Here is a 123,378-nt window from a genome sequence, read left to right as displayed (position 1 = left end):
AAAAAAAGGAGTCTGGTGAGGGAATGATTAATAGTTAGTAGCTGTTATAACTTAAGTGAACTATAAATGGATAAAAAGTATGGCATTTTCTTCAATAATTAAAAATTGCTAGTGTTGGCAAATTGTTGTGGTATAAGAGGAATAAAACACTTCAGGGTGTGAAGTTATTGGAAAATAATCAGCTTTCCTATAACAGCACTCTCTGTCCTGCTTTATTCCTTATCTATTGTGTGCTAAAAGTGAAGATGTGTGATGAGGTTTTTAAATGCTGTCCGTGTCCTACAGCTTTATAAGCACTTTGCACAGCTGATAAAAGACTTTTGTTCTAAATGTCCTTTCTCTGAGACGCTGAACTTGTACATCCTCTGCAATCATTGCTGAAGTACATTGCACTTAGTCTCTAGATTATTCTTCAGATATACTGTACTGTGCAACTTAGGCACACTACATAACAAAGTTTTCCTTAACTTTTGGCTTAGATGTTTATTTGATTTCCTCTGCATTACTGTGATAGCAGAAAAGATGGAATGTTACAGAGAAATGTACATATGTCATTCAATAAAGTAACATATTAAATAATCAAGCATGTTTAAGATTAAAAAAATATATATATCATGGAGAAGCAAGTGCTAAAGTCACTAGAGGAACAGTGGCAGATACGTACGTGGAAAAACTACCAGCCAATTTCCTTATGAAACTACACCATAATGTACACTACAGTTTTAAACAGTTTTAAAGCCAAACAATATTACCATCAAATAGTGATTTGGTTTAATTTCTTACTGTTTATTGCTCTTTATACGTGATACAGAAATGGTTCATTTGATTATTTTAAAAGGTAACTTTGCTTTACAGAATTATTTTTACATGTGCCTATGCCTATGCAACCTTTAATAAATAAAATGTAAAAATAATAGATATGATCATGATAACTATATCTATTTTAATAGCAGCCTTTATTCATAGCCTACTGCCCCACCCATCCAGCAGTCATTCCATATTTAATAATAATATCGTCTATTTTTAAGACAATTTTATAATGTTTAGAGATTATAATTTATTTTAACTTATATTTAATATTTTAATTTATTGTATTTATATTATAAACTAGAATTAGGGTCCTCAAAAGTTCTCTATTTTATCTCATTTTGGATTATTATCCTGAGTTGACAGGCTATTGCAAACAAACAAACAAACAAACAAACAAACACCCTGTCCACCTCTACATTCTAGTAATGGAAAAATAACTTTACTAATATGTTATCAAAGGCTATACATTTACAATGGAAAATGAGTAATCTTGCTGATCATCAACATCATCCACATCAGTCTCTGTAGTCTTATCACTGTGTTTAAGGAACCCGAGCCTCATCGTCGCTCTCGACTCATCTGATTACCGTTCACTCGTACTGAAATAATCACTGATTCATTCTTTGAGTTTTGTTCTATAGGTTAAATTTCTTATTTCTCATGGAAAATTTGACAGCTGCTACTTATGCTGTTTACACACTGAATCGATTAGGCATTATTTTCATTTCACTTTGGCATGTAATCAACATCTTGGTCATAACATGACGTTCACTGTGTGAGAAAAGCACACTTAGCAATTAAGCAAGCTAGCAGTTAAGTAAAGAATAAATTCACTTTTGGGTGTGTTGTTCTAAGGTGGTGAGTTATGGCCTGAAGCGAAGCAGAGTTGCTGTTACCACTGCAAAGTTGATTATTTTCAAATAACAGCACTCTCTGGCGTATTTTACTCCTTACTTATTTGCTAGATAAGTGTGCTTTTCTCACACAGTAAATGTCAAGATGTTGGTTGCATACCATAACGGAACAAACATAAAGCTTAAAGCAATTCCCGAAATGTTTAATTCCTTTTATGTCTCAGCACTCCCTCACCAGCCTCTCTTTTTACTCTCTCTTAAAGTTAATAAGACAAAAAAAACTCAGCTTGTCGTGTTACGGAGAAACCGGATTGTTACAAAGCAATTATACCTTTTTGCTAAATAACAACAAGGCCAACAGGTAGGATTTTTAATATCCATTTATTATTAGCCTTAGATTATGTGGAACGGCCACCATACAAGTCCCTGTGAGTGAGCTGTTACTATAGAAACAATAATGTATTCAGATGAGCAAATTAATATAAATCATTTAAATTACAGCTGGAGCTACAGTCAGAGCTGCTGTTATAGACAATTAATCAACACCTTCCGATTCAAGAATTCAACAACACAGTGGTATAAAACACCTTTACTTCATTTACTTCATGTGATCTGTGCAGAAAGCCTGGGCATGTTTAGATAATTAATAAAAACTTGTTAAAGTAAAGGTGCCAAAGTATGTTATAGGTATAAGTATATATTTATATACTCATGCATTCTAGAAAGTTTATTGTAGTAACTCTTGTCTGTCATCTTTTCTGACTGTGCTGATTGTTTACAAAATGAGGCCTTGATCTGTGCTCATCATGAGCAGGTGTTATTTAAGTGAGACGTTTCAGGTTAGTCTTCCCAGAATGCATTAATTATTCCTCCCGTTACCTGGTACTCATTTTCTAGAGAGGCACTTGGCGCACACACCTGACGGCTTTGTCATCTATGTTCCACAGGGAGCTGGGGAGTGTGTGTGTGTGTGTGTGTGTGTGTGTGAGTGTGTGATGCACCTTTGTGATAGTATTTGCACTTATATTGGCTGCCTAAACACTTTTAACTACTTGGACCAGTGTGGAGGCGTGTTAGTTAACCCAAATACCTCAGCAAGCAAAATCCACTTAGATAAGATCCTCCTATTGTTTTCTAGCCTTTACGTAACCGGTTCTTATTATTAATGCAGTGCTGTCTGGGGTCTGTATAATTTTACCATGTACTGTATGCAATGGAAAAGGTTCAACCCAATTTAGGCCCAAATTAAAAAATTTGATTACGTAGCCTAATAATGTTGTTTGCTGCAAGTATATGAAGGTTTTCAGTGAGGTAGACTTCCATTATTGTTAGCTACATTAGATTTGTAGATTCAGTGCAAATCTTGAAGAAGCATATATGTTATATATATATGGATACAAACATATCTGAGGACCACTGCGTAGAAAAAGATCCATAATCTACAGGGTGTCGCAAAAGTCTCCATCCATGGGGGAAATTAACATGCCTATGAAATGAATTAACATGCCTATGTTAATTTGTTAATATGTTAATAGTTTATGTTATATTTTTATTTCAGATAGCCTTTAAGAATGCCTTTGACAAAAGAAGAATGAATTGAAATCATTCTCATGGCTGGATCGGGAAGCTGTCGCAAGGTTGAGCTGGACTTTAACAGGAAACATGCCAAGCACATCACACACGACACTGCTGCCAAACTTATTAACAAGTTTAAAAAGACTGGAAGTGTTGCAGACCAACCGAGAAGTGGACATCCCTGAGCATCCACTGACGAGGGTACAACCGACGTGGTGCTAGCATACATAGTCCCTTAGGTATGGATACTTTTGGGAAACCCTGTATAACTGTGGACCTACATGGTGGGCCAACAAGGCAGATACCTCTAATACAGTGGGCAGAAGGTCAAGGTTTTTAAAATCCTAGCAATGCTGCTGTGCCTGATACACTCGTAGCAGCACCACATACACTACATAGTGTCACGGCTGTGTTGAGAATGATCTGCCACCCAAATAATGGTGCAGAGAAATAGATGGGCAACTCTATGTAATTGCATATTAAAGAAAGTAATTGAGAGGGCCAATAAATATAGCTACAAGGTGGGGGGACCTAATAAACTAGCAACCAGTACTGGGTGGAATTAACACAGTATTTCTGGTGGTATTTTAGATTCTATTCCACTGACCACAAGGTTGTGACTACAAGAGTGCAATTGATTTGCTGTTAACACTCAACTACTCATTTCTTTGCTTGGACTGGGTTCTTTCTTGGAGTCTCTCTTGCTTGGCTCAAGTGCCAAATGAATAAATACAAATGTATGAATGATGTGGTAGAGCAGAAGAAAGAAAGATGAAAAAAAGAAAAATAACTTGCAGGCTTTCTAATCCAGTTATTGTTTCCTCCTCATGATTTTCCAAAAACAATCCAGCAGCATGGATAATAATTCATAACCGGCAGCCTATTTACCACGCTCTGTAGTTTCTTTCCAACGGCACAAAATAAACTGCTTTCATTCAAAAGAACTATTCAAAATGGAATACTAAACACCCTCGGTTGTATCTCAGCATAATTATTCACCACACTGAGGTAGGACAGAGTGGCCATACTACACATAGGATATTAACATTACGTTCAAACAGGGTTGTGTTCATCGTGTTTACAAAATGATTCATATAAATGGCTCGATCTTGTGACATTCTGAAATTTGGAAGTCATGTTTGGAGAAAGAAGCGTTGTGCATATGATTCCAATGGAGGTTTCAACAAGACAATGACCCCAAACATATAGCCAAAATTACTCAAGAAGTCCTTGTGTGGCCTAGCCAATCTCCTGACCTGAATCCCATTGAAAATTTATGGAGGATTTTGAAATTGCAAGTCCATCACAGGATAACTTTTGGGAATTGGATGTTTTGCCCAGAGGAATGGGTCAAAATTGAACCACAATGCTGCAAAAAGCTAATTACCTCTTACCATAGATGTCTCAGAGCTGTAACTGCCAACAACAGCTTTGCAACAAAGTACTACTGTTGTTAATTTATGGTGTCCGAATACTTTCCTCTATATCAATTTCATTTATTAAAATATTTATTTGTTTATGCTAATGAATACGTACTGTATGTTCTTGTTCATATTTATAAATACAAAGTCAAAAGACATTTAGTGTTTCAATTTGAAGTGGATATATTCACTGGAAATAAATTAAGTATGCTTATGCTTATGTCCCCTCACTGTACACTTGAATGTGTTGACCTTGTCATGTGAGAAGCATCTATTTACAAGTTCTATGACTTATGCTACTTTTTTAACCCTTTAAAGTTAGTGAATTGGTGCCAACATGTTCACAAGATGTCTACTTTATACATGTATAATGTTACAACTGTAACATTGCAAGAGGTAGAGAGGTTCTTAAGGATAGGTGTGTCGTGTCATACTTTCCTGTAAAATCCCAGTCCCAATTTACTCAACAACTGGCAGCTGACTGACTTCAGACAATCAGAGTATTAAATATACCATCCAATCAGGACACTGCCTTTGGAAGCCTGCTATAGCTTTCATGATGTACATGTTTATACATAAGTGGTGAAATCAGGCAGATACTGTATGTTAACATAGGCAGCAGACACTTCCAGTCACTTAAGTCATCATTTCTTTAGTAATCATATCAGGAATTTTTATCCAATAACTGGCAGAACTGAAAAGCTGAGTCTCTGCTAAACAGAGGAGATTACACTATATGGCCAAAAGTATGTGAACACTTGACCATCACACTCATGTGCTTTTGGAACATCCAATGATAGATTTAGTCCTCCACTCTTCTGAGAAGGCTTTCCACTAGGTTTTGGAGTGTGTCTGGGGGAATTTGCTCATTCATCTACAAGAGCATTAGTGAGATCAGGCACTGATGTTGGGTGAGGAGATCTGGGGTGCAGTCAGTGTTCCAGTTCATCCCAAAGGTGTTCAGTGGGGTTGAGGTCAGGGCTCTGCGCAGGACACTCAAGTTCTACCACTCCAACCTTAACACACCATGTCTTCATGGACCTCGCTTTGTGCACAGGGGCATTGTCATGTGGCAACAGTTTTGGGAAGGTCCACCTTTGTGTGCGATGGTCAGGTGTCCATATAGTATTTGACCATATAGTGTAGTACTTTTAATATACCACTATGGTAAAGTGAAAAAAGTTTTTTTTTAAAAAAACAAAAGTAACACCTATCAAACTAGACTTCAGGGGAAATATCGACGGTTCCAGTATGATATGATTTTGAGGGAACATAGTGGTTACAGGAACAGCTAGTGTTAGCTAGCTATTTGTTTGTTTGTTTGCAACTGTGGGTGAAAAATGACTTTAAGAATGCATGTAATACAATCTATTTGGTAAAGTAGATGCCTGTGTCTGTTCTTAGTGTATTTTAATGTTAAATTTTGCTCTTGCTATTTGTTCGGCCTTGTTTTTTTTTTTTTTCATGTAAGACAGGATACAATTGATCAGTTGAGGGTTAAAGGCTTCGTGATCCTTATAATTACATTCTGATCAGAGGCTTAAACACTCAGCTACTACTACAGCTACATTTGATGCTTTGCTCTTATCAGGATTTGTGGTCAGATAAGGCCAAAGTCAGACCATTTCTATGACACATGGTATGTTTGGTAAAAGGGGGGACTGCATTCAGGGAAAGGTCTACATACAAAATCTGGTGGTGGATCAGTGATGTGCTTCACAAGCTCTTGAGAAGATTGCATCATGCAGTCCACTATGTATGAAAATCTTTTAGCCCCAAACCCGAGGTTAATGCTGGATGAACAGACATTTCAGCAAGATGATAACCCCAGTTATACATCTAAATCAACACTGAAATGGTTGCAGGATCACAGATTCAGCGGTCTGCAGTGAACACCCCAGATCTGAGCCCTGCACTGAAAAGAATAGTCCATATGTGTGAATCTAAGAATGTAAGTGAGATCAAAATGTTCTGCATGAAGGAATGGACCAAGATCCCGCTACAACCTTGTTAGACATTACAGGAAGAGGCTCAGTGCGTTTATTCTCTGTAGAGGAGGATTTACGAAACCGTAGGCTCGCAGAACATTTTTAAACCAGTGCTGTGGCTCCATATGGTTTAGCATAAAATGCATGCATTATTCATTTTGGAACATTTTCATGAAGGGCGGCAAAAATTTTGGAGATGACTGTATACTCAAAGAATCTTCAAAGCCAATGTTTCATAAAGACGTCAGGCATTTAATACACATGGACAATAAGATCAGAGAGAGAGACGGCTCAGTCTTAATCGCCGTCGTCCCTTCTTTCTCTCAATAACGGCTTAATTACATCTGAAGCCTGAACAGTGGAAGTGTGATGAGATGAGTGTGTGTGAGACAGATGGCTGCATTGCTGCACTCTGCCCTGCTCCAACAACTTCAGAGGGAGTGTGTGTATGTGTGTGTGTGTGTGTGTGTGTATGTGTGTGGAGGGAGCAGATGGCCAAAGGTGTGTTTAATATTCACACAGGGAAAGGCAGAGTCATCGCTACACACGGATGTTCACACAGAGAGACAAGGTTCGGTGTATATACACACACGCGCACACACACACACACACACACACACACACACGACCTCTGTGAGATTTACCAAGTGATGAATAGTGGCTAAGAAGACACACACATATGCACACACACATTGTTGAGTGACAGCTTTGTATGATTTTCATAATTTTGAAGGGCATAATAACAATGTTTAAAAAAAAAAAAAAAAGAAAGAAACACAAATAATCAAAAGGATTCCACGACCCCAAGACTCAGGAGCAGGTTTTCTGCAGCTCTGTAACAGCGCCCCCAACTGTAAAACAGTACAAACTGCTCAGTAACACTGGTGCTGCATCACTATGAGGGATGAACGGAATAAAAATGCTGCACTCAGACATAGCCTCATACTTAAGTGATACACAATTAAGATCTATGAGCTGAGGATGCTCATAAATAGGCAATTACTACAGATTGAAGAAGAATACAGATTAGTACAAGAATAAAAACACTACCAAAAGAAATGTCTTAGATGTAAGACACAGAATGAAAATATCTTTTATATATCCAATTATGGATAATAATGACAAAATATGGTAGTAAATAGTAAATAGTAGTATATAATAGTAACACATCTGTAGATTCAATAGTACATTATGTATCTAAATATCTAAAAACACACACACATTCATATTCACACATCATATTGTTTTGCAGGATTATGATTTAGATACTTGTGACAGCATGTTTTAATGAATCTACAGGTGTGTGGTATGTATTTTTATGGTGGTGCTGTAGGACTCCTGTTGTGCGTATATATTCAGGAGGTAGCTGCAGTGCACTTCAGTAGTAAATGTACAGGGACACTGAAATAGTACACAAAGTTCCCCGAACAACAGGATGTTTCAGACAAAAGTTCGCCATCACTTGTGCAAGTGAAGTAAGACATCCGAAATACCCTGCTTCTCGAAAAACTCCATGTACTACCTGATATTCTTACAGCCTTTCTCATTAGTCTGTATAGTTGAAGGCTAAGGTTTGCATTCCCCTACATCAAAATAGTAAAACCAACAGGACGACGTGTGTTAAGATATTAATAGTGACGCTACCTTCAGTGAGTGAGGACATCAGTCTGGTAGTGTTTTCGTCTACTTTCTTCCACTCTGGTTGTTTCTGTGTGTTTGTTTCATTTCTGAATGATGGTAGGTGAAGGTTCCTATAGACTTTTCAGTATAAGGGCTTGTGATAGATGTTTATCTGATCCTAATTTTTTAAATTCTTAATACGACTGCTCACAGAGAACAGCTCGAGAGATTGAGTCTGTTTGAACTTACAATGTGCTGAATGTGTTGAAGTCATTAGACAGCTTAAGGAAGCCCATTCATTAAATAAAAAAATAATAAAAATAAAAATTAAAAAAAATCTAGAGCAGGGCTATTCAACAAACATATGTAAAGGCTCAGTTACATGAAATATTCCTTGCTACAAAGGTCTGGATAAGCAACTAACACGACTGAATAGCGGCAACAGTTAGCTTTTAATCCTTTAAATACTAATACCACTAATACCTCACCATTAATGACTAGTTCATGGCCACAAATAAGACAATTCAAAGTGGGTGTATTTCGTTTCTTATTGGTTTTTCTGATGTTACCACTTTTGACTAGTGCCATAGACTCTGAGCAGATGAGATACATCTATTCTGATGTCTTGGACATGGAGAATAAATGCACACGTCTCTGTATAATTGTCTATAAACATTATTATCAACTGTTTTTGTCAGTTTCCAAATCAGACAATCCCAAGTCATGATGTCAGCTCCCAAATCAGACAAGAGAAGGTAAATAACATTAAAACTCTAGTGACGTCTCTGGAAATTCTTCCCTTTCTGACCAAACCTATCTAGCCCTGCAGTTAGTCTCTAGCCTGATGAGCAGCCTTCAGCAAAGTAATATACACAATTCCATGTGATCATGCCAACAGAGCTTCTGCTACAGAAACTGTACTTGGTTTAGAAAACTTGAGTCGCTGAACCAGAGGCATTTTTTATACATTGATTGGCTCTGCCACAGTATTTTTCCGCGTAATTGGTTCAGTACGCTGAAATTCGCTGGGTCTGCATGTGGACTGTGGTCCGCCAGCTGATGAACACTGGTCAACGCCAGTGGGGATGCAAATATTTGCGTTGCTAATATAGATAACTTATACTCATGTAACGTGACAGTAATTGAGTTTATGCAGTTATCTATATTATGTATTATCTATTGAGTAGTAAGATAAATACTAAGAAATGAAAAGGAGGGACTGCATACAAGGAGAAGCCTCTATGCCTAGAATAAAACTGGTAGTGGATCAATGATTTTGTTTTTTAGCTAGTGGTCCATATAATCTTGAGAGGATCGATTTCACCATTCATTCCATTAAGACCTCTCAGCTTATAACCTGGTTTCCTCTACCAGGAGCTGAAGACTGGATAGATGGTCTCTCAATAAAATAAGAACCCCGCACTCACATCTGACTCAGCAAAAATTTTTTGAAAGATGACAAATTCTGTAAAATAGTGGAACATTTGTCATTTTCTCCGCCAGAAATCAAAGGGCGAGCAAGCTTTCACACTTAAATTCAGTAGGATAAGCGTTCAAATCGATATGATAGTTTTCAGAACATCACAGGATATGTTAAGGACTTTACATTTTATAAGAGAAGAGCATTAAATGGCACACAACACTACAGTAGCACTGCAACGGTTCAGAAAAGAATCCAGATCACGTCACTCCTTACATCCTTTAACGGTTTCTTCTAGAATTTATTTTAATGTCTTGCCATATTGTACCTCAGGCAAGTAATTTCATAGATATGTACCTAGATCACTCAAGTCAAACTAACATACTGGTCTCAAGAATCAATCTGAAGGGGGCGGAGTTACATTTACAGCATTTGGCAGTCACCTGTATCCAGAGCGACTTACAGAAGTGCTACATCAAGTCAAATCTACATCATCATACTAGCACAAATACGTCAGGGTCTAAGACTAGCATGGTATTTATTTTTCTCTCTTTTTAAATGTTGAATCATATTTTAGCTTTTTATTTTTATCCTTATCTCAGTTATTTCCTCTTTTTTCATTTTAATTTGTAATTACTAATCTGTACAGAGACAATTATTTTGTCATTACTGATGTTATTGGTATTAAAGCAGACAGAGAATCACTTTTAGCATTTAGTAGTTTATCTAAAAATTTAAAAAATGGACACGACTTTCTCTGATTTTCATCTCTTTAAAAAATAACTTGTGCTGTTTTATAGAAATCTGCTATCAGATTTTAAAAAACTTTTTAGTGATCTTGTATAATCTTTGCAAAACTTCTAAATAAAAAATAAACAAACTACAATATACAATATACCAGTATACCAGTGTATATCAAAACGTCCTGGTTCTCAGCATTGTGTGCAACACACTTAACTTACCTTAGACTTACACTTATACAGATTACATGGATGTCGCCTGAGAGGTGATTTACTAAAAATGCTGCAGTGAATTTGTTCATTTTTCTAGCCAAACTGCAGCAATCAACATGCTGACCCTAAAACCTTCGTGCTTTATTTTTAAAGAAGAGTTTAAAGAAGTGATTGTCCTACACGGAGCACATACAACTGTTTCGGTTATACAGCCAAAAAATTAAAGAAATAAAATTATTAGAGAAGACTGATTAATGTGATGTACAGTACATTACAGAAACCACCAAATGATCTTTCTGTAAATGGCATGAACTTCAATACGGAGACTTAGAACTGCATTTATAATAATGAGTTAGAGCCATATGCCTAATTTCCTATAGTTATAATTCAAACATTACAGAAAAGTCAACCGAGATAGATTAATATGCAATAATGCGTGGTTTGAATTGTCTTTTGTAAATGCAGAGGGAAAATGCCATCTTTATTAGTTCAGAATCCATTTATTAGACAATGCCATCATTCAGACTCTTTTTCCTTTTCATTTACTAAGTGCTCTAACACCAAAAGCCTGTTATAACAGAGTTATGCAGAATATGAAGTTTAGGTATGACAGAATAAGACGTAGATGAAATTACTGAATAATCTGATTGGTGGTAACAAAATGAGACACTTAAATATCTTTAAAACACGGCTATGCTTCTGCGGTTGTGGGAAGAACTCGTACATACAAAGTCTTCGTGTTCAGGGTCTTCAGAGACGTCTCGGTGAATTCTAAAATAAAGCAAAAAACATATATACAATGATTAAGTATGATCGTTCTGCAATAGGCATCCAAAACAAACAGCTGTTTTAACTTAACTGTTACTGTTTGCAACAATCAGGCATTGAGAGCTTAGTGCTTACAGCGATAGATTTGTCAAAAGTGAAATTTACACAATGTTCCCCAAATTGTTGATCATCCAGGCCATGTTTGTTCCGCTGAGCATAATGCAAACTGCACGCAAATGACATCTTTTGGTTCAATACCATTTTTTCATAAACAGGTTTGGACATGCAGGATTGTAAACTTCATTGCATTACAGAAATGTCGATAAAGGATTTGAAATGTATTTCTAAGACAAATGTCAATAGTGAACTCAATGCCCATGTATAAATATATCTTTAATAAGTAGTTTAGTCATTTTCAGCAAGTAATTTCATTTAAAAGCAGTGTGTAGCTCAGTGTATTTAAGAACTTTACAAAAAGCTTCTTAGTAGCTCCTCCTCATGAAGCTGGTTGAGAAGATGCCAAGAGTGTGTGAGGCTTTTTAAAGCATTTTTAATAATGTAAATCTTTTTTTTTTTGGTCACTGCATAATTCCACGTGTGTTATTTCATAGTGGTAATGTCTTCATTGTTATTCTAAGATGAAAGTTTAATGAAGAAAACCTCCTGTGAGCAAGCGTGTCCAAACTTTTACACCGGCTGTGTACACGAAATAGTAGAATAACTCCGTAATGAAGTCGAAACAGATATAACTTGTCATTTGAAAAAGTTTTGATGTATAATTACTCCTTCATATTTTGGATCACCCAAGTTTCATGGTGGTGCTACGAGTTGCATGACTATTATTATTATTATTATTATTATTATTATTATTATTAAAAAAAAACACAAAAAAAAACCTGAAAAGTAATTGAAAAAGGCAGTCACTTTAGGTTAAAATATACACACATGTGTGTTTGTGTATATATATATACACACATACAGTACTGTGCAAAAGTCTTAAGCACATGCAAAGAAATGCTGTAGAGCAAAGATGCCTTCAAAAATAATGAAATTAAATGTTTCTACATTTAAAAAATACTATAAAGAGCAATAAACAGTAATAAATGAAACAAAGGCAATATTTGGTGTGACGATCCTTTGCTTTAAAAAAAATAGCAGTCTCAGGTACAGTGTGTGCAGTTTTATAAGGAAAGGAGCTGTAAGTTTTCCTGAGCATCTTGCAGAAGCAGCCACAGTTCTTCAGTGCAATGAATGTGCAAAGTAATAAATCTGTGTATCATATTACACTGTTTTAAAATCATTAGACGCTTAAACATGGAACCCTACTAGAAGTGGGTGGTGTTTACTCTCATGCAGGAGGTAACGAGTGGTCGAATGTAGAGCCAGAAATACACCAGTTCTGGTGTAATGTGAGACTTATTCAATCACTTCTTCATACATCTTTAGTAACTGCTTTATCCTGGTCAGAGACGCTGGGGTTTAAATTTCTTTTGTAATTACTAAGTCCTTATAACGAATGTGTACAAAGAAACTGAATAGCAGGAGTGGGTGAGATACTCCTTCGGGAGTAAGCACGAGTGGGATTTAAAACTCTGCTGTTCTGAGTGTGTTCACTGCAGAACAGGCTTCTTCGAGTCTGAAACAATACATTTAGCCTGCTTTCTTTACTGTCCGCCTCACTGTTTTTCCCAGGTGACAAAATGGCTACTAAGACAGTTTTTTACCTCTCCAATGTCTTTTTTGTCCATTTTTATTGATAACAGTGTCTCACAGAATCAACAGACAAATGTTTGTGCTCACATTTGCATGTGCAGCAAGAGGAACAAGGTGTCGATTTCTTTTTTTTTTAGCCAGATGATTGCCAATCTATCTACTATTTTTATAAGAACTGATAAGAGAGAAGCCTAAGCATTAGCAGTCGATGAAGGCGGACATCTTCACTTAGAAAATAAGTAGTAGGATGATCGTCTTTGAGCGGGCGAAGAATCGTATTTATCTCCATGTCAGCTTGACTGGCTGAACGAAAAAGCTTCAGGGATGTGACCCACTTTCAGTGAGACACCAAAAAAATAAACACATAATTCATTTACAGAATGCTGACTATCAGAGCACAGAGACGCTCATATAAAAAAGGGGAATTAAAAAGGGAAATATTTTATACTCGTTTATGGGTGTTTGTATATCTTTCATTTTAGATGTTAAAACTCATAAAATGCGGCTGAGTACTTAAGCCCATAAAAATAAATATCATTTATTACATAACTAAAATGCAAAAAAAAAAAATTACAAAAAAGTAAAATAAGAAATAAATAATACTTCTAATGTAAAAAAAATTGTGCTAGAGAAAAACAATACTTAAATTCACCATTAATGTACAGAATTGCCTAAAAATGCCAAAGAGTAAAGAAAGCCAGAAGATGCTAAGCACAAGATAAACAACCAAGATACCTATGAGACTGCCCAAGTAATTAGGAGGCATCTTGAATCTCATCACACACACACAGACACGCCCAGGAGACGCACTGTAATTCAGCAGATTATGGAGAAAATCCCTCGCAATACTTGGAAAGTAGAAGCCATTATGCTCGCTCAGCCTTCATGTGTCCTGCTAATCATCAGCACACACTGAGCACTGCAAGGTCACTCCCTGCTTTCCTTCATGTCTCACTTTGCCTTATTAAGAACCATCATTTCATCAGTTATGAAAAATATTTGTAACTGATATTACACAAACAAGATCATCATTCTCCCCTTAACGGAATGCAACATCAATACATTTCCAGTTACTTAAAATGTGAAGGAGTATACTAATAAAGTCAACATAAGATGCGAATCATCAAGAGACGACGACAAGTACATCCGAAACCACACCTTCTGCATTATATAGTGCACTAGAGTGTGGAGTGTTTTGCCTTTTAACAGGTAATGACTGAACGCATACTGTGAATTAATCATCCCACATTATCCACAATAATAACTACATTAAGTTAGTGATCATGAAGATGCAGAACACCCATAATGCACTTCTGCAGATAATAGGAAAGAGGGAATAGGGAGCTTTTCCAGACACAGAAACTGTGTGTATACAGTAAAGAGCCATCAGACTCATCTGGATTACAAATGACACTCACACAGATTGTTCCAGACAGGATATTTTTTTAAATTTATAAAATTGTGCTTCACAAGAGCGGTCTTTCAGAGCGTACTGGTTTGCGATGATGATAATACTGCCTGGAGCAATCTGTGTAATCTAGATGAATCTTTTTTCATCATGATACTCATGATACTTTTTTTTAATTAAGGGTGTTGAATACTTTTGCAAGGCACTGTATGTGTTATTGTACAAGGATGTCTGAAACTGCATAAATCACTGCAGTGATACAGTTCATGGTCTAGGCTGAAAGGAAAAACTAAAATGGACACCAAATGTAGTTGATGAGTCAAGATATGTTTGGTGTCTATAGTTTGCTTCTTTAGTTTTGCACTAGAGCTATGAGGCTAACAATGACGTCTATCTCTCCCAAAAAGATCTGCTGAAAACTCACATACCTGTAACATTAAGTTATGCATCTTATTTGGGGGAGGAGAAAAAATTTTTTTTTGCAAAATAGAAAGGAAGTCCAACATTTCAAACCAGAACTATATTATCATCCACATCACTTCCAGGTTTCTGACACAATGATGACGTCCAGGTTTGAGAGGTGGAGACTAGGAGACAGAATAACTGCCCTAAAATGTCTCTATGAAGTTACACTGTTCAACTACATGATGAAGTTTTGTTCATGTCTATAAATGAGAGATTGTGCGTTAAACCAATGGTTCTCAAAGTGGGGTCTAGGGACCCCATGGGTCTGTGACATGTAGCCAGCGGGTCCATGAGATTTTGAAAAAATTGTTATAGTGATAGAAATCACAACCTACCATTATCAAAATTATTATATTTATTATTGAGTTCCTCTGCAAAGGTATTAGCCTGTTGGACTCTTCACTTGAACTGAAGGGATGCAATCTAATTATCAATAACACAATAACGAGTAGGCCTTTATATAAATTGGCTAGTGCATTTTGTCAGTGGAAAGTTCAGGAATTTAAAAAAAACTTTACGCCTCCAAAATATTGTTATGTTATACATGTTTAAAGAGTGTTCATGAAATGAATCTGTACTTAGGGGTATGTGGAATTTATTTTACATTTAAAGGGGTCTCTGGTTGCAAAAGCTTTGAGAACCTCTGCCCTAAACTACATCAGTGAGTCTGTGCGAAACTGAAGCAGACATTTGCAGCTTTTTTCTTTTCTTTTTTTTTTTTTTTAATAGACAGCCATTATTTGTTAGCTACAGTAGCCTCCATAGCTACAATGCAAAACTAATGAAGGAAACATTACACATTGAACATGTTTGGACTGATCTACTACTGGGAGGACATTGGATAAACGTGTGTGGGTTTTTTTTTTTGGGTTCAAACTGGCGGGAAGAATAAAGGAGGAAATGATCTGACACCTTCGTAATGCACCCAGCTCTAGACGACTGGTAATACCTTTGGACATAACAATTAGGATCATCTTCAAAACTGATCAGACAGAAGGGAGGACAGAATTATCTTGAAAGCTTTTAAGTGAAGTGATTTAAAGAACATAGTCTAGCAGGTAAAGGTGTCATCTCAATGTCGGAAGACGTGATCTGAATATTAATTTTCATATTAAAGAAAGTGCCCGGTGTGTGTTCTCCTTTTACAATATCTTCACGATAGAATTATCATGATAGAAATTAAAGACAAATTGCTGTATTGCTAGACTATTTCTCAGCCAGTGTGACTGTACTGTAGGTGGTCTGTACAGTACTGTAGATGATTCAAACTTTCATGTATTTTCATTCAGTGTACAGAATTATGGGATGGCCTCCTCCAAGAAGCACACATGCAATACCTGTTGCAAAATAAAGAAACGTACGCTGCCTGACTGACTTTATCTTGGGAAACACTGACCGGAGATGTTGCCCACGTAGACAGCCTACACTACGCTGTGCAATATGACGATATGTATCATAACTCATATGTATCATATGTCTATATGTCATAGACGATATGTACTAACTGGCCTTTATTAAATCATGTGCCTCTGTAAACATTAATAAAAGAATATGAGTAATAGCAAAGCTTTACTTTGTTGTTGTTTCTGAATATCACGATATGTATCAGATATTGTGAAAATGGACACGTTTACTAAAACTGGATTGGATTAACGTGACCTGGTCTTTTTCAGGTCCAGCTTGGGTAAATCTGTGCCCACTGTAGCCTCAGATGTGGTATAAATGTGGAGATGCTTTTCTGCTCACCACAGCTGTAAAGAGTGGTTATTATCTGGGTCTGATCTGCTTCGTGGTAACTTTGTTTGGCCAGTGGTGGCTCAGTGTTTACAGACTCTGGGTTACTGATCAGAAGGTTGGGGGTTCAAGCCCCAGCATGCCAAGCTGCATTGCTCAAGTTGAACCCTTGAGCAAGGCCCTTAACCCTGTCTGCTCCATGGGCACCATATCATGGCACCATAGCAGGGGCGTGGTCGAGCGTCGGCTGTGGACGGAGAGGAGGCAGGTCGAACCGGCAGGTAACACGTGATGATTCTCACCTGTGTATAATCAGCGAGAGTTGATTTGTTTGTGTCTCTTTGTGCTTTCAGGGGCTCCCAGAGAAGCAGAGGGAGAGAGAGAAAAACCAACCAGCACAGTCGTGTATGTGTGTGTGCTTATAAAATAAAACCGCTGAAATGCGAAAGTAAAAGAAAAAGAATAAAGCGCCTTTTGAGTTGTTACAAGCCTGCCTCCAGCTTCCTCATTCCCTACCCGAACCTGGGAAGTGCTACAGTACTGTGTGACAAATAAAAGCTCCTTCTTCTTCAAATTTCTGTTGCCTTCCTGTCAACTCGAGCAAGTCTGACAATTCTCCTCTGACCTCTCTCATCAACAAGGTGTTGTCACCCACAGAACTGCCACTCCCTGGATGTTTTTTGTTTTTAGCACAGTTCTGATATTTCTTGTGAATATTAACTGAAGTTCCTGACATGTATCTGCATGATTTTATGCACACACACACACACACACACACACACAGTACTCTGCAAGTGTCTTTCCACATGCAAAGAAATGCTGTAAAGGAAAGATGCCTATAATGAGCAGTAAACAGTAATAAATGAAGCAAAGTCAATATTTGTTGTGACGATCCTTTGCTTTAAAAAAAAATTAGTAGCCTCAGGTACATTTTGTGCAGTTTTACAAGGAAAGTAGCTGGTAAGTTTTACTGAGCATCTTGCAGATCCAGCCACAGTTCCACTGGAGACTTTGACTGTCACACTTGCTTCTTATTTTTGCAGCAAAACCCAGCAGCCTTCATTATGTTTTTTTGTTTGAAAAGTGTCTCATGTAATATGCTGCGTTTTTCTGTAACATTTAATTTTGTGCTGGAAAGCTAATGTTTGGAAATATAAAATGTAGAAGTCATAAAATAAAAATCACAATGTTTGACGTATAAGAAGTAAAGTATAACACAGTTCGTACTAAAAAAAAATCGAGTGTCTAAGACTTTTGTACAGTACTGTATATATATCACACAAGAGCAGAAGACCACATTAAGTTCCACTCCTGTCAGCCAAGAACAGGAACCTGAGGCTATGGTGGGCACAGACTCACTGAAATTGGACAACTAAGGATGGGAAAAAGATTATTTTTTTCCCCCCTAAACTTTAACTGTCCAGTTTAGATGAGCCTGAGCCCATGATAGCCTCAGATTCCTGTTCTTTGCTGACAGGAGTGGAACCCATTGTGGTCTTCTGCTGTCGTAGCCCATTCACATCAAGGTTCGATGTTTTGTGCATGCTGAGATGCTTTTCTGCACACCACGGGTGAAAAGAGTGATTATTTGAGTTACTATAGCCTTTCTTGCAGCTCGAACCAATCTGGCCATTTTCCGCTGACCTCTCTTATCAGCAAGGCATTTCCACCCACAGCACTGTCGCTCACTGTTTTTTGTTTTTCGCACCATTCTGTGTAAACTCTAGAGACTGTTGTATATGAAAATCCTAGGAGATCGACAGGTTCTGAAATACTCAAACCAGTCCATCTGGTACCAACAAACCATACCACATGTCTGATGTTTGATCTGAACATTAACTGAAGCTCTTGACTTCTGCATGAGTTTATGCATCATGCTGCTGAAACATGATTGGCTGATTAGCCTTAGCTGACCGGATAACTTTGGATAACCGATTATATATATATATATATATATATATATATATATATATATATATATATATATGTATATACACACACACACACACACACTCCTACATAAAATATATAAAATGCATGGACTAACTTGAGTGCACACAAAACTACAGCATTAGGACACACTCAAAATATACACATCACTTCCATTATTTGTGTTTGCAGAACGTATACTTGTCTCAGTAGGGTGTACAGAGAAAACTTCCTGTACCTTCTTTGAGCTCCTCGTCCATATAGAGTTTAATCTTCCTTCCTCTGAGCCCGAAAACTTTAGCAGCTTCAGTGATCAGCGCCGTGGGCTGGAGGCTATTCTGACCCACAGGATTAGTGAGCAGCAATGTGCCAACATCACCCCTCTGGCACTCTGTGTGAGGATGAAAGTCTTTGTATTAAACTATTAACATGACAAATACACACCAAATTAAATGATCAGATTAATTCCATAACACATACACACACTTATAGCACCTAGAGATAAATACTATCGCGCTTGTGTGGTGTAGTAACCTGACACAGTGACCTGACACAGTGGTATTTTGACAGAGATAGTACCAGTTAATATAAAGTAATTTAAATAAAAAAAAGTTACAAAAGCATACCATGACCTTATTGCTCTACTTCTGTGATTTTAACTTCTTAGTCACTGTATTTAAATTACAATGTAATTTCTAAATAAGTATTTCCATTTCATATTATTTTTATAGAGCCAGACTGTAAATTAGAAATGTGCCGTCTGCCTAAATTTACTCTTCAAAAGCCCATGAGTGTTTCAGCTCAATATTTCAGCCTGCAGCTCTACAGTAACACTGCATGCTCTGGTGTCTGATACAAACATCCTACAAAAGCTATAACCATTTTAGCATTTGTGAGCAGGATGTTTGAAAATCTCACTAAAGTAACACATTTTCTGTGAGCATATACAGTGGCCAAGTATGTATTTCTAATAATCTGATGAATCAAGCGGTCAGTACAGAGATTAGCACGTTATATTTACTAAACCAGTGAATGAAAGCCCAGAAATGAATTCTGCATGGAAGAGCAGCAGCTGGTGTAAAACGAAATGCGTCGGGAGGAGTGATGTAAAATAATGCAATCAAATAATGCAAATCTGTGCCCACTTTATTTTAATAACTTTAACGGAGTTGTATTGAACATTCCAGGAAATGTATTATTCTATTTACTCTCTACCGAGCTTCATAGCTGAATGCCTGCTCTATCCACATGATTAAAAACCGCCTTTTAGTCCCAGTGCACACCTCTATCTTGCACACCATGACAGTGCTGTTCCCTGCCAGACATGGATTTTTTTATTTTTTTTTTGGTTACTACCTGACTTCATGTGAACGTAGGGCATAATGAATACCTGAATAGTGACTTCAGTATTCGAATACTGGAATACTCAAGCGATTACTGAATTCCCACACAATCTCATTCCCTACTGTAATCTCAGTCTCACTGGTGTTATATTGTGCTTAAATTTTTTTTAAAAATTATTATTATTCTTCAAGGTGTGTTTTCTTCTTGCATTACTGTGCCATAGCGGTATAGAGAGTTGTCCTTGTTGCTATGGTGTGACTGAGCAGCAGCATGACTAATCACAAAAGAGAATTAAATAAAAAAGGGCGAGGTACCTGCAGGACATGCGTTGATGAGTTGTAGGTTGATGTAAGGGCACAGCAGTGAGTCGGAGCTGTTTTTTTCTGCAGGACGAGCTCCTGACGTCACACACAGAGTTTTCCCACTCAGAGCCATGAGATCACTGCTCTTCTTCAGCTCTGTAAACAAACACAATCACATTGAACTGGAGTAATTTGCATCACAATTGCTTTTTAATGGGACCTGCCATCATTCACTCATCTCTCTCTCTCTCTCTTTTTCAAACAGTTATTCATTTGGTCAATGCTTTTATCCAAGGCAATTTACAGTAAGGCAGAATTCAATCTAAGCCTATAACTGAGCAGTTAATGGTTAAGGGACTTGCTCAAGGGCCCAACAACAGCATCTCAGGTATCTCTGGGATTTGAACTAAGGTTGCACAATTTGGTCTTGAGTACTCAACAAACAAAACATGACTACTCAAGTGCTTCATTTGCTAAGGTAGGGGTCAGGTTTGCCCTGTCCCTCTCAGTACAAGGACTCCATATAGACCAACTTTTGGTCTTGATAAAACTATACCTCTTTTGGCTAACATTTTGGCTATTGGCTATGTTGTTCTCTTAACTCTGCTAGTGCTGCCTATGCACCACACTTTACTAAAAGTCTTTATCCGAGCATGAATACTGTCTTTCAGGTATGAGGTGATACCTCAAAAAGTAGTTGAGTTATCTGGCAGATTTGAGTTGCACTGATCTGTATTGTCTGTCTTTTCAGAGTTTACAAAGCCATGCTTGTGGTTCAGATTTGGCCTAGAAGAAGAGGCTCTACTCACGGACTCGGAAATCTATCTTTTCATACACCTTAAATTCGCAATCCCAATCAGACGGTAGCTCCTGCCCCTAAACGCCAACATAGCTAATGAGAATATAGTTCCTGCCCACAATAGTACTGTAATCAATTGAACCTTTGGATCCCTGCAACATCACCAACTGGACTATAGTTCTGGTGCAAAACCAATTTCTGGTATGGTGTAAAGGGCATTTGATAAAGCTGTGATTACAAAAACAACAACAACAACAACAACAACAAAACAATATTCATGCATTTATCTTGTTGTCATTGTCAGTCACTGATAAACCGACAAAAGCATGAATATTTGCTGAACATTGTGGTACATCATTTAACATATTATTGGTACGTCTCTAGTTCTAATTAAGTGTTAATGGACATTCATTGAGCTCATCAACAGTAGTTTCTTTCCTCATCTTCCACTCCTCTCACTAATGCCTCTGCTGTGTCGCCATCATCATAGACTTCCATCTGCTGCGCTGGCAGCAGGAGTTCTGCTTCATTTTAATCAAATGTTTTTTTTTTTCTTTTATGAGCAAAACAACATCAGGACAGGAAAACACGGTGCTGTTCAAACACTCAAGCCAGTTACAGAAGCCGTGCTATGATTAATAACCATCTTCAGTGCCTGTCAATGGACCAACCATCAGTGAATGATTTATTACACATAGCATGTTTGGACGTGGGCTTTACTAGAGCACTAAAAGCAAACAGTTCTCAGGTCATGGTTTAATACTTAATGTTTAATCATGGGAATGGGTGTGTGCTATGTCATAAATCTTTGGAATGTGCATGTCATATCACAATAATTGCCTGCTTATTACAATTTATGTTATCACAAGAGTATACACTCACTGTCCACTTTAATAGGAACACCTGTACACCTGATCTTTTATGCAGTTATCGAATCAGCCAATCATGTGGCAGCAACATCTGCATTCTGAGTGTGATGTGAACATTAACTGAAGCTCTTGACCTGTATCTGCATGATTTTATGTACTGCGCTGCTGCCATGTGATTGGCTGATTTTATAACTGCAAAAATGAGCAGGTGTACCCATGTTCCTATTAAAGTGGATGGTGAGTGTATATTTTAAAAATAACTACAATACTAAGTTATTAAATGAACAATATTGTCTTGATTATTACTGACTGCTTGCTCAAAGAACAGAACTATTGGATTGCCATAGGACTAATTTTATATCAGGAGCATCAACACTGCCCAAAATAAGCATTCAAAAATGTTTATTCTCATGTTTTTATGAACCACCGCTGGACCAGCTGTCTCAAATAAAACTAACAGACAGAACCTTAAGTAAAGGCAAATGGTCAAATAATGCATTGCCTAGCTATCTAATCCACTAAACAAATGCTGAAGGGGAAAATCCCATTACAGTTTGGTTTTGAAATGGTTTTACTCAGCTGTTTTATTTAAATGTGACAGGGAATTTTGTGCAATTTCACTAAATAATGTGCTAAAGTACCTAATGCCCTTCAGTAAGAGTTTTAAGGACATTTTATATTTTGGACATTTTGGAAGATAGAGCAGTGACAGATTGGATCTTCTGTGTCTCCCGAGATCATACATTTCCTTATCTCCAAGACACACGCACACCCACACACGCACATAAACACACACAGAGAGAGAGAGATCCGTTCATTGGAGCAGAACCTCTTTGGCAGGTACCTATCCCTCACTAAGGGCCACATCAACAACCAGAGTGTAAAACAGATAAACAGACGTCAAGCTTTAAAAACACAAACAAGTGTTTAGGAGAGAGAACTGCACTCAATCTATATCAATACATTAATAAAAATTCCTATCTACATTTTACAACACTTTTGTGACATTACAAAGTGTTTTACAGTATGTATAATCACATATATAAAAAATACAAATGCATAAAAATGGATAAGGAAAATGGATATTTATTATTTTATCATAAATAAAATTTGATGAAAATAAACACAAACACGGAATGAACATGCAAAACTCGCAAAGACAGTAACCCGAGCTCAGGCTCGAACCTGGACTCTGGAGCTATGAGACAGCAACGCTACCCACTGCATCACCATGATGTCCACGAAATAAATGAATAAAATTATCATTAAAATAAATGCTTTTGATTATCAATGTATCAGAACAAGGGTGGAAAAGGGAAAACTCCCCCATGTTTTAGTTGCATGGAAACCTAAAAAGTGGTGGCTAATATAACATAATAACATACGGCAAGCTAGCTAGCTAGTTAAGTGCATTAATACAGATAAAATGATAAAACAAGAGAAAGGATATATTCTCATTATATTCAAACATTACACATGATGTTTGTGTCCTTGACAAAAAGTCAGCCATCATTGGCATACATTTTAGATATGGAGCTCGTGCATTACGCGTCAACGCCTGTGTCTTTATTTTCTCTTGATATGTTTAACCTCGATGAGACCGCATGTAGAAAGCAGGAGAGTTAATAGGGAGTGTTACGCTGGACTGCTCTGTTTCGTCAGTATTTACACATACCTGCGTGTTCCTGATTCTGAAAATAAATAGCACCTCGACGGATGTGTGTAGTGCAGCAGGCAGATCATATTTAAACAAAAATACCACATGAAAACTTTTGATTTTTGTTTTAAAAAAGCCAATGAGGAGTAATTTTTTTCTGGTTGATAAAAAAAGAATAAACTATGAAATAGAAAAATGGGAAACTAAAATGTTAAGAGCTGTTGTGCTAATTATTTTCTTCTTTCTTTCTTTCTTTTTTTCTTTCTCAGCATTCAGAATTGTTTTTCTTATTCATTAGTTCTTTTGCTGGCATTTCTCTGTCACTTTCTTTTCTTAATTTTTTCTTTCTTTCTCACAATTCATATTGTTTGTTGTTCCTTCCTTGTTTGTTTGTTTCCTTGTTTCCTTCCTTCCTTGTTTGTTTGTTTGTTTCCTTGTTTCCTTCCTTCCTTGTTTGTTTGTTTGATTCCTTGTTTCCTTCCTTCCTTGTTTGTTTGTTTCCTTGTTTCCTTCCTTCCTTGTTTGTTTGTTTCCTTCCTTGTTTGCTTGTTTCCTTCCTTGTTTGTCTGCCTTCCTTCCTTCCTTCTCAGTATTCCACAGTTTTTTTCTCATTTATTCTTTCTTTTGTTGGTATTTCTATCTATTAATGTTCTTTCTTTCTTGATCATTAAAGGAATAATTGACATGTTTACTGTGTACTGAAATCAGTCTGTTCTGTAGAATACATCCGTGACTGGCACTGGGACAGGAACTGCATAATCATTCAGAAAAGCACAGCAGTGCTCAATTTAAATGTGCTTGAAATTTCTTAACACTTAAACCAACATGTCCATGAAAGAACACAGATTATTGTTATTCCTTTCAAAAGCACTGACTGTGCTCAATAAACCAGCCAAGAACGACAATGTCCTCATCTACAACCAAAACTAACACACTAAAGCACAGTCCTGAATAATCCTACACCCAGTATTTACGCGTAATAAGAGGAATTATTGGGTGCATTACGCCAAATATACTTACAGTTTGCTCCAATACACTCATCCGGCCAGAATATTACAGCAGGTCAGACTTCACAGTTCACATGTGAGAAATGTGCTGTATGTGCATGGCTTATGTTGCGTGTTATTGCATGAATGTTGAACTGACCAGTAAAATTATCTGTCTAAGGTAAATAATGATGTTGTGCTGCAGAAAAAAAGCCTGTCTTACCACTAGTCTCATTGAAAAAGGCCAAAGGAGCGTTGTTGAGTTTGAAAATGCTGCAGCAAACCATCTTCAGCTTCTCTAGGTCCAGTTTGTTGTCTCCCTTGGGATTTTCCAGCAGAATCATTCCCTCTGAGGGAGAAAATAAAACAAATTAGCCTTACACTAGCCTTATAGAAACAATGTCAAATTATGAACACCGAATAACATGATTAGAATTAATACTCTTAGGACGATGTTAGGGGAAGAAAACAAAACAAAACAAAACAAAAAAAAAAAATTAAGATGTTTAAGATGAAACATTTATATAAGCATTTAAGATGTTTTGTTAAATGGTATGGACGACCACTGGACACGGACAATCACACCAACTCCACACACACACTATAGTGAAGGTGTCACTGCTGAATCATCAATCACCCAAATAATATCTCCTTTTATGGAGCTTCTTTTCCACTGATGTACAGGGTAGATTGGGCTGTCACACTGTCTATCTTTTTACCTTGTTGTTTATTGTTGAGATTGACTCGGAGGTTGAGGTAAGCACATGCAGGTCCAGTGAGGGGCGCTCTGGAGACCTCTGCTCCCTTAATGATGGTCAAATCCAGGTCGGAACCCTTCAACTACACCCAAAACACAACATCATATACTCAATAACCTGGTCAAAAACATCACCATATACACTATATGGCCAAAAGTATGTTGACACCTGACCATCACACCCTTATGTAGGCCTACTCCAAACTGTTGTTCCAAAGTTGGAAGCACACAACTGTATAGAATGTCTTTGTATAGTGTAGAATTACAGTTTTCCTTCACTGGAACTAAGGGGCACAAATATGTTCCAGCGTGACAATATACCTGTGCACAAAGCAAGCTCCATGAAGACATGGTTTGCCAGGGATGGAGTGGAAGAGCTCGATTGTCCTGAACAGAGCCCTGACCTCAAAACCACTGAACACCACAGGGATGAACTGGAACACTGACTGCATCCCAAGCCTCCTCACCCGACATCAATGCCTGACCTCACTAACGCTCTTGTGACTGAATGAGCACAAATCCCCACAGCCACGCTCCAAAATCTAGTGGAAAGCCTTCCCAGAAGAGTGGAGGTTATTATAACAGCAAAGGGGGACTAAATCTGGAATGGGATTTTTAAAAAGCACATATTGGTGTGATGGTCAGATGTAGACAAACCTTTGGCCATATAGTGTACAAATCACAATACTGGATGACTAAATGCAAGAAAGTTCACCTGAGTCTTCTCTTGGACGATCACACTGGCGTTTTTGGGAACGGGATAAGGTTTTAGGGGAGCCTTCGTGGTGGCAAGGATGAAGTCTGAATGAGCCTGGATCACTTTGTCTAGGTAATCACCTGCAGGCTCCGAGCTGTAGTACACAGTGATCTCGTCAGATGGGACCAGATGACCCTTGAGAGAGACAGCGAACACATCACTCGAACCCTAATAATCCCATCAGCTCCACCACATAGGAAACATTTGCTATTATTATTATTAACAGCTGAGGATCTGAATCCATTCCTTGAATAGACGTTGTCTTGCTCAACAGCCCAACAGTGGCTCTGTGGCAGGGCTGGGATTTAAACGCGAAACCTTCTGGACACAAGCAGCAAACTCCTGCCTCACTTGGAGGAGAACTATTAAACCTTGCTTTTAATTATTAAAATATTGTAGCTGATACATTCATGCCAATTTTAGCTTTGAATTTAAAGAGAGAGACAGCATGCGAGAGGGAATAGCATCATACTTAAGCATCAAAATAATTGATCAAGATATGATACAAAATGGAGTGTTTTCCCAAAATTAAGCATTTATTAGATTTATAAATTCTTTAATTCCAACACAATGTAAGCACTTCAACAAAAAGCCCTATAAAAAAAGCAAAGAAATAGAGAGACAAACATACTACATAATTGATTCTTAAATTCTACATCTTGATGACAAGAATATTTAAATTTTCTTTCTTACAGCTTGTATTCTTTTAGGAAACACGGATTCTTTTTATTGCGAAAGCACTTCTAATTCACTTTATTTCACACCACCATTCTGGCTATTTTAAAAACAGCCAGAATGATGGTGTGCGTTTTGGAACTTTTTGGAATTTTATCATCGTCGTTCCTTCTTCATACACTACAGTTGGCTTAAAACACCATAAACACTGAGTTTTCTTTTTCCTCAAACATTCTGTAGCACTCGACCCCCACCAGTCACTACCTCCTTTAAGAAAAGGATAACAAAAACTCTAATTCCCTCCCATGGAAAATTCCTCCTGTTTTTCAGAGTTTCAATAAGAAAGGAATTCAGGCTTGGCCCGTTGCCAGAGACCCCCTTCCCCTTCACATGTACATAACATATATGGCACGCACCAGGCAACAGGCTGGAATGGAAAAAAGTTTGTTTATTAAGGAAGGGGGAAGAAAAGGAGGGCAGAAGGAAATCCGTCTTACTTTCCTGATTTCCATAACACTTCAAAAAGCAGCATATGTCTCTAAGTGGACTGGGTAATTAAGCTTATTAAGCCTACTCTGCTCCATGCACATGTAATTCTAGAGTGGAAAAACTGTTGTTTTTTTTTCCAAATAGCAATGCTCCGAGCCTGGGAAAGGCAAATGAGCCAGACCCCAAGAGAGAAGAGAAAGGCAAACAAACACTGGGTGGAGTGATGGAGGGATGCCAGAGGAATAAAGATGAGTCTCCTCGTTAAATTCTTCTTAAGCCACTCAAACAATTTTTCCCTTAATTAGCAAATTTAAATTTAATGGGGAATCATCATCATGCTTTTTTTTACCTTCTTGCGCAGTTTCTGAATGCGGTTTATAACTTCTCGAGCCACGCCTTCATCCACCATTGACTGATCAGGAGTGATGTCTAAGAGCACCAAGAGCTAGAGAAAAAAAAAAATGCAGTATTATTACACAAATGGAATCAATATCTCAATGTGCTGGATACTACACATTCTACACCTGCACTTTAGAATTTAGAGAATATTTGCCTTTACACTTACTGGTGACTTTTAATACTTGACATTTAGTGTGCTTGAATTAAAGTTTCCAACTTTCCCCTTAATGTAGTCTGTCAGCCATAGTCTCTATGTTTGTTGGCCAAAGTTTTCTTCTTTAGTTTTGGACTGGAAAAAGTGATTTGTAGCCCATAAACAATGCCCATACCTGCCTCAAATCGACAGAGCTAAACCAAATAATCTCAATTTTAAATAAACGATTTTGCAACTTTTAGTTCAAAGTAGTAATAACTGACTCTCAAACAAATCATTCCCATTGAACCAACTCATTTTAATTATTCTAAAATGATTAACATGTGACTCAAAACACCATATGGTCTAACATTAAGAACAACTAATTTGAATTCACTTGCATCTTCTCTCAGAATGAAGACTACTGGCTTCCTTTCTGTGCTATTTTTGAAATAGCAGTCTGTTAGGTGGCTCCAGCACTGAGCCCTGACCAGTGAAATCAGAATGGCCAAACTGAGATACACTCAGAGAATACTCACAGGTTGGAACATAAATGGCACAATCGACCAACTCAGTGAAGTGAATATCATTATTGTTGGCCATGTTTGACTAAGGGAAGTGAAAACCCAAAAACCCACCAATGAACGTGCTGACAGAAAGATCCATTGCGATGGTTGTTAATTAACTCCCTGACTTGAACATTCTCACTTATCATACATGGACATTAATGTCATGTGGTGCAGTCTGGAGATTTATAGTTCCCTGGATGAAACTGAATCACTGAATCAAATGTTCAGTTCATTGAAATGCACAGTTTGAAAGAATCAGGTCTGTAAACTCAATTGAACTTCCCATTATTAGTTCAAACTGGAACTATAGCATTCAGGTAAAATTCCAATTTAAACTCCATTAATTGAGTAAATTTGAGTTGAAATAAGGTTCTGAACCTTTGCTTAAACAGAAGCCACTGGGTTGTTATAAGTCAGGGAGACTGCACATTACCTGCCCATCTGAATGGGCTTCATACTGCGTGGCCGTGTCTGATTTCTGATCAAAGGTGTACATCAGCCGCAAATCTTCCTCATGCAGCTCGTGTCCTTCCAGTGTGATAGAACCTGAGAGACAAGTAGAAACATTTTGAGTTATGTGTGATTATAGAAAAACCTGTGAAGGTAATTTTGAAGTAGGTCATTCAAAAAAAATGGAATATATCTTTATGTAAAAGGTCACCAAACCATGTATTAACAATATCTCCCATCAGGAGACGTATAAAAATATAAACACTTTATCATGTACTCATTTCTAGAAATAATTTTTTTTTTTTACCTCACAGATCATTTCATGTTCCATCTGTTACACTACATAATATTTTCTCGTGAATGAGCCAGAAAACACACCATCCTCCATCACTAACTGAACTTTGACAGTACAGAAAATTTGTGCGTTTTCATTTGACGTTTAAAATCAGGCTTGAAACTACACAATAAGTCAGCTTTTAGTTCTCCAGCTCTTTGTTCTTCAGATCTGTGCTCTTATCCTGCTCTGACCTGTTCGTGTCACGTTTCATAGCCTCGTCCCACATTGTGCCTGATTAAAGCACCGATGTTCTGTAAAAGAGGTGTGAAAGTGCCTTTGAAGCAGGTGTGTTGAAACACTGCAATCAGATCCTCACGCTAATCGTAAATTTCTATGCTTGGTTTTGCTCTTCTTTGCTCTTTCTCTCTGACGCCCGGGGCCAAAGGAAGCAGAACGGCAGGTAACACATGGCTTATTAAAAACTACCGCCCACTTAAGATAGGGATTTTGATAGCTTTCAGCTTGAAGTCCAGAAAACTGGTTCCTACTTGAAATCATAAACTGATGCAATTCCCATCTGACCCTTGAGTACAAAGCTCCCTCTCAGGCGAAATCGTTAAAATGCGAGGATGCAAGCCAAAAGGCCGAAAGGTTGTTGCTTTACTATTACTAGTGCTATCATTAAAAAATACTTCTCTGTACCTGTCAGTCCCAATAAAGGAGCTCTGGACTCCTCAGTCATGGCTGGGCATGATATTAGATGGAAGCACTAAAAATTAATATCTAGCAATAGCTCAACAATGAAACTATAAGGGTTGAGAAATGCTTGAGGTTTTCGTGCTCTACTAGATTTATGTTTTGTTTCCTCTGAATACCAAAAATGGTAAACAGAAAAGTTGTAACCCTTTTAGTCCTTTTGCGTAATTTGTTCATTGACAATATGTTTCTACTTTTACTTTCTCCTCCAAAGGCATTTAGATGCAAGTAAATAATCCACCTTGTTCATGTTCATCACACCTGCACCTATATCTCACATGCTCCTTCTCCATAACTGCTGATGATGTGTTTCGAACGTGTCAGAGTAGTAAATCTAAGGAGCATTTCACTCTGTGTAATCACATGATATGACTGTCACTGATAGGCTGCATGGATCTACAGTCTGCACTAGAAAGAAATCAGCCCCAGCCTCTCTTCTTTATATCATACTGCGTATTTTCTTAAAACATTAGTACTGATGTTGCGCTTCCTCAAAAGTCCAAAACAATCCGCCTTAAAACATTTGTTAACATCAAATAATCTGACTTGGATGCCGAAATCCTATATTCATGTCTATTTATCTTTGAAAGATTAAAATAGAAAACAGCTGCCCCTTGTGTGCCTGTCAAATCAGGTTTGTCTTTAGCTTTGCACTGGAGCTACAAGACTAATGTTACTTACAAGTAAGAAGGGTTTTTAACTACAAGTTTAGTATTGTGCATAATACATGCCAAAATAGTCATACACTCGTCTGAAAACATGTCATTACATATTGGAATCACTTCAAACATAAATCTGCCTTCAAATTTTGCAATAAATATGACACCAAACTATGTGGTAATAAAAAAACTCCTGGGTCAAGATGGCTTCTAAAACTTTTTTTTTTTTAAGCCTCCAGAGGACAGTAAGGATTTTGTTATATAAGGCAATATATATAAAGCCTTGTTTGACTATGAATGCCACTCCTATGAAAGGAAGTGAGGAAAAAGGGACAGAAGGAAAAAGAAGAGGAAATAAATAAATAAAAACAACAACAGCTAAGAAAAGACTTTTCTTTTTAAACTCTTTTCTTAAATTCTTAAAGCGTCGTTATGATTTAGCGTTGCTGTTTGCTTCATAAGACTCGTAGCGTGAGTGCAAAACTAAAAAAACTGTCTATGGTCACGAAAACAGGTCAAGGCTCACAGACTTTTAGATCTTTGGGGTAACGAGAAAAACAAAAAAATTCTCTTGGTTAAAAGTCTTCATATTGGTATCTGACTGACATCAGAAGCTAACACTGGAAATAATGATCCTGTTTTATTATGTTCTATTTCATTTAGTTTAATTGACTTATCTCCACCCGAGTGCACCGCTTTACGATATGAAAGAGTGAAGATAATGGTGTGTGAACAGGATATTCGGAGAGATTTTAGTTTCACAAGGATTTGCCAAACAGCTAAAAACTGAGGTGAGTGCATTTGTGCATTATGTAGACTTCTTTGCAAAATACGAATTAGTTATTATTGAGGCATTAGCTGTAGACTGGTGACAAATTAGAGGAAAAACAATGGCTCTGTTATGTTGTGTGTTTGCTGGCATGGTTTGAGTCCACTTGTCCTCTCAGACGATCACTGCAAATCAATACAAAGTTCTTCTTCCTGATCACTTTTATCCCATGATGAAAAATTTCTATCCTGATGGGATTGGTCTCTTCCAGGATGACTCCGCCCCCATGCACAGGACACGAGGGCTCACTGAATGGTGTGATGAGTATAAAAACAATGTAAATAATATGCTATTGCCTTCGCAGTCAGCAGATCACAATCTAAACACTTATGGGAGATTTAGGACTGGTAATGTAAGACAGCACTCATCATCACACTCATCAATGCAGCACCTGAGGAAATATCTTTTAAGAAGAACAGTGTTTGTCTCTTTAGACTGATGCTATGGTGCACTGAAGCTGTTCTGGAGACTCATGGCAGGCCAACACTTTACTAAGACACTTTATGTTGGTTTTTCCTCTAATTTATCACCCGTCTGTGTGTACTACATTAGTTATAAATACTTTGCTTTTATTTCGCTTGGCGGTTGTCTGTAAACTGCTTTTAAATGGATGTACAGATCACAAACAATACTGTAAAAGCCCTGTGTGATTACAGCACTGAGGATGCACAGGTTTATATTAGCGCCAATACATACCCGTTTTTTGGAAGGCCTCCAGCTGTTCACTCTTCAGTTCCTTGATGGCAGCCGTGACAGATTTGAACGCTCCTTTCAGCCTCTTCCCGAGCACCATGTGGTCAGGCTCGGCCCGCAGCCGGATGCCGTATTTATCTTTATCTGTGGAGAGGGTGAGTTGGCGCACATTCAGCTCCTGCAAACAGAGAAAGCGCCCATTAGAAGCATGATTCAGTGCATTAATATGCATCAGGTGAAGCCAGAGTGCGGAGGCAGTATGGGTTTGTAGATATTGTATTACAGTATATTGCCTTGTGCCGAGGGCTTTCACTTATTGATCATTATGGAGCTAAACATTAGAGAAATAAGTGCACTGGCTGTTTTCGCTGATGCAGTAAAGTAAGCACATGCATCAAAATGTTTACAGGTTAAAATGTTTGCACTTAACAAAGCACATCAATATCACTCAGAACAAGGATGCAATACACAATATACAATAATATGCGTGATATATAATGGCTGCAGTACACTGGATTAGCTAAGTGGTGAGCTACCTGGTAGAAGGAGGAAACCACAAGAAATACAGTAGTCTTATTAAATGACACAAAGAGACTGTTCTTTGCACAAAGCTTAGGTAAGAAAGGCTATAATTCAATCTATTTAAGGAAGTGAAATTACCGTTCCATAATGTGGCATCCATATATCACTTTGCAAGCTGCTTCCATTACTGCACAGTGTAAATTACATATTCCAGACAACATGATGCATATTTACATTTTTGATTGATGATCTGATGTATAAAATGTACATTTAAAACTGCCAGTGCTTCAATATTATATAATTTAAGGCTGTTTAATGCAATGCAGTGTGATTTAGCGCATGGCATCAGACTTCACCAATCCAGAGACATCTCAATCCAGTCATTCACCATCACCAAACTACTTCTGCCTTATATACACTGTTCTGAATCAAACAACCAAGACCAGGTCTTCATAGCCCTACTGGACAGCCAGAACAGCCTCTGTTGCTGCCCTGTCATTCTAATGTAGGACTTGAGACTGAGCTGCCCATGTTATGTGAATAAAACATGATTAATAATGACTATGTTCCCTGCACTGGACAGTTTTATCATCCTATGTCTTAGAGAGACACAACAAAGCATCCATCTACAATCATATAAAGTGGAGAAACACATTGGGCTAACACTCTTCTGCAGCAAAAGATGCACTTAAAGGAATAATAATAAAATAATAATAATAATAAAATGCACTTAATATTTCCCCCAGCCAAAATAATGTCAATAACCCAACACATCAAATCACATCTAGTTATTCAGATACATCACACAGTCTTGCTGATGTGAATTAGGACATAGTAAGACTGTAATTTCTAAAAAATTAACAAAACAGCATAGCTGAACGGCCATTTAGGGCTTTGTTTATTTAAAATATTTGATGACACTGGCTGACAACGCTGGTTGACTCCTTAAAATATGTCTCATTATGGAGGTATTTTCATCATAACAAGTCTCCAGCTGCTACACGATGAAAAGTTCATTTCTCTGGAAACTTAAAAAAACAGTGATATTAAATTAAAAGATGGCTTACTACTGACTTCTGTGAGTTGAATGGACAATATTTATTCATTTTACAGCTGAAGGCCTAGAGGAATTTATTCAGGAATATTTCTGCTGCAAGATGGAAGGGGAGATGCAGCACAACCCAGATAGCATTAAAAAGAAGCATTCATCTACTCTACACTGAAGACCTGATCAATACTGAAATACTGAAATCAATGTGATGGAATTCATCAACAAGAGATGTTCCTGGAATACTATACCAAGAGATAAAAGACTGGCCTTAATGTTATAGACTGATGACCTCTAAAAAGACAAGGAACACAAACTGTGTGCAAACACTCGCCCCTCACACATTTATAAAAGAAAAAATGGGGGGAAAATGTAAGAAACAATTCCTGACCATCGAACTTGAAGAAAGTGAAATAATCTGAATTTCTCAAGAAGTCCAAAGAAGAACAGAATCCTCCTAATTTTCATTCAAAAAACTTTTACAGGATCACTGTCAATGTTAGCCCACTAGCTACACCAAATTTAAAAGTATTTCTGAAATAAATACATAATTCATACATTTTCATAATCTTCACATCTAATGCTAGCCAGCTAACATAATTTAACCTGACAGGATTTCTGAGAGGATTTTTAAGTCATATATATATAAATTCCCACAATCTTCAGTTGTAACACTAGCCAGCAAGCTAACATAATTTAACCTGACAGGATTTCTGAGAGGATTTTTAAGTCATATTTATAAATTCCCACAATCTTCAGTTGTAACACTAGCCAGCTAGCTAACATAAGCTAACCTGACAGGATTTCTGAGAGGATTTTTAAGTCATATTTATAAATTCCCACAATCTTCAGTTGTAACACTAGCCAGCTAGCTAACATAAGCTAACCTGACAGGATTTCTGAGAGGATTTTTAAGTCATATTTATAAATTCCCACAATATTCAGTTGTAACACTAGCCAGCAAGCTAACATAATTTAACCTGACAGGATTTCTGAGAGGATTTTTAAACCATGTTTATAAATGGCGATAATTTTCACTTATAATAGTAGACACCTAGCAAACATGAAATAAGCTCATAAATGTTCATAATCCTCATTTTTATTGCTAACCAGCCAGTTAACATAATTTCATATAATTTCTGAGAGGATTTTAAGTCAAATGTTCATAAATGTCCCCTGTACTGCTAGCCAGCTAGCTCATATAAGCTAATCGGATAGAACTTCTGAGAGGATTTTTAAGGCAAATGTATAGATGTTCATATTCCTCACTAACTTTTGTTAAAATGAGAACAGAATGGATAAAAGGAATCATGCTGTATTTGATACTGGTGTACACCACGATAAAAGCTCAGAAAATGAATGTGATGTAATACTGGCACATGTCTAGATGTGATCATCAAATTCAGTACGCTGTTTGGAAGTTTGGCTACGGCCATGAGCGTCATGTGAGAGCTGCTCTGGGAGACGGAACAAAGGTCACATCTACATATTGCTGCTACTGAGAAGCTCCTGGCAATAATAACTTCCAGCAGCTCTACACGCTGGCTAAGTCCCCTCGTTCATGCTGTGGCTAACAACTGTGCTGAACTGACTGCAAACATCAGTCATTTCTACAGGAAGGTTTCAAAATGCTCAGCCTCAGAAGACAGCTGTTCTCATACTGCCTTCTGAATGGCAGCACAAAACACTGCAGGGAACCTGGAGAGTGATGATATTTTGAAGTGTCCATGACAGCAGTATCATGCATATTCAATATTATATTGTTTATGTGGTTTAAACAATGGCCATGAAAAGCACTAGTTTCTGATCGCCTAGCAGGTGTCCTTTACTTCCTTTAATTCCTTGCTGCCATTTTGAATAGGGGACTCACTGCATCAATGTTGCTGTGTCAGTGTTTCATTAAGAAGGTTCATTTTCTCTTTTTACATACTCAATCAACTGTCCTAATATTCTTCACTACGTACGATACATCTTCAACAAATAGCAGCGCAGCAGATCCTCCCTGTCATGCTGCATCATTGCTATGTTAGCTAGCTAGCTACATTATGGGACAACTGTGAAGTTCATTTTGGCAGCAAGTACTGCTAACGTTAGCAAAAATTAGCTAGCTGATATCGATTTACCCTCCTTATAATGACAAAGAGGTTTTCTCTTCCTGCAACACCATGGGATCCTTTACCCACCCAAACATGCAGAGCCATTGGGCTTCTGTCATCTTAAATGTTTTGAGGCACTCTCCAGAAGAGGGAGAAGAATCGTGTATTTATAAAATATAAAAGAAAAACCACATACACACCATTTTCTGTCAGTTTATGTGGAATCAGCAGTTCGGAGGAAAGTACATAAAGATCACAGTTTATTTTATCGACATTGTAGATAAAATGTACCGTTGATGTACCATTTATTATCTTCTGAAGTAAGGCGAGTAATTTAAGCCATGTTTGACCATGTCTGTGTTCTGCAGCGAGGCCAGAGATTTGGTCCCATACATGGCAATCGCAAAAGAAAAATCATGTGACTGAAAGGCTAGGATATTGGGACATATTTAACACAGCTCAGAAACGTAATCCCAGCTCTAAACCAATGTTCCTCAAACGACACTGGAGTGGAACCATGACAATAATCATAAATAATGGACCAGCGCACGCTTCATCATTAAAACGACCAAAACGACCATCACTTTGTGTATTTTCTTGGCTATATTGCTTGGAATTTGTTTAGCAAGAAGCGGTAAGAACATCATCTGAGATGTAACCATAGTAGCAAACGTCGTTTGGTCGTTTAGCTCTTACGTACCATAAAGTCATTTTCAGTAGAGACATGACTACGGAACATTCAGTGGCTATGTGGTTTATACACCGAGCACATACACAAACACACTGAGGTTTTGGAGCAGATCAATAGCAGGCGTGTGGCAATGCACAAAGTGACAGCGCTGCTATTTTTAGTTCCAGAGTTCCACCTCCACTATCATTCTCACCACTTGTGCTAGGAGATGAAGGACAGCAGGTTTTGTGTGTTTGCTCAATCATGTTATCCATCAGACCACACACTCATGGAGGAAGAAATAACACTGGTACAGCCTAGACTGTCTAGTAGAAGCATGTCAATGCAGCTAGACATGGGTTATAATCTCAAACACATTTTGCCTCTCAGCAGGACTGATACAGTTGGTTGAACATTTCAAAACTGAGTGCAAGTCCACACTCCTGCTTAAACATCTGAAATCAAGGTTCTCAATAATATACTATAACATTTATTTTATTGTGGATTTGTATATAAATTGTTCCACATGATCCTAGTACTATACAACTTCCCTGGTTTCAAATCATACAAATCATGAGAGAATAAAATTAAATTTAATTAAATTTTTAAAATATATATATACAGCACTCTGCTGCCTGCAAGGTGAATCATAACCGCAGTGAGAGCAATGACATCCTTCCCCTTCTGCTTAAGTTAAGTACATCTTATGAGTTGATTGCTCAAATGGAAATACTAATACTCCACTCAGTTTCTCTAATGAACATGAACCATGATCATGTGATCTCAGTGTCTTTGACCTCACTGAATCTGAGCACTCGAAGATGGGAAGAATGTTTTTCCAATCTTCAGCTGCTCAGTTTCAGTGAGCTTGAGCCCACTGTAGCCTCAGATTCCTGTTCCTGGCTGACAGGAGTGGAACCCGATGTGGTCTTCTGCTGTTGTAGCCCATCCACCTCAATGTTTGATGTGTTGTGCATTCTGAGATGCTTTTCTGCTCACCACAGTTGTAAAGATTGCTTATTTGAGTTACTGTATCCTCCCTTTCAGTTCAAATCAGTCTGGCCATTCTCCTCTGACCTCTCTCATCCAGGCATTTCCACCCCCAGAACTGCTGCTCGCTGGATGTTTTTAGTTTTTCGCACTGTACTGTGCAAACTCTAGAGGCTGTCGTGTGTGAAAATTCCAGGAGAAATCATCTGGTATCTGGTACCAACATCCATGCTGCACTCAAAATCACTGAGATCACATTTTCACCATTCTGATATGAACATTAACATGAACTGTATCTGTATGAATTTATGCACATGACTGGCTTATTTGATATTAGGATGAATGAATAGGGTTATTAAGGTGTTCCTAATAAAGTGGATGGTGAGTGTATATTACATAAATGAGGCTTATTTTGACCTAGAGAGTAACGAGGATAAATAAAAGTTCTAAAAATGCCTTTTGAGTATAAATCTGTAGCAATAAAAACAAATGTTGTTTGTGGTATACCGTTCCCTCCATATCTTATTTACACTCCCAGCATTTTATACACACACACACACACACACACACACACACACACACACATACACACACCTGCCACCAGCCTGATTTTGAAATGAGACTTGGAGGCTCCATTTCCAAAAAAAAACTGTTTATATTCATCGCAAATGAGCTGAAGATAACTCACTGAAATTTGTTACAGTTAAAAGTGTTCCAGTTCTATTGGTATTAAATCTAAAGAGACGAAAAATAGCAGCGCCAAGTAGAACACATGAGTTAAATCAGGTAAAAAAAAAAATAAAAAAAAAAAAAAGTGAACTCCAAAAAAAGGCTTTACTGTATAACTGAAACACACACACACCATATAAGAAATTATTTAATCGTGTTTCATCGAATTGCATTAGAAGCCTGTGTTTTTTTTTTTTTTGCTAGTTTGCATCAAAGTTGCATCTGAAATATCACACTGACAAAAATTTGCAGGATCACAACTTTATAAATAGTAGAAAAAAAAAAATTGTTGATGTGCAGCATGAATGTAAGTGGTTCAGAGATTGAAATGTATGAGAGCTGTGTGATGTGTGGACTAAATTACCTCCAGAATGTATTTCTGCAGGGACTGAATGTCTCCAAGAGCCTCGGGGTCCTGATGGATGACCACCACCTCCCTGAGGGGATACTAAAAATACAAAACATCTCATCAGAACGTCTCTGAATTTGGGCTTGCGCGATACAGGATGGAAAAATAGAAAGATATATGTCACTACAGTGAATTAGACAGGATTCTTATTTAAAAGCTGCACTATATAAAGAGGGAGCAGTGATTAATAGACGCACCTTGACAGGGAGAGTTTTCCTGTCTCGGATCACTCGACCCAGCTCGATGACGGACTGCATTTGGGATACGGCACTCTCGATGCGCTTGTCAATCAGCGACTCTCTGAAAGTCAAGACAAAGGTTCGGTTAGTGAAAAGTGATACTAGAGAAAACTTTTAAATGAGCCATACAGTGAATCAACCTGAAAAAAAAAACACCAATCTTATGAAAGGAATTTCCTTCAATTGGTGTTTTGATGACAGTAGTGGAGAGCGCTGTCTAGATCATAATCTTATTAATCATAAGATTAATAATCTTCATACTCTTTAACCCTGGTACACTGTGGATGGGGGCGGAGTCATCCTGGAAGATAGCACTGATGAGGGAATTGGTGTTTACTGCTACATGTGTAACATAAACGACAATAGAAATAAACTTTGCAGTTGGCGGACATTAAAAAAATTCTCAGTGTTGCCAAATTGCGGCGGTATGAGATCAATAAAACACTTCAGCACGTATTATTAAAATAAAATAATCAACCTTGGGGTAGTAACATTAACTGCTGGGCCACATCATTGAATATTTTCCTGTAACAACACGCCCCGTCATATTTTATTCCTTACATATCGAGTTGTAAGGTTAGTTCTGCAATACGACGTGCTTTTGGCATAAAACAGAAACAAAACCACAACATGTCTTATGAGAACTTTTGTTATGTTATGAGAATGATTGGCTTTTTTTTTTTTTTTTTTTGAAGGGCAAGAATTGTGTAATACAGCCCCATTCATATTTCAACCTGTGAACTGTCTCTACTTGTACAATCTCTGGTTCTGTGAAAGTACCATAACTTGTAGAGTAGAAAGTCTACTTGTAGAGTAGAAAATCACAAACAAAATGGCGTATTACAAAATATAATTTAGGCTAATGCGTAGCATCTGTTAGAGGCCAATTTTTTTTTTTTTTTTTTTTTTTTTTTTTTTTTTACATTTTAGCAACACAAAGGCTGCCTTATAAAAAAAACAAAAACAAACGCATAGTTAATTTTAGACTGATAGTGGGGTCTTCAAATTACCCTCATCACCACGCATGAACTCTGTATGTTCTCCTAAATATGAAAGCTTTGAATGCTTATACCCTATACACACACTCACCAAATCCCCAAATGTCCTGTTCAGAATTTGGATACTGAATACCAATCATTTTTAGAAACTACTTCTTGTTAAGTTCCCATATTGTATCACTACCAATGAATTCAATATGCAATAAAAACACACTTAATGACTATAGTTTCAGGGGTATATAACGGAAAAAGAGTGGATGGAAATAAGAAAGACATACAGGACACTTAAAGAGTTCATGAGTTCAGTCGTGTCCGCTAATGGTGGATCACCGCTGCAGAGCTCCAAACGCTATTTATCCTCAATAACACGAGCGCCCTACTCTAACGCGGGCCACTTCACTGGTTTGCGAGGCCTTATGGGAAGACGCTTTGGCGTACAAACTAGTGTCCATTAAAAGTAATGAAGTAAATGCACTTACAGACGGATGAGAAAAGTACTTTTGGAAGCGGCCCAGAGATGTTCAAGGACAATCTAATCCTTCATAGCAAAAGTTTATTTCCTAAGTGCATCATGGGCTTCTGGATATGCATGCTAATAGTCTGCTCTGTTTCGACCTCAAAGGACCTACGAAGACTAACCGAGAGTCATTTCATACAATGTCACACTCGCAGATCCAATTTCAGCAGAAGCTACACAAGACCAGGACTTTTTTTTTTTTAATCATATGAGACCATTTCAAATGAAGAAGCACCAAAGCTGCTTCTGGCAAATAAAGGAAGTTATTCAGTGTCCCGTTTTATAACCTGACTGTCAAGGGATGGACACCTCAGCACTGTTTCCTAACAAAGCCTCGGCAGTGTTCAGATTCATAAGTCATGGGTGCAGGAGGGAGAAATGCAAAGAAAATGTTCCATCCTCCCATCCCTAAACAATTATCTTTCCCATTTCCTGACAGAAGGCAAGTCTGTGCAAATAAATTCATCTTATCCTTCATTATTCAGCTTTACCTCCGAAAAGAAAACAACCTGACTGGTTCTTATGTATCTTTGGATCAAGGTCAGTCAGTGTTTTTTCTGCTAGCACATGAAAAAGTGGAAAAATAAGAAAATAACAGAAAATAAGGCCAAATGAGAAAGGACATTTGAAATTGGTCCAGAGATCTGCAAGGACAATCTAATTCTTCATTAAAATGTTCATTTCCTGAGTGCATTACGTGAAGTAAAGGAGTCTGGATCCGAATATAAAGGGTTCACTTTAGTCTCCACAGAAATAAGGAGACCGAAAGAGTGATTTTTTTTCCCTTCAAATTGTAGCTTATTTACTCGTTAACAATTCACTGTATTTAACAATTAAATGTATTTACTAGTTAACGATTCACTGTATTTAAATGCCGATGAGCCTTTACTCTTTCACTGCGATATTAGTTTGCAATATATACGACACAGAAGGTGAAACCTGTCTCACTTTTTTAAGAAAATAATAAGACGACGCTCTCAGAATTTTATCAGAAACTTTCATTTTTCAGATGAATTTGTATTTTATTCACCTACACTAATGCTCAATCTTACACTTCTAAGAGAAACCTAAATTTAATTTATATTCTGTAGAAATGTATGCTTATTAGATATAGTTTAAAATTTATACATTCATAAATATTTATAAATCTAATGCTTTCTTTCTGGTAAATTAACAGCTATGCCAAATGTGAGCTACAGCAGCAAAATACAGAATATAAAGTTGAAATGAAAATTGATCTTCAACTATTCCCCTATTCAGAGTTTTTTTGACTTGCAGTTCCTCTTAAGGTTTCTTCCTGATGTTCTTAGGGAGTTTTTGTGGTCATTGCCACCTTCACCTTATTTGTTAAGATCTAAATGTAGTGGCTTCGTGAAGGTGCTCAGATGCTCTGATTTGCTTGGTGACCACCTTGGCGAGGACAATACTGCAAATTTTATAAAAAGCAATCTAGATTTCAAAGTTAAATAAATTGCTAATAAGTAAATCAGTCATTTTCATCTACATGGTACTTGACAGAACAAAAGAAATTAATCAATAAATAAAATGCAATGATGTATTTTAAAATTATATAATAAACAATCCATTTAACAATAACTTTCTGCAAATTTTAATGCATGAATCAAAATCCTTAAATGAATAACTCAATTTTAAACAATTTAATATTTTATATTTTCAATAAATAGATACATTATTATTCATTCTTGTCATGAAGGCCGTCAGAGACGGGGGCTGCAAAGTAGCTACAGCTACTGATACACTTATAGCAGCAAAGGGGAGACCAACTCCATATTAATTTCTATGGTTTTGGAATGAGATATTCGACAAGCAACATATAAGTGTGATGGTCAGGTGTCCACATACTTTTGGCTATATAGTGTGAGTGAGTGGATGGATGGATGGATGTGTGGGTGGAGGGATGGATGGAGGGATAGCAAGACACTAAATTGTGTGTCAGTGTGACACACTGTACCTGACATGAGGGAGCATCAGGTAGTGAATACTGGCTGTGTCTTTCTCCTCTACGGATTCGGGGTCGATCAGGTGACGCAGGTTCTGGTACATCAGCTCAGTGATGAACGGCGTAAAGGGAGCCTAAGGAGGGCAAAGACATTCGCACTACTATAAACCGATTCAGCTCACTTTCTCTTTTTCATGAGTCGCCTCACAAGTCACTGCTAGGCCGCGAGACTGAACACAGTGTGAAGCTAAATTAAGACTGAGCTGCAGACACACATACACTAACGCACACACACCGACTCACCATCAGTCTGCACATGGAGAACAGCACAGTAAAGAGTGTCTCCAGAGCCCAGACACAGTCTTCACTTCCACTCTCACCCTGAGAGAAAAAAGGGAATATGTTCATTATTAACAAGTCATGCTAAAACAACATAGTGCTGGCAGATGAACCATATACATTCCTGTTATTTACATACCACACACGCACACACTCACACTCCGTTCGGAAATCCTTCTGTATTTTCCGGACTACAAATTATGACTACAGACTATCTGTTAGAACTGTCACCGTAACCTATCCTAACCTGTAATATGCTCGTTCAATTGGCCTGCTACTTTAGCAGCTAAATTATGCATCCTTAGTACAAATCAATACCATGAAAACTACAAAGAGAAAACAAATTCCACTCATTCACTCAGAATTCTCTGCTTTATATCTTCACACCTCACATTCTGATGCATTTGTTTTGTTAAAAACAAATGCAAGAATAAAAACAGCTCCAGCGACACAAACTAATGTGCATGATCGTATAATATATAAGAGTGAGTCTATCACTCAGGAAAGCTTTGGACTTTTAATAGAGGTGTTGCATAACAACGTGCCCTCAAATCAAATAGAGTGGGTAGAAATAGCTCGCTCTGGACTGAGAGTCGCACTTCAGCCTACCTTCAGACGCCTGCGGTTCATCCTCACGTACCAATTAGTCAGCATGTCCACAAACTTCACCAGCTTGGGCACGACGGTGTACAACCTGTAGGCTGAGACACAAGAACACACACGCGCACACATACACACATTTTTTTTTAAAAACAGAGAATTTACTGAGAGAGGAGATCCATTATTTTTAGTATGAATTAGCTGTGAACATACAGTACTGTGCAAAAGTCTTAGGCACATGCAAAGAAATGCTGTAGAGCAAAGATGCCTTCAAAAATAATAAAATTAAATGTTTCTACATTTTAAAAAAATACTATAAAGAGCAGTAAACAGTAATAAATGAAACAAAGTCAATATTTGGTGTGACGATCCTTCGCTTTTAAAAAAAATAGTAGTCTCAGGTACAATGTGTGCAGTTTTATAAGGAAATGAGCTGTAAGTTTTACTGAGCATCTTGCAGAAGCAGCCACAGTTCCTCTGGAGACTTTGACTATCACACTTCTTATTATTGCAGAAAAACCCAGTAGCCTTCATTATGTTTTTTTGTCTGAAAAGTGTCTCTTATGTAATATGCTGCTTTCTTTACTGACATACAAACATTCTTCTGTAACATTTAATTTTGTGCTGGAAACTAATTTTTGGAAATCTAAAATGTTTCTGTACTGAATCAATAATGTAGAAGTCATAAAATCAAAATCTATAACAAAGTTTTTTACTAAAAAAAAAAATAGTGTGCGTAAGACTTTTGCACAGTACTGTACATGTGAAGAACATTTTTAACGGTGTATTGCGCTGGATCCTTCTTCACTGTGCGGATTAGTATGACTGCTACAATGAGAATTCAGAGTATGTCCCAAATCATTCTATGCACTAAACAGGATGTGCTAAATAACAATGACACCTTAGGTGTACTAGCATACTTTTCAGTAGGGTATAATGTAGTTTGACGCACATCCCAAATATTCATAGATTTACAAGACGACTTACGGAAATAAAAGCTTCGTAGTTTTATTGATTAAAGTTGCCTGATATACCCGAGTGTGAAATGCATGAAGTAAAGAGAAGCTGGCTAATGTTAGTACGCTAGCTAAAACAGCCATGAAAAGACACAGATCTGCAGAAAAAAATACACACATGTAAGGTACGCAAAAGCCTAGGTCACCTTACCCAGTATAACTGAGGTTTAAATGTAGAAATTACTAGGCAATTAGGAAGCGTGCTAGCTAAAACAGACGAGAGGATATTTAGACATACATAGATCTGTCAAAATTACACACACCAAGTGCGAACAGAGTTGGTTAACTGGTTAATAAGTGCAAACGCCCCAGTGAGAATAAATCAGCTGATTACCAAACCAAAACCTTTATCACACCTGAAGTACACACTCTGCACTCAGGACTCCATCAGTGGACAATGGATAGGTTTATCAAAACGGACTTCTCGTGAAAACTGGGATGAATTTACTGGTTGCACAATTGCACTATTTGTCCATATAGTACACCGTTTGTGCAATTATCAATAAATCCCTGCTATATCTGTTATCACCCAGATGAGGATGGGTTTCCTTTTGAGTCTGGTTCCTCTCAAGGTTTCTTCCTCATATCGTCTCAGGGAGTTTTTCCTTGCCACAGTCACCTCTGGCTTGCTCATTAGGGATAAATTCACATATTTACAATTTATTTTGGTTTAATTTAATTTGAATCTATTTATTTCTGTAAAGCTGCTTTGTGACAATGTCCATTGTTAAAAGCACTATACAAATAGAAATGAATTGAATTGCTATTTTCCTATTAGATTAGATCAGACTCTTTCACTCAGTGTTGGGTTTGTTTACACCCTAACACTCTCCCGCTCTCTCTCACTCTGTCTCCCCTGATTGGCTACGGCTCCTGCCAGTCACTGTGTAGCTGGATTCTTTCAGCTGGGGTTTACGTACACAAATAAAACTGCCAAATCAAACCAGACACACGTGACTCAGCGCTGGATGTAAATTATTTACAGGATTGTCAGTGCAACTTACAGCAGCTCAGAAACATAACATTATAAGAATTTTTTTTCTTCTCTGACTCAACCATGATTTTTAATTTTTAACAAAAATCCAGAGGACTGTAGCTTTAAGTATTCTCCCATTTTTCATATAAAATAGACCAACAGTACAAAAAAAGTTAACTGTCAAATAAATAACACTCAAGGGCTTAAAGTTTTGCTTTGAAATGCTAATTGTTTGACACTTAGAAAAGGACAGAGCACTGGGTTCTCGAGCGTGTGCCGAATGTGAATGAATCTACTTGCGCTTTAGGATTTTTAGCTTCTGATGTTTCCTCACCATCCATCTCAGCTTTAAAGAACTGAATGAGCGACTGAGTGAAGGACTGGATCCATTTGTCCATGATGTTGTCGCTCAGCTTGGCCGTGTTCTCGTTATACAGGAACTTAATGTCCTCTTCCTAAACAGCAAAGACAAAAACAAAAGGTTGAGTTAAGTGCTGTTAAGAGAGGACAGTCTGTCTTCCTCTGTGCTCTACTGTTTAATGTATACCGCAATAATCCACACAAAATACTGGTATCACGGACATTTCAAAACATCACAATCCATTCATTAGTATAAAGCATTAAAGTTGTCCAGTTATGAATGAGATTGTCTATTTGATTTGCAGTTTTATTTATGTTTTAAATGCTTCTCACAGAAAAAAAACTGGACAAAAAAAAAAAAGTCGCACAATCTGATATTTTGTTGCACTGCATTTAGCTTTGATTACGGCACGCATTCGTCCTGGCATTGTTTCAACAACCTTATGCAACTTCACAACATTTATTTCCATCCAGAGTTGCATTAATTTTTGGCTGAGATCCTGCATTGAGGACAGGAGAGTCTAACCACTCTGTAAAGTCTTCTCCAGCACATCCCAAAGACTTTCAATGGGGTTGAGGTCAGGACTCTGTGGTGGCCAATTCATGTGTGAAAATGATTCCTCATGCTCCCTGAACGACTCTTTCACAAGTTAAGACAGATGAATCTTAGCATTTTCATCCTGGAATACGCCTGTGCCGTCAGGGAAGAAAAAGTCCATTGATGGGATAACCTGGTCATTCAGTACATTCAGGTGCTCAGCTGACTTCATTTTATTGCCACACAATGAGGCTGAGCCTCGACCTGACCAACTGATGCAACCCCAGATCATAACACTGCCTCCAGAGGCTTGTACTGTAGGCACTATGCATGACGGGTGCATCACTTCCTGCATTTCCCTTCTTACCCTGACACGCCCATTGCTTTGGAATAGGGTAAATCTTAAATTTAATCAGACCACATGACCTTTTTCCATTGCTCCACAGTCCAGACTTTACGCTCCCTAGCAAATTGAAGTCATTTTTTCCGATTAGCCTCACTAACAAATGGATTTCTTGTGGCCACATAGCTGTTTAGTCCAAATCCTGTAAGTTCTCATCACATTGTGTGTGTGGAAATGCTCTTACTTTCACTATTAAACATAGCCGTGAGTTCTCCTGTCGATTTTTTTACGATGTGACATCACCAAGCGTTTTAAAGATCTCCGATCACGATCATTCAAGATTTTTTCCGACTACATTTCTGCTGTAAAGTTGACGGTTCACCACTATCCTTCCAGGCTTTAATAATGCACTGGACATTTCAGAACCCAGTTCCAGTGATTTCAGCAATCTCCTTAGTTGTTTTCTTTGCTTGATGCAGGCCAACAATTTTCCCCTTCAGTAACATCTTTTCCACGACCACGGGATACGTAATCTGCCATGCTTGTTTAAGAAATGAGAAGCTACACACTGCATCAGTTAATGTTATAAGAATTGTTGCCAGCTGAAACATATTGATCACTGCAGTAATGATCCAATCATAGGCTCTTAAGTATTTGCTTATTTAAAGCCAAACAGCGACCTTTTTTTTTGACCAGGCAGTGTAATATAAGTGTAATATTTGATCTTTCATTCATTGACAACGGAATAATCTGTCAACCCTATGTGAGTATATAGTAACCTACTGAAATAAATGAGGGACAGCATTATCTCTTCGAGTCCGGCTCGAACGTATATCTACTTTTGTTTATTTTTGGAAACCGTGAGAATCTATAACCCGATTCTTACAGACTACTCTAAACTCAGCAGTGACTTCGAGGTTTAAAAAAAAAAAAAAATCAGCACAATAATTCTACCTTATGAAGCCTCAGGACATTTTGCACGAGGAAGCGGTAAGCGTTGTACCAGGGCAGGAAAACGTCTTTGAGCACGTCCCTCACTCCTTCCTCTTTAAAGCGCAGGTTTTCTGCTCGGACCACCGGAGAGTTGATTAGGTACAGCCTACATAGAGGAAAAAATAGTTTAAATTGCAAGCCTTTTACAGTGATAGCTATCAGGAACAGATTTTTTTTTGGCTTTAGTCAAGCAATTTCATAGCGTTTGACCGTTTATCAAAGGAGATGTGATTATATATAATAATAAGTACACAACATGATTGTGCTCCTGGCTTGTTTTTTGTGTGCGTTCTTAATATAGGAAAAGTGTTGTCAAGCATTTCTTCCACAGTGTATTTCTGTGAAAAAGGTTTCCTACGAAGTGGCACGTTTACCTTGAACTTTGTCAGAGTCAGTCACAAGAAAAAACTGACACTCTTCATGCTTACAGATTCCAAAACAACCCCATCAAGACACCTAAACTGCTTTATTTGCATAGATTGTGTTACATGTTACGTGCTATGTTATATTTTTAATGGCTGTGCTCAGGTATTTGTATAGCTGCTTAACTATTTGAGACAGCAGAACATAAATACTGAAACCACTATTCGGTTATTGGTTATGCTCTACATCCACATGAAATTGATGAGAAAATCTGAGAAAAGAAAAGCCACATGTCACACTACTTTGATGTACTGAGCATTATTGTGGTTAGAGGTGTGCCTCTGGCCTGAAAGTTGCAGGAGTGGAAATTTTTTACTCTCATGCAGATGGTCAGAAGCATGCAGGACAAAAGAGAGATAATACATTTCCAATAATACCAATACCAATAGCACAACTCCATTTAAAGTATTACATTACAAGGGACACCAGTCAGCTACCTTGGGTGTGCAGATTAAACCCATCTAACACCAGGTATGACAGCAAGCCAGTGCTTTCCCATGGAGCACTCATTTCTAGGTTTTCATTCACAGAGTAAATATAATGTACTAATGTCTTTACTAACCATCAGATTATTAGAAACATGCATTTATGAAGAGTGAATTTTAACCCAATCCAGAGTGTGCACTGAAGCAGGGTTACAGGCTGAAACACTGAGGTGAAATTCACTAAAGTTTTGCTGTAAGGTTAATATTTCTGTTCATTATTTCTGAACACCCACAGGAGGAACGTTAAACAGCAATTAAAAGAATAAGAATCTTGAAAAGAATATCTGTGCATTAACTCCTGGATCTATTAAAATAGAATATTAATTTCAAATATATTAAAATTAAGCAGAAAATATGAGGCACTGAGGCCACACCTCCTTCACTGGGGCTAAATCACAGAGGCCACACCTCTTCACTGGGGCTAAAGCACAGAGGCCACACCTCCTTCACTGGGGCTAAAGCACAGAGGCCACACCTCCTTCACTGGGGCTAAATCACAGAGGCCACACCTCTTCACTGGGGCTAAATCACAGAGGCCACACCTCTTCACTGGGGCTAAATCACAGAGGCCACACCTCTTCACTGGGGCTAAATCACAGAGGCCACACCTCTTCACTGGGGCTAAATCACAGAGGCCACACCTCTTCACTGGGGCTAAATCACAGAGGCCACACCTCTTCACTGGGGCTAAATCACAGAGGCCACACCTCCTTCACTGGAGCTGAAGCACAGAGGCCACACCTCCTTCACTGGAGCTGAAGCACAGAGGCCACACCTCCTTCACTGGAGCTGAAGCACAGAGGCTACACCTCCTTCACTGGGACTAAATCACAGAGGCCACACCTCCTTCACTGGAGCTGAAGCACAGAGGCCACACCTCCTTCACTGGAGCTGAAGCAGACAGACTACACCTCCTCCACAAGGACTGATTGAGAATGTGTATAAATAAGTTTGGAAGGCACATAGTAACAGAAGCACACATGCATTTACTGACACAATTTAGTCAATAATTTATTTCTGCAAGTTCTAATTTATGTCTTGTATAAAAATCCCATCCCTTCCAGCCCATATGGTCAAAGAGAACCAACTCTGTCCCTTCAGCCTTATACTGAACTGCACTGAATTAATTCCTGGAAAGCGTCTTGGGATTTATGAGTGAGAAATCAGTGAGTATTGATTGAGGAAGACGGCAGTGCATCAAACCCAGGAAAAGGGAATCATTCTCATGAACTATGATGCCATTTTCACCTTACAGTAATCAAAGCAGAGAGCTCAGCAGCGCCGCAAGGACACTTCATCTTTCTGTGTTGTGCATCGGGTATCAAAGAGAATTGTGTGTTCGTGGAAATGCTGGCGAGGCACTGAGGACAGACATGCTGATGAGGACAGACATGCTGATGAGGACAGAAAGGGACAGAGGTGAGGGGAGATTCTGCATGAAATGTGGCCTTGTGCAATTTATCAGCATAAAAGGCTTATGAAGTGAGAATGCATTAATGCTAAAAAAAAATAAATAAATAAAATTAAAAATAAAATGAAGTCTTCACATTTGGGGAAAGGTTTAGGTTAGATTGACTCTGTCTGCCTGTCTTTCTTTCTTTCTTTCTTTCTTTCTCTCCTTCTCTCTTTCTCACCCTCCTTATAACTTTCTCCTCTTCTCCCCTTCTCTCTCTCTTCCATTCTCTCCGTCTCCGTCTCCCTCTTCCCTTCTCTCTCTCCTTCCCTCACTCCCCTTCTCTCACACCTTCCTTTTCTCTCCTTATCACTCTCCCTTTCACCCCTTCTCCCTCTCCTTCTCTTTCCCTTTCTCCCCTTCTCTCCCTCTGCGTGTCTCTCCTTCTCTCTCTCTTTCTCTTCTTTCCTCTTTCTTCCCTTCCATTTCTCCCCTTCTCTCTCTTTCTCTCCTGCATTCTTTCTCCCCTTCTCATTCTCCTTCCCTCTTTCTCCCCTTCACCCTCTCTTCCATTCTCATTCTCCTTCTCCCCTTCTCTCTCCTTCCCTCTTTCTCCCCTTCTCTCTCCTGCCCTCTTTCTCCCTTTCTCACTCTCCCCTCCTCTCTCTCTTTCCTCCTCCTTTTCTCACCCTCTTTCCCCACTTCTCTCACTCTTTCTTACTTTCTCCTCTCCTCTTTCTCCATTTCTCTCCTTCTCCCCTTCTCTCTGTCTTCAGGGACTTAATATGGCAATGAAGATACAAGTGTTTACTTCGTCTCTGTCCTTCTTCTTCATATGTAACCAGTAATGACCTCGGAAGTTTCAGCTTTGCCCGTTATGCAGTCACTGCATGTGCTATGTTTATGCTATTACTATATCACAGTGGTCACAAAAAATAACTGAGAAAAGGTCTAAGGTTTATGAACAGAACTGCTGAAGTCTATGGGAAGTCAAGAGCTGCTTTTCTTACTTTCATCAGTTCAAGGAAATTAATTTGATTGCACAGTAAGAACTGTCACAGCAGTTTTAAACAAACAGCTCAATATCTAATTGGGAAAAAAAATGATGTTTTTAACATGAGACAGTCAAGTGTTACAGTGTGTGCACAACAGAATCTAAAAGCCCGACAGGTTCCAGCACTGATTTACAGAGGAAAGGGGTGGGGCATGTAGGATTTCTAATTTGCATATTCATATAATCTTAGTTTTTGATAAATGTACAAAGTTTACGGTCCTGAAGTAGAATTCAAGGTTTGTGCTTAAATTCTACTTAACTGTTAGTCACTCTGGAGCCCAAAGCAACAAACGAATAAAAGTAAGTGAAAGTAAAACAGTAAAACCAAAAGGCTGAAATGAAAAGGAGCAGGCAATGATCAGTCAGGCGTTTCCTGGAACTAATTCACCCACATGCACAGATGCAACGCTGCTTTATTCATTATCCATATGGCCCCGGATGCTCCGCCGGCGCACGCTTCCAGGGCTTTGATTAAAAATGTTTCACTTTGTTCAGCGTCACACTGAATTTGCTGGATCCTTACCTAAGTGCATCGGCGCCGTAGTTCTGTACGATCACACCTGGGTCCGGGTAGTTCTTCTTCCTTTTGCTCATCTTCTGGCCATCGCTGCAGAGAAAATGTGCATCATTAATAAACACTACAACTGAGCCAAGTGTTTCCAGGTCATCAGCACTACGGTTCTGCCTCCAGGACTCTGCGAATGGATGTTCTCTTTGCCAAAATAAAACCCATCCATAAACACAGTTACACACTATGCACAGACTGTGAGAAATGAGAGACCGTTACCTTGCCAGGACAAGGCCATTGACGATCACGTTCTTGAATGGAGGCTTACCGAAGAGGGCAGTTGAGAGCACGAGCAATGTGTAGAACCTTAAAAACAACATTCTCATGTTAGAGCTGGTAAAAGGAAATGTGTAAATAAGCTATTTTCATAACATGATATCTCATAAAATGTCTTAACAATATTATCTCAATATCGGGAACGCTATTGGTCGTATTAGGTTGAACAGAGTTATGGGATTGGCATCTCTGAGAAGGACATTTCAGCACGCACTGATACTTTCCATAATAACTGATGATTTCCATAATTAGTGCTTAACCATTTATGACTATTTATTATGCTATCACATCACTGTGTTGAAACCACAAACCAGCGTGTTTCTACGAAATAGACATTTTGTGATAAGAATACTTTAATAACGATGTCACTTCCTGAAAAATCCTGTCGTCGCATAGTTTTTTTTTTTTTTTTTTTTTTCATGTATCTGATTTTTCCCCTCATCAGCTGATGTGACAATAGCATAGGATGCAGAATTTATAAACCATGGATCAATAGAGCACTAATTAATATCAACCAGTTTCTCTTTTCTCGATGAATTTCCACAACAACATCTATAAGAAGATAGTAACGTGACATTATTAGAAGGAGCCCCTTTAATGTGCTGTAGTTTCTCATTATTTTCTATAATTAAACTAAGATACATTCTTAGTCTATGTCTGCTCCTTAGTCGAGCTCTACAATGTTGCATCTTATGCCCAAATCATCCATTTTCTGGTAAATATGGCAATCCTGCTTTTCCCACTAGTGTGTTTTATATGCCTCTTAAAAAAGTCACATGATGACTGATTCCAAATGTGACTATGTTCTTGCATAACCGCAGTAGTGTTTTGCAGGATTTCTCATCCTGTTCACACTTCCACTAGAGTCCTGTAGTTACGCAGGCCTCTACCCCTAACCGGATTATTTTAACTAGCACCCACAGTCACTTCTTCTTCCTTCCCAAGTCATAATGGCAAACTGCACCTCTCTATTGTTCCCTCGTGCTGCTACACTAGCTCCCCCTTGTGAAGAATCCTCAGTGTGATAAATGCAAGGTCCTACTGCATGACTAAAACATTATTCCTTAGTCCTGTCCAAATTTCATGTTAGTGTTGTCTGAGAAACAATTATGGGATTTTCGTGTTCAAGAAAAGACATAAATAAAATACATTTTAGTTCCCGCTTGCCTTGTTAAAAGGATATTTTCATATACATTTACAGGATTCACCCACACCCACTACTGAAAGGCCTATGCTAATCAGAAACGCCACTCTGCCTTAATCAAATATGGAAATGCGATCAGCCCGTTAGCTGCAGTATAATTGTGTGTGAAGGTCAATCGATTGCTGTTATGGCCGCTGCATGATGCAGCATGTTATAGAGCTGGTGTGTAACCCCCGTACCATCCTCTGGTCTGGTCGATGCCCTCTGCGATGAAGTCTGCAGGAAAAGTGTCCTCGAACTCGCGCCTGTTCTCAAAAGGGTAGTGCACTTGGGCGTAGGGCATGCTGCCGCTCTCAAACCAGCAGTCGAACACCTCTGAGACCCTCTTGAGCTCGCCTTTCCCACAGCGGGACGGGATAGTTAAACAGTCTATGCTGTGAAAACACACACACACACACACACACACAGGAGATTGAGCATCACAGGAACAAAAGAAAATCTGATATTACAATGCACTTATTTCAATAACTACATTTCAAAACTAACACTACACCTGTGTCTTTAATCTGGCTTTCCCTCACCTCAGCTGAACAGTTGAATAGCTCTCATCTCCCATAGAAGTTTCCAGATTTGTGCAATAAATGATTAATAATATAAATATTACACCACAAGTGCTCTATTCTGATTGGTCGGAAGGTTTTGAGTTTTCTATAGCAGCTCTGACAGTAGTGCAGGTTGTTATTAAAATCATAGGTTAATATCAGTGTGCTCATTCAAGTATGTTATCGTTTCTATAGCAACAGCTCATACAGGGACTTATATGGCTGGTGCTCCATATAAACCGATTTTTCTGTAAGGACGTTTTCTGTAAGATGACATTTATGAGCTTTAAGCTTTTGTAGTTTCTCTGTAACATGAAAAATTTTTTTTATCTTATTAACTTCAAGGGAGATTAATAAGAGATAAGCTGGTGAGGTAATGGCTGTTTATAGCTATTATAAATTAAGTCATAACAGAACGCTGTTTAGAAGACGTTCCAGATTCAAGATTAAATGCAGCTATAACCTGATAAATATGATGTCATAATTTAATAAATAGGGAAATCTTAGCATTAACAAATTGCTATGAGGTAAAAGGAATAAGACACCTCTGGAGGTGCTGTTATAACTTTGGGGTGATTACAGTAACTCCGCTTCATGTCAGACCACCCCACAACCCACCATCCTGTCACTGATTCTTTCCTTATAGCATGTCCCGAAATGTGTTATTTTCTAGTGTCTGCATCTTAACCAATAAAGGTAAGCAGCACCACGTTTCCTCATTTATGACCCAAAGCTTTCGTCGTGTGTGTGCATATATGTATGTATGTATGTAAGTATGCACACATATGTATATACTGATCAGCCATAACATTAAAACCACCTGCCTAATATTGTGTAGGTCCCCCTTGTGCCACCAAAACAGCTCTGACCTGGTGAGGCGTGGACTCAACAAGACCTCTGAAGGTGTGCTGTGGTATCTGGCACCAAGACGTTAGCAGCAGATCCTTTAAGTCCTGTAAGTTGCGAGGTGGGGCCTCCATGGATTGGACTTGTTTGTCCAGCACACCCCACAGATGCTCGACCGGATTGAGATCTGATGAATTTAGAGGTCAAGTCAACACCTTGAAGTCTTTGTCATATTCCTCAAACTATTCCTGAGCAATTTTTGCAGTGTGGCAGGGCGCATTATGCTGCTGAAAGAGGCCACTGCCATTAGGGAATACCATTGCCATGAAGGGGTGTACTTGGTCTGCAACAATGTTTAGGTAGGTGGTACATGTGAAAGTAACATCCACATGAATGCCAGAACCCAAGGTTTCCCAGCAGAACATTCCCCAGAGCATCACACTGCCTCTGCCGCTTGCCTTCTTCCCACAGTGCATCCTGGTGCCATCTTTTCCCCAGGAAAGCGATGCACACGCACCCAGCCATCCACAAGATGTAAAAGAAGATGTGATTCCATCAGACCAGACCACCTTCTTCCATTGCTCACATGTCCATTGCAGGCACTTTCGGCGGTGAATGGGGGTCAGCATAGACACTCTGAATGGTCTGAGGCTACATAGCCCCATATGCAGCAAGCTGTGATGCACTGTGTGTTCTGACACCTTTCTATCACAGCCAGCTTTAAATTTTTCAGCAATTTGTGCTACAGTAGCTCTTCTGTGGGATTGGACAGATGGGCTAGCCTTAGCTCCCCACACGTGAGCCTTGGGCACCCATGACCCTGTTGCTGGTTCACGGGTTGTCCTTCCTTGGAGCACTTTTGGTAGGTACTAACCACTGCATACCGGAAACACCCCACAAGTCCTGCCGTTTTGTAGATGCTCTGACTCATTCGTCTAGCCATCACAATTTGGCCCTTGTCAAAGTCGCTCAGATCCTTAACCTTGCCCATTTTTCCCAGCTTCCAACACATCAACTTCTAGAACTGACTCTTCACTTGCTGCCTAATATATCCCACCCCTTGACAGATGCCAACGTAACGAGATAACCAATGTTATTCACTTCACCTCTCAGTGGTTTTAATGTTACGGCTGATCGATATATATGTGTGTGCGTGTGAGTGTGTATGGTTAACTGATGTTAAGTATATACTTATACTAATGTTAGTTAGTATAAGTAACTAATACTGGGGGCATTCGTGGCCTAATGGATAGAGAGTCGGACTTGCAACCCGAAGGTGAACCTGAAGGTTGTGGGTTCGAGTCTCGGGTCCGGCAGGAATTGTAGGAGGGGGGAGTGAATGACCAGCGCTCTCTCCCACCCTCAATACCACGACTGAGGTGAGACCCTTGAGTAAGGCACCGAACCCCCAACTGCTCCCTGGGCGCCGCAGCAAAAAAAAGGCTGCCCACTGCTCCGTGTGTGTGTGTGTGTGTGTGTGTGTGTGTGTGTGTGTGCGCGCACTTGGATGGGTTAAATGCAGAGCACAAATTCCGAGTATGGGTCACTATACTTGGCCACAAGTCACTTCACTTCACTTAACAGGAACATACACTGCCATTTGCCTTGACAGAAAATGAAAGCGGGGCTTCCGGGGGTCCATTATTTTTAACTGATCAGTTGTTGCAGTCTACTTCAGGGTGGAGCTTCTACAAAAAACATGCAAAAGATGGCAGGTCTGTAGCTGCCATAAGTGATAACAGGAACTAACTTGTTTCATAGATGTTCCACAATATGAAATGTAACTATAAATTAATAAAATGTATGATGTGGTTCTCATCACATCGTTTCCTTGCCCTGTCATGTTTTATTTCTCACATATTAAAAAACCAGACACACAGAAATCAATATGGAATTATACCATCCTAATTATTTACTTATTGCAATTATTTTCCCACTTCTATGAATAACAGGATCATACAGCATTAATAACCACATCTGAGAATGTTTGAGATACTGAGATACTTTAAAGCGAGAGTGTCACAATTTAGAGGTCAGCAAGGTTAGTCTCAAGGTAAAGCAAGGTAAAGAAGCGAACTTCACATGTCAAACTTGTCTTGGCTAGGGGAACTTCGTGAACCTTTATTTTTGGTCAAATGATTCGTTTAATGAGCTCTATTTGTATTGAGGAATGAAAATGATCGTGTGACTTACGTTTCTCTGTGCAGATCTGCAACCTTCACTCCCGTCAGCTGCTCCAGCTCAGCAATGGAGCCCACACACACCACCTGAGCAGAGGCACAAAGCTCTTCATTTACAGTCACTCCATATCTGACAGTAACAATAACACACATGTGGTAGACTGTAAAAATACGCTTCCGAAAATATCTGGGTGATAAGGTGTATTTTTTCATGGGTAACACTAATAAGCTCATTTTCCACCAGCGCAGGATTCACACTTCCAAATCTATCCTTGAAGACATAGGAAACTGATCTATTTTTTCTTGCCAAAGTACATGATCAGAAGCAAAGCAAAGCCTGGATTTAATGCTAAATCTGTAGATTCACACAACTTAATAAATAACAGCTTCATTTTTTTATATTCTTATCCCTACAAATGAAGCTGTATCCATTTCAGCTATTTAATTACAGGATGTTTTACCTATAGCTCTAATGAGGAAGAAAATACAGTTGCTGAAAGTAAATCTGAAACCAGGACACCTTATGACTCCACATACGAAAGGAAGTTTATGCACTCCAAAAGTGTGTTAGCCATCTTCTGTAGTGTAAGGTTGGGCTCTTGTCCCTGTTCAGGTAAAATGGCCCAGTTAGTGCTAGAGAACGATAGAGCTCCACTTTCTGGCCTACCGAACGCTCTGGGAGTCCAGAAGCACTCCAGAGATTGGCGCTTGGAAACAACTCATTACGCTATTTTCAGGAAGCAGGTCGTTGTCCTTATTTTCCAAAGGCCCAACTCAGCCTGCAAAGACGCCAACAACCCAATTCTGACTTCACAAAGAATCATTAAGCTTAAACGGCCATTAAATTAATTAAAAATCTTAAATATTCTAAGAAGATTTAAACTTAGATTGGTGTTAGAACCGTTAATAACGTTGTACGCGGCCTCCTCAGATGGAGAAGGTGACAGAAAAAGAGAGGGCAAATGCCTAACTGTGACTCACCATCCCATAATATTGAGGATGAACAGCGTGTTATGGTGGAACCTTCAGAATCAAGGCTGAAACTCTTCCTTAGGTAATAATTTTCCAGGACTTACATGCATAACAGTTGTTGCACACTGAAGATCATCTTATAAGGACTTACATCTGCAATCATGCTTTACATTACAGTCAAATCTACAACCTTAACCACTCCTTACAGACAAGTTTTACTGAAATATTCAAAGTGCATACAGTAAACAGACTTGCTCACTGCTAGAGATCTGTGGCTTTTTTAAGTTTTAAGTTTAAACTCCTTCTCATCATGCAAATAAAACAAAATAATAACTCAAGTCAAATTTGAAGAATCTCTATTAAAACTATACAAACTAAATTTAATACTTAAGCCCATAAAAATCCCAAACTGGGTCAGAATTCCACACCTATGTCACTCTTCCAAGCTCACTAGAGAAACATCAATTGAACCATTGAACCATTCAGTAAGTGACAGGAAGTCTACAGCAACTCAAAAAAAACACTCTTTATAAGCATGTTGAGCAGAAAAGCATCTCACAATGCACTACACATCAAACCTCGAGCAGCAGAAGACCTCATCAGGTTCCACTCTGAATCTGAGGCTACAGTGGGCACAGACTCACCAAAACTGGGCCATTGAGGATTGGAAAAAGACAGAGGTTTTCCTAGTAAAGTACTAAAATGTTTATTTTATTGATTGCTTTTCACAGACCTCCTCATAGTCATCGCTGACCCACAGAGGAATTGGCGTCCCCCAGTATCGGTTACGGGAGATGGCCCAGTCTCGAGCATCTCTTAGCCAGTTACCAAAACGCTTCTCCCTCACAAACTCAGGAACCCTGGAAAGAAAGAAAGAAAGAATTGGAGAAAGAGGGAAAAAACAAAAGTCTTAACATAATGTTTGCTCCTCTTTAAGATGAAAACACAGCAGGGATTCAGAAACCAAGATGAAGAAATTACTCCGACAGTACAATAGAATACATTATACATGTCTTTGTACAACAAAATGTTCAGTGGGTAAGGTACTGTGATACTGGCTGGAAGCTTGAATCCCAGAAAACAAAAGGCCTTAACCTTCAACTGCTCTGCTTTATGCTTGGATTCTGCTTTTGCTTTTTATTCACACATCTGCTAAATGAATAAAAGTACATTTAAATTGTGGAATTCTAGAGATAATGCTAGCTAGCTCTTCAAAACACCTAAAAACAGGAAACCTATGACAAGACTTTCAATGATAATGATTAATAAATACAAATAAAGTGCTTCTCACACAAAGAAACTCTCCTTGTGCATTTTTCAGGAGCATGATACCGACTCTGATGAACACACACACACACACTTCCGTGCAAATCTCAGCCACTGAGCAACAAGCTCTTCATTCCCATTTGTAAAAACTTATCTGTTTAGGCAGGCAATAGATCAATTTAATGATTTTTTTTGCCCCTCTCTTGCTGTGCCCTTCACTATATGTAGAATGTTAAGTGTGCTATCTTGTGCTAGATATGGGCGCTATTTAACACTCACGGCAGTTAGGGCACTTTTAACCCAGATGATTGTGTGTGACCCGCATACTTGAATGTTCTTGTCTGTTGACCTACTCTGAAGAATATAGAATCAGCACATGCTGAGGAAAAGCAGTCAGAAATAAATCAGCAAGATTTATTTGTTTAAAAATCAATATTAAATCACATACTATATAATTGTCATGTGTGTGCGTACATAAACGGTCGTAAGTAATAATTTTATATTTACGTTTTTGAATTCTCTTGCAGCACCATACAGTCGTAATGACAGTGTTGGATCTCAGCTCAGGCTAGGGGAAATCTCCCACCCCCACACAGAGCCCAAACTGAGCAGTGTATTCTTCAGCACTGTGTTGCACACTCACTGGAGAAACTTTAATTACAGCATTGGCCATGCTGACTCACTCAGTATGAAACAGTAAGAAAGTCTGCTAAATATAAAGAATGTACCAGTTCCACAAGAAAAGTTCACTGAGACCTGCATGTGCTGACATATTCATGACTAGGGGTGTAACACAGTGCTACTATCTCTATCTGTTTAGTTCTCCATTATCTGATTTTGGGCATAAACCTGAAGTGGGCGTGGCCTAAAAATGAAGTCTTTTTTTTTTTTTCCCCTTCAATTAAATATGAACCCTATCTCTATTGCCCTGGAAACACTGGAAACAGAAGTGGCTGCACTCTTTGCATGGCGTGTGAATTCTGACAGTTTCTCAACCTCAGCTACATCACTCAAGATCATAATTGGGTTCAACTAAACATGTGTGAGGGACTGTTTGTTTTTTAATCCAACTCACACTGTTATTTTTGCTGTACCTGCCTGAAATATTTTCTTGCAAATTTAGTTGGTTTTATTTCCCAAAATATAAACAAGCTACAACTAGTAGCTTGATTTAAAGCACCATGAGCCTGACCAGGCAGTTACTAAGGATGAATGAATGCTGTGAATGCATCATGCAGTGCCATATGTTCATGTTAATGAATTTGGTCTTTGTTTCTTCGTTTGTTCAGTGAGCTTTCCATCTGACCACTTGCTTGTGCCTGCATGAAAGTAAAAGCCTCCTGCTTGTGCAACCATCCCAGGATCCCAGTCCTGATTCACACCTTAGTCTCTGTTCAGAACACATCATCTGTTCATTCTAAACAAGGTAGTCACATTCGATTACATCCCTATCACTCAGTATAAAGTAATGGTCACTGTAACTGCTGTCCGGTGTGATGACCGTGGTGGTCTTCTCATGCTAAGCTGATGCGATAATTACTGTTCCACTGGCTTAAATTACCCATGTGGTTACCCCATCATGGTCCCATGGCATCCTTTATATATGTTAGCCACATTAGCATCAGCACTCCACTGTAAAACAAAATAAGCAAACCTCAGACCAAAAATGTATCGTGTTGTATGATCAACAATATTTGAACTGAACCATGATTCAACTGGAGCATGATTCAGCTACAGAGAGTGAATATAAACAGGGAGGTCCAAACCTGCAGCACAATCTCATCATTACGATGCTCTACGCGTCCTCTTCCTCTATCTCTCTGTCCTTGCGGGTGATTAATTTCAGAGCGACAGCCACATTAGAGCAAAATGGCCTGAATGCAGACTCATGGGAAATAAAGTACGCTGGCCAGCACCTCAAGCATAAATGTGAACTTCCAAGTCTACTTTCTAGTCACTTAGAGGATGTTCAAATTATGTTTAAATGATGTATCCTTTTATGTCTGTACGATATTCTCAAGATGTATTACGCAGTAGTGCAGGCGCCAGTAGACACTCTGCTATTCATAAAGACACTTAAAACTAGGGCTGGATGGGATACAGGCCTAGTATTGAAGGACCAAATGTACTAGTACTACCAAAGTTAGAAGTAGTCTAAATTAAATAAAAAAAAAAAAAAAAATTTCCTCCACCACCTACTGGAAAATGTGGGGGAAAAAACTGATTTGCATTTTAATCTCAGCTGAATAAGAGATAAATAAAGAAAAAATAGTGACACCTGGACACCAGGCAATAATACAGCAACCCCATATTCCATTGTAGTGTCAAATACTGTAATAGTATAGTACGTAATTTACAGTCGCAGAGTCTCACCAGTAGCATTTGCCGTTGTTTTCCAGAAGTTTATCCACCATGTGCTCGACTCTCACAAACCAGCTGGGCACAGCTTTGTAGATCAGCGGTGTGTCAGACCTGTCAGAAAAATGGTTTACTAAAATACGGTAATTATACCTAATTGCATCATCAGCTATAGCAGGTTATTTAACACACAGAATGGAAAGGATATTTTAATTGCATCATGACACGTAAATAAAAGATAAATGGCATATCTTGTGTATTAGTGTAGGTGGTGTGTTCACAGAGAGATAAAATATACTATTAAACACCTGGGTGATGTGTTCACACTGCTGAAAAATAAAATGTGGAACACTGGATAATTTTCATGCTCAGCAGTCACACTCTGCTCTTTATAGCAGAAGGGGCGGAGCCATCAGAGGGCGTGGTGGTTTGAATTTTTCCTAATGGATGAGGCACTGAGTTAAAACACTTTTGTCCATATATATATATATATATATATATATATATATATATATATATATATATATGTGTGTGTGTGTGTGTGTGTTATATATATATATATATATATATATATATATATATATATATATATAAAAACACACACACACACACACAACTAATTGTAATGGCTTTGAATGTGAGGGAAAAAGTCTATTAATCTGATGAAATTATGTTTTAATATTTGCTTGCTTTGGCCATTTTTATCTCTTAACACTATTATAACAGTAGAAAAAGTGGGACAGCGTGTTTCAGACATTCTGGGACAGTTCAGTAAACCTTTCAGATAGAGGAAAGATGCATTTTAATAACCTCCTGTACTTGTAAGCATGACATGGCGAGTATTAACATTTAATTAAAATACAGATTAATTTAGAGTCATATTACACACATTTGACAAAGGTTCGTTTATTTTTTTTCTACTGCCATGTTTCTGAACAATGAATGAACTACATTTCAGCTCTACACACACTTCAGCCAAAGTTTTGTTTTTTCTTTTATTTAATTATGTGGAATGTAAAATCAAATTAAATACCACAAAAAAAAAAAAACCCAAGGTATCAATTTAGCTGTGATTTGGACAGGGAAAATGGACCAAAATGGACTACACTCTAAAATATTGGATTGATAACAAAATTCTGGAGAATTCAGATTAACTGAATTAGACGAGAGCCAAATGTTCATCAAACCCAGCCACTTTTACAAAATCTTTTCTCCTAAGCTGTAGTTCATCCTCAACTTAAACAGCAACTGCCAAATTAATGAGTGTGCAAAGTCTAATATCAGACATATTAATCAATAGTGAAGAAGAGGTGATTAAGGGCTTAAGACATGTTTAGGATGAGGCTTATCGTGAGTGCTGAGGCAGCCGAGGACGTATTGAGTAAGATATGCTAATGTTTAAATGGTCTGCTTTCCTCATCAATGCTTTTCTTAATGCAGCATGTGGCGCTGATTTAATGATGCTTAAACCAGCAAGGTCACACAGGCAGACTCTTGCACAGACTTCTGGGAAACATTTGCAAGTGATGAAGTGGAGATGAACTAACTGCCTGGCAGCTGAATGATGAATGTAGTATTATAAAAACTATCTGAAATACTGAACAGACCTAGAGTTCCTGCTGCTTCGGTGTACTTTCTTTCGGCACTTTTTCGGTGTGTGGAAGTTTTTCTGTACGACTGATGTGACAGTAATCCATTGGGCTGACATGAACTTTAATCCATTTACATGGCATCAGGGTCAATTTCATTATCAGGATCTCCGCAGTCAAGTTTGTTACTTCAATACAATTCGATGGTATTTCTTTGGCCCTTTTAACAATTGTCACAAAGCAGCTTTAGAGAAATTCGGATGTAGATTTTGAGCCCTAATTAGCAAGCGAGAGGCAACAGTCGCAAGCAAAATCTCCCTGAGATGACATGAGGAAGAAACCCAGAGAGGAAATACAAGTCAAAAGGGAACCTTTATAAACCCTCTGCGATTTATAGTATAGTATATAGTATATAGTAAGTCAAACAGTACTAAGGGTGTTACGAAGATGTTATGTATGAGCATCATAGGCTTTATGATAACAGCAGCAGTTCTTAGCACAAATCTACAGAACCCAGTGACAATATCCACTGAAGAAAGCACGAGTCTTGAGTATAAACTGTTTTTGGGAAGTGCAATCCTTTAGGGTATCCATGTGGGACCATCCACAAGAGCATAAAGCTTCATTTTGCTTATATCATGTTTGCGTGATATGATAATCGCAAACTCATTATTCTATTTGGCTAACTTTCCAGCCCCCCCAGCTAAACTTGCCATGGCTGCTCTGCACTTCTGTGCACTGCAGCTTACAAATCATTTCCTTCTTCGTAATTAACATTAGGATAGTCCTTCAACTGCAACAGTAATGTTAAGGAATAGTATAAATAGTTATAGCAAATAATTGAAGAAATCCGCAGATAAAATTGCATTGAACAACAACAAAAAAAAATTCAGAACAGTTTTTAATCAACTTGGAGCTGAGGCTTTTTTTCCCCTCATTGAACCAAGACTAAGCTGACTACTAATGCAAGTTAAAATTGATAAATCAAGGTAGAAAATTTGATATAGTCAGTAATCCTTGTGACTCTTCTTGCCCTCCAGACCTGCCTGATTCCTCCTGATACTCTACTTCTGTTTGGAGTTTTTGCACTTGTGACTCTCTGTGCCATTGAGCATCATCACGCATAGACACCCTGAAGATGTGCATTTCCCAAATCCAATTTATTCCCAAGTTCTTCAGTGGATAATCTTTCCAGAATACCACAGACTTGTTCCTAAGAACTGCTGCTTTCATCATAAAGACTGCCCTGTGCTCATCCCAGGACTCTTCTTCTACTGTTTGACTTTAGAGTATACAGTTGTGGAAGAGTGATGGTTTATAATCCCACTATCTGGTCGCATCCATATACTGTATCTATTATGTTTTTCCCTCATCTCAGGGAGTTTTTCCTTGCTCATTAGGCATCTAAATCTACATCTGGATTTCTATTAGATGTGAAAACATCTATTGTTAAAAGTGTTACACAAATCTATGCTCCTGTTTTCTTACTGTCATTCAGCAGTTTGATAGAGAGGCACAATTACTGTCGAGCCTCAACTGTTATTTAGCCTGTGATCGTTGTCATGGTTACATTTCTTTTGCTTATTTAGGATTTGGCACACTGATTTTGACCAGATCTACACGTTAAGCGTCCTAATATAAGGAATTAAGGCACATCTGGCAGTCAGACAGAAACAAGTATTTTCCATGGCCATGGCATAATCAGAGATAATAACCGACTGGCTGTCCATAAACCCTTAAATTATTTGTTGCTATAAATGTTTGCTTATAAACTCTCAATTAAGGCTGGAAAGTGGATCAATAGAGATTATTTTTTCCCCACTCACCTCCAGCAGAAAGGGTAGCTGTGTTTAAAAGTGCCTGAGTTGACCAGCCGTCCGTTCTCTCTCAGCCACTTAATGATGTTTTTGTCTGCATCCTGAAAGGAGCAAAAAGGAAACACTTAACCGTTCAATGCAGAAAAAGAAAATAAAAAGCTTTGGGGTCGAGGAAAATACAACAACACTTTGCTGTGCTGTGGTGGGTTTTTAAAAATGGAACGCAAGCATAAATCATTGCAGACCTTTACAGCACGACAGACTGAAGGATTATTTCATTCCTTACAAATAGCCTTTTACCTGAACAGATTCATCCGGAAAAGAATCGTCTTGGGCTGAGGTATATCCTGTACAGTACGGACCAGACGTCACTAAAGTAGAAATTTCTGTTCTATCACCACTTGGATATTTCTGAATAAATGCCATCTTCTATTTCAGATGTAATGCATACAGTGATCTAGAAACTGTAACTAATTATACATCTCTGAAAGGAGATCCGGAGTCTCTCTGTATGATGCATACAAAAACAAATCTTTGTTAAACTCTTAATTACTAGTTTAATTTTCCGAACGTGTGTGGCATCACTTTATAGACACACAACAACAGCGTCCAAAATGAAGTAGGTAGGAATATAATGTCTGGATTTCTTTATACATGTCCATCAACCGTTCTCTATTATTTTCTCGAGATTTCTGTTCTCATCATCATAAATAGCATAGTTCAGCTTTCTAGTAGAAAGCATTAAGCCATTGTGAGCGTTTCCATAGAAACAACTTATTTCCACATCCAAGATGATAAACAGCTCTGAGTAGAAATCTCCCAGCCGTCATTACTGTAATAGCAACATGACATCAAAGCACTATTACGGCTGAGGGATATCAAGACATATCAGCCTATCACAATACAACTTCCTGTGAATATCACAAGCATTATCTGGACTTTTATAACACAAACGGGCTGCATTAATACACACAGTAGCACACTGACCGGATATTAAAGTGCACTTTTGTTTTAATTTCATTTTCCCTCTTTTCAGTTTTAAATTACTTGTTTATTGTCTGTGTGGTATCTTAAAATAAATAAAAGGTACTTAAGATTTCTTCATTGCCTGCATATCAGCAGATCCATTTTAGACACTCATGCAGGTTGGTGTAGCAGCTCACATGTTTCCCGCGTGCGTGCGTGTGTGTGTGTGTGTGTGTGAGACTGACTGTGTGGATTAATGTGCGTGTCAGAGTGATAGGAGCTGATGAAAATTAGTGCAGGCAACGTGCAGCGATGAAACTCCTAGAAACACACTAGAAACCTTCTTTATAATGTATTAACGCTCTGTATTCTATTAAGCAGGACTAAAGAACTAAAAAATTTAATTTTCTTGGCAAGAGTATGGCAAAAAAATTATTCATATTTTAAACCATTGTGTAAATAATTTTACAGACTAGCCAGATGTTTTCCTCGTAAGTCTGATACTTTTAACATAGTTCTTTTGTCATAATCATTATTCGCAAATTGGCAGTATGCCAGTCAGTCACATATCAATCATAAGCTATTAAATCGAATCGTATCGTACTGTATCATATCAGATTTAGTATCGTCGTTGATTATTGATTCGTTGCTGTAAGAATAGAAATTGTATTGTTTCGTGTGGCACCCTGAGGTTTACACAACTAGTAACAATCCAGTGTTAGCATCTAGCTAGCTAGTGTAATGGCATGATCATGGCGAGTAGTTTCATCTAGCAATGTTTTTCTCATTAATAACCACAAAAGGAAGAGGAATTAACAGGATTAGTGGAATACAAAAGGACTCTTGCCCTTTTCTTGTGAGAAAATTTCACATTTCAAGACTTTTTCCAGACTAAAAGTCATCAATAAAGGCACATTAGGAAGGCTGTGTGTGTAAAAGTAGAGAATGTCTAAAGAAAACAGAACCTTTTTGATCATGTAAGTATGAATGAGGTTTAAGAAGACTGAACACTCATACCTTCACATACTGGCCGGAGAAGTGTGTGACCTCAGGGGTGAAACAGCCTGATGAATCCACAGGGCAGATGGGTGCCGAGTCTCGCTGGATGATATTATACTCCATACACACGCGGTAATCATCCTATAAAAAAAGAGAGGCAACTGTTTGTACACATTAGCTTACATTTATACATTCCTAAATGAGTAAGTATAGTGTTTCTTTAAATCTCAGAAGGGTTTCACACTGAGCACTGTAGTAAATAAAAACATTTCCCACACAAAGTGGACAATGCGCCTTTGCCATATGTCCCAAACCCACACAGCAAATTTCTATATTTTTCTGAACCTCCAAATGCAAACTGCTACGTGGGCAGCCATTTTCCCTCCAGATCAAAAAGTCGGTGCGTTTCACACGCTAATCTGCCAGTTCCCACATTATCTTCCTGCACAATAAATGAGTGTTAGACAAAATGAGTCAATATTAGGTGTCTAGTAGTGTAGAGTTCAATAACATTTGAATGATTTTTTTCTCTTATTCAGAGTGATGTTACACAAATACTCTTGTTATAGTGGTGTTAGCATGCCAGCCTGACCCGTGCTTCCGCCCACTCGGCCAGTCAACTGCTGGAAAGCCAATTTATATTTTAATCACGTGATATATTTCGGCTCATACTAATTTATGAGTGGTCAAGAGTGCGTTCGCTGTCTTGTTTTTCTTACTAATGAGCTCTCATGAGATTTTCAGCTATAACCTCCAGTGTAAGTTAATTAGCATCATTAGCGTTATTACCTCCATGGGAGTTAGCTAGTATTATATACATTTCTAAGTTGGTTTATCCAAAGCATTAGGTTGCCTGGCGCTCTAAGTCATAAAATGTATTTGTACTTGTAGAGATGTATGTGTTTACATATACAGTCAGGTCTGGAAGTATTTGGACGGTGACAGAGTTTTTGTGATTTTGCCTCTATACACCACCACAATGGATTTGAAATAAAACAATCAAGATGTGATCGAAGTGTAGTCTTTCAGCTTTATTTTAAGAGGTTCCACAATTTAGGAATTACAGCCATTTTCAACAAAGTACCTCCATTTTCAGGGGCTCAAAGGTATTTGGACAAAGTGACATAATTGTAAATATAACCATAATTTTAATACTTGGATGAAAATCCTTTGCAGTCGATGACTGCCTGAAGTCTGGAGCCCATGTTCTCAAAACTCAAATGCTGAGTTTCCTCCCTGGAGATGCTATGTCAGGCCTTCACTGCAGCCACCTTCAGTTGCTGCGTGTTTGTGGGTCTTTCTGCCTTCAGTCTTGTCTTCAGATCAGGCGACTGACTTGGCCTTTGAAGAATATTCCATTTCTTTGCCTTCAAAAAGTCTTGAGTTGCTTTCGCAGTATGTTTAGGGTCATTATCCACCTGCACTGTGAAGCGGCGTCCTATCAGTTTTGTAACATTTGGCTGAATGTGAGCAGAGAGTATAGCTCTATACACCTCAGAATTCATCTTGCTACTTCTGTCAGCAGTCACATAATAAGCACCAGTTAGCCCGTTCCACTGGCAGCCATACATGCAAATGCCATAACAGTGCCTCCACCATGTTTGACACATGATGTGGTATACTTTGGATCATGAGCTGTTCCTTTCTTTCACCATACTTTTCTCTTCCCATCATTCTGGTACAAGTTAATCTTGGTTTAATCAGTCCAAAGAATCTTATTCCAGAACATGGGAGGCTTTTTTAGATGTTTTCTGGCAAAGTCTAATCTGGCTTTCCTGTTCTTGAATGTTACCAGTGGTTTGCACCTTGTTGTAAAGCCTTGGTATTTACATTCATGAAGGCGTCTCTTGATTGTAGATTTTGCCAATTTTACGCCTACCTTCTCCAGAGTATTTTTGACTTCTGTTGATGTGAAGGGGTTTTTCTTCACCAAGGAAAGGATTCTGCGATCATCCACTTTAGTTGTCTTCTGTGGTCTTCCAGGCCTTTTGACGTTGCTGTGCTCACCAGTGCTTTCCTTCTTTTTAAGAATGTACCCAACTGTTGATTTGGCCACACCTAAGGTTTTTGCTATCTCTCTTATAGATTTATGTTGTTTTTTCAGCCTAATGATGGCCTGCTTCACTTGCATTGCGATCTCCTTGGACTTCATATTGGTAGCTCCAGTCGAACAGCTGCCAAATGCCAACTCAATACCTGATATCAACTCCAGACCTTTTATCTGCTTCATTTGTCTTGAAGTAACGAGGGAACGGACCACACCTGGTCAATTAACGTCTTATCAGTCAATTGTCCAAATACCTTTGAGCCCCTGAAAATGGAAGTACTTTGCTTAAAATGGCTTTAATTCCTAAATGGTAAATGCCATATTTTTGGGGACCCTCTTAAAATAAAGCTGAAAGTCTACACTTTGATCACATCTTATTTCAAATCCGTTGTGGTGGTGTACAAAGGCAAAATCACAAAAACTCTGTCATTGTCCAAATACTTCCAGACCTGACTGTATACTGGTGTATGCAAGGGGATGAATTCATTCTTTTTCTACTAATTCAGAAGAGATTAGCAGATTAACTATTAATTAACAGATTAACTAATTCAGATGAACTGCCATTGTTCATCCTTGTTTTACTGTGTTTCTTGTGATTAAGTTTTCTGAAGTGTTTTTTTTTTTAATCATGTTTTAGTATCTGGCTGCACTGAGTGCTTACCAGTTTCAGTCATTTTTTTTTTTCTTTCTGAACAGCCTGAGATGGGGATGGAGTTAAGGGGCATCGGGGAGTGTCTATAAAAAGACTGACATCCACAGACAAGTACTTCGGCCCAGAGGGCAGTTTTCTAAATAGGTTTTCTCAGCCACATAATACACTTGTGCTGAGGCTATGACTTAAACAAATTTTTAAAAATAATTTTCTATATATTTTCCAGGTTATCTGTAACAGTAAGAAATAAAACAAATTGACAATTGCATCTTTAAAGCAGATTACAACAGAATGCATTTGGATTGTGTGCTGCTTATTCACAGAGTCCAGAAACAATACAAAGACTTCAAGTGAAAGAGTTTATTTTTAACAAAAATCTATTCTCTTTATACTATCTCACTATTTTGTAAAATACTTCCTTAAATTACATCATAATTAAATGACATAAAATAACATCCAACAAAAAGCAAAAGTATTTATATTTTTATCTATATTTTATATACCTATATATTTATATATAGATTATCTAATTATCATTAGATCAGGTGAGTGCGTCTAAAAAGTTTAGCCACGCCCACTATAGTGGAACAAACTGTACCTGACTATGTTTTTGATCAAATGTTTGATTGAATCCTTTGTATTTACAACAGTATTTTTACATTTCAGCATAATTTTGTTTAGAATAGTTCCTCTGTAAGTAGATTTAACTGCAGTGTCAGCGCAGCGATGTGTTCGCATCCATAATGTAGCAGCTGAGCTCTGAAACACGCACACATCAGAAACCTTCATCTGCAGATCGTTCTTTTCCAAAGTAAATCCCTCTCTGCAGTAACATACTGAAACAAGCTCCACACAGCACATCACAGACATTCAAAGTGGCTAATTGTGCCCTAGAGATGCGAACTTACAGCTCCAAAGTAGGGCGCCTGATGAACCACTCCTGTACCCTCCTCCTCACGGACGTAGTTATCCAGCACGACGGAAAAGGCTCCGTTCTCTTTACACTGGAGGGGGGAAAAAGAGAGCAAAGAAGATGCCATGCGTAAAGTGGTATACTTTAATATACGTACAACAACTGGAAGTGAACAAGGAACAATACTATAAACAAGGAACTATGCTATAAAACAGTCAGACTAGTCATGCCAACTGCTAACTTACATTCCTTGACAAATTTTGAACACTGTGTAAAAGCTGAAAGTGGCATTATTCACACACACTCAGCTGCTAACAAGAAAATCCTAGGCAGAGAAAAAAAAGAGAGTGTATGTTTGTGGCTAATTTTTTAAGATGTAGTAAGAATGCAACACAAAAGTCTGGTGTGATCACTACATAAGAATTAGCAGTAGCGTGGCTCCTGAATGGCACAACAAAAAATGTTTGCACATCTTCCAGAGATCGCAAGTTCCAATCTCGGCGATGCCACAGCCATCCATGGCTGTCCCGTCAATCACAGCGACACTAGCCATGCAGGCAGGATAGCACTTTCCTCTCAATGTGTTACACTGCCCTGTGATGCTGCATGAGGGGAAAATGGGGGGGGAACAAAAAAAGGGACTACAATCACACCTTCTTGGTTTCTATTGACTCACAAATCATGAATTCTCATGACTTTTCCAGGCAGAGTTGACCTAGATAAAGTTGTTGCAAAGCCAAAGTAACTGCTGCACATTATTCACATCCAGCGTCCTTTCACATCTTTTCTGCCTAGTTAATTTTATTTGCGTTGTCTGACTGTTGATTTGTCTGAAGCACAAAAAGTAGTTTTGAGGTAGCTCCCATGTCACCATAGCAAGGTAGGGCAAAAATCGTAAATGTAGTTGTTGGGACCTCTAATCAGATATACATATTTGGCAGAAGCATGGACATGTTTAAAACACATAAACTGCTGGCAGAGATCTGTATTTGGAACACTGAGCCAGAAACCTGTGCTCTCCTAACCAGTCTTTCTTGGCAGGCCCAAAAAAGTGACACGACACACAAGGCAGGTTCCACAGGCTCGATTTGCAGACATACAGGAGAGCAGATTGTTCTAACCACACTTGACGCCATGTATAAACCAAGCTGAGATATCTTCGACTAGGTGTCAGTCAGCTGCCTTAAGGTGGGATCATTTTCTGTAGATTGGAGAAATGGCTCAATGCCAATGTGTCCTCACTACTGTGCCTTCAGCATGTCTGCAGTGTGACAGTAGGCGTGGTGCTTCATCTGGTTGGACCAACAGTTACTCCACACATCCATCAACTGCAGGCATGTGGCCACAACCGACCAGCTTGCCATTAACCACATAGCCAGAATGCACTACAGAAAGTTCGGGCACAGGTGAGCTGGGGCGTTTCCAAATGTCCCTTTAAACCCATCAATAAAATCTTTGCACTGCGGCATGGCAACTGGCATTGTCCGAAAGAGAACATTCAGTGTTGTGGGTTGTGTAGCACCATCCACAGCTCCTGAGAGCTTGGGCTACATTCAATTATGAATCCAGTCTGAAGTCTAAATCTTCCAGCCGAGCATGGCGTGTCGAATTCAGCATCGCTGCACAGTAGCTCGGGGGATGTCAGGGGGAGTCAAATGCCATCTATGTTATCAGTCAATGCAAAGGCAGTGAGCACTGCTTGTAATATACAAGACACACACTCACTGAGGTAGAAGAGGATGAGAGGAGGTGATCATCAGCTTTGGATATCTATACCTCAGACCATGTTCACAAGCTGCTAAGCGGATAGCTCAATATTGTGTACATGTAGCGCGAAATGTGCATGAGGCAAAAATAAGGAAGAGACAGATGGCTGCTTGACAGCAGTATATATTGAAAATACTACATAATACAGCACAATATGATTTAGTTCGAAGGTTTCAGCAAGCGCAAAAGTTATCCAAGTGGAAAAAAAAGTTCTCACCAAGCCTGGCAGTTAGGACAGGTGAAATAGCAGACTGGCACATGAAAGATATTTTCAGCAGGTTTAAAGGCTACATATGATTTTTTTATCCAAACACTAACTATTAATATTCCAAAAGATCTTACATAAATAATATATAATTATGCAATTTGAGACACAGCCCTAGCCTATTTTTTCACATCATTTTTTACTACCTCCTCTATTAACATTGGTATTGTACTAAGCATCATATTAATTTGATTAATGGAAAACTAATTAGACATACAGTGTATGCATTTAACCATATGCTGAAGCATTATCAAAACGCAAACATTTTACTAAAGCTCACCTTGATGAAGTATTCAAAAAGAGGTTTGTATTGTTTTCCCTTCAGATTCTTGCCAGGAAACCTGAAAAAGACAAATGAGAGCTTTTAAATGTGTGCAAGGCTGGAGCCGCACAATTATATTATAAACTTTACTGTATTTTCAAGACAATGAGTCCCACTGGAATAAAATGCACTGCTATATAATAGAGGGAAAAGTATATTCATTGTTTTGACGAATAACTCATTCATGTACCAGTCATACATGTACAGTGATAGCTACAGTCTTCTCTTAATTGCTAGCTCAGCAGGATTAGACTTAAACGTACAGGGCAAAACTAACAAAGCAAAATTTGACTCTTGACTGATCAAGTACATTTAGGATCATTATGTACATTTCCTTTTTGGCTGAACTGTACCATTAAAATCTGTTTATATGCTTCCAAAAGCATTGACACTCAGCAGGATTAGTCCAGTTATGTGGGCAGACATCTTCCCTCCAGGTAAAAGAGTTGGTGTGTTTAATCTGAAAATGCTACATCGTCTGACAGCCAGTTATTCCTTGAGGTGAGAATCTACAAAAGCATTGGAACGGCAATTCTTTTGTCTTTACTATATACTGAAGGTATTGAGGTTTGAGATCAAAAGACGAATATGAGATGATAGATCAGAATTTCAGCTTCCATTTCCTGATATTTACAGCTAGATGTGTTAAACAACTTAGAACATGGCACCTTTTGTTTGAACTCACCCATTTTTCAAGTGATCAAAAATATTGGAACATATGACTGACAGGTGTCTTGTTGCCCAATGTGTCCTGCTAGACTGATTGTTTACACAGTTAATAGCTCTGAATGTCTACTCTTGGTTTGAGCCTTGGATTTTGCCTGTGAAGACTGCATTTGTTGTAAAAACGATAAACCAACATGATGACCAGAGAGCTGTCTCTGGGAGAAAAGCAAGCCATTTAGAGTTATCTAGATTTAAGTATCAGGAAATGAAAGTTGAAATTCTGATCTCTCGTCTCATATTCGTCTTTTGATCTCAAACCCAAATGCCTTCAGTGTATAGCAAAAACAAAAGAATTGGCCTTGCTGTTCCAATACCTTCGGAGGGGACTGTACATATATTCATTTAAAACTAAATACAATGTGGAATACGCTAATTCTGACTATGATTGAACATTAAATAAATTTCCCTGACTCTGCGCATTCCTCAGTCCCAGTGAAGGTGGCATGGCCTGTGTCCCACTCCTCAAAGCTAACACATTGTTCAATAAAAACCAAACACAAATACAGAATCACAGAATCTCCGTGGTACCCCATAAATAATTTAATTTAATAATTAGCTGTTTTACATGTAACCACGATGACTGATTAAACACAGCAACCAACTTCAACAGAAAGTAGGTGGAGCTTCGATTTGTTTGGTCTACTGTTGTTCTCAAAGATGAGATGAAACCAGTTCAGTTTACATGCTGACTCAGCGTGCTTCTAATACATATGCACATCATTTTTATTTAATATTTTTAGTTACTCGTGTACCAAACTTTAAGAACGGTCAAACTTATGTGATGTTAGAAGCACGTGTGAATTAGCTTTTCCTAACTACTGTCACATTTTTGCTAAAATATTTCCCAGCAGTGGAAATTCAGAGCAAACAGGACCAGGTTTTCATTAGTGAGAGGCGATCTGGTGTGAAAAAGCCTGCAGGGCTGATCCTACTGTACGTGCTATGAAAGCAAAATTCTGTCAGAAGTCTGTCACAGAGCTAGGACACTATCTGAAAAGAACTTTGATTTGTCCCTGGTTCATTGCCAGAGGGGATTAAATCGAAGATAATTTCACTTTGGATTCATTTTCGGATGAAAGGCTGGCAAGCCAGAAAATTATACACCACAGAGAAATCATGCATAGATTTCAAACGGTATTTTATCAGCATGGAGTCCTTCATGTTTACCATGCTCATGCAAGTCTCGTTACACAGAATGTGACAAACAAATCCCATATACACTAGAATTTATTTCAGCATGTTGGTGTGATTCGTTCATATATACCGGGATCCTGCACTGTAGCAGTTACAGTACCTGATCAAGAACTTCATATAGTACAAATGGCCAACAGTTGTTTCATTGTCAAACTGCTCCAGACATTTCTCCTTTTTTCTTTCATTTCATTTCAGGATTTTCCCCTTCTTGTTGTTTTACTGTGAATCAGCTGCCTCAAAAGATACGTGCATCAGAAGAGGATCAGTCATTAAGACATCCTGTAATGTATTGGCTTCAGTTCACACATGAGCCTCCCAAATAATTTCCTGGGAATTTTACTAGATTTCCCCTTGATAGATTATTGCACCAATTATGTTTAGATTTCAACTCCAGCTTGTGTTTACGCTTAACCCAACACTGATTAATTGCCATTAAATTCCCATGTAAATGTGCACAGGTGAAAGACCCATTATTTTGAACTTTGATTGGGCCTATCTATTTGAGTCTAGTCTCTTAGAGTATACTCATAGAGACATACTCACTGAGAAATAACATTTCAACAAAACTGTAATAATATTGCGAACTATGATGAAAGATTATGCACCTCATGAACAAAAAAAATTAGAACGTGTCTAGTCATGATTATTTTGCATTTATGGCCAAGGGTCTTATCTGTGTCCTTAACACTCTTACTTTTCCAGGATGGTGTATTCACTCTCAGTTTTGAACAGCGCCCCAAGCCTGGCCTCCATCATGATGTACACTTTATCAGTGGCGTTGTCTAGAAGGAAAACAAGAGCAGAATAAATAGAAAGTGCAGGAAGGTTAGTGAGCAAAGTCAAACACAGGCTAAATAATCACAGTCCTAAAATTTGTACTGGAGTAGAAATGAGGAGTAAAGAAAAGAAATAAATCACAGCAGAAATACAATCTCAAACAAACATGGTCTAAATAGACAGAGCAGGCATTTGTAGAATTCCAGTGATTTTTGCTGAAAGAGACCCCAGAAAAAGCTACAGCAACTAATCTCAGTTTCTAACAGAAATTGGCTAGTGTTACTTCTTACAAATTTGCAATCCTGAAATCCGTTGGTTATTAGATCAAGCAAAGTAGACGCAATGTTCGTCTAGCCATTTTGGAGAACATTTTGGCTTTAAAATTCCATTTTAAATTTGTCTTTTACATTTCTTGAGACTCTTTGCAATTCCATGGCAAAGCCATCCACAAAACACCCTACATCATAATTATTTTTACACCACAATACACAGCAGTCAGTGTTCCTTCTGGGTAATAATGTGTGTTAATCATACTGCACAGAAAGTGATAAGATCAGATCCTGACAATACCACAGCCATCCAAAAGAATATAACTATCCTGCTCTGTGGGTGGAAAGGATGATATTCTTCTCTAGTCTGTAAATCAGATTAATGCTTCACAATTGGGGATGACTAATGAACAGAATAGGGCGGTGATTACTCTCGATATATGAGCAGCTGTTCAAAATGATGCCACGACTGCTTTCAGGTATCCAAGAGGAAGCATGTGCTGGCCTTTGCCACTCAGACTGCTAGCAGGTGTGTGATTGGAGTACTAGATAGTGCGATGGATCTGGATCTGCCTTGGACGCAAATGGGACAATTAAATTAGTTTGCCCTAAAACGTTGATACTTTACCTTAAAACAACATATTAGACTCAGTAACTAAAGCTTTCCACAAAAATAAAGATTATGTTGTTGCCAAGACTTGGCAAGAGGAACCTCCACAATCACCAAACAGGTTCACCAAACAAGTTCTTGAAAGAACCAGTGTGACTGAGTATGCTCTTCCAGCGTGCAGAGTTCTCCTGGAGATCTCCAGGAGCAAGACCAGTGATCACCGCTATAGTCTACAGCGCAGGTACCTTTCAATCACCTACACCCCATTTAGTCCTGCAGATGTGAATACACAATACACAGATTTAAACTTCAAACCATTGCAGGAGGTTCATGTGCCATTCCTCAAGTGATGACCCAAACCCCTCCCAATATATCATGGCTGGCTGGTATAAATGAGATATAGGGGCTAAGCCTTCCGTCTCTTTCATGAATGAACTGAAACAAAGAACGATTCTCGGTTCTATTGTTGCTATTTATATCATCATTTTTGCTGTTAACAAATGGCTTGGAGTGCATTGTTTCATTTAGTTTTTTTTTTTTTTTTACTTTCATAGAACAGAAACCATCACCACCATCAGTGGACGTAAGGAAAAACACACATATGATGTGCTGGTGCTGATTTCTTTCTAGCCCAGACTATAGATTCACCCAGCCCATCACTGTATGTTGTGTCAAGTGATTGCACAGGGTGAAATTTAGATTTCATTTAGAAAACCAGATTTACTGTAGTGGGCTAATTTAATGCCATTTCACTGACACATCCATAACAGGGCATCAGCAGTAACTGATTGTGAAATACAACAGCTTGAGTAATAAATACAAACGAGGTGAATTGTGTCCTTAAGAATTAATTTTTTTAATTTTTTTTTTCCAAACAAATTAGAAATAGGAAGAACAGAAGTGTAAATTTTGCGTGGCTTAAATGAAAGTGCTGGCTAATAGCAAGAGCAGCCTTTCTGTTTACTGTGCTTGCTATTCAGAAGAGACATGGCATGATTACAAAAGCACTTGACTTGGGGGAAAAAAAATAGAGAGCACAGAATCTATCTTTCTATCAGAGAGTGTGTGTGTGTGTGTGTGTGTTCTATGTCTATATGAACTATGATGAGATCATAATGGTTTTATAACTGCAAGTTACTAATGGGTAGTAAAATTTGTTTTATTCAATGTCCCAACCAGTTGTCACTACATTACATCATAATCAAAACTCTGAGAAACACGCTTGATGTTCCTCAAGATATTTGCATATATAATCGTTTGAAAATTAGCCATTTCACTGAAGGTCTATAGCAGGATCTGCCCCCACCAGTATCACTGCTGTATTAAGCAGACGGAGTGTAAAACAGCAGAATTTAGGATGGAAACATCCTGTATAGAAACAGCTGGAATTGAGGAACGAAAGTTCACAGGAGCTGACCAGGTGGGAACAGGGTCTAATGCAGAAACCTAAAATAGGAACTGCACAGTGTGTAAAGGCACAAGCACATGATCTAGGAATAAACGGAAGAGCTGGAGGAGACATCAGGATGGGGAAAGAGAGAGAGAGAGAGAGAGAGAGAGAGAGAGAGAGAGAGATTGAGGGAAGGGAGAGGAAGTGCATCAATAAAAGATGGCACTGGGTGAAGGATGACCGCGCAGGCCTGACCTGACTGATAGCATTGACCAAAGTAGGTTGCAATGTTGCAGTTAACATTGCATGTATATATATATATATATAGATTTAATTCTATATTTAATTTTATATTACCTCTTTATATACACATAATACAGGCAGCTTTCACTTCCATTTCTGGAGCTCTATATCTGTATTAATAATAGATATTTGATTACAGATCTATTTTTATTAGGTGATTTCACATAAAATTTACTTTGTCTTTCACAAAAGCAATATGCAAAAGCTGGAAATGAGTCAGTACCTACATCATCCTGTTTCTCTGCCCTGACTAGAAAAAAAAAAAAATCAAGCTGTCATAAAAAAATAAATGAGTACTATCAGGCATGGAGGACTCTAGGAGGAAGATGAAGCCCTGTCTCTGCATTAGTATTCCGAGTATCGCTCTGATGCAGCACCGCTCAACGCTGTCGCTCAGGATTACAGCGCCTCCTGCTGACGGCCACATGGTACAGTACTCAGCCTGCCAAAGTAGGTCAACCGTTTACTGTGGGAGCAAAGTGATGACTAAAAAAGCAGAACAGGGACTATTTTTACATGTGAACAAAGGTTTTTTTTTTTTTTTTTTTTTTGGAAGTGACCTGATTTGAGAATTGTTTCGACCCAAATCTCTGCCAAGGAACACTGAGGACTTCAGCTGAAGTTCTCATAAACGTCGGCTTTTTATAACATCACAATCAGCATCGGAGAGAGCTGAAATGCTGAACTGATCTCAGTGCATACAAGGACTGCACCAAATCAGAACAGTGTGTATCGAACACAAGTTGTTCAGCGATGGTGAGTGATGTCATGATGCAGTAAAAGTCTGATAGACATCATTAATCTATTATAATTTAGAAATGATGTAAAAACTTGGCACATTCTTTATCTCTCTCTCTCTCTCTCTCTCTCCAGGCTTCTCTCAGTCCCAGTGAAGGCTGTGTGGCCAATTCAGGTGTTCTGGCATCCAGCGTCCAATACTAACGCTTTCCCTGTATGCAAAATGGCACCTTACTTCCTATACCAAAGAGGAACTAATAAATATTCTGCCAAGGAGGTCCAACAATCAGAGAGACAGAGAAAAAAAATAAACAGAATTTGACCACAGATCCCTACCATCATATCTCAGTGGATAGAACGCCTATTTTATTTTATTTATTTTATTTTTTTTAAGATGTGCACCAAGCAACACAAAGGCAAATGTCCAGTGTTACTGCTACTTAATAAGAAGCAGCTCCTCCCTTTTTTTTTTTTTTTTTTTTTTTTTTTTAAACAGACCCAAGTCAACAGTCTCACCAGTCTGGTATCAAGCAGCTCACAAGAACTTCGTCCTTTCCCCTTCAGTGAATAGGCTTTTCTGTTGAGTGAATTTTATTTGTCTTGCGTCTGACTTCTGCTTTAGCTCAAAGTATAAAAGTACAGTATTCAGGTGTAACAAGCGAAGAGATGCTACAGCCAAACCGTAGATGTTCGCTACACCCGTGAGAGCTGCATTATTTACATACTAACCAACTGTAGTGGATTGTGGGATTTTAAAAAAACAGCTTTAAATTATATCATGAATTGATGAATTGTTTGGTGTCTCAAAAGGGAAGATACACACCACTAGCTATGTAAATATAAGCAACCGCAGAGAAGCAAGACTAGAGCAGGTCATATTAACAGGTCACTTCAGTGTTTAAAAACCTCACCACAATTTCTCTAGTGGTTTAATCATTCAGTCAGCTTTAATCCTCCTCTACGAATTCTATAATCATTTCCACAAAGAGCAGTAAGTCTATATAACCCACTGTATCATATATGAAGGTTTTTGGTCATCCAGGTATAACTTCTGTTGAGTATTATCTCACCGTGAATGTGCTAATACTGACACTGGTGACTGACACTGACCTTTGACCTTGACATAGATGAACTCAGGGTTCACACACAGTGCCAGATTACTGGGCAGAGTCCATGGTGTGGTGGTCCAGGCAATCAGACACACACTCTCGTCCTCCAGCAAAGGGAAGTTCACAATGACGGATGGATCCTGAACGTCCTGTTAGAAAGAAAACAATAAATAGTGCAGTCAGTTATGGGATGATGTTTGGAATAGAGGTATCATAGTTTGGTGAAGCTTATCATTTTGAAGAACTATGATGTTTCTAGATCATCATTCTAGTAGTAAAATCTTGAAAAACTTGTATACATCATTTTACATTGCAACTGATGTTATGTAATGTTTCTTTTCAGGCTTCTATTTATATTTTTCAAGCTCAGAAATGAGCTCTGCCACCAGGTGGAACAGATTTGCTCAGCTCTGTCCCTTTTTCCAATAAAGGAACTTGTGATGCATATGTTTTGTCAACAGTAAGCATTTAATTAACTTTTTTCTTTTTAATAAATGTAATAAAAGTTTTTTTTTTTTTTTTTAAGTTTTTAAAAATCCCTAAAAATTCTATGACCGCTTGGGAAAACCCACTGGATGACTCTACAGCTGAATTCTGGAAAACAGCCGGAAAATTATGAAAAATTGGGTTTTGAGCTAAATTAAGTTTTTCTGCCAATAATACAATTAAAAAAATGACACAGAGGTTAAAAAAAAGGCATTCTATCTAAAACCTTGAACAGATACACTATATGGCCAAAAGTTTGCAGACACCTGACCATAACATTCATACAGCATGTGCTTGTTGAACATCCCATTCCAGATTTAGTCCCAGTTTGCTGTTATCCTCCACTCCTCTGGGGAGGCTTTCCACTACATTTGGAGCATGGCTGTGGGGATTTGCCCATTGGGCCACAACAGCATTAGTGAGATCAGGTACTGATGTTGGGCGAGGTGGCCTGGGGGGCAGTCAGCGTTCCAGTTCATCCCAAAGGTGTTCAGTGGGGTTGAGGTCAGGGCTCTGTGCAGGCCACTCGAGTTCTACCACTCCAACCTTGTCAAACATGTCTTCATGTGATAATGACAGTGTGCACAGGGGTACTGTCATGCTGGAACAGGTTTGTGCCCCTTAGTTCCAGTGAAGGGAAATGGTAATATTATAGTCTACAGAGACATTCTATACTGTTTTTGTGCTTCCAAATTTGTGGCACCAGTTTGGGGAAGAACCACATACAGGTGTGGTGGTCAGGTGTCCGCAAACTTTTGGCTATATAGTGAATCAGTCGAGTGAAGAGACGAAGATGAGGCTCATTTTTAAATGTTGCGAGTGACATTTACCTCAGGTGATGAGAAACTTTTTAAAAAGTCTTAATTTGTATTTCAAATTTAGTACACATTAAATATAAATGAAATCAGTAAATAGCAGTTGCTTTTAGACTATTAATGTCTTGCAGTGGAATTGGAATTAAATCTTTAAATGCCATCATATATGGACCAAACTATAAAATTTACGAGGAGTTAAAGCTTTAATTAAAGCCTGGGTTCGATTCGTACCTTGTAGTTCTGGTGTGATTCGAAGTTGGAGAGTGGTGTGTTACAGGCGGTGGAGAATGGCATGACCTTCACTCCTCTGTACACCAGACCTGTATCATAGAGCTGCTTAAACACCCACCTGGAAAACACACACAGCAGTTAATGATGCGTATCTTCTACACATGTTGCTACATACGAAAAGTTTGCTATATAATTAAGACGTACTTTGTGGTATAAAATGCTGCACAATACAGTGAATCTATGAGCATCGATAAGCCGTTCAAAGAAAAAGTATCATGGCCCTAAAAAGACAACTTAAGGATCGTAAATCAAAACAGCAGCTCCATTATGCGCAAACCAACCAAGAGGGCAGCACTTAAGACACGTATGATACAATAACCTACAGTTGTATGCAAAAGTTTGAGCACCCCTGGCCAAATTACATATTTTGTTAATTTTTGAGGTGAAAAGAAATAAACCTCTGCAGCAAACTATTTTTTTTAAAATAACATGCAAATGTTAATGCACTTCATATTTGATGAATATAAAAAAATTTAAAAACAAAACTGTACTAATGGCATGTGCAAAAGTTTGGACACCCTACTAAGGCAGTACTTACTAACACCCCACTGGGCAGATATCACAGTTTACAAAAGCTTTTTGTACCCAGCTAGAAGTTTATCTATTCTTGTTTAGTGAAATTTCACCCACTCTTACTTGCAGAATGCTTCTAGTTCTGAGATATCCTTGGGCCGTCTTGCATGCCCAGCAATGTTTATGATCTACCTACATATTTTCAACCACGTTCAAGTCAGAGGATTATGAGGACCATTCCAAAAGCTTCAGCTTGCATACGTTTAACCAAAAGCATTAACTGAACAAATTGTTTATTTTCAGGTTAACGATTACATAATTTGAAGAGGCTTTGGCTGTCAAATGTAGGTTGGTTGTATTAACACTCGTGTAGCATGAAGCTAAAATGCATCTCAAACGTCCTGAAGAATTTGAGCATATGAAATAAAGTGTAAACAGCGTCTATGTAAAGAAAGCATACTTTAATACAAGATCTTACCATACAGTCTCCATGAACCATGGGTAGAGGGTCTTGTAATCATTCTTAAAGTCGATCCAGCGGCCCATTCTCTTCACTGAAACCTGAATCACACAATCAACGATGCATTCCAGTGTTAACAGACTCAATTTCAATGTAGAGAGGAACTGCACGTTTTAGTTTCTGCAGTTAATGAAAGAGTGCTACGCTTTATTACGATTGTTATTAATCATAATAAAATATGTACTTCAATTTTTTTTTTTTCAATTTTATTTGCATAGCGCTTTTAACAACGGACATTGTCACAAAGCAGCTTTACACAAATAAATACATTCAGATTAAATTAAACTAAAATAATTTGTAAATATGTGAATTTATCCCTAATGGGCAAGCCAGAGACGATGATTTCAAGTTGGTATTTGTTGGTCCGGAGTTACTCTCTATATAGTGTGGCTCAGAAAATAACCAGCATAAAATCAAAATGAAAACCGGAACCACCTACACAGTCTTGAAACCTGATTTCCACGCCTCACACAACAAACAAGAAGAAGCCACCTGTGTAATGAGCCGCAGCTTATTAGTGATTACATCATCCATGGAAAAAAAATAAATGCCTGTCTCCTGGGCTCTTTAATGAGGCCAGTCAAGCGATTTCATCCTCACTTCCTGCATTTTTAGTCTCTCAGTCTGTTACGAGTTGTTAAGGGGATCCACGATTAATCACCTCAGCAAAAGTTACATTACCCCTTAACACAAAAACATGATGTTTAAAAGACTAATCATTTTATATAGCTGATGGTGGAACAAATTTCCCGAAGTATCCCTGAACATTGAAAATGATGCGCGCCAAAATACTAAAAACGGCCGCTGACCCACAGCACAGCTGCGGTGGTCTTAAAATGACAATAATATCGCTTATCACAATTATTTCTGGGACAATATACCGTCCAACAAAAGTAGTTATTGTGATGTTTTTAGTTTGGTGAGAGGTTTCTTCTTCTGAGAACAAATAACCAACACTAACTAACTAACTAACACTGATGCATGGTATTATACAGAACTATGAAGTTACAAGCAGATAGAATGATTTTCCTAAACCATAAGAGTCAACTGTAGAATTATTCTGTTGAGAAATTATCAAATTATTCCAGTCCTGCACTCAGAATTTATAAATGTTCCAATTAATGTGCACATTAAACCAGCACAGTGCTTTTCTGTTGCAATTTGAGTCATGTCATTTAATTGTATTCAAATGCACATCGCTAATTCACTGAGCAATTGAACTGAAGATCATATACCCATCTCTCTCTCTCTCCTTCTCTCTCTCTCATACACACACACACTCACATACACACTCACACACCACTTACCTCCCACTCTTTGGCATATCTCATCACGATACTCCTGCACTGCTTGTTGTACTCTGCTATCCCCATCTTAGCAACATCCTCTGGTCCTTTAATTCCCAGTGTCTTATCGATCTCATATTCCTAACAAAAGAAGAAAAATTATAAATCTGAAAAGTCTTAAAATTAGTAAAAAAGCAACCTGTCCAGACATAAGCTAACAGAATCTGTAATTAAAGAAGCTAAGGTGATAAAACGTATTACACAGTGGGGGAGTGAACATTATGACATCAATCAGCAGGCTGCAGTAAAGCTAATTACGAATGAGTTAAGTAAGGAATAAAACACGACGAGGCGTGCTGTTATAATAATCCGAAAAATAATCAACGACGGGGTGGTGTGAAGCTGCGATCTGTTATCACCCTGAAGTGATATTTTGCTATAATTGCATGTCATGAATTTTTTTATTCCTCTTATACCATAGCAATTTGCCAATGCTTACCGTTTTTTATGTATTAAAGAATAAGTGTAATTTTTATCCATGCGTAGTTGACTGTACACCTGAGTTGTATTGTATCATATTGTATCAATTATTAGGAACACCTGTACATTTATGCAGTTATCTAATCAGCCAATCATGTGGCAGCAGCGCAATGCAAAAAAAAAATCATGCAGATACAGGTCAAGAGCTTCACATCAAGGAATGGGGAAAAAATGCGATCTCTGTGACTTTAACCGTGGCGTGGTTGTTGTACCAGATGGGCTGGTTTGAGTATTTCAGAAACTACTGATCATCTGGGATTTTCACACACAACAATCTCTAGACTTTACACAGAATGGTGCGAAAAACATAAAACATTGTGTGAGTGACAGTTCTGGGGGTACAGTAAATGAGGATCACAGCTGATCAGACTTTTCAGGTTTTTCAAACACACTATCAATGCAGTACAAAGTACAGATAATTTACATAATATTATTATTATTATTTTCCATTACCAGTGTTTTTCCCCTTTTGATATAAGATGGGTGGGGCTAATCTTGGGTAAAGCTTGTATAACATTTGTATAACATTTGTATAACAAATCTCCAAGTCTGAGCAACCTACAGATCAAAACATAATGTGGCGAGCTTTGCATTCTGGGATGCTTTACAACTGGGTAGGTTGGTACGTGTTGAACAATGTTGAGCAATCCTAATTTTTGCCTCTTGTGCTGGAGTGGTGTAGAAGGCAGGGAGTCTCAGGCATAGGGGTGTCAATTAAGTGTGCTCATTAGAATATTAGGTCAAGTCCATCAGGACACTTCTCAGATCTGATAAGTGTGTTCAGCTGATTTGTGCAGTCCTTCCATACAAAATAATTTGCAATATTAATATACATACATACATATATATATATATATATATATATATATATATATATATATATATATATATATATATATATATATATATATATATATACATATATATACATATATATATATATAGCCTTCGACGGAAGCGCGTTTGCCTCACGCCTCCGGAGTTGGGGGCTCAAATCCCGCCTCCACCCTGTGGGGCTTGCACCTTCTGCTTTGGGGGTTTCCTACCCGAGTCCAAAGACGTGCACTGTAGGCTGACTGGCTTTTCCAAATTGTCAGTAGGGTGGGAATGTATGTGTGATTGTGCCCTGCGATGGGTTTGGCACCCCGTCCAGGGCGTCCCCCGCCTTGTTCCCTGGGATAAGTGTTACAGAAAAATGGATGGACAGACGGATATTCTTCAACGCTCCTGTGACCGTTTTCCAGAGTGGATACACAAATATTTCTAACTGAGAATTTTTTTAGTAGTAGACAAATCTTTTTATTGAATTTTTCAAAATTTACACAACAATCACATCAATCTAAAATTCTTTACATAACATCACAAACAAATGCAGTACTTAAAGAGAGGAGAAAAAAAAAAAAAACCCGCTAGGTTGGGAGGGAATGGGGGCGGGGCTAAAGGGGGGCTAAGGGGGAGCTTGCAATTAGTGTTGAATCTGTCCTCAAAATACAAAAGGAAAGGTCTCCAAACTCTAAAAAATCTGTTAATGGAGCCTTGCGTGGAGTATTTGAGTTTCTCTAACTTTAAATATACCATGACACTTTCTACCCACTTGATATGTGTTGGTGGTTTGTTCGACGTCCATTGTAGGAGCATAAGTCGTCGGGCCAACAAAGAAGAGAAAGCCAATGCATCCAAATGACCTGATGGTAGTGAGAGGTTCTCAGATGTCACACCAAATATTGCTATTATTGGATCCGGTTCTATCTCCTTTTCACAAATATATGAAAATGTCTCAAACACAGCAGACCAAAACGGTCCTAGAGCTGGACATTTCCAGAACATATGACCTAAAGTAGCCTCACCTCTGTGACATCTACAACATGTCGGGTTTATTTCAGGGAATATTCTCGCCAGTTTACTTCTAGAAAAGTGTAGCCTATGAATTATCTTGTAAATTGTAGTAGTCCGTGTCTGACACGAATAGATGTTGAATGAATTCGCCCAACTGAGAATTTTTTTAAGAAACACCCACTTTTGCTCTGCAGAGACTCTTTCCATGTGATGGCAGATACACAAGTTGCCTTTATAATTTTGCAGGATTGAATCATTTTCATCAATGTACCTCCCACTACCACAGTGAATTATATTATTTCTGTATTGTTAAGTCAATAATGATCATTTGCAGCATTGTGTTATATAAAATGTAGAAAATCTGTCATGAATAGCTTGGAGTAGAACATGGAGGAAGAAGCAGAGAGCAAGCTATTAATCAGACGTTTAACATCTCCACTCTTTAGACTCACAAAACCTGTTCTGGCTCCCAGGTGAACAGAGCTAGGTGACATTTAAGATAGAAGATATGCTATCTACTCCATATTTATCCATAATCATACATAATGTCACAATAGACCTCATCTGGTCAAAATGCTACACAGTAACCAGACAGAATTGCGCTATTTATTTAGCGGTATAGCCCAAATCATCACACACGCTCACCTCTTAAGACTTTGGCTTATTAATATCATTTTACGTAAACAGTTTCATAAAACAGGAGAATAAGATCATAGTAAAGATATTTATATTGGTATTATTCCTTAGCACCATTGAATTTTCCAATTTGATTGGTTTGATTAATTTTCTATAACAGCAGCTCTGACAGTATTGCCGATTTATATTAATGCACTCATTCTAATACGTTATTGTTTCTATTCTATTTCTAATATTTTACACAGGGACTTCTCTGATGGACCCTCCACTTAAACAGATTAAATGAGAGTAATCACTGAGGCAATATTTTTAGCATTTTTGGAAGAAGTCTTTTTTTTGGAAGAAATTTTTTTTTTTTTTATTATAATAAAAAATATTCTTTCTTCATTCTAGCAATTTCCACTCACTGGCTAGCTCTTCCCTACCACTCAGGGAGGGTGAAGACTAGCATGTGCTTTCTTCAAGATACGTGAAGCCACTGCATCTTTTTAAACTACTGCTTTAATGCTACGTGCTATCTACCCTCTTCCACATACATGAGATCAGACAATCGTGATTGGCTAGTGGCGCTCTGATTGACAGGTGAGAGAGTAATGCCATCCCGCTCACCCAATTTAGCTTTTTAGGACTCCTGATATTGCTCTCCCGACAATAGTGGGAACACTTTTCTGTTGCACCAATAGGGAGCCTCCAAGCTATAACTCGTACGTTGTACGTTTTCAGACGTGGGAAGGTCATCAGGGCGGTGGGCTTTGCCAAGCCTCATTTGTTTGTCTTATTATCTTCAAGAAACAAAATTTAGAGGCTGGTGAGGGTAAAACTGTTTATAGCTGCTATAACATAAGTGATAAACGAACTTGTTCTGATGACGTTCAATAAAAAAACATAACTCTAAATAGATAGAAAGTAACATAATTAACTTCAACTCACATCGGGCAGCATCACAACATTCCGTCATTGATTATTTCCTCATAACGTCATGTCCTGCTGTGTTTTATTCTTTACAAATCAAATTGGAACTATATTATCATCTGATTCATTTCTACAGGGTGTCCCCAAAAGTCTCCATACATAAGGGAAAGTAGCACTTTTCTGCATAATGTCTTCCAAAATTTTTCATACTTAGTTTAGTTTATTTATTTTTTTATTTCAGATAGCCTTTAAGAATGCCTTGGACAAAAGAACAACATATTGAAATCATTCTCATGGCTGGATCGGGAAGCAGTCGCAAGGTTGCGGTGGACTTTGACAGGAAACATGCCAAGCACATCACACACACACGACACTGCTGCCAAACTTATTAACAAACTCGAAAAGCCAGGAAGTGTTGCTGACTTACTGAGAAGTGGACGTCCACAAACATCCACTGACGAAGGCACAACCGATGTGGTGCTGGCAAACATAGTCCCCTATGTATGGAGACTTTTGGGACACTCTGTATTGTACAGTTACATCACACCTACCACCTGAGCCTGATTTGAAATTATTCAAATCAAAACCGTCACGGTAAACTACTGACACGGATTAGCGCACCCCTAATTGTCTGAACTGAAAACCCTGGATACCATCAGATATCAAAAATGCACAACAGTTTTGGAGTTCTTACCACAGGCAAGCCGTGGCAATCCCAGCCAAACCTCCTGTCCACGTGGAAACCGCTCTGGTGAGCGAACCTTGTGACGATATCCTTTATAGTGCCAGCCAGAATGTGGCCGTAATGGGGGAGACCAGTAGCAAAGGGTGGTCCATCGTAGAAAGTGTACCTTCGAGCATAAACACACACCAGTCATCCGTCAGTCACAATCCACCAAAACCCAATCAGCCATGTGTGCAGCAGAGATGGACAAAGCTAAGATGACATTCACAGTAACAACAGATATAAGACTATTAAAGCAATCAACATGCTACAGTAGTTTCTCTCACTTGGGCCTGTTTTTGGATTGCTTCATGCACTCCTGGAAGCAGTCCTTTTCAGTCCAGAATTGGAGAATGTGCTCCTCTTCTGAGGGAAAGTTGATCGACTCAGGCACGGGTTCCACCATGATGCCTACGACACGGCAACAAAGAGCGTAAGTGAAAGTGCACAAATACTTCAACAAATTAGTTATCGCACTGAATCAAAAGCCAAGTGGTTCCTGCACTACCAGTTTGGTGGCATTTCAGTGTGACTTACATGCAACACTGAGTGATCGTACATGTTTTTAATAGACTTACATTAATTTTTTATCCCTCAGATGACACATGAAATTTACATAAATTTAAAGACTTAATCATTTAACTCAAGTTTAATTATTGTCTTCTTGTTTTGCGGTCTGTTTTTAGAGATATACTGGGCTATGAAAACAGTTTCGACTTGTGCTGCTGAAGTTAATTCTGTCTATACAGCGTGTCTCGATCATGGACACGCTTCGATATTCATTTCTCACATGCAGAAAATTGAGAATTCTCTACTTTTGTTGCACTTTTATCACTTGCCTTGCATCACTCTCTTTTCAAATTCTTTTCACGTGATATTCTTCTGTCTCCATACAAAATAAACAGGATGCAATATGAAAGACACTTCGCATGGCTAAAATGTCAACACGCCACTTGTGTACTACAAACGATGATATGTGCAATAATACAGCCATCAGAGATCTGAGCTACAGCTTATTGTTTTATCTCCAATTCAATTCAATTTTTTATTTATAAAGCACCTTTAACAACAGACATTGTCACAAAGCATCTTGACAGAAATCCAGATGTAGATTTGGATCCCAAATGCGCAAGCCAGAGGAGACAGCGTGTCCAGGAAAAACTCCCTGAGACAGCATGAGGAAGAAACCTTAAAAGGAACCAGGCTCAGATATTGACTCTGATGTTGTCAACTCATTAATTTACTCTCTGTTCATTTTATAATTAAACGTGACCGTATTGTATCAATGTTGCAAAAAAATATACCTATATAATTATACCTAAAAATATCACTATATTAAAGGGACTTTTACTATCACTGATGAACTTGTTAATCTTAGTAACACACAGGGCTGAACCATATTGAAGAAAAATGCTTTTAAATACTTTTTAAATAATACGATATGCGATGCAATAATGCTATAGGTGTGTAAAATCAATTTAAATTATATATATATATATATATATATATATATATATATATATATATATATATATATTTTTTTTTTTTTTTTAAAAAGTCTGTGTATATATATATATATATATACATTGTATATATATATATATATATATATATATATATATATATATATATATACACACAATGTCTGTATATATATATATATATATATACAATGTCTGTGTATATATATATATATATATATATATATATATATATAATTATAAACTGAAAATGACAATCAACATACCTGTTTCATGTTCTTTTTAGGAAAAGAAAGCATTCTCTGATATCTGAATCACCCTAAAACTTTAACTTTTCGGTACTTTTTGAAGTATTAAAATCATTCAGTTATCGCTAACCCTTGCCATATGCATATCGCGATATCTACATTTGCAATATTTCAATCATTTCGATATATTGTGCAGCCCTAATAACACAATAGTAGGTGTTTTAATGAATAGTGTCCTACTAATCTCTTTTCCTGTTTCATTCGTTCAATCATATATTCATTCATTCATCTTCAGTGCTTGTCAGAGTCACAGTGAAATCAATTCAATTTTATCTGTATAGCGCTTTTAACAACATTGTCACAAAGCAGCTTTATAGAAATATATCAATTTTTTACAAATGTATCCCTAATGAGCAAGTCAGAGGCGATGATGGCAAGGAAAAACTCCCTGAGATGATACGAGGAAGAAATCTTGAGAGGAACCAGATTCAAAAGGGAACCCATCCTCATCACCGGAGAGAGTGTGATTATAAATAACTCCCTTCTATAACTGTGTACTACATGGTCAAAAAGTGCAATTGTGTAACCATGAAAGTCCATCATAGTTTACACGCGAAGTCTATTTGTTGATGTTATCAACTGTTCACTGACAGAGACTTGAGTGCAAAACTGTTTGTGGGAATTGCAGTTCTAAAGCTATCATAGCAACTGTAGTCCTAAGCCATCTTCATGGTTTCTAAGTGGTACCATCCTCAGTAATCTCAGGCTGTAACTTTAGGCTGTCTGTGTAGGGCCATCCTCAGCATCAACGAATGGTTTCTCTAACCAGAAGCAGGGCATCAGGATGAATCCAGTCTATCTCAGAAACACGGAGCGTGAGGTGGGAATACACCGTGGATGGGACACCAGTCTATTATAGGGCGCCATGCACAGACATCCTAAGGGCGATTTAGCGTAGCCAAACCACCTACCTGCATGCTTTTGGGAGGTAGGAGGAAACTGGAGAACCCAGTAGAAACCCTCACAGACACAGGGAGAGCATGGAAAACTCCACACAGACAGTAACCCGAGCTCAGGGTCGAACCTGGAGCCTGGAGCTGTGATGCAACAACACTACCTGCTGTGCTTCACCGGGTTCACTAAAGATAATAACCACACTTTTATTTCCCCTTACATATTAAAATGCAAATTATCTGAAGAAAAAAAAAAATCAGCTAAATATTGTGATTTATATCATGTTGTCAAAATGTACTGTAAGTGTACACTTTAAAGTAAAAGTACATAATTTTCAGCTGTTTTTTAATTAAGAGTCAATATTATTTTATTGCAAAATTATTATTAACAGTTATTATAGTTATTTTTATTTTATTTATTTTTTTTTTTAACTGAGCTTTCAGTGACGTTAGTTACATCTGACGCTGTCTAACTCAGCTTTAGCTTTAGCGTTAGCTTGCTATCAGATTCTCATTGAAAGTTCAGCTGTATGGTAAAAGTCCGCCTTCAGCGCGTTAACATTTCACTGCTTCTGTACTTTCTGTATTTACGATGGACTAAACAAGACACTGTGTTCTCGTAACCGCAGCACAAACCTCAGTCTTTTAATAAATGTTACTTACACGCGGCGGTCTCAGCCGGGATGCCGAAGAAGAAGAAGAAGGAATCACAATGCGGAAATGATGCAACTGAAGAGAACGCATGGGCGGAAACGGAAATACAAAATCATAACATTGGCTGCGCTTCAATCTGTGAAGTTCAGAGAAGAGCGACGGACATTTTGTCTGTGTAGATACTGAAACTATTTACAGAGAGCCAGATAGAAAGATGTTATGTGCTATAATTTGTTAAGATTCTGTAATATTGGAGAATAATGAATCTTATGCTAGGCCTGATGTTCTTTTGGAAGTTTTGCAAATCTTGTTAAAAGTCGCACAGGTGGTAACTGGCGTTCAGTTTTAATTTTTCATCTGTAAGAATCTATTAAAGAGTGGGTAGAGGGAGATGAGGTGGATAAGCAGGATGGAAAGGGAAATTATGCTCCACTTGACAATTAAATACACTAAATGGCCAAAAACTGTGGACACCTGACCATCACAGCCATATGTGGTTCTTCTCCAAACTGTTGCCACAAAGTTGGAAGTACACAATTGTATAGAATGTCTCTGTAGCATTACAGTTTCACTTCACTGGAACTAAGAGGCCCAAACCTGTTCCAGCATGACAATGCGCCTGTGCAAATAGCGAGCTCCCTGAAGACATGGTTTGCCAAAGTCGGAGTAGAAGAACTTGAGTGTCCTGCACAGAGCCCTGACCTCAACCCCAGTGAACACTGGAACGCTGACTGAACCCCAGGCCTCCTCACCCGACATCGGTGCCTGACCTCACTAATGATCTTGTAGCTGAATGAGCACAAATCCCCACAGCCACACTCCAAAGTCTAGTGGAAAGCCTTCCCAGAAGAGTGGAGGTTATTATATCAGAAAAAGGGGGGGACTAAATCTGGAATTGGATGTTCAACAAGCGGTTCTGGGTGTCGTGGTCTGGTGTGCACATTCTTTTGGCCATAGACTGTATTTGAGCTAATGAGCACATAGTCAAAAGTCACGAGTTACAGTGACAGCTCGCAGGGTTGACAGGTCTGCATGGCAAAACCAGCCCAATATCTGACCCTATCAAATCCTGCATGAAAACTACAGAACTACATCCACTATTACTCTTCCACTTGCAAAACATTTATCAAATATACACTGCTCAGACATAACATTAAAACCACCTGCATAATGTGGAGTAGGTCCCCCTTGTGCCACCAAAACAGCTTTTGACCCATCGAGGCATGGACTGCGCAAGACCTCTGAAGGTGTGCTGTGGTATATGGTACCAAGATGTTAGCAGCAGATCCTTGGTTAGCAGCTTGAAAGTTGCGCGGTAGGGCCTCCATGGATCGGACTTGTTTGTCCAGCACATCCCACAGATGCTTGATCGGATTGAGATCTGGGGAATTTGGGGGCCACCTTCTTCCACTGCTCCTTTTGGCAGTGGACAGGGGTCAGCATGGGCACACTGACCGGTCTGACACCTTTCTTTCATAGCCAGCATTAACTTTTTCAGCAGTTTGTGCTACAGTAGCTCTTCCATGGGATCGGTCCAATAGATTTTGATTTTGAATTTAACTTTTTAGGGTGGCATGGTGGCTTAGTGGCTAGCATGTTTGCCTCACCCCTCCAGGGTTGGGGGTTCAAATCCCGCCACCACCCTGTGTGCGCAGAGACTACATGTTCTTTCCATGCTCTTGGGGTCTCTGGTTTCCTCCCTCAATCCAAAGACATGCATTGTAGGCTGATTGGCATTTCCAAATTATCTGTAGTGTGTGAATGGGCTGGCCCCCATCCAGGGTGTCCCCAACATTGTGCCCTGAGTCCCCTGGAATAGGCTCCAGGCTACCCTGCAAATCTGTGTAGGATAAGTAGTACAGAAAATGGTGGATGGATTTAAATTTTTAATGAATAAACACTAAATTATAAAGAGTCTACTCATTTTGAGTGTACTGAATAAAAGACTTAACGTTTTTGGGTGTGGGTCTATGATTAATTTGCAGTTATTAAGTCTTGTAAATAAATTGTGTAAAGATCTCTCTCCATATTGCCATATGCACTGGCAGGCTCACTCACTGAAATCCCTTTCTGCTCCATTGACCACCTATATGCTTCCCATAAATAATTTGACTTATACAGTTTTTTTTTTACAGAAACATTTCGGGTGAGGTACACACAACTCATTTCAGTGTTATCCTTAATGAGTAACCATAGTGTCACAAGTGCAGAGAATCAGGCAGGTCTGAATGGAGAGAAGAACTGCAGTAGTAGTAGTAGTAGTAGGCATCACATCAGGCAGCAGGAGTGCATTATATATTACTCATTAGCCACATCTGCCTTGTAGCTCCAGTGCAAAACTAAAGATCCAGATATAACATCAATTTTGTGTAAATCTGATTATTTACCAAACTATTCCTGCTGGGTCGCTAAATCGGGCTAAGCAGGCTAATGCACAATATTGGTAGCACTCATGGCTTTCTGATTTCCTGAGATTGCTGACTTGCCTTGCTGACCTTCCAGTATGAGAAAGATATTCACAAAGCATCAATAAGTACATTTTATAAGCTTTGCAGTTATTTTAAGGTTATAATGTTCTTACAGTAAGGTTGTTATTGGTATGTCATGGAACTGTACTCTTGTAGCTGTATTAACTGATTTTACAGTATAATAAATCATTAAGTCATATTATTAAGTGTGGTCCGATGGGTTTGCCCATTAATAAATTCAATAACAAATTCAAGTCTTACAACACATTACATCATCACAACAGTGTGTAATTTTATCCAAGCACAATGGCTACCTGGATTAATAAACAGTTAATTCAGAATCAGCAACTGGAATAAATTTATTTGAACTGATCGTTTCCTTTAAGCCACTGTACGGGTTCACACTGGCACTGGCAACCAATTTAGCACCACTGCAACTAAAGAAAGCTGATAATAAAAAATCTGGGAGTGTCTCAAATTTTTGAGCACGTCACAGCTCCAGGGTCTCCAGTTCGTTCTTGAGCTTGGGTTACTGTCTGTGTGGAGTTGTGCAAGTTCTCCGCAAGACTGCAGAGGGGATTCCTCTGGGTTCTCCAGTTTCCTCAGATTTCCCAAAAACATGCTAGTAGGTAGATTGGTTTGAATGAGTGTGTGAATGTGTGTGCATGGTGCCCTGTGATGGACTGGCATTCCAACCAGTGTGTATTCCCACACACCCCCAGTGTTTCTGGGGTCAATGCAGGGGCGAACCTGCATTATGTGGGGGTCCAAGGCAAAAAAATGCATGGGGCCCTTCTGAAAGATTTTTTTTGTTATTATGTCATGTTACCCAGAGATATAATTATACAATGTACCTTTAAATGTACTCAAAACACATCTAACAGAACATAAAGTGTTTATTTTTTACAGCTTCATGGTGTGTTTTACAAACAGGAAATCAAATCTCAGTGAAGAAACAAAATGTCCATCTTCAACTAATGTTAACTAATATTAACAAACATATTAACTAACATATTAATTAACATAAAGTATTGATTCACGGGAGCAAGAGATCGATACTTGCCAAGCAGCGCCGCCGGTGTTGTGTGCATCATTCCTGGTATGCATTTGCATTTCAGCCCACATTAAGAACTGCTAACTCTACTCAAAACATGCTAACCCTAGTTAACTATTACCAGTAATTCATCTTGCAAATAATAAGGTGAAATACAACCAAAATTGGACAAGATGTCAGTTGGTTTGTCTTTAATTATCCTTAATTAATTCGTCATTATCTCCCTCACTTACCACTGTCCTGTTTCCTCTTTTCCTCCTCTTCTTGTTTTCTCTTGTGCTTCTGGCTGCCAGATAGGTAGACTATGTCCTCTTCATTTTCAGGAATTAAAGCTCGCGTGACTCGAGTGTCAAGGGGTGGCGCAGGAGCATTAATGACACAGCACCCCAAAAAGGGGGGTGCTGAGATATTGCTGCACATTATTTTAAGATGAAAATTTCTGATTATTTAAATGATCAGCCCTCGGGGGCCATCTCAGAATGAGGGGGATAAAATGTTTCCTGAAAGTGAGCGAGTGATGCTTCAAACTTATTTTGAAAACTTGTGTGTGTTTATGGTAGGCGTTTTTCAAGCCCAGATCACGCTGACTGATGAGGTGATCTGAACATAGTGATTTTATGTAGCCTGTGATTTTATGTAGGCCCCCTAATGTCTAACTATTGTGCAAAAATAGCTTTTGTATAAAGAAAATAGTGAGCATATCAACAAAAGCTGCATGTCATCTTTCAAAGTGATAAATTGTCTACCTGCAATTTGAGCTTTCTCTGTCTCATAGTTGTGGTGCACTCAATAACTGAACAAATGTATCACGTTGGGACTTGTTTACAGCCTGCTGGAACTCCCGATGTAACATGGCCAAGCATTTGGGACATCACAAACCATATCTAACCCTAACCCTAAACCTAACCCTAGGAAATGACCCTATTTTGCCCTCTGAACAAACAGGTTTTAATGGCAGGTCTATCGTTAGAAGATCTTCATCACATAGTCTGTTATAGAATTTGGGCATGGTTTTATTCATCTCCAATACACTGTGACAACCCTGCTGAAAAAACAACAGAAATTCTAATGGTTTCCACTACAAACCATCAGCTAACCAGTAAACCTTTACTGGTCTTTAATAGTATCCACTAGACATAACATGCCACCAATGCAAGGCAACAAATTACCAGTAGAAACCCACAGGGACCATTACGGTCTCCATTAAAACCAATACAATTCCCATTATAACCATTAAAACCATTACCATTACTGTTTTTTAATGGTATCTACTAGATATAACATGCCATCAACAGAATGCAAAAGTTACCAGTAGAGACCCACAGGGACCACTACAACCATTAAAACCATTACCATTACTGGTCCTTAATGGTATCCACTAGACATAACATGCCACCAATAGATGGCAACAGACTACCATTAGAGACCCACAGAGACCATTACAGTTTCCATTATAACCAACACAATTCCCATTATAACCATTACAAATTCTATGAGGGTTAATATCGTGCACGAAGCATTGCATAACGGATTATGGCCACATGCGTACAGTCCCTGGCTCTATCCAGATCTTCAGCAGACTGACTCGCTCCAGCATAGCGAGGGGACAAGGGCGAAGGAATGCAAATGCTCGGTTGAATTGAGACGCGCCCCTCACTATGGTCGCTCAAGCCCCTCCTTTAACTGGAGTTGAGTCTATAGCCACCTCCCTGCTGTCAAAGGCTGCAGGAAAACTGCTGGGAAACACTTTTTCGCTGCGTGTTTTTGAGGAATCTGTGGTGTGAGCTGTTAGATTGGGTTTCAGGATGCACGCGGACACAGTGGAGAAATCCGCCTCACCGAGGAAACGGATCGTCTCGCGCGCGATGAGCGAGGAAGAGTCGCTTCGACACATAATAGAGGTGAGCTGTTTCAACACATATTCACGTTTAATACAGACTAAACTGACCTCAAAAGTGTGAAAAAAGGAAAAAGCTGGGTTAAATGATAGCGAGTTTGGCTGGTTATGAAGTGTTTCTGTGTGGCGACGTGATTGTTGATTCTCACCAGTCAGAATCTGTCTCCTGTGAAAGACAAAGCCAGAAAATAGCTCGCAATAAAATACACTTGTGTTCAAAGATGCCTAGTTTCTGTTCTTTACCAGCTAACTGATGCTAAAGCTAGCACTAGCCTTGCTTCTGTGTGTTAAGCATTAGCACTACAATAGAATACGCCCATGTTTTACCACGACTGTATTTTTGACAGTATTTCTAACATAGCTCGCTGTATGTGAGATTTAATTCCTACAAAAGTAGTCATTTTCCCTATACATGACTCCCTAGTCAGTAAAATAACCTCAGAACAATCACTTGGGAAGTATTTTCCAAGCAGGAGAAAAGTTACTCGGCTCTGTTTAAGGCGTTTCTAGGTGACGCTCGATTGCGTCATGACGTCACCAGCTGATTAGCACTTCAGACTACAGCGGAGCTCTTCAGCTCTCAGAGCACCTGATGCATATAAACAAAGGGTTTTACTCATTTCCATTTTTACACAGAGGCTGCATCAGTCATACTAAACAGAATGGTCTATTTCTTATTTAGCCAATCATATCTACAATGATTTGAACTCGATTCAACTTTACACTCACCGAGCACTTTATTAGGAACACCTGTACACCTACTCATTCATGTTATTATCTAATCAGCCAATTGTGTGACAGCAGAGCAATGCATAAAATCCAGCAGCTTCAAATAATGTTCACATCAACCTTTCACAATGGGGAAAAAATGTGATCTCAGTGATTTTGTCCATGTCAGTGCCAGACGGGGTGGTTTGAGTACTTCTATAACTGCTGATCTCCTTGGATTTTCTCTCACAACAGTCTCTAGAGTTTATTCAGAATGGTGCAATAAAGAAAAAACATCCAGTGAGTGGCAGTTCTGTGGATGGAAACGCCTTGTTAATGAGAGAGGTCAACAGAGAATGGCCAGACTGGTTTGAGCTGACAGAAAGGCTACTCTATACAATTGTGGTGAGCAGAAAAGCATCTCCGAATGAACAGCACATTGAACCTCATGGCAGATGGGCTACAAGAGCAGAAGACCATGTCAGGTTCCACTTCTGTCAGCCAAGAACAGAAAGCTGAGGCTGCAGTGGGCTCACCAAAACTGGACAGTTGAAGACTGGAAAAGTGTAGCCTGGTCTCATGAATCTCGATTTCTGCTGAGGCACACAGATAGTTGGTTCAGAATCTGGTGCCAATGGCATGAATCCATGGACCCAACCTGCCTTGTGTCAACAGTCCACGCTGGTGGAGGTGCTGTAATGGTGTGGGGAAGATTTTCTTGGCACACTTTGGGCCAGTTAATACCAATCCATCATCGCTTGAATGCCACAGCCTATTTGAGTATTGTTGCTGACCATGTGCATCCCTTTATGGCTGCAATTTACCCATCTTCTAATGGCTACTTCCAGCATGTTAACGCACCGTGACACAAAGCAAAAGTCGTCTCAAACTGGTTTCAAGAACGTGACAATGGGTTCACTGTTCTTCAGTGGCCTTCCCAGTCACTGGATCTGAATCCATTAGAACACCTTTGGGATGTGGTAGAACAGGAGATTTGCACTATGTCTACTGCTTTACTTCCAGTTTTGCTATACACTTTATTATTGCATCTGCACTGGCTTTTTTCTTACTTTGTACACTGACTACTGAACTAGGGAGCTGAGTGAGAAGCATGACAGTGTGCCTGTGCACAAAGTGAGGTCTGTGAAGACAGGGTTTGCCAAGGTTGGAGTGGAAGACTTCGAGTGTCCTGTACAGAGACATGATCTCAACCCCACTGAACACCTTTGAGATGAACTGGAACACAGGCTGCACCCCAGGCCTCATCATCCAACATCAGCACCTGACCTCACTAATGCTTTTGTGGCTGAATGAGCACAGATCCCCACAGCCACACTCCAAAATCTAGTGGAAAGCCTTCCCAGAAGAGTGGAAGTTATTAAATCAGAAAAAGGGGGACTAAATCTGGAACAGGATGTTCAACAAGCACTTCTGGGTGTTCAGGTGTCCACATGCTGGAGTTTTTTAACTTGAAGAGAAAGAGTAAAAAGAGGCTGGTGAGGAAACTACTAGGTGCTGTATGTTATATAATGACACTATAATACTACTGTCCGCTCCAAAAGTATTAGAATGGCAGTTCTTTTGATTTTGCTTTACACTGAAATGATCTGAATCTCCTGACAGTCTACTGCAGTATATTGTATTACTGTTACTGCAACTCTCATGTGTATTTCTGTGTTGTTTGTATGTCAGGCTGAAGAGTCACCCAAGCGCTTAACTCGCAGAGACAGCAGATATGGATCTCTCAGGAGGGGAGACACAAGAGGAAGTCAGGTAAAAAAAAATCCAAATATCAGTGTTGAATTGTGGCTAAATGACCACATTTTATGCCTTTATGTCCACATGTCCTTTCGATATCAGGTATAATTCCTGTGACTTGTTTAGTGTGAGTCATGATTGGGCGTTGACAGTTTGACTGCTGTTGTGCAGTAAAGGGGTTGTACATATTTCTGCAGTATTTATCATGAGAACATACAGAATGGATACAAGGACATGCTATTTTAGATGGAGGTTTACCAGATTGGTTTACAGAGCACAGTTTAATGCTATATGATCCAAAATAATCCAGTTAAACTATCTGTGGCAGCCTTTCACATTCAAATTTTGACCTTTTTAGATCGGTGCTGAAATGATTGTTGATTAGTTCAATAACTTCCTTTCTGTTGGCTAAATTCACATTTTATGCGGTCAATTAAAACTTCTTAAACTTGTCTGCAGTCATCTGTGTGTAAACACTCCTTTCTATTTTGGTGATGTCATGGAACAGGTGCATTGCAGGCACTGAGTCTGTATTTGATTACCAGCTGAATTGATGAACCTTATGTTCATTTTGCTATGACACGTAATTATCCGAAAGTGTGATCAAAGCATGACATTCACAGTGTGAGGAAAGCACGCTTAACTTAACACTTTCAAGCTAGCAACATTTTAGACAGACTGACCTTTTTTTTTTGTTTTTTACCGCTACATTTATTAAACTGGCTCCCTACCAAACATGATCTTTGCATAAAGCCTAGGCAACTTTATAAACTTGAGATCTCAAAGTAAACAGTTTTGGCCAAGATCAGATTTTTATCATTTTTGACTGTTTGCCGACACCTGACAGGTTTTCCCTGACTGTGATTCCAACCAATCTGATAAAACTCTAGATATGCCCACATTTATCATCCACCATCACTGAACAAACTGTTCTGAATGCTCAATGTACACTGGTTTGTGCTGGTTTCAAAGCAGCTTAGACACAGCACTCAAAATGGCCGCTCTGTATTTCTATGTACACCACATTCTTCTTGTCCAAATTAGAGCTGTGCCTGATGCATTATGGCTCAAGTCCAGTGTTATAAACTCGAGCCAAGTTGGTGCACACTGGGAAGTAGGCTGTGTTTCTCACTTGGCCCCTGCCTTTTTAACAACATTGCAAAGAATGCTGCTTGTAGGCCAGAGAAGGCTATTGCATTAAATAAAATATCAACACTGCAGCATTTCTTTTTAGCAAACACTGAAAGGACAGGGCGAAACATTTTACAAGTGTCTCAGCAAGAAGGCAGACACTTATTTAATAATGGATTGCACAGTAATCAGTCATTATTATCTCATTCCTAATACATGTCTTTAATCGGCAGGGTTGGTTTTTTTTTTTTTGTGAACAAGAAGGTTGTAAATAGGAAATACATGGTATGGTCTATTCTGAAGTGATTATAGCTATGTCCTGCTCTCTCAAATTGCTACATCTTACAGTGAAAACTCTGAACGGCCACTTAGGGACTGAAAATAACAGCCATTTGGTGTGTACTTCAAGCCAAAGTATTCTACTGTCACACAGTTGCTGATGCCAGAATTGAGAAACCTGTGGCTTTGGACAAATTTTTGACTTGCTGACTTGAAGTGATTTTTGTCTGTCAGTTAAAAATTTTGCATGAATGAAATTAATTATAAAAGTGTTTTGTAAGCCAAATAGGTTCACTGGTAATGCATTATTATTCATCGAACACTTTAATAGGAACACCTGAACATTTGCTCATTCACGCACTTATCCAAGCAGCCAATCATGTGGCAGCAGTTCAATGCATAAAATTACAGGTCAAGTTAAAATAAAAAATAGTGGACTGCTTTTACTGTATCATGAGCTTGCTGAGCATGTAAAGTAAGCTCATTTACAAATAAAAAAGGGAGTATAATCCCATGTAAACATATAAACATTATGTTTCTAATTTGTTGTGTTGTGCTAATTACATTATCTGATGGTAAACTAACACCTACATTGAAAGTGAACAGTGCAAATCAGAAAACAATTTGCTCTTGAACCTGAAGTACATTAACCCCTAATTGACCACAGTGAATCTTGAGAGCAAAGTGTTCATCGGTTGGTCTCTTAAATTGTGTATTTTTGAAATCATTCTTTTTCAACGTTTCAGTTAGGAATGACACCTACCATGAGTGTTCGCTTTTCAAAATCTACTGAGTAGGCTTAATCACTTCAGGATAGTTGCACAAGGCTTGGTGACATAACAGACTGAGCCTGATTGTAATGGGAGGTAATTACATAATTATGCAAAATAAGTAATAAACAAAGAAAAACCCAATATAGCGAAAGTAATTGTGGTATGATTACTTTCAACTTTATTATAGGTGTATATTTTCATTTTATATAATGATTTGTCTTGTTTAGTGTGTTGTATCTATATCTTTTTATTAATTCTTGAATTTCTAAGGTTGTTTTTTTTTTGCATCAGAGTGAAGAGGAGCCTGCAGAGAACACATCCATGGTATTTATTTTGCACTTCTACTTAACCTGAATAATTCAGTATTAAGTATTACACAACATAAGATGCATGCTTCAATATAAACAGCCTTAAATGCTACGATGATGGAAAAGTATCCATGCGTGACTTGTGAGTTACAGTACCTTTTATAATACAGACTGTAGCAAGTATTCAGTACTAGAGAAACATGAAAAGCAAACATCTATCAAATGAGTTTCGAAAACATAAACAGAAACTACTAGAGGTGAAAAAAGTATCAGTTCAGAGCGTGACTGAGAGAGCAGAAACATCTGCACTTTGAGCTAGCACTTGGTTTGCACCTCCTGTATTTCTCTTACTCATGAAAATAAAACGGACGTGTCTTTTTTTGAGATATGCCCTCACTCTGCTGTGCTTGCATAGCATGTGATTAGTCAGGTTTGTTTAAAAAAAAAAAACCACAAGCATGTGGTAGTGCACTGTACAGGCACTTAACAGTGCATATCTGAAATTTCCCAACAAGGGGAAGCTTAAGTTAAAAGGCAACAAGGGGAAGCTTAAGTTAAATTTGACCAGACAGACATAAACATAGTCATATGACATCACTAGTAGCAGACTGACATACTGTTTATCGTAAAATACTTATGGACAAATCGTAAATTCTTTAACTAGTCCATTAGGCAAGTAAAGCTCCAGTGTGCTTGCCCAGTCTCGTATTTTGGTTGCCTGGACATCTACGATGTAATTTAATCCCGAAGCAGAGGTGCCAACATAAACAGTTTAAAATTTGTCTGGCAGAAGAGCCAGTTCACAGAAGGGGAAAGGACACTCATTTAGTTAACTGTATGTTGAAATTTTTTTTGCTTTTATTAAAAACAAACAAACAAATGTTTCGTTTCAACACTACTAAAAAGTGCATTGTGGTATGGTGATGTGAGTCTTGAAGTGCAGGATATGGGGAGTAACTCACGCTAGTAATGTGTCACTCCACCATGACATATAACATATAACAACTGGAACATGATACATTTAAACATGCGTATCAGGTAAAAAAAATTGCTTTGTGAAAGTCAGTAGGGTGTCTTTTTCTTTCTCTGGTTGGTAGACAAAAGCAAAGAAGCTGGTAACAGCTTTCTCAAAAGAAAGAATTCCTAAGAATTTTTATTCCTAAAATAAGATTAGAATTTAGGGGGGAAAAAGCCTTCCATTCCCACCAAAAACTATTTAAAATACTATTTGTATATCTTAGTTGATTAGCAAAGTTCTCTGAAGTGGCAAGCGGAGAATGTCTGAGCTAAAATAACCTTAATTATTGCAGTACATCTCCTGTTTTGGAAACACTACGTTTCCTAGACAACTATAGCAGTCATAGGCAAAAAGTAGACAATTGAACAGTGACAGTGATATGATATGTTGGCTGCAGAGGAAGGAAATAATCTACAACAGTCACCTCTCCTCACAAGATTTAAGCAGTCACTCAGTGCAGATTCTGAAGAGGCCAAACAAACAGTTTTCTTCTAAGAAAACTGCTTGTATTAATTAACATTTCATTAGGCACTATGGTCTTTCTTGGGGTATTTGGCCCTGATACCTGATATCTGATAAACCCTGATATTACATGTCATATCAAGTTAGGAAATCCTAACATGTCATCATATTGGACTTAACAACAGGACAGCAAATTGCAGCTAATTTATTTTCTGCAGATGGAGCTACAGCAGAACTACGAGATGTGTTTAGCAGAGCTACAGAGCGTCGAACTGCGGCAGGAGGTGTTGCTTTTCCAGGTAGAGTGTCTCCAAGATGCCCTTGAGGGAGCTGAGGAGATGCTCACTGAGACCAAGAGGGAGGCTCATCAAATCAGCATGGTACATACACCAACATGTTTGTCTACCCGAACAACTATAAGGCCTGGTTCTATTTCACACCAGGGGCAGTGAGAGTCAGCTGGGTATCTTCTTGTGCATGAGAGCCACACAAGCCAGGACTTTCCAAGCAAATCACAAAGCAATATATTTTGATTTGAAATAACACTGTTATTATTATTATTATTATTATTATTATTATTATTATTAATTTTGTTGTTGTTTTTGGTAACCAACCCTTCAAAGCTGAGGGTGAGAACATGGAGGCTTTGTATTAGGGAGACTGAACTTTGCCCTGGAGAGACATGTTGATGCACTTTACTATTTATTTCACAACTGGTTCTTTTCACTACTTGTATCAACACAAACAAAAACTCAAACTAAAGTCAATGCAGACAGCAGGACACCTATGTAATGTTGCTTGTAGCTCCAAGAATTGGCACTCACTTCTTATTCTCGTCAAGTTGGGTCCTCCCTCATAAACAACATCCTAGACAATTTTTTCTCTAAAAAATTACACAGCAGTATGGCAATTAGAAAATACACTCATGGTCCACTTCATTAGGAACACCTCTACACCTGCACATTCATGCACATCCCTAAGCCAACGCCTAGCCAATCATATAGCAGCAGCGCAATGCAAAAACTCATGCAAATACAGGTAAAAAGCTTCAGGTAGTGTTCACATTAAACATCAGAATGAAGAAAAAGTGTGATCTCTGTGACTTTGATGGTGGCATGGATGTTGGTACCAGATGGGCTGGTTTGAGTATTTCAGAAACTGCTGATCCCCTGGGATTATCCCACACACAACAATCTCTAGAGTTTATAAAGAATGGGGTAAAGAAAAACGATAAAAAAAAACCAAAACATTGAGTGAGCGACAGTTCTGTGGGAGGAAACGCCTTGTTAAGAGAGGTCAGAGGAAAACAGTGAGATTAGTTCGAGTTGCCAGGAAGGATATAGTAAGTTTGGGTGGGTCTGTGCCCATGATAGCCTCAGATTCTTGTTCTTGGCTGACAGGAGTGGAACCTGATATGGTCTTCTGCTGTTGTAGCCATCGACCTCTGGATCCACCTTCGGAGATACTTTTCTGCTCACCACGGTTGTAAAGAGTGCTTATTTGAGTTACTATAGACTTCCTGTCAGCTCAGACCGGTCTAGTCATTCTCCTAAGATCTCTCTCATCAGAAAGGTGCAGACCCTCTATACACAGGGTGTTTTTTGTTTTTTGCACCATTCTGTGTAAACTCTAGAGACTGTTGTGTTTGAAAATCTTTCAGGAGGGCTGCCGTCTAGCCAGCCAATGTGTCTGTGACCGTATGCTGCTGGCATGCTTGAGTGGTTTTCTCTCACATAAAGTTCACTACTGAGCCTGGATTCAGCTAACTTACAATACTGTTAATACTAGAGTTGGGTTTCTCTCCATTTATATCCCTTTCTCACAGTCAGGTCGGGTTCTTACTTGGTATTATCTGCTCAGAGTTACGCATCCCCTGCCGCCTACCGACCAGCAGGCCTATGACTCAGTGCTGCTTATTTGGTTGAATGCTTTTCCTTTGCTTTACCACACACTGTTCATTTCTGAGCCTGCTATGTTATCTCCTAACACGCAATACAGGGGCTGGAGTTGGTTTTCCTTCCACATAACTCCATGTTCTTTCATGATGCACTCAGTCATGTAGCAACTTTTGTTCTTGTGCAGCTTGTGTCTGAATCCCCTGGAAGCCGAAGTCAGCACCAGCTACATGCTCACTGCCTCTGCATTATCCATATTAAGAATGCACTGACTTGGACATCACCTGCCCTGAGTGTGTGACTATGCCGATGCCAACACAGCATGCTTAGCTGTCAGATTTAGATTCTGATTCAGAGTTGACCCAAACATGGAAGCTTAAGTATCTGACTACTTGCAAATGCTCTCTTCTCACAACAACACAAGAAGAAGCCCAGAAAACAATTTTAGTCACTTTCTAAGTAAATTAATGACTTGGCAGTAGACATGTTTCAGTTGCAATTGATGATTCAGGAGTCAAGACCACAACTCAAAGACTAATATCTTCCAACAGAACCCTCCTTATAGTCCACTGACTAGTCACCTTCCTGTTCCTCTTCAGCAGAGTGTGAGTAAGCTATGTCTACAGTCATATCCTAGAGCTAGAAGTGATAATAATTAGTAGTTATACTGTCATGTGAACTGCAGTGTAGACCCACCATGTCTGAAATGGGTCTGGGTTGCTTCTGCAACACTCTATCTAGCAAAGGGTGGCCATTCATATACCTCTGGTAGAGTGAGTGGAGCTGAATAGCTCACCCAGAGCAGCAAATGCACTTTTTCCACACAGTGCCAATTGTGACATAGCACAAGGATTTTATTGAGTGCATTAGAGGACAGTTTGAACACATGTTCTAGCTGAGACATATCACAATCAGGGCCCATCCACAGTTATCCTTACTGAGAGAACAGTCATCGAGCAGGGCTGTACAGTGACAAAGCAGACAGCCAGCAGAGTGATGTCTGCACACAGAAATAGTGTCTCTCATCTGGGAGAGCTTTGGCAGGGCACAGGTAGACTTCTTTGCCAATGTCAAATCGACACATTGCTAATTAATACACCTATGCCTTTCCTCCTTTACCCCTGATACTTCCAATGTTCAACCCGAACCCAGCAACTAGGGTACAGAGTCCTGCTCATGGCCTTTGCAGGCAAGATGGTTTTCACAACTACTTTGGCTTGGACACACTGGCAACTTCCTCCCTGAGCAGATCTACAGTCCCAAAAGAATGAACTGATTTGCAAACAGAGCACAATGACCTAGTCAACCAGGAAACACTCCTGAATCCAAAAGACCCTGGTACATGGGCATTAGGTGGGAAGCAGTTCCATGATTCTTGTGCTCTTCCACAACTGGATCCAGTGCATTGCCCAAATCTTGGAATCCTAAATTTTTTTCAGGGTCTGCTAGACAGCAGCAAGTTCCCGTCTACACTAAAGGTGTATATGGCATACCCTAAAGGTGTATATGCAACTTGTCACAGCACCTTGGATGGCATTTCTCTGGCTGCTTATAAACATATTACAGTCTTTCTAAAAGGTTAATCGTTCCCCAAAAATCTTTAACTGTTCCCAAAGAGTTCCTCCTTTTGCTGCAGTCATAGAATCTTATGAGGCTATGCAAGATGTTGAACTGAAATAGCTGTGTCTGAAAACTGCATTTTTACTAGCAATCACTGTAGCAAGTGCGAGAGTTCAGAGTGGGAGACCTCCATTCACTGGTGATAAGCTGGGATGACCTTGTGGTTGATTCCATGATTTCTACCCAATGTCGTATCTCCAAATAGGGTAAATCCAATTGATTGCCCTTGCAGTGTTCCATGAAGGCAAATGTGACACCCTCTTTGGTTCAAGTTGAAATGAGGAAGCAGGAGGCAGGTTTGGAACAACTCAAAAGGGCTTTTATTCCTGTTACTCGGACTGCTTTTCAGTGCTTTCTAATTTGAGGTCTCACTCTGTGTACCTCTGTGTCTGTGTGCAGTGGATTGGGCCGCATGTTTCAGAATTACTTCCGGTCCCAACTCCTCCCTCTCTGGAACCATCAAAGCCACAGGGACTGCCTCTCTCCATGGGTTGAGGAGATTGGGGTGGGATACTTGCAGTGCCCCACATCTATCTGTTTGCCTTACCTCATTGTCGATGTCCCCGACACGCTGTGTGACCTCAAATGGTTACTTTGTTGGTAATTGGTAATCAATGTGGATAATAATATGAACAGTTTATCCCCTGGTGAAAACTGCTTCAACCAAGCGCCCCTACAGCTGGCACTGACGTTTTTGTGCCTGTTGCAAATTCTCCTGTGTTAATTGCCCAAATGTGTGCAGTTTTGCTCTCAGGTCAAGAACATACTGAATTTCACTTTTACTCTCTGATGACATTTAAGACACAGCAAGGCTTGCATACATTTATAACCCCAAATAATAGGGGTTGAGCCACTTATCCCAATTCCGAGCATCATCGTGCACAAACTTTTGATTCTTATTTTTGAGCATTTGATAAAACCACTCAACCAGCCCATCCGTTTGTGAATGGTAAACATTACCATACCAGTTCTTTCGAAGGGGACCTTGATAAATGGCAGGGGGCGCAATGGCGCTTTTAGGGTGGCCAGTAGATTCACCAGCTGACATTGGTGACATGCCACACACCACCGATATACATCGCTGAGAATGTCCGACCAATAGAAATGGGCCATGAGACAGTTTATCCTGATTTAAATGATCTGCAGTCATCCACCTTTCCCCTGCCACAGCAAGCCTGCAGAGTTTTCCCTGTTGTGCCTCGTAGTCTGGTACTATTTAGACCAGACTGTGGACATTCAGTAAGAAAAGAGGTTCTTTGACTAAACAGAGGCTGGCTTACTAGGTGATGGACATCAACACCTTGGCCTGTGGGGATGGGGGGAGGGGATCTGTTTTTACCTCTGTATTACTGTAGCCGATCTTTCAGTGTCACAGTGAGAAATATGAGCACATATAATACAGTAAAAAGAGCTGCATTATGAACTGTATTTAGCAAACAAATGAAGTTTAGATCAGTGGACACTTTCTGCACTAACCTATTCCATCATGTACCAATGAAACTGTTAAAACGTAAAACTGTAAATGTTAATTAATTTTCGATTAAATTAAAAACGCAGTACAGCAAACACTGGTTTAAGTTAGGTCACTCCCTATCTCTCTCTATCACTGTTTGTCTGTCTCTCTCATCCTTTGTTTTCCTGCTATCTGAAGGAGCTGGAGCGAGAGAGGGAGCAGAGGAGAAAGTTGGAGGACACTGTTACATTGCTGAAACAGGAGTTGGAGCAGTTAAAGGAGGTGAGAGAAGGCTATGCTTGTAAATGAGAAACATCAGACTGCAAGCCTGCCTGGTTACATAACACTTTAGGGCAAACAAAATTAGAGTTTCAATTTGCTAAATAAGATACACACTGTTGTGTAATTGATCCTATATTTATCTAGTGGCTCTTTTATTGAAAGAAGTTATTGTAATTACAGACACTGTGAAAATGACTACAATCAGTTTTTTGTAAGTGTCCTTACATATTCTATGGTATTGTACAAACATTATATATAGACAATATTGAACATTGAACTCTCTGGGGTATAACCATAAAAAAGAAAACAATTACAAAAAGAAATAAATAGAAAATTAAGAAAAGAAATAATTAGCCAGCACTAAAGTTTATCTGTCCATCAGTTGGTCCAGACTTGCATTCCTTACTTACCTTACTACATACCTTTAATTTCACTATAATTACATGTTTATTAAATTTTAGTAGTTACAGAATAGTAAGCTTTAAGATGAATGACTGAAATAATAAGCTGGGAGTTTAAGTTCATCTCACATTCTGTCAGACCACCAGAATGCTAGATTAAATTAACTTTCTATAATGTCATTTTGATGATACATGGTGGAATTTAGCCAACATTCAGATGCCCTAGCTGAAAAGCAAGATGTCAGTAAAACAGCAGTCAGAGCTGCAGTCATGCTTCACAGCCCACTCTGGGAGCTATAATCAAATGATTATGTACAGTGTTACACAAATTCCTGTTATATGATAAATGTAGATCTGGTAAAGCACCATCTCACTACTGTGTTATGCCTCAGAGAGCATGCTTTGAGTTTTTCTGCTCAAATTTCAAGAGACCTTCACTTCCATAATAACAATAATTACCACTTAAAAAAACACAAAGAGAAAATAAATATAAAGAACAAACAGTAAAGTTTAATGTGGTACAAAAACCTGGTCAAGACAGTATTAAAAAATATGTTTTAACATTATTTTTCAATTAGTTGATGGACCCACACCAATCACCCTGATGGTCGCCACAGTAGCTATGGAAATACTGCCTGAGCATTTGGTTGTCTTTCCACCTGCCCATCTGGTGGGTTGTGGGGAGACCTGGGGATCAGATAGGGATCAAACAACATTCTTTAGAGAGCGATCGTATAACTACTAGTATGATAGTGTTGCCTTCTGACTCTGACTGGTCTGTGACACAATCTAACAAGAGGTGAGTCCACAGCCTTTGAGGTACCAGTAGTTCCACACTGAACAAGAAGATATTACATTTCTGGACATCTTAATGGAGACCGGGCTACCAATAACTGTCTAACAGTAGTTGGTGTGTTCTGGTTACCCCTGTGGCTATGGATGTAGATGCCTATGTAATGAGCTTATCCCTTATGTCCACTAGGCTGTACAGTTTGTCAGGTAGTTTGTCCCTCAGGCCAGGGTCACCTGCTGCTACTTCAGAGCTCTCCTGGTTGATCACCCAAGTTCATGATGGGAGCAACCAAGCAGGTGGGCTCAATGATGGATCACAGGATGGATCACTTTCTCCTGGTTTTGGGTTGTGAACTTGGGACACAGCCTCAGCTTAACTATTCTTGGATCTGTAGAAGTTAGTAAAGTAGGAGCATGTGGAAAATTTGAGGCCATCTGGATTTATGAGGTGGTAAACCCTCCTGATGTACAGTACAACTAGATGGAGGGCCCCCACCATCCATTGATGTCACTCTTCAAGGGCTAGCTCTATTGCTGGGATCTCCTGGTTGCACATATCATAATCATAATTCTCTCTGCCAATGACAGCTTCTTGTAGAAGTGATGGGATAAAGTTTGGGGGGCCTCTTGCTTCTGCATTAACATGTTTCTATTCCCAAACTTATCACACTCTCAAATGATAACACATACTCTAATTAGGATAAACTGGCAGCTAAGATGTGAAACTGGCACTTCTTGGCCATGGTGATTTCACATGACCCACATACTACTTCATATTGCAGAAAGTACCCCTCCATAGACGCAGTCTACTGCAGTCTAAGGACAAGGAATAAATGTGGTAGGAAAATATCTGGTAGTAGGTCCATGGCACAATCATAGGGTTGATATGGTGGGAATTTAGTGGTATCTTGCTTGATTGATAAAGACCTCTGTCAGATGATGGTATTCACGGGTTACACAGTTTATTCCCTCAGCTGCTTGGCTGTGTGTGGAGGTGGAGCCACACTGGTTCTGAAGAAAGTGGTTGGGCGACAGTTTGGGTAACCAGCTGATGTTGTTTCAAACAAGGAAGTCCTAGGACAACAAATGTGGACTTTCCCAGAGAACACATCATTTGGTAGCTCAGAGCAGAGGTTAGACACTTTAGCACGATATAATCTAAGACAATTATATCCATAGAAAGAGCAGAAACACTAAACCAGTTTAAGCAAAGAAGGAGGGGTTTGTGTAATCTGGCAAATGAAAGCTAACCTACTGAGAGTAACCTGATGTGATAAAAGATTGCTGATTGAGATTCCTGTGAGTACCATCCACAGCAATATCATGGCAAACTTTACCTGAGAATCACTCACTGCTGCTGAGGATGGCCCCACCTGGATAGCCTAAAGTTTGCTGTGAGATTGCTAAAGATTATTGTGGGTGGTCTCACTTGTATAGCCTAAAGATTGCACTTACTGAAAACATTCTATGCTTTGCGTTTTTTTTGTTTGTTTGTTTGTTTTATCTTTTTTTTTTTAAATCTTTGTTGGATGTTTAATAGAACATGCTGGTTTGGTGAAGAAACATTTTTAATATTTTACACTACATTCACTGGGATTTTAACACTGAAGGAGCAAGTGTGCGTGTCACTCATAGCCTTCAATAGTTTATCAGAACAATGTTGAAATTCTGCTTTATCTAAATTTTTTAAATCCTATAGCATATTAAGGGGTGCAATCTGCCTAGAACAACTACTGTATGTTAGATTTCTTTTTCAACATAATTTTTCTTTTCTTTACTATCACCAGGAGAAAATTTCAGTTCCAGCTGAAAGTATAATACAAGACCAGAAAGAAGCTGTTGCGATGACAGATAATCCTGCTGCTGAAGTGGACGGATATATATCTAAAGAGACACTTGTTAAATCAGTAGACACAGCTACACAACCTACAGGCTTTACAAGCAGTTTTGCTAGTTTTGCTGCTGCAGCACATCTGCTTTTCAAGAACAGAAATCTTGTGCCAAATTCATCCAAACAGGCTGCTTCAGTTGGAACCTCGGTGGACCAAGAGGGTGAAGAAGCACATGTGGTAGATTCTGATCAGGCTACACTAGAGGGAAGCAGCCAAAAAGCTCATGATGCTGAAGATAATGACGAGAGCAGTGGCTATGAAGATGCTCCATCAGATTTCTCAACTTCAACTCCTGATGCACCTTCAGATGCAGTATTGCCTGAAGATGGGGAGAGTGAACTTCAGAATAGCAGTGAGGTCAGAAATGTAAAAGATCCAGATGCCTGTCTTCTGTCTTAAAGTGCGGAATCCGTCTGAGACTGATTTTAGTCTGAATTCCTGCCATTTTTCAAAAAGGCTAGAGGGCATTTTACAGTTACCCATGATTTCTGAAAGTATCTTTTAGTGAAACTTTATTCATTAATATTCATATACACTTTGTATGTGCCTATCATTTTTACTAGCATGTGTTGCTGTATAATGCTGGGCGTTTTTTTTTTTTTGTTTGTTTATCAGACCTTGACATATCACTGGAAAGTAAATACCAGAGCTTTTTAGGGCTGGATACCGGAAATAAAATTTTACTAGAACCTCATTCTCAAGAATTTGAATGAGGAGGGACTTAGTTGGATTTTATAACAAAAGTCATAACAAAAGCTACGACTGCTACCCCAGCCGCCCCCCCCCCCCCCCCCCCAAAAAAAAAAACTTTGTTTTGTAACTGTTCATACAAATTCATACTTATTCATTCTTATAGACTTGCAACTTATGTTGATCATTATCAACTAGACATGCCAATATGAAATCTTCATATCACTATATTTTAAGAGAGCAGCATTTCTGTCCCTTTTTTTTTATTGTTCATGGAGCTCTCATTTGGTGAACACGATTATCATATATTCGTCTACAAGAAAGAAGAATCTGATGCTACCTTCAAATTTGTCCATGATTTAAGACCCTTAAAAGACAGCTGTCTTTACACTGCCTTCTTACTGGGACAAACTTTATTGCAGGAGTTTAAATGCTGTATTGAAATGCGAGTAACATCAAGATACAGCCCCACAAACCAAACCCATGCTGAGCAAGGCTGCTGTGAGGGATTGCAGGAAAGTTGATGTTTGAACATGGCTGAAAAAATGGAAAGGATAAAAATAATTCAGTGATGATTTATCTTTCAGCTATCTTTATCTAGCTCAGCTATCTTTAACTAGCTAGCTAACACCAACTTGCGGTTAGCTATAGACATAACCTGATGGATTAAAAATATATATTTTTCATGTTAAGAAAAGACAAAATAGTGTTTGTCATGACAAAACATTGTATCAAACTACTTGAAATCAAATGTAGGAATGTTGAACATAATCAAATATCTTTGATGTGATTCATCTTCAGTAACCAGTTTATCCTGGTCTGGGATTTGGTGGATCCAGAGCCTATTCCAGGAACACTAGAATAGCCCTAGATGGGGCGCCTTTCCATTGCAGGGCACCATGCAGACACACATTCATTCACACCTAGGGGCAATTTAGCACAGCCGATCCACTTACCATCAAGTTTATGAGAAGTGGGAAGGAAAACTGAGAGCCCAGAAGAAAACCACACATACATAATGAGTACATGCAAAATTATAATAATATTTCAAATTACTTCAGGATGAGTAACTCTCTGGGACTCTGCTCACGTTTTATGGCCATACATTTATTTTGAAAGACTAATTAACTTCAGTCCAAGCAGGGGTTTCACAATCATCAATTGTGGGGCTGTAACTAGATACTACTGAAAAATTCTACCTGCAATTTCCTCCTATATGGAGAGCCTGCTCCATTTTATATGACTATATTTTGAATTCACAGTAATAATAATATGTGTGTTGAATATCACAATATAGCTGATTTTTAGCATGTTAATTATTAACTGCTGGATAAACTGTTCATTGAATTCATTTTATATTATCGAAAGTAAGAATATGAACTTGGTTTACTTTCCTTCCTTGATACTGCCCTTCGTGACTGTCTTACTGTACTTAATGCAGTTCCAGAAGTGTTTTATATTTTCTCAGGGTGGATATAGACACAGATTTCCGGAAAGCTGTTATCTTAACGTAGCCAGGCGAGATCGATTCCCTGAAATATCACATGAAATAGCTTGCATGCTTTCATTAGCTTATATCAATTTATCTCTCAGTGGCAGCATGTGTGTGTATCAGTGGAATCTGAATCAATCATTATCTAAAACAATCATTATCTTACAGATGATATTGTCTTTATATGTTTCCTATTTTGTAAAATAGTTATTTTTATAAGCCTGAAACAAGTAGGGACATTGATTTCGATTAGCTTCACGACATGTAGCCTGTTATTTCCTGTTTTATGTCAGAACTTGTTAATGAAGAAGAATGCATGTACAAATACAAGTAGACAAAAAAAATCCTGAGAAAAGAAATACAAATCACTACAGGCATCATCACAATTAAATGAATAGTTACACTAAAAGTAAAATGTACACATTTGAAAAATATTTCATATATTCAAATTTTTCCTGTATCAGAATCAGGAAGAAGCTGTTAATGTATAACAGTGGAGCTGTTTTTAACTGCTTTTTGTAAACACAAAGGCCTAAATCACTGTATAATATTTTCTGAAAATTGTCAAAAAACTGCTTGGTAAAAACTAACATTATCAGGCTGTAAATAGGGTGTGGAATTTGTGGCCATGTCGATGTCTTAATATTCCTTTTGACTTGTTAATTTTCCATTTATTGCTTTGGCAGATGTTTTTGTGAGACAGAATCCAACCACAAAACTGAGCAGTTGAGGCTCAAAAGGTCTGCCAGTGGTTCTCTGTTAAGGGCTCATTTTACTTTGTCAGAACCACTTATGAAACAAACTTTCCTAGTCTTTCACAGTGGTAGGAGGACCTTACATGGGAGAGTGCACAGTTAGCTATGACCAACACTTTCTTTGATAAGTGTGTTTAAAGAGAGGGTGTATGAGACATGCTATCAGAGCTCCAACCAGAATGTTTCTTAGAGCAACGTTTCCAAAATTGTGCTCTTTCAGTCCCTGAAGGCATTAGAATCTTGTTCGGGTGGACGTGTACTCGAACCTTATGGACATTAGCACAAAGCCACAACCACTGAGCTCCCACGGCACTTATTTCTTATGTAAAAGCATGCTAATAGGTCAGAACCGTATACAGAATTAAACCTGTAACTGAACTCATAAGCATATTTGTCACCAGCCTTCCAGTAATCGTAAGTTCCATTGTTCTTATACATGTTAATAATAATATGTATTGTGTATCCTGTGCCTATTGCCTTTACTTGCACATAGTGTTCTATGCTGGTTATTATTAATCAAGAAGACGGATGTGCTGATATTAAAATGTTCTGTCACAATAAACTGCCTATCCTTTTATCATGGTTTGTGATATCAGTTTATATAAAAATGCTACAAACAGCACGCAACCTTTCTTAATGGTAAGCATTTTAAGCATAAATAAACTTGTTATTTGCAATCACTCTTAAGCTTCTCAACTTGAATACAAACAGGACAGTGAAGAGCAATCTAACTAATGCTTGCTAGAAAGTTTCATACATTGCTTGTCAGAGCTAGGATTTGTTATATGCTCCACGTAATCATTCATTCATCATCTTCAGTAAGAACTTTATTAACTTGATCAGGGCTGCAGTGAATCCGGAGCCTATGCCAGGAACCCCGGGTATACGTCTATCACACGGCACCATACACACTCACATTCACACACATTGACACCTTGGGGCAATTATTATGATCACTCACTCACTCACATTCAGAAACTGCTTTATCTTGATCAGAGTTGCAGTGGATCCAGAGCCTATTCTGGGAACACTGGGTGTGAGGCTACAGTTATGATATTATTGCAATATTGGTTTAAAAATTACATTTGGCAAACTCATATGATAAGCATAATGATGGCTCACTATCTTCTCAAATTAGCTAGCGAGTAGCTGACAAGTTAGATCTATTGCCTGTCAGGTCCTGTTAGCTACATTTAAAGTTTTTGTGAGCTACAGACAAAAATGTGTATATCAGGCCTTTTTTGGGCTGGAGATTATTTAATGAACAGTTTGTTTTTACAGTGTGAAGTAGTCCAGTACAAACTTCTGCCTGAGAATCTAAGAAACGTTCCCTTTAAAATTAAGGGCTGCTTTAGAGTGTATGTGTGTATGTTTGCTCTGGGTGTCACCATGTGATCCATTTCCTCTGTAGATCTGGCAGAGTCCTTGAGCTGTCTTCACACCGCTTAGCAATGTGTGTTTGTGTGCTTTCACAGCTGAGCCACTCAGATAAGCGAGTAATGTGTTTGTTGAGTTCCAACAGAGTTTTTCTTTTTTTTTTTTTTTTAAGAGATGGGCAAAGTACAGCAGCCAGCTAGTTTTAAATAGCAACTAATCCATATTCTCAATTTTCCAGTTTTTCTGTGGTACTTTCTAAATGGAGTGAACAATTATAAAAAAATAAATAAATAAAAAGATGTGTCAATACTTATCACTGGCCTCTAGTCTGTTTTCTGTTAGCAGTTTTATTTTGAATTTTGAATTTTATATAATATGGATGTGGGGTGAGTAAGGAGGCGATGGTACAGCAGGGGTAGGTGAGGTAATGCTTCCTAAAGTCTGGGTGGGGGGCAGAAATTCTGGCAAACCCAAATGATATGAAAATACATTTATAAATAGCAACAATCAAAGTCTCCAGAAGAACTGTGGCTGGTTCTGCAAGATCCTTATTAAAACTTACCTGCTAATTTCCTAGCACAAATGGTACTTGAGACTACTGATTTTTTTAAAGCAAGGGGCTGTCACAACATGTATTGACTTTGTTTCATTCATTACTATTTACTGCTCTTTAAAAAAAAATAAAAATGTAGAAACAGTTAATTTAATTATTTTTGAAGGCATCTTTGCTATATAGAGAGATTTTAGGAGGAGGCGGATACAAGTGCCATTAACCATGAACATTAACTGTGGCTATAAGGCCAAAACATACAGACTACAAGCGATACTGTGGCACACACGACAACAAATGACAACTACAACAATAATAGTAGAAGCTTGATGGTGAAAAACTAGAACTTAAATAGTGGTGCTAACAAGCTATAACGAGACACAGGTGAGAGTGATTAGTGACATGTGGCATGCTGGGGCTGATGGGTAGTGTAGTTCAGCACCCATTGGTGCTACCATGACTATACATATATATATATATATGTATATATATATATATATATGGAATGCCAATTCTTTAGTTTTTGCTGTAATACACTGAAGACATTAAGATTTGAGATGATGAATATGAGAAGACAGATAACTATTTCAGCTTTCATTTCCTGATATTTACCTCCAGATGTCTTAAACAACTTAGAACATTGCACTTTTGGAAGCAGACTCAATTTTTAGATGAGCAAAAGTTTAGGAACAGATAGCCTTAAAGTACATTAAAGTTAATAACACTTAATATTTGGTTGCATATCCCTTACTTGCAATAACTGCATCAAGACGGCGACCCTCTGACATCACCAAACTGTTGCATTCTTAATTTGTGATGGTCTTCCAGGCTTGTACCGCATCTTCTTTCAGTTGTTATTGGTTTTGGGGGGTTTCTCTCTTCAGTCTCCTCTTCAGGAGGTGAAATGCATGCTCGGTTGGGTTAAAGTCTGGTGATTGATTTGGCCAGGCAAAAACCTTCCACTTTTTCCCCCTGATGAAGTGCTTTGTTGTGTTGGCAGTGTGTTTTGGATCATTGTCTTGCTGCATAATGAAGTTCCTCCCAATTAGATTGGATGCATTTCTTTGTAAATTGGCATACAGAATGTTTCTGTAAACATCTGATGTCATTCTGCTGCTACCATCATGAGTTACTTCATCAATAAGGATTAGTGAGCCTGTTACAGAAGCAGCCATGCAAGCCCAAGCCATGACACTACCTCCACAGTGCTTGACCAGTGAGCTTGTATGTTTTGGATCATAAGCAAATCCTTTTTTTCTCCACACTTTGGTCTTTCCATCACTTTGGTAGAGGTTAATCTTGGTTCCAGAAATTGTGTGGCTTTCTGTGTATTTCTTTGCAAATTCCAATCTGTCCTTCCAGTTCTTACAGCTGATGAGTGATTTGCATCTTGTGGTATGGCCTCTATATTTCTGCTCTCAAATTCTTCTTCGATTGGTGGATTGTGATACCTTCACTCCTGCCCTGTGGTGGTTGCTGTTGATGTCACTGACTGTTGTTTTGGGGTTTTTCTTCACAGCTCTCACAATGTTTCTATCATTAACTGCTGTTGTTTTCCTTGGCCAACATGTTCGATGTCTGGCTGTTGGCACATCAGCAATTTCTTTCTTTTCAGAACATTCCAAATTGTTTTCCCCATGCTTTTGATTGATTTTCTCTCTTTTCTCAGCTTCTGGAAGACTTGCTTTTCTCCCATAGACAACTCTCTGGTCTTCATTTTGGTTTAGCCTTTTTAACAATTGCAGTCTTCACTGGTGAAACCTAGGGCTTAGACAAAGAGTAGACATTCAGAGCAAAAAGTTTTCATGTTCTAAGTTGTGTAACATATCTAGATGTAAATATCAAGAAATGAATGCTGAAATTCTGATCTATCATCTCATATTCATCTTTTGATCTCAAACCCAGATGTCTTCAGTGTATAGCAAAAACAAAAGAACTGGCCTTGCTGTTCCTATACTTTCGGAGGGGTCTGTGTATACACACACACAAACACACACACACACACACACACACACACACACACATATATATATATATATATATATATATATATATATATATATATATACATATATATATATATATATATATATATATATATATATATATAAATTGTAACAATTTCAGCAGTACACCTTTCAGAGAACACAGCAGATGCAGGGTACAAATACACGTGAGCTTTTTTTTTATTGGTGCCCTTTGGCACGACAGTGGGTAGTAAAGTTAAACTTAAACTAAAGTGTGTTTTTTCAACCAGGATGCCACTTATCCTGCTCAGTTTTGATATTTGCTAAGCTAACAGTCACACACACTCAGCCCAATGCTCAGAGAAAGAAAACTTCAATAGGGAATTGAGCGTAAAATAGAGGTGTACCACATTAAGCATCATCCTTTCAGCTCATCCCCCGGATCACAGCCTCCTACTGCAGACTGCCACTAAACCATGCTGCCACCCGCTACAATGTTAATCAGAAATAATATCAAAACTTATTTCTGTTAAGTTAATTAATACATGGATGGAATGGTAAGTGAAAGAAGAAGATGTTCAGGCTCTTCAACATCATGGACATTCAGTATCCCTTCAACTGCGGTCATGATTACTGAGGCTTTACCAGGAAAGGGGAACCCATGTAAGGGCTTGCAACGTAGAGCGTAACTTCTGGAACAGAAAATGGCTTGAATTAAAGGTGTGCAATCAGAGAAAGAAAACTTAAATAGGGAACTGTCCCTAATTCCAGTAAGAGTCCCTTAGTTTCCCCAAAAACTGACAGAAGAAGATCATTTATTGTATTAGGAAATAGTATACCAGACAGCAGATGGAGACTTGAGTTAGGGACTCAGACTCAAGTTGCATTTTAGTCCACGTTGCAACATGACTGAAAACTCATGAAATTTATGCCTGGACAAAAACATGAAAAAATGACAATAAACCAGGCCCAGCAAGTTTAATGTATAAATGAATATGGGATCAATCTTAATCTGTATCTGGATTTCTGTAAAGCTGCTTTGTGACAATATTCATTGTTAAAAGCACTATATAAAGCACTATATAAATAAAAATATAAAGAACTACATAAATAAAATTGAATAAAAATTGAATTAAAAAAAAAACTTTTTTTCTGATCGTAAGTGTGCAGGTTTGTCTCTCAGTTCCATGACAGTTACATGCAATAATTTATTGCAATGCTGTTAACACTAATATTAATCACTTTAATTAACAGCACATGTAGATTTAGCACAGTTGACCAGTTTACCACCGGTCAAACCAGCAGGAACTGTTAACACTAGGTGGAGCCACAGCACAGGAGATCAGGGTTCAGCACACAGTTCATCAAACACTGGGCTTTTACTGCTTTCAGGCTTTATCAAACCCTTAGGGGTTTTATGACAGTGATTCTGCAGTTGAAATGTGATGTCTGAATATTTCCAGTCTGGCTGTAAGAACTTTTTTGTTTGCATAGAATAATAATGAAGGGTAAGACAGGTTCTTTAAACTAACAGTTAATAGTAACATGTGCACATACATGCATATCATGCATATATATGTATGTATGTATGTGTATGTTTATATATATATATATATATATATATATATATATATATGTACATTGATCTGCAATAACATTAAAACCACTGACAGGTGAAGTGAATAACATTGATTATCTTGTTACAGTGGCACCTGTCAAGGGGTGGGCTATATTAGGCAGCAAGTGAACAGTCAGTTCTCAAAGTTGATGTGTTGGATGCAGGAAAAATGGGCAAGCATTAGGATCTGAGTGAAGGGCCAAATTGTGATGGCTAGACAACTGGAAGGACAACCAGTGAACTGGCAACAGTGTCATGGGCACCTGTGGGGAACGAAGGCTAGCCAGTCTGGTCTGATCCCACAGAAGAGCTACTGTAGCACAATAGCTGAAAAAGTTAATGCTGGTTATGATAGAAAGGTGTCAGAACACGCAGTGCATTGCAGCTTGCTGCGTATGGGGCTGCGTAGCCACAGACCAGTCAGCGTGCCCATGCTGACCCCTGTCCACCACCGAAAGCGCCTACAATGGGCACATGAGCATCAGAATTAGACTATGGAGCAATGGAAGAAGGTGGCATGGTCTGATGAATCACGGTTTCTTTTACATCATGTCGTCGCCCCGGCACGTATGCGTCGCTTACCTGGGGAACAGGTGGCACCAGGATTCACTGTGGGAAGAACGCAAGCTGGCGGAGGCAGTGTGATGCTCTGGGCAATGTTCTGCTGGGAAACCTTGGGTCCTGGTATTCGTGTGGATGTTACTTTGACATGTACCACCTACCTAAACATTGTTGCAGACCAAGTACACCCCTTCATGGCAATGGTATTCTTTAATGACAGTGGCCTCTTTCTAGCAGGATAACATGCCCTGCAAAAATTGTTCAGGAATGGTTTGAGGAATATGACAAAGACTTCAAGGTGTTGACCTGGCCTCCAAATTCCCCAGATCTCAGTCCGATCGAACATCTGTGGGATGTGCTGGACAAACAAGTCCGATCTATGAAGGCCCCACCTCGCAACTTACAGGACTTAAAGGATTTGCTGCTAACGTCTTGGTGCCAGATACCATAGCACACCTTCAGAGGTCTTGTCGAGTCCATGCCTCGACGGGTCAGAGCTGTTTTGGCGGCACAAAGAGGACCTATACAATATCAGGCAGGTGGTTTTAATGTTATGGCTGATCAGTGTCTGTATTATTATTAAAATATATTTTTATTTTATTAGAAACATGTTTAGTGTACAAATTTTGTTTGGTCACAGTTGCGAAAGCTAAATTCAAAAACAAAAAATCAATGCAGTTTGCATTGTTATGCAACATCGAGCTGAGGTAGTTGCAGTGTATAATAAATATTCATAACGTCAGGATGTAGTTGAGGACGCAAATGCAGGTAGACAATGATTTATTGTTGTAGCAAACAGGACAAAGACATAATCCAAAAAAACATGGTCAAAAAACAGGCAAGGGTCAGGCAATGAGCAAACAACATAGACAAGGGCAGGCAGAAGCAAAACATGAACAACACTAGGTCAAACCAGAAAGACTGTAACAGTAACAAAAGGCTTGGTAATGACTGGCACAAAAGGATACAGAGCATATACTTCGCAATCCGTGTGTGAACTGAAAGTCCTTAAATACTGTGTATGTGGCTGTGACTATGATTGAGTCCAGGTGTGTGTGATTAATAATCAGGTGAGTGTGAATGTGAGAATGTTTGGGTGTTGTAGTCCTCTGCGGCCATATTTGTAGGCCATGCTAAATTCTGGGATTTGTAGTTAGATGCCGATTCTGGCATCGACATGACACATAAATATGGGGTAATATGGTAATATTAACCGGAATGTAGAGGGTGTGGTTGTTGTGCAAACAAATCCAAGGTCTAGTCCTAGGTGTTGTCCTGGTGGAGGGCCCGAACGGCCTGTGAGAAGAAGCTCCTCCTCATTCTCTCTGTGTTGGCCTTCCGGGAGCGGAAGTGCTTCCCTGACTGCAACAGAGAGAAGAGTCATTCAGATGGCTGAGGCCCTTCACTATCTTCTTGGCCTTGGTCCAGCACCACTTGCTGTGGATAGACTGCAGGTCAGGGAGCTAAGTGTGGATGGTGTGCTCAGCTGATTGCACCACCCTCTAGAGTAGGGGTGTCCAATCTTATCCAGAAATGGCCGGTCTGGTGCAGGTTTTCATTCCAACCAAGCAGAAGCCATACCTGAGTCTATTAAAAGCCAAGGTCAACTGATTAAATAGGTGGAATCAGGTGTGGCTCCTGCTTGATTGGAATGAAAACCTGGACCCATACTGGCCCTTTCTGGATAAGATTGGACACCCCTGCTCTAGAGAGCCCACCTATCCTGCTTGGTGCTGTTCCCAAACCAGGCTGTGATGCTTCCCGTTAGGATGCTGTCAATGGTGCAGGTGTAAAAGTTTCTTAGCACCTTAGAGGGCAGTTTAAAGTCCACCAGGGTGTTAATGTGACAGGGCCATGACAAGTCCTGCATGATGTGAACACCAAGGTACCAGAAACTGTCCACTCTCTCCACTGGGGCTCAGTTGATTTTTAGGCGGTGGCAGCTCCTCTCCTGCTTCGTGCTGCAGTCCACTATCAACTCCTTTGTTTTGCTGACTTTCAGGAGGAGACTGTTCTCCTGGCACCAGTTCTCCAGGTTTTTAATCTCCTCCAAGTAGGCCTTCTCGTTATCTCAGAAATCAGGCCCACCACAACAGTGTCGTCAGCAAACTTGACAATGGTGGTAGAGTTGGAAGTGGCCATACAGTCATAAGTATACAATGAGTACAGCAGGGGGCTCAGGACATAACCCTGGGGGGCTCCAGTGGAGAGGGTGAGGGAGGGTGAGACATGTCTGCCCACCCGTACTGCTTACGAAGGTGGAGATCCACTAACACAGGGGCAGGCTGAGTCCCAGGAATTGTACATTTACATTTACATTTATGGCATTTGGCAGACGCCCTTATCCAGAGCGACTTACAATAGTGCTTTGAAGTCTATCAAAAATACATTCTGATATTGGCTCGGTAGGTCACAAACTAGGAATACCATCAGTCCAAAACTCTGTTGGGGAGATTTTTTTTTTTTTTTGTGAAAGTGCTAATTTAAGTATTTTATGAAGAGGTAAGTCTTTAGCCGTCGTTTGAAGACTGCCAGTGACTCAGCTGTTCGGACATCTAGGGGAAGTTCATTCCACCACCTTGGTGCCAGAACAGAGAAGAGTCTCGATGCATGCCTTCCTTGTACCCTGAGAGATGGAGGGACCAGTCGAGCAGTGCTAGAGGATCGGAGGGAGCGTGGTGGCGCTCGAGGTGTGATAAGTGCTTTGAGATAAGTGGGTGCTGGTCCGTTTTTGGCTTTGTAGGCGAGCATCAGTGTTTTAAATCTGATGCGGGCAGCTACAGGAAGCCAGTGGAGGGAGCGCAGCAATGGGGTGGTGTGGGAAAATTTAGGAAGGTTGAAAACCAGTCGTGCAGCTGCAT

The 123,378-nt window shown here is 38.8% G+C and overlaps 2 protein-coding genes across 2 annotated transcripts; one reads left to right on the top strand and one right to left on the bottom strand.

Moving 5' to 3' along the window:
- Nucleotides 1-10,761: 10,761 nt before the first annotated feature.
- iars1 (isoleucyl-tRNA synthetase 1) lies at nt 10,762-91,422 on the bottom strand. Its single transcript, XM_026932714.3, has 34 exons — nt 91,326-91,422; nt 88,268-88,391; nt 87,951-88,107; nt 83,354-83,473; nt 82,005-82,087; nt 80,954-81,071; nt 79,423-79,570; nt 74,920-75,007; nt 72,264-72,324; nt 69,947-70,042; nt 66,358-66,480; nt 64,384-64,475; nt 60,984-61,082; nt 58,078-58,204; nt 56,386-56,459; nt 52,984-53,178; nt 51,544-51,630; nt 51,280-51,363; nt 47,363-47,507; nt 45,502-45,622; nt 43,185-43,276; nt 42,540-42,617; nt 42,249-42,370; nt 38,720-38,822; nt 38,478-38,561; nt 32,062-32,236; nt 28,828-28,940; nt 27,643-27,738; nt 26,088-26,264; nt 25,335-25,455; nt 24,839-24,964; nt 20,317-20,460; nt 18,897-19,049; nt 10,762-11,412 (listed from the first exon to the last, which is right to left on the bottom strand). The coding sequence occupies exons 2-34, from the start codon at nt 88,384-88,386 to the stop codon at nt 11,333-11,335; spliced, it is 3,801 nt and encodes a 1,266-aa protein (XP_026788515.2). The 5' UTR covers nt 88,387-88,391; nt 91,326-91,422; the 3' UTR covers nt 10,762-11,332.
- A 4,950-nt stretch (nt 91,423-96,372) lies between these two features.
- Nucleotides 96,373-116,134, top strand: si:ch1073-456m8.1 (uncharacterized). The gene is made up of 6 exons (XM_026932855.3): nt 96,373-96,739; nt 99,136-99,216; nt 101,676-101,708; nt 103,391-103,552; nt 108,339-108,422; nt 111,403-116,134. The coding sequence occupies exons 1-6, from the start codon at nt 96,644-96,646 to the stop codon at nt 111,904-111,906; spliced, it is 960 nt and encodes a 319-aa protein (XP_026788656.1). The 5' UTR covers nt 96,373-96,643; the 3' UTR covers nt 111,907-116,134.
- The last annotated feature ends 7,244 nt before the right edge of the window (nt 116,135-123,378 follow it).

Source organism: Pangasianodon hypophthalmus, chromosome 20, assembly GCF_027358585.1.
Source record: "Pangasianodon hypophthalmus isolate fPanHyp1 chromosome 20, fPanHyp1.pri, whole genome shotgun sequence".
NCBI classification, from domain to species: domain Eukaryota; kingdom Metazoa; phylum Chordata; class Actinopteri; order Siluriformes; family Pangasiidae; genus Pangasianodon; species Pangasianodon hypophthalmus.
Note: the sequence above shows the minus strand (reverse complement) of the source record. Positions and strands in the feature narration are given on the sequence as shown.

Coding starts and splice junctions, on each gene's coding strand:
- iars1 (XM_026932714.3), bottom strand. CDS start 88,386: ATGGTGGAACCCGTGCCTGAGTCGATCAACTTTCCCTCAGAAGAGGAG. Junction 51,631..52,983: donor ATCGACCAGACCAGAGGATG/GTACGGGGGTTA, acceptor GTTGTTTTTAAG/GTTCTACACATTGCTCGTGC. Junction 51,364..51,543: donor AATGGCCTTGTCCTGGCAAG/GTAACGGTCTCT, acceptor TTTTCTCTGCAG/CGATGGCCAGAAGATGAGCA.
- si:ch1073-456m8.1 (XM_026932855.3), top strand. CDS start 96,644: ATGCACGCGGACACAGTGGAGAAATCCGCCTCACCGAGGAAACGGATC. Junction 96,740..99,135: donor CGCTTCGACACATAATAGAG/GTGAGCTGTTTC, acceptor TTTGTATGTCAG/GCTGAAGAGTCACCCAAGCG. Junction 99,217..101,675: donor GAGACACAAGAGGAAGTCAG/GTAAAAAAAAAT, acceptor TTTTTGCATCAG/AGTGAAGAGGAGCCTGCAGA.